The 144,179-nt window shown below is 41.9% G+C and overlaps 3 protein-coding genes and 1 pseudogene across 5 annotated transcripts; 2 read left to right on the top strand and 2 right to left on the bottom strand.

The window, feature by feature from the left end:
- Positions 1-10,748: 10,748 nt before the first annotated feature.
- Positions 10,749-19,459, bottom strand: SELENBP1 (selenium binding protein 1). Its single transcript, XM_066262139.1, has 12 exons — positions 19,287-19,459; positions 16,856-16,912; positions 16,553-16,665; positions 16,120-16,305; positions 14,789-14,909; positions 13,403-13,585; positions 12,972-13,150; positions 12,442-12,520; positions 12,228-12,349; positions 11,922-12,014; positions 11,344-11,462; positions 10,749-11,142 (listed from the first exon to the last, which is right to left on the bottom strand). The coding sequence occupies exons 1-12, from the start codon at positions 19,288-19,290 to the stop codon at positions 10,980-10,982; spliced, it is 1,419 nt and encodes a 472-aa protein (XP_066118236.1). The 5' UTR covers positions 19,291-19,459; the 3' UTR covers positions 10,749-10,979.
- A 32,433-nt stretch (positions 19,460-51,892) lies between these two features.
- PSMB4 (proteasome 20S subunit beta 4) lies at positions 51,893-54,192 on the top strand. Its single transcript, XM_066262138.1, has 7 exons — positions 51,893-52,068; positions 52,279-52,485; positions 52,673-52,819; positions 52,988-53,069; positions 53,460-53,576; positions 53,791-53,879; positions 54,076-54,192. Exons 1-7 carry the CDS (start codon positions 51,929-51,931, stop codon positions 54,086-54,088), a joined length of 795 nt encoding a protein of 264 aa, XP_066118235.1. The 5' UTR covers positions 51,893-51,928; the 3' UTR covers positions 54,089-54,192.
- Positions 54,193-54,974: 782 nt separating this feature from the next.
- POGZ (pogo transposable element derived with ZNF domain) lies at positions 54,975-125,550 on the bottom strand. Of its 3 annotated transcripts, none has more exons than XM_066262136.1 (19): positions 125,347-125,550; positions 98,357-98,481; positions 97,261-97,419; positions 85,524-85,699; positions 84,525-84,633; positions 82,609-82,899; positions 82,309-82,527; positions 80,113-80,219; positions 79,094-79,431; positions 78,577-78,731; positions 72,162-72,262; positions 70,920-71,066; positions 60,473-60,607; positions 60,206-60,378; positions 59,921-60,061; positions 59,384-59,440; positions 59,078-59,190; positions 58,783-58,807; positions 54,975-58,656 (listed from the first exon to the last, which is right to left on the bottom strand). In XM_066262136.1, exons 2-19 carry the CDS (start codon positions 98,478-98,480, stop codon positions 56,985-56,987), a joined length of 4,242 nt encoding a protein of 1,413 aa, XP_066118233.1. In that variant the 5' UTR covers position 98,481; positions 125,347-125,550; the 3' UTR covers positions 54,975-56,984. The 3 variants fall into 3 exon arrangements, with proteins under 3 accessions (XP_066118233.1, XP_066118231.1, XP_066118232.1); XM_066262134.1 differs by lacking the exon at positions 125,347-125,550 and adding an exon at positions 107,504-107,806; XM_066262135.1 differs by lacking the exon at positions 125,347-125,550 and adding an exon at positions 107,504-107,806 and having other exon boundaries at positions 82,309-82,500.
- Positions 125,551-136,851: 11,301 nt separating this feature from the next.
- LOC136323398 (transcription factor BTF3 pseudogene) lies at positions 136,852-137,490 on the top strand (annotated as a pseudogene).
- Positions 137,491-144,179: the final 6,689 nt, after the last annotated feature.

The following is a 144,179-nucleotide window of genomic DNA, read 5'->3' as shown; positions in this document are numbered from 1 at the left end:
TTTATTATTTTTTTTACAGAGACAGAGAGAGGGATAGACAGGGACAGAGAGACATGAACAGAGAGAGATGAGAAGCATCAATTATTAGTTTTTCATTGCGACACCTTAGTTGTTCATTGATTGCTTTCTCATATGTGCCTTGACCGCGGGCCTTCAGCAGACCGAGTAACCCCTTGCTCGAGCCAGTGACCTTGGGTCCAAGCTGGTGAGCTTTGATCAAACCATATGAGCCCGTGCTCAAACTGGCAACCTCGGGGTCTCGAACCTGGGTCCTCTGCATCCCAGTCCGATGCTCTATCCACTGCGCCACCGCCTGGTCAGGCTTCAGTTTCCATCTTGGCTCCGGCACGACTGGCCACCTCGGTGGCCGCCAGGGCAGCTGGGCAGAACTGAAGGGAACAGAGGCTGGCAGCGGGGCCTGGTCCAGGGTTTGGGCTCAGGGGCACCTCGGGGGTGCAGGTGAACAAGACTCACCAACCTGTCAGCATAGACCACCTGAGGGTCCAGGGAGCCTGGGGCCAGGTGTGGCCGGGAGGTGCCTGAGCTGCCCTAGTCCTCTGGTCTTTGAACATTCAAAACAATGTGACCTTGTTGTACTTCTGTCTGGTAAAGTGTAAAAGGCAGTTAATTTCTCATTTAGGTCTGATTATAACCTTATTTAGTAGACTAGCCCAACAATTAGACAGGAATTACAAATTTTGTACAGTGCTGGCATTTACTATTTTCTCAAATGCTTCATTCTGTAACAACCTGGTAAGAGAGGAATTCTTCCAGAAACTCCACTTATAAATGGGGAAACTGAGGCACATAGTGATAACCTTAGGGTGAGGCAGAAAGCAGAAATGAAGTCTAAGTCAGCAGACTCTAAGCCTACTGCCCTTCGCACGACTCACAGCACCAGTTACTCTCCAGGCCAGCCAGATGGGGTCTGTGGTCCTGTGACTGGGGTCCCAGGGATCCAGCCACAAGCTGGGACTCCTCCATCATTGCTGCTTCCAAAAGCCTCAGTAAGCCCCAGAGGGGTAGAATGGTTCTAGTTGGGGAGGTGTGTGTATAGAAGCCATCAGCTTCACAGATGACAAAGTCCTTCCTGGGTCATCCTCTTAAGTGCCTCAGGAAGGACTGTCAGAGGTAGCCATTTGCAGGAGGGAGGCAGGCCCTCAGAGAAGCTGGAAGTGTGGACCTGCATCCACACTGCAGGCTGGGCAGGGGAGGGCGACCTCGTCTGGGACATGGGTTCCATTCAGGAACAGTACGCCTCATGCCAGCTGTGGGTATCCAGACATGACTCGGACATGGCTGCTTCCCTCAGGGGGTGCACAGGGCAATGTTGGCAGCGCACACACAAGCAAATGCCCCTAGCGGAGTGCTTAAGAGACAGCACCGACTCTGGAGCAAGGCTGCCTGGCATCCACTTATCAGCCATGTTAATTCAGCTGCCCCAGTGTTCCTGTCTGTACAATGTGGTGATACACAGTACCTACTTCATCGGATAGCTATAAGAATGAAATCAGTTAAAATTTGCTGAAGACTTCATCCACTGCCCAATTCACTGTAAGTGCCATGAAAGTGTCCAATAAAATAAGATGAGCAGAGCATCAGCCCCAGATGGGGATTGCCAGGTGGATCCTGGTCAGGGTGCATTCAAGATTCTATCTCTCTATCTCCCCTCTTCTCACTTGGAAAAAGAAGAGGGAAAAAATAAAATAAATTGTACGAGACCAATCTAAATATACTCTTGGGGTGTCACAAGTAAGGGCTATGAGCATAAACGGGAGGCACTGACTTCTCACTGGGTGCAACCTGGGAGGGCTTCACAGAGTAGGTGACCTAGCCGGTTTGAAGGACAAAGGTGGAAGATGTGAGAGGACACTGTGAGAGGCAGGAACTGCACTACCAAAGGTTGGGAGGTAGGACTTTGAGGAGATAATGTGGAGCCATTCAGATGTGGCTGACACATAGGTGACCAATTTCAAAAGACATTGCGGAGACTGAGCTAAAAGATCTAGAAAAACATCTTTGAGCCTGCAGGGTCTGAAAGCATACTTTTTAAGTCCTCCAGTGCTCACTGAGGGCCTCCTGCAAGGTCCTGGCTTCTAGGACTTGCTATTGGCAAAGAGGCTTCCTGTTGGCTGAAGCTGGAGGACACCCCAATTCCCTTGGGAGCTGGACAAGGTCATCTCCAGGGACATCACAAAGACTAAGGCACAGGGAATACAGGGGATGAGGCAGATTTGGAGTTAACTCTTGGCATTGTCACTTCCTGGGGTGTGGCTTTGGACAAGCCCCTAACCCACAGGCCATTTCTCTATCTGCACAGTTGGGATGTGGGCATCTGCCTGTCAGCGTGGCCAGCAGGCAAGGGTGAGAGGACTTATCCCAAAAAGCCCAGCAGGAGCTGTGCGCACCACGGGTGCCCAAGAGCATTTACAAGAGTAAGGCCTAGCCTTGAGTGACACCGCTTAGATCCGGGACTGAGTCTGCCTCGAGACCGTTCCAATTTTAACAATCAAAAAATAACTCATGGTCGGCCTGACCTGTGGTGGCACAGTGGATAAAGCGTCGACCTGGAAATGCTGAGGTTGCCGGTTCGAAACCCTGGGCTTGCCTGGTCAAGGCACATATGGGAGTTGATGCTTCCAGCTCCTCCCCCCTTCTCTCTCTCTGTCTCTCTCTGTCTCTCTCTCCTCTCTCTCCCTCTCTGTCTCTCTCCTCTCTAAAAATGAATAAATAAATTTAAAAAAATAATAATAATAAAAAAATAATAAATCTTTAAAAAAAAAAATAACTCATGGTCTGAAGAGGGCTCCACAGTGGTTTCAAAGCTCATTCTACATTGTTGGATGTGATTGATGCAGTCAGCTTCACGTTTCCCTAATGGCATTCTTTTTCTTTTCTTTTTTTTTTTTTTTGTATTTTTTTTTCCTGAAGTTGGATACGGGGAGGCAGTCAGACAGACTCCCGCATGTGCCCGACCGGAATCGACCCGGCACGCTCACCAGGGGGTGATGCTCTGCCCATCTGGGGTGTCACTCTGTCGCAACCAGAGCCATTCTAGCACCTGAGGCAGAGGCCATGGAGCCATCCTCAGTGCCCGGGCCAACTTTGCTCCAATGGAGCCTTGGCTGTGGGAGGGGAAGAGAGAGACAGAGAGGAAGGAGAGGGGGAGGGGTGGAGAAGCAAATGGACGCTTCTCCTGTGTGCCCTGGCCGGGAATCAAACCTGGGACTCCTGCACGCCAGGCTGATGCTCTACCACTGAGCCAACTGGCCAGGGCTCCTACTGGCATTCTTTCAAGAGTGGGATTGTTAGGAAATAGGGTGAAACAAGCTAGCATGCACTAAGGGTTTGCAGACTGCGTTCTAGAATGACTGCACCAAGCTGACTTACCATTAGCAGAGCATGGATGTCCCATTTCTCACATCCTGGCCAGTGCCTGATAGTAAATCTTGGCTCTGTCACTTTTTTTGCTATGTAACCTTTGGTTAAGATACTTAGCATCTCTTTTCCACATTTTCCTCAACTGTAAACTGAAGAGATACGAGTAACTTCTCCATAGGGTATTGTAAGGATTAAATGAGTTTTGCTCAAAACAGGACCTGGAATTTAGCAGTTGCTATCAGTATTATTTTTCTGTTTTTTATTTTCAAAAAGTTTATTAAACACATAATACCATTTTTTGGTTTGATTTGTGTTTTTTTTATTATTAAGGAGGTAGGAACCATTAATGCTTCCCAGATAGAAAAAAAGCCCAAATACCGCAGCAAGCCATCTAGAAAGCACATCAGGAGTCCCCAGCATTTCTGGGAAGAGGATACACTAAAGGTTTGCACAGACTCAGGACATAGGCTATTTTGAGGATGGCTTTTCTTATCAGGGAGATTTTTCCAGTGACTCAGGAAAGCAAACCCATGACTTCTTATGAAGCCCCACCTAAGGCCTTCGAGAATATTTCTCTCAATAATCTGTTATAACAACACATATATTTATGTCCCTGTGCTAGGATTGGACAGAGAATTGGGCATTTGCGAAGAGGGATCTGTGTAATGTAGCTGTGCTTTTATTATTTTATTTGAAGAAAACAAAACTAATCACGGGGTGACAGAAGAGTCAGTTAGTTGCCCCAGGTAATTCTGAGTAATTATTAATTCAATAGTGGCATCTGCCGACCTCAGATCCAGTCAAAAGTAGAGAGCGTGAAGGTAACTATAGCATCATTTTGACAGCCATGAATTATCCTTTTTCGTAGTGTTTTCTGATTTTCCTGTGATATTTCTATTGTTCCGTTCCTCATTAGCTTCACAAGAACAGCAACCCACAGTCGGTGGCTACGCCATTGAGTCACGGGGACTTTTGCACTCACTCGTTCTCGCCTGTGTGGTTCCCACAGTGAGATGCATATCTGCTTTTCCCTGTTTGCCATTAGTATGTGGGCATGTATTTCATAGCTGAAAGTATAAGCAGACAAAACTATTTTAGATCATGCCACAATATTGGCAGAAATAAACCTTGATGGCATGATTTCAGAGACACTGGAGTGCCCCAAAAGCTCTACGCACTTGGCCTCTCCAAGTAAAAGTCAATGCAGTTTAAATGAGAGGTTGAAAGCCAGTGTTACGTGACTCTGTGTGTTGTGAGTGATGGCTGCACTGTGCAGAGATAATTTAGTCTCTTTCCTCATCTGCTTACTTCTTGGTCAGTGCACTGAGCACCTACTGTCCTTCTTTGTCCTTCCCCAGTGCCAAACACGTCCTGTCTCCCACTCACAACTGGAATGAGGGTTTCTCCATCTCTCGTGGGTCAGGCTCTTTGCTGTTTTGACTACTGCTTTATGCCTTCCATTGGAATCACATTGGACATTATGGGTTCTGATCTTTCTTCAGTTAATCTTCAGTTCTTCCTACCCTGCCAGACTCAGCCGGAAGCTGGCACAGATGGCAGCAAATGACCTACTCTGGGACTCACTGGATAAAAACTATCTGACTTCTCCAGTTCTTCCAAACATGGAGGATTCCTACAGGCGTTATAGGAGCCCTGCCATCTTCTCATTTGAGGAACTAGAAGTCTGTAGTTCTGTGGAGGCAGCCAGTGAGTACTGTATGGTCAGTGTGACCCAACTCCAGCTGTACTCCCACAAAGACCCCACATTCTTTGCTTGCCATACCTCTGTCTGTGCCGAGAAATGTCACTCCTGTATGCAGGCCCCGCAGAGACGTTGATTTGAATCAGGCTCGAGACATGTGGTGTTTGACACAGATATGCTCCCTTCTTACTATCAGGACATGTCCCAGTCGATAGTCCTGAGTTTCAGGTTACTGACCCCAGGGAGCCATGACAGCTCAGCTTGCCTGTGCAGCAGGAGCTTAGAGGTCACTTGTCAAAATCCCTGATGTAGATGATACATCACACCTCACTTTCAGTGCTCTAAGTTTTATGCCTGAATATAACCTAGATTATGCCTGCTAAAGGCAATTGACATCCTTCTCTACATACATACATCTCCACTGAAATTTTAACCCAGTTTACACTATTCTTAGCCCATTCTCTTGTGTCCTTTAGTTTGGCTTGTCTTCCTAAGCAGTCTTCTGAAAGCTGACCATAAACACCTTCACCATGTCCTTGCTTGTATGTTTCCATGAAGCAGAGCTATGCCTTGTCATTCCCACACCCGGGAAGTGGCCAATGGTAGATATAGTACCAAGATTTATTTTCACTTGAGAATTTTTAATCTGCATTCCATTCTTCCAGTCTCAGTGTATAACTTCTCCTAGATTATCATAAACCAGGGCACCTGGATAACTGAAGTGTGAGCATTACAATGAGTTTTCAGAGTGCAAGTAGACTGTTTCCCCAGAACCTGTAACAAAGTACATGTCAGAAGATTTTCAGAGTCTAAAGACAGAGGATAATATGATGATGGTGTCCTAGATAAGGTATTTTTACCAAATGGCTGAGAAAAGGACACTGAGCAACTTATCACAGTCCAATACCTGAGGCTTCTTGAAATATTCCTCTCACTAAACTTTTTCTCATGTGGATGATATCTGTGTCCCTGTGCTACACGTGGAGACGGGATTGTTAATGTATGAAGGGGGGTGTGCTTAATATAATTGGTCCCGTCTGAATTTATTTGCATAAATTCAAACTAGAAAGCCCGGCGGTCATACGAAATGACCGCTGTTCTAGATATTATAAATTGTAATTAAAATGATTTGTGCAAAGGATATATTTGAATGTAATATCAAAAGTGTTGAACTCACTTTTTGAATTCTTCAAGTGTGGGTCATGACTTCCATCCACTACAATGCGAATGATCTAGTTCTGTGGCCAAGGGGACAGTGAACTGTACACACCTTTGTTCTCTGTGTGTGTGTGTGTGTGTGTGTGTGTGTGTATCTCAGCAAGTCTTTTGCTCTATAGAATTTCCACATCCTGGTTTTTTATGATTACATCTTTATAGTGTTTTCAAACTTTGAAGACTTGTTCTCCTGTGTTTCCTCTGATTGTGTGATCTAGAGGTTTGATGGAGTTCATTTTGATTTTCCGGCAGGAATACTTGGCATGTGGATTTCCTATTGCATCACATTATTGCGCCTGATGATATAAAGACTGATGTGTATGTTCAGGTTTTGTCAGTTTAATCTATTCTTTATAAAGTTCCATTCCAATCTTCTATTTAATGCTTTAACAACCACTGAAGGTGATCGTTGCTTAGATCCACTTGTCATTAGACGTTACAAAGTAGCGCTATTCCAGTTCTGTCATTCCTGCTGAATTTACTAGCTGAAATTCTAAAAAAAAAAAATTTTCTTTATTAACTATTTGCTTATTTAGAGGTAAGTTCCTGAGGAAAAGAAAGATAAATACTTGATTTTTTCCATTTATTTTCAAGTTTTCAGAATTACGAGATGATTTCCTAGAATCTTTCAAACATGACCAGTTAGGGTTCTATATGTGTGTTTTCCTGAACTTTTGGATTTTAACATATTTGGTGTATTTTAATCCATTTCAATTATTATTCTTTTTGATACTCAAATTATTCCATTTTGGGTCAGTGGGAGCTCCTTTGAGTTTCGTATTACTTTTTATTTTGAGACCATTGTTTGTAGGGTTACATATAGTTGCAAGAAATATACAGAGAGATCTCATGACTACTCCACTTGTTTTTCCCAGTGGTACATCATACATAACCAAACCACAGTGTCACAGCCAGGAGACTGACATTGGCACAATCCACCAAAGTTATTGAGATTTCATTCATTTTATGTACATTCATTTACATGTGTATGTGTATGCGTATTTAGTGCAGAGCACTTTTATCACATTGTTGATCTGGGTGACCATCATCACAATGAAGATACTGAAGTGTCATCACCATGGGATCCCTAATGCTAACCTTTTATAGCCACACCCACTTCCCCCACTCCCATGCTTAACCTTTGACAACCACTAGTCTGTTCTTCATTTCTACAATTGTGTCATTTCAAGAATGTTATAGAAATGAAATTATATGATATGCAACCTTCAAGAAATTGGCTTTTTTTCACTCAGCTTAAATCCCTTGCAATCCATCCAAGTTGTTGCATGTATCAGTAATCCTTTCCTTTTCATTGCAAGTAGTGGTCCATGGTAGGAATATAGCACAGTTGTTGAACCATTAACCTACTGAAAGGCATTTAGGCTGTGTCCAGTTTTTGGCTATTAAAAGTCAAGCTGCTATAAACGATTGTGTAGATTTTTATGTGACCATACATTGTCAGTTCTCTGGGATAAATGCCCAGGAGTTCAGTGATTGGGTCACATGATAAATGCATGTTTACTTTTTGTAAGAACCTGCCAAACATTTTCCAGCATGTCTAAACCATGTCACATTTCCACCAGTAATGTATGAATGATCTGTTCTTTTTCTCATCTTTGCCAACACGTTGTGTTATCATTATTTTTTATTTTGGTCATTCTGATAGGTATTTAGTGATGACACATGATCTTAATTTGCATAGTTAATGATGTGCGCTATCTTTTCATGAGCTACTTGCCATCTGTATATCCTCGTTGGTGAATTGTCAGTTCATGCCTTTGGCCCATCTCCTAATTGGAATGCTTGAGTTTTTTACTGTTGAGGTTTGAGAGGTTGCTGTTCATTGTAGATATAGCTATTATTCCTTTGTCATATATGTCATGTGTCCTTCAGATATAACCCCTGTAATCTTCAGTAGTTTCCTTTCATTCTGGTATGAGAAGTACTCAAGGTTCATCTTGCTGAATATAATTTTAAGCTTCTAGAAATAAATAGAATAATGAACAACTACATGATTCTTTCTTTTTCCAAAGTTTGGTTATTGAAAAGAATGAGGCAGAAACCTAGGAGAGAAACTCTGGATAAGACCCAGTCAGCCCTGGCCGGTTGGCTCAGCGGTAGAGCGTCGGCCTAGCGTGCGGAGGACCCGGGTTCGATTCCCGGCCAGGGCACATAGGAGAAGCGCCCATTTGCTTCTCCACCCCTCCGCCGCGCCTTCCTCTCTGTCTCTCTCTTCCCCTCCCGCAGCCAAGGCTCCATTGGAGCAAAGATGGCCCGGGCGCTGGGGATGGCTCTGTGGCCTCTGCCCCAGGCGCTAGAGTGGCTCTGGTCGCAACATGGCGACGCCCAGGAGGGTCGCAACATGGCGACGCCCAGGATGCGCAGAGCATCGCCCCCTGGTGGGCAGAGCGTCGCCCCCTGGTGGGCGTGCCGGGTGGATCCCGGTCGGGCGCATGCGGGAGTCTGTCTGACTGTCTCTCCCTGTTTCCAGCTTCAGAAAAATGCAAAAAAGAAAAAAAAAAAAAAAAAAAAAAAAAAGACCCAGTGAACCCCAAGGCTCCCTGTAACTCCTTAATCATCCCATGCACCTCCTTTGTATTCCTTTATTTATTAAAGTGTACTGTGTGCTGATATCCCTGCTCGGTGCTAAGAATAAGTGGGGAGTTTTGATTCAATGTGGCATATGTTCATGCTGAGGTTAAGGGCAAGAGGCCCTTAACCTGGAGGGGTCAAGGAAGGTTTTCTGAAAGGTGTGTTTACTTGACTCAAAAGGTAAGGCAGGAGGAAGGAATCAGGTCTCAAGTTGAGGTAGATGTTCGGAAACATGATTAAAGGACCTCAAAGGGAAAGAAAGCATGGGGTAGCCTGGCCATCTTGGGGTGGGGCGTTCTAGATGGCTCCATGTTTAAAACAAAGACACCTTTGTGGAAGACACTTAAGGAAAGAATGTAGATTAATCCCTGTATGTTGCTGGTCTTGCCTTGGGAAGAGAATAAAGAGGTCAACAGAATTAACCCTTGGTTGCTGTCCCTTAGCTTCCTGAAGTTTCCATCTCATACTTTTTATAAACAATTGAAAACATAGCACAGTGAAAGGAGATACCTCTGATTTGGGCAAGGTTTTAAAACACTGTCTAGGTGAGTAGACAAGAGTGCCAGGACCTGTCTCTACGGAAGGTCACGCTGATATTTCCAGCCCTCCTGCATGGGGATGTTCCCGTCGCCCAGGTTGGCAGTGACACACTGTGTTCACCAGGTAGTCTCAGCAGCAGTGGAAATAGATTGCACTACCTTCATCGGGGGCTCGGTTGTCTCCTGTGTGTGAGGACACATTACATTCTCTTGGGGATGGTAGGTGAAATTTTAGCTTCTTTAAAAGAAAGCACAGAATTTTTTAAAGTTTAGAAACACTGATTAACTTTCTCTTCCCCCAGGTGTCCTTGTTACAATCCAAAATCCTCAGGTTCTAGCTGGCTCTAAAAGTGAGACTTCTGAGCATCGGACTGGGACACAGAGGACCCAAGTTCAAAACCCTGAGGTCACCGGCTTGAGCGCGGGCTCACCAGCTTGACTTCAGGGTCACTGGCTTGAGCATAGGATCATAGACCTGACCCCATAGCTACTGGCTTGAGCCCAAAGGTCACACTGACTTGAAGCCCATGGTCGCTGGCTTGAGCCTAAGGTTACTGGCTGGATCAAGGGGTCACTTGCTCTGCTGTAGCCCCCACCCCACCCCTTGGTCAAGGCACATATGAGAAAGCAATCAATGAACAACTAAGGAGCCACAAAGAAAAAATGATGCTTCTCATCTCTCCCTTCCTGTCTGTTCCTATCTGTCCTTCTCTCTGTCTCTGTCACACACACACACACACACACACACACACACAAAGAGAGAGACTTCTTCACTTGACTAGTGGTGGCACAGTGGATAGAGCGTTGAGCTGGCATGCTGAGATCATAGGTTCGAAATCCCAAGGTTGCCAGCTTGAGTGTGGGTTCATTCGGCTTCAGTGCAGGTTCTCCAGCTTGAGCATGGGTTCATAGACATGATCACATGGTTGCTGGCTTGAAGCTCATGGTTGCTGACTTCAGCCCAAGGTTGCTGGCTTGAGCAAGGGGTCACTGTCTTGGCTGGAGACCCCCCCCCCTCCAGTCAAGGCACATATGAGAAGCAATAAATGAACAACTAAAGTGCAGCATCTAAAAGTAGACGTTTCTCATCTCTCTCCTCCCTCTCTCTGTCTCCCTCTCTCTCTCTCTCTCTCCCCGTCTCTCTCACTAAAATTATAATAATAATAACACTTCAGCACTGTTAGCTTCATGTTAGAACCACTGGTATGAACTGGTAGGGACTGTAATTCCCAAGTAACCTTCAGGACTTTCCCATGTAAGGTACAAAAAAGGGTCAACAGAAGAGAAATACAGGACCTAAGAAAGAAGTTCACCAGTTTGTTTATTTATTTATTTGTTTGTTTATTTCTTTATTTCTGTGAAATAATTTCCAAGAGCTCACATAAAGACGGAGCAACACAACAAGACAACACTTGTCAATACATTTCAACAGCCCCATTGTGGCTTTAGTAGGGCCAACTGCAAGGACGGTGGCCCAGAGAGAGCGGAGGGCAGCCAGACCCGGGGAAGTGGGGGCTCAGAATGTGGTGTGGGACACTGCAGGGGGAACTTCAGAGCCAGATGTCAGAGCTGCAGTCGCCCCCTGGGTAGCGGATCTCATGGGCCAGGGCTGGGCCTAGGGGCTCCTTCCCAAAGTCCACCAGGAAGTTGGGGTTCAACGTCAGCCCTCCCTTTACTGTGTCTACATCAATCTGCAGCATCACAGAGCCTTCCCTGGTGGCAATGGGGAGGCAGAGAGGTCAGAGGGAGCCGTGCCCATCCCCCCAGACTTTTGTGAGTACACAAGTGGGTTCCCCCCCGAGGAGGGAGCAGGGTCCATATGGTGGGGGCAGATGGGGTGCCTGAGGAGCCCTCAGCCAAACAACCCCTCTGGGAGTGGACTGGGGAAGAAAGCCCAAGCTGTCTGCTCCTCACCTGATGAGGTCAGGGTAAAATTGCTTGTCCCAGGCACTGTACAGCGATGTGCTGACGTAGAGACGCTTCCCATCTAGGCTAAGCTGTATCATCTGAGGGCCTCCAGCCACCTGCTTCCCCTTGGGAAAACCAGGGGTCAGTCCCCAGGACCCTGGAGGGGATCACAGGCACCACCCAGACCCCAAGAGCATGCTCAGATGCTGCCCTCCTCCCGTCCCCTAGACCAGTGGTCCCCAACCTTTTTTGGGCCACAGACCGGTTTAATGTCAGAAAATATTTTCATGGACTGGCCTTTAGGGGGGGACAGATAAATGTATCACATGACCGAGACAAGCGTCAAGAGTGAGTCTTACATGGATGTAACAGAGGGAATCTGGTCATTTTTTAAAAATAAAACATCGTTCAGACTTAAATATAAATAAAACAGAAATAATGTAAGTTATTTATTCTTTCTCTGCAGACCGGTACCAAATGGCCCATGGACCGGTACCGGTCCGCAGCCCGGGGGGTTGGGGACCACTGCCCTAGACCTCTCCAGCACAGATCTGAGTGTGCCCCGATCCAGGAGAGATCCTCACCTTGACCACCAGGGGCTCGGGCTGGAATTTTAGCTCCTGATCCTCCAGCACTTGCACAGGTCCTCCCTTCACTATGCTGCCCCCCAGGAAGAGCTGAGTGGGAAGGGGCAAGAAGAGCTGTTCGCCCCAGTCAGTACCCCTCCAGCCCACCCCTTCCTGGGCACCCTGGCCTGCACCACCCTCAGCCTCAGTGATTGCCTTTCCTGCACCTCCCTTGTCACACCCCAAGCCCTTCATACCCTCTTCCTCACGTAGCCTCCCTTCTTCCTCCTCCCTTCCTTCTCCCCACCCTGACAGGGCCCCAACCTGTCCTGTGAGTTGCGGCCTCTGTGGGTCAGAGACGTCATACTGCCGCAGGTCCCCGTGCAGCCAGTTGCTGAAGTAGAGGAAGCGGTCATCCAGGGACAGCAGGATGTCCGTGATCAGGGCTGAGGCGGGAGTGCGGTTCAGAGGCTGTCGGGACTCCTGATCCCCAGACTAATGTCAATCTCCCGACTCCCATCCTGCCCTGGGCACCCACCTGGCATTTCAGGCAGCAGCCAGCCCTTCACTTTCTTGGGGGGCACCTGGATGACCTTCTCCGCCGACCAAGTGCCTCCCTGCATTGGGGTCAGGAGCCAGAGAGGTAAGCCTGTGAGAGCTGGAGTTGGGGGCAGATCTGGGTCTCCCTGGGGCCTGTCCACAGGGAGACAGTGGATTCAGGGCCTCCTGCCATGACAGTCTAGCTCTGCTGCAAGCTCCTTAGGACAGGAGTCACGTCTGCTTCAGCACAGCACGCCCAGCGCTGGCACGGGGCCTGCCGCAGCGGCTCACGTGACATTTTGTTGAATAAATGAATGAATAGGTAAGGTTGGTTAGGGTTAAGGTGGAAATAGCCTAGGACAGAGTAGAGAGGCAGGCAAGTGCTTCTGTTTTTGGTTCTGGAGAAGTCTGGGCTAGAGCAGGCAGACAGGCCTGGTCACTCCTAGGGAGAGGGGAGTGTCATGGCTGCAGAAGCCTGGGCAGAAGTGACAACGGGACTGTTGGGCCGAGCCAGGGGGCACATGTCACCTCATTCTTGAAGAAGCGCTGGATGGTGGAGCTGAGGGCGCAGCCCACAAAGCCCTGGGAAGCAGCTGGGTTGTGTAAGAAGCGGATCTCCAGAGGGATAAGCCCGTCCTGTAGCGGCAGAGTCTGCACGATCTCACGGCGCTGCCAGTCCCACACGTATAAGTGGCTTCCATACAGTCCTGGGTGGGAACAGAGTGGGAGGATGGTCTCAGGTGTGGGGCAGGAGGGCGTGGGCAACAGCTGGGGCCCGGCCCTGGGCAGAAAGCTGACTATGGATTGGTAAGACCAGAAGGACACTGGAGCACTCAGCACCTTCTGTACTGCCACTCCCGAGTCTGGGGTCCCCACGAGGGAAGTGCGAAGCAGAGAGTGGGGTTTGGGAGCAGAAATGGTGCGTGCCCATGCTCCTCTGACCCATGGGGAATTCTTACCAGCCTCTACGTCAGCGGGGTTGAAGCCTTCTACTAGAACTTTGGGAGCCGCCCATTCAGTGCTGATCATGACATTGTGTTGAGGCTGATACCAGAAGTCGTAGCCCAAAGGTGCAGCACACCCAGGTCGTTCCCAAGTCCCCTTCACCTCAAAGGTCTCTCCATCCAGCAGCATGAAACTCCCTGGACGAGGAAGCAAGTAGAGTGGCAGTAGGAGCGATCAAGAGACTATGGCCACCCAGCCCTCACCCCAGGCATGCCCAACAGGCACCAAGTCCATTACCTGGTACTCTCTCCTCCCACTGGGTTTGCCAGCTCTTTAAATTCAGGTGTCCAAGGGGTCTCAAACAGGGGGTCTCACACAGAGGGTCAGATGGGACTGGGGACTTACTCTGTGCCCTTACTTCAATCATCTTCATCCCTCTCCCAGACCACAGGGGAAAGTTCTCTCTACTGACCCAGGACACCTCTGAGACTCTGGAGCCTGCGCCTCTACCTAGCCTCCCACTCTGTGTGGGACTTCCGCCAGAGGCTGAGTTTCACTGTATTCACTTCATTGTTTTTGATGGAGCAGACAGATTGTATTGATTTGTAATTTCACATGAATGCCCAATATGTTTTCCTTTGCTGTGTATGTTATGACACGTTAACACTTTCTTGCAAATACAACTTGATGTCTATTCCTAAGTGTCACTAAATCTAGGAATGTTGTGGTCCCCCCATTTCCTGAAAAAAGCAGGTAAGTAGGATCTGGTGCAGTGACATTAACTGGATGCCCGTAATGGATGACTCATTCCAAGCCCCTGGATGGCGGTTCCGATGAAGTGGGTAAGACTTGGAGAGAAGCAGCACAGCATGGTGGTAGGACGTGGGTTCTGGGGCCTGATTGTTGGGTATAAACTCGAGCTCAGTGACTCACTAGCTGTATGACTTTAGGTAAATTACTTAACCAATCTGGCCCCGCTTTCTAATCTGTACAACAAAGATCCTAGTAGTACTCATCACCTAGGTTGTGTCTGTCACATAAGACAATTTATAAGTCTCAGCTCCGATCACCAAAAAAAAAAGATAGCAAATGTGGACATTTAGGATGCCAAGAACTATGAGATTTGTTCATAAATTCACAAAGGCTGATGAATGTATGTATTTTCCATATCTGTGCTCACATTCTCCAAGGCAGACTGTTCTAACTATAGCTTTTAAGTGAAATTCATCATGAGTCAAGGCTCATTTTCATAGAAATAATAGAAACAACTGAAGTTACTTGACTGTAATTTAAATGTTTGATGAGACCAAACCTCCTGGCTCTCTCTGGAAGGTCATTTCATCCTTTCCCAACTTGGGACCTGCTGCTCCCACAGATGTGCCTACAGTGCCACCAGATACCTTTGCCGTTGCCCTTGGGGTCTCCCAGGGTACTGATCATCACCTCCCCACTGGCCAGGCAGTGGCTGGTGTGGAAGTAGCCCAGGCTACACTTGGCCTGGATCTCCTCGGGCTCAATGACCTGGAGAGGAGTAAGGAGTGGCATTAGAATCTCACAGGGCTGGGAGTCCCCACTTCCTACTTCTTCACTCCGCTGCATCTATCCGCTGACTCAGTCCTCTTTTCCCTCAAAACATGATGCAGTTTCTCTGTGGGATTATGATAGAGATTAAGTCTGGTAACTTCTGCAGAGCAAGAGAAAAACCACTAACTCCTGAAGTGGAAAGCACTGACTACTCACTCTCCCTAGAGGAGGATTAAGGTCAGTTGAGGCCCCAGGCACAGAAAAAAACATTGGGCCCCTTAAAAAAGAGAGAGACAAGGAAAATAAAAACACATGTTAACCATATTTTTACTTTTTTTTTTTACACAGAAAGAGAGAGAGTCAGAGAGAGGGATAGATAGGAATAGACAGACAGGAACAGAGAGAGATGAGAAGCATCAATCATTACTTTTTCGTTGCGACACCTTAGTTGTTCACTGATTGCTTTCTCATATGTGCCTTGACTGTGGGGCTACAGCAGACCGAGTAACCCCTTGCTTGAGCCAGAGACCTTAGGTCCAAGCTGGTGAGCTTTGCTCAAGCCAGATAAGCCCGTGCTCAAGCTGGCGACCTTGGGGTCTCGAACCTGGGTCCTCCGCATCCCAGACCGACTGCCTAGTCAAGCAACTATATTTTAAAATAAAAAATATCATGTATTATTACTGTTAAAATTGCACATATGAAACCAAACTTGGAGTCATTAAAAGTGTAAAGTAGGGGTTTTGTGAGGCCCTTCAGAATTCGGGGCCCAGGGCGTGTGTCTGGTGCGCCTGTCATTAAATCCACCTCTGGCTCTCCCCTGTCTATCTGGAAGCACTCACAGCCTAGAGAACTGGAGATCATCCTGGCTGGGCTGATGCCAGCATCAGCTTTGTATGGGCAGCAGCCAGCAGTGAGTACCGCTGAGGAGGAGACTCAACAAAGTGTTGAAAGAAATGATCAGAGGCTCCTGCCTAGGGGAAGCCCTGGGCTATGTATGGCTCTTCCCCACTGCCCTCCAGTATCCTGCCCCATGGTACTTGATGGTGACCACTTACAACTCTCCTCTGACTCTAATCCCCTTTCTGCTGCTGAGCCCAGACCTGCCCAAGAGCTGGAAGGGGCTGGTTTAGGCATGGTTTCTTGCCCATAGACTGCTCAGGGTGGTGGGTACATTAGGAGCCCCAAGCAACAAGGGCAGAGAACATGCCTTGTGCAGCTTCGGTGCACGGGGCTCGGTGCTCACATCCACCACGTAGATGCGAGAAGAGATGAGACAGGGCAGCACCAGCTTGGTGCGGGACTTGGTGCCGTCCCCATAGCAGCTGCTGCATGTGTTCCATCCTGAGTGATGCAGTTCGTCCTTCAGGTTGGGCATGGGCAGCCTGTGGATGACCTAGGGAAAGGGGCAAGGGGTGCCACTCAGCCAGACACACCTCTGATTAGGGAACCGGCGGCTACCAGCCTTGCTTTGGCCTGCAGCGTGGTGCTGGCTGGATTTCAGCACTCCCCTCGCACCTCTGGGGTTCCCCTGTGCAGTGAACAGCCTGCACCACCATATCCAAGGAGGGTGAAGAAGCATGGAGAAGGGGAAGGGCATCCCTGGGGTCGCAGGGTACTTTGCTGCCCAAACCCTACCTCACCTGGCAATACTGGGGAGACTTGGGGTCAACATCCACTGTGGCTAAATAATCCGGGGCCTCAATGCCGGTGTTTCGGTAAATGCAGGGCAGGTAGACAATCTCCTCCCGGGGCCCTGAGGGTAGAAAGCAGGCAGTGGGGGTAGGGGATGGAGAGGAATGACAGGGGCAGTGCCGTGGGGTGTGCCTGAAAGTGGAGGCCATGGTTCGAGGTGCCCCACCCCAGCAGCTGTGGCATTGCATCTTGTGGAGGGCACTGGCCAGCTGAGTCTCTCCCAAGGTGCTGAGTCTCCACCACCCACTTACCTTTCATAGCTTCTAGAGGGGTAGAGTACCCAGGGCCACACTTTCCACATTTGGCAGCTGCGGAAACAATGGGGCACGTTGGCGGGACCATACTCTGGAGGGTGAAGGTTCTTTCCCTGCTACAGCCAAGGCAGGTGCGCTGTCCCGGGCACCCCTCACTCCAATCATCCCCCCGCACCCTGAAGCCCTGATGGTGCTGGCTGTGACCAGAAGTGCTATAGCCATGTGACCTGAAGGTGGACAGTCAACAGGACCCAGGGGAGAGCAGGAGAAGGACCAGTGCCGTGGAGGCTGGATGGTGTAGTGGTTATGACATTGACTTGGATCCCATTTTTAGTTGTTCACTCAGTAACCGTGGGAGTTTAGCCACATGACTTAACCTCTCCAGTGTCTGTTTCCACATTTTCTGTAAGACAGGATAATAAGGATGTCGCCTTGGGCTTTTACATGAAGTAACCAAGAAGTCCAGGTCAGTGTGCAGCTCTGTGCTTGCTGGAAGGGCCACAGGAACAACTAGCTGTTGCTCAGTGTCAAGGTGTTACCAGTTCACTTCCTTCACCAAAAGGTGTGTACTCCAGGGACTGGGATGCTTCGTGCTTTTCCCTGCTCTGGGTCCTGACCCCAGGCTGCTGGCCAGAGCCTGGATTATACAACTAAGGGGCTGCTAAAGCTGATAAGGCTAAAGTTCAAGGCTACAGAGCTAGTAGGACCTGGAAGTCCTTAGACAATTTTCCACTTCTAGGTGGGCCTTAATTCCTTGCAAAATAGGGTATTTTGCCCGCTCTGGAGAGCTCAGACGCACATCCACAAGAGCTGTAGGGAGTGGCTCTCCTGTCCCCTAAAGTCTGGCAAGAGAAGCCACGCTGATGAATGGGAAGAAAGTCAGCTGCTGAGAAGGAGGGCTGCCAGGACTGGGTATCGGGGCATCAGGGTTGGAGGCCTGACCCGGAGCAAGGGCTGAGGAATAACTTGGAGCTGCAGGTTGAAGGAAATCCCGGAGTGGAGCTCTCAGGACTGAGCACTCCTCCCTGCCCTGTTCCAGGGCCAGTCTGGCCAGTGTCCTGACAGCTGGGGGCCACATGTGGGGAGCCTGCACCGGTGCCGTGCCGGGACCCAGGCTTTCAGCCAGGGAGCAGGTCTCACTACTTGCAACAGCCAAGGACTTAGGCTGCAAAGCAGCAGCAGAGTTTTAGAGCCTGAAAACCTGGTGTCAAGCTCCAGGTGTGATATCTACTCACTCCATTTTCTCCGCTTTATTTCCTAAAAGTGGGTAATAATATCCAACCTTCTTAAGTAGCTGTGAAGGTCAAATAAGACAGTGTGTGCAGGAGTATTTTTGTAAGGGAGAAGAACTGTATAAATATGAGTAGAGCTGTACCAGGAAGGGGGGGAGATAGTCCCAGGTAGTACTTGGTGTCCTTTTGGGGGAGTGGGGAAGGGGGAACAAGGGGAGAGAGAGGACCAGTCCAAAGGAATTAGGCATCTTGTTCTGCTACATACCAAGCTGTGTCAGGGCTTGGCAGGGGAGATGAGGGGGAGGGGAAGGAGGGCCTGGACACAGAGAAGAAAGGAGTCAGTACTCCAGACAAACAGACAGAGAGACAAACACTGCCAAGCCAAACAGAGACTGAGAGAGGGGAAGGGGCACCGTCTCATCTCCCCGAACTCCCCCACAGTGAGCATCCCCCTTTTTTCTGGGGAACACCCCCTCTCATAGGCATCTCAAACCAGATCTTTGAATATTTGGGGTTTGAGATTAACCCAGGGAAGCTCATTAAGTTTTCCCAATGCCGGGCTTCCTTGTGGGCATTCTGCCAGCCCAGGAAAGAGCCAGATAGATTTAAGGGTACAGGACCTTAACACTTCCAATCAGACAGGAACTTCCCTTCAGCCTGACATCCACTCCTACTAATGGGAGAATAGAAAGACTGTGGGGATTGGGAGGGTGGAGGGACAGCAACAGGTCCCAGAGAGAGAATGTGGGCTTCCCCTTCCCTCAAGAGGAAATGGCCTCAGGGTAGCTATAGTGCAGCCTTGTGTATTGGAAGGTTCCTGACTCTTCTGCAGAAAGAAGTTGGCCCAGGGCTGAAGTCAGGATTGTGTCACCTGCAGTGAATGCCAGGGACATAGAGATTCCACTCCTACATGCCCAGCGCCTGATTTTCTCAGCTGCAGAAAGGCACCCTGACGCCAGGCCACAGCTGGGGAGCTGCCAGTGGAGCCCAGGGCCACACTTCCCAGCAGTCCCTCTACCTTCCTTCCCAGCTACTCCAGAACTTTGGCTGAGCCGGTAAATGCAGGGGTGGGTGGGGGTGGGGACCGAAGAGCAGAATCCAGCCCTCTAGTCTGTAACCAGCTATCCCTCACCCAGGTTTCCTGCCACCCCTGTAGGTGGGCATGCTGGTTGTGGTGGTCAGAGGCCCCTCCTTACCCATGTTGCTGGTTGGTATGCTTTGGTCCTGCTGGGTCTGCCCGGAGAGGGCAGAGAAGGGAAGCTGTGCTGCAGTCAGAGGCCGGAAGTGCCTGGGACGCTGTCCCACAGCAGGGGCAAAGGAATTTATGTGGCCACTGGGTTTGGGCGGAGCAGGGGGAGGGCCAGGGCTTCAGCCCAGAGTGAATGGCTAAAGGCAGCTGGCCAAGAAACTCTCACTTGGCCTGGGTGCCTGGTGTTTGAGTTATGTGAAGTGTGTGTGTGTGTGTGTGTGTGTGTGTGCATGCGCACGCGCGCTCGAGCGCTCGCACATGAGCCTGTGCATATGCAGCTCTGTGCTGTGCTGGTGGACATATCTCTTTCATAGGTGCCTGAGCACATGTGAATTTGTGTCTGTGCACATGCACGCTCCTGCACACCTCTGTGCTGCCTGTGTGGGTGCTTCTATGCATGTGGCTGCATGAGTATCTGTGTCTATGTGTGACTGTGTGCTTGTGTGTGAAAATCTGTGCTTCTGTATGGATGTGTGTATTTATCTTTGGGAAGGAGTCTGGACTTGTGTGTGTTCTGTGTGCCTGCCAGAATATTTAGCCTGTGTGGGCATATGCGTATGTGCCCATGTGGGCAGCGTGTGTGAGTGTGAGCATGTCCTGCACTTGTTCCTGGGCCTCCAAACACTCATGTCTGTCCTTGGACCTGTCTCCTGGCCCTTAGGGACACACAGGGCTGTGGGTCTGTTTACTCGTCCTTGCACAGCCGTGTCAGCTCTGCCTTGAGGTCATCCTGTTACTCCCGGCACAGCCCTACCCTGCCAAGGCCTGCAAACCTTATGTCTTCCCATCTCACTGCCCAACAAGCATCAGGACCAGGTAGAGTGTCCGGGTTCTGCTTTCCCCTACCCATTCATTCCTCTTGAGCTCTGAAATGAGGGAAGCTCCTCAGTGCCCATTCTCATCCTCATAAAGCTCTGGAGGTGGAAGTGGAGTGTCTCCCCATCATGTCCCAGCCTGGTTCCTCAACAGCTCCCCAGGGTCCAGGAACAGGGCCCAAGGGCAGCCCACCATAATGCCTCTGTCTCTAACTGACCTATGACAAGTCACAAAACTCAGGGTCTTCCTCTGTCCGGGAGGGAGCTCTGCAGCTGGAGGGTCAATGAAAGCCAGGGTGCTGAACCTGCAGTTGTAGTGTCCCAGGGACATGCCATGGTCTCCAGGCAAACTGCTTGCTGACCGACTGAGGGAAGACTGGGGCCTAGTCTGTTAGCTCTCTCGGGCTGCCTTCTTCCGGAGTTGCCAGGGTTTCTGTGTCTGGACAAGTGAACTCCCCCCAAATCGGGCTCCATCCTGGAGCCAAGGCTCCCTCTTCCTCCAGGTTGGCTGCCTGACAGCGTAACCCCATGCCCCACTCTTCTAGGAGCCTGGTGACACTGTGTCTACAGAGCCATTTTCTTCTCCTTGGAAGAAAGCTCTGGGGTGATGTTTTTATGGGATAGAGAAAGGGACAATTGGGCTTGAGATAGCCCATAGAAAGAGCCATGGGGTTTCCAAACCAGAGTGGAGGGAAAGAGAGCAAAACTGGTCCTTGCTGTGAAGGGTATCTGTCCCAGTTCCCATGGTGAGGAGGGGTCATGAGTCCAGGGCAGAAGCCCCTCTCATCACCATCCTCACTCACACCGCTTGGGTCCTTCTTATGCCTGCATCCCCACCATTGCACCGGTCAGCCAGGCTCTGTCAGAGTCAGCCTAGGTGCAGCCGCCCTACAGAGGGTGGGCCCAGAGGGATGCTGCTTCTCCTTTGCGAGCTTCCTGTCCCCTGGCTGCCCCCGTTCACCTGCCTCCATCCTGCCCCTCCAGTTCTCTTTTCCTGAGAGTCCCAGCTCCTATTGCCTCTCTACTCTACTGCTTTTTGACTTGAGGTAGCCCAACATCCAAGATCTGAAAGAGAAAGAAACCTGTTTACCATGCTCTTATCAAAAGCTCTGGAATGTTTAACTCCTTAAAAGCAGTTCTTTTGCTTATTCTAAAGTCTGTCATTGACTGCAAGTGCCTCCATGCACCATGCTCTGACCTGGCTGACCTCATGGCTGCTCCCAGACACCCTACTCGGGACTCCTACCTTGATTCACCTGACTCCAGAGCTCAGTTTCCAGGCCCTCTGTGCTCTTTCTTGTTCGTTTTGTTTTGGGGGGTTTTTTGGAGCTGGGGAGGCCCCAAACCAGAAGGAAGGTAGAAGGTTTGCTGTTTTGTTTCTGAAAGTCTCAGGACAGAGAAGTTCTTTCTCTGAAAGGGGAGAGGAGCGAAGAACAGGCGTCTTCTGACTGAGCGGAGAAGTCTGTATGGAGTATGGGGGAGGAGTGGAGACGCCCTATGAGGTAGAAAAGACTGAAGGACATACATGCACTTGCTAACGTGGTTATTTGGAGCGGCACTGGAGAAAGGGATTAAAAATCCATTTTACTTGATATATTTCTGTATTTTTTTAACCCCAAATAAAGGTTTAAATAAATAAAAGAAGACTGGCCCTGGCTGGATAGCTCCTTTGGTTAGAGCATTGTCCTGAAGCCCAGAGGTTGCTGGTTCGATCCCCAGTCAGGGCATATACAGGAACGGATTGATGTTCCTCTCTCTCTTCCCCTCTCCCTCTTCCTCTCTGGCTAAAATCAGTAAATAAAAAATTTTCAAAAGTATATTTTAAAGAAAGAAAAGAAGACTGAAAGTTCTTTTGTGACACAGTGGGAAGCCTTGGGGAGGACTGGCCCTGTCCTTTGGAAGACACACATGTGCATGGTCATTCATTCATTCAGTCTTGCATTCTACAAACATTTCTTGAGCACCTGTTTTGGTAGAGAAAATGGTGAACAAGGTAAAAGTTTCTGTCTTTATAGAGATGACATTCTAAGGGAGATGTCCAATAATTAAGTAAACACATAAACATCATTTCGGATAAGTGCTATGAAGGAAGGAAATGTAGGGGTGACTGGGAGTGCAGCATTGCATGGGGTTCTCCAGTACACACAGGTACAGATCTGTATGCAAGGAATGTGTGGTGCGTCAGGTAGCAGCCTGTGGAGGCCTGAAGCAGGACTGCCTGGACACGTTGAAGTTTTTGCCAGCTAAGCAGAGTTTCTGAGGCCTCACCTGCTCATTTTAACATTTGTCCTTTAACATTTAATAGACCAACTATACAACCTCAAAGGAAGGGAGTAGCGTTTACTAACCTGTTACCAGGTGTGACTGGGGCAGGGCTGAGCTCTACACCCAGCAGTTAGCCCAGGTACTGCCCGCAGCTAACCTGGAGAAGTCAATAGCTTTTTCATCTCCCATCAAGTTAACAAGAGTTTTACTAATTCATCCAGCTGTTCACACTTGTATCATAGCTCCTCTCTGTCTCTGGCCAATGCTGAATCCAAGCTGCCGCTTAGGGCAAAAACAAAGCTCAGAGAAGATAAATAAAATAGAAAACAATATCCTCTGCCAGGCACAAAGGGCATGATGTGAGAGGCATTTGGAGAACTGCCTCCCCACCTTCACTTCACTGGGAAATATCCTCCCTTTGAATCATACTACCTGGTGTCAAACTATACTACACAGCCATAGTAATCAAAAACAGCATAGCACTGGCAGAAAAACAGACATACAGATTAGTGGAACAGAATAGAGAGCCCAGAAACCCATGCCTTTACGGTCAGTTAATATTTGACAAAGGAGGCAAAAACATACAATGGGATAAAGATAATCTACTCAATAAATGGTTTTAGGAATACTGGACAGATATATGCAAAAAAAAAAAAAAAAAAAAAAAAAACCCACACCAAAAATGAAAGTAGACCGCCATACACAAGAATAAACTCAAAATAGATTAAAGACTTAAATGTAAGAGTTAAAACCACAAAAATCCTAGGAAAAAAACATAAGCAGTAAATCCTGGACATTTCTCATAGCAATATTTTTTCTGATGTACAGTGTATTGCCTTGGGCAAGGAAACAAAAGAAAAAATAAACAAACTAAAAAGCTTTGGCGCAGCAAGGGAAACATCAACAACAACAAAAAAAACCCACTCAGTGGAAGAACATACTTTCCAATGATACATCTGATTAGAGGTTATTATCCAAAATGTATAAAGAACTTATAAAACTGAACACCAAAAAACAAACAATCCAATTAAAAAATGGGCAAAGGACCTGAATAAACATTTCCCTAAAGAGGACATACAGATGGCCAATAGACATATGAAAAGATTCTCAATGTCATTATTCATCAGAGAAATGCAAATTGAAACCACAATGAGATATTACTTCACACCTATCAGCTATCATCAATAAATCAACAAGCAACAAGAGTTGGTGAGGATTATGGAGAAAAGGGAATCCTAGTGCACTGTTGGTGGGGATGCAGACTGGTGCAGCCACTGTGGAAAGCAGGATGGAGATTCCTCAGAAAATTAAAAATGGAACTGCCTTGTGGACTGGCGATTTCACTTCTGGGAATATATCTGAAGAAACCTAAAAAACTCATTTGAAAGAATATATGCACCCCTATATCCATTGCAGCATTATTTACAATAATAGCCCAAATGTCCAACAGTATATGAGTGGGTAAAAAAGCTGTGGTGTGTTTATACAATGAAATACTACTCGGCAGAAAAAAAAAAAGAAGCCTGACCAGGCGGTGGCGCAGTGGATAGAGCATTGGACTGGGATGCAGAGGACCCAGATTCGAACCCCAAGGTCGCCAGCTTGAGCATGGGCTCATTTGGTTTGAGCAAGGCTCACCAGCTTGGACCCAAGGTCGCTGGCTAGAGCAAGGGGTTACTCAGTTTGCTGTAGTCCCCTGGTCAAGGCACATATGAGAAAGCAATCACTGAACAACTAAAGTTCTGCAATGAAAAATTGATGCTTCTCATCTCTCTCCCTTCCTGTCTACCTGTTCCTATCTGTCTCTCTCTGTCTCTGTCACCAAAAAAAGAAGAAGAAGAAAATCTTACCCTTCGCAACAGCATTGATGGACCCGGAGAGAAATATGCTACATGAAATAAGCCAGTCAGAGAAAGACAACTCCCTTGTGATTTCACTCATATGTGGAATCTTATGAGCAAAATAAACTAACGAACAAAATAGAAACTCATAGATTGAGAACAGACTGACAGCTGTCAGAGGGGAGGGGGATTGTGGGGCTGGGTGAAAAAGGTAATGGGATTAGGCAGAAAAAAGTACTCGTAGACACAGACAACAGTCTGATGATTACCTGATGGAAAGGAGAATGGGGGTGGAAGAGGGTAAAGGAGGGATAAGTGGTGATGGAAGGAGACTCGACTTGGGGCAGTGAAGATACAATACAATATATAAGTAAAGTATTATAAAATTGTACATCTAAACCAATAAAAAAAGTAACTGTAAATAAATAAAAAGTAAAAATAAAAAAAATATTTAGAAAAGGAATTTCCTCCCTTTGGCCTGCCACTGATGCTTTAATCTTCAGTACTGGCTGAAAAACCCCTCATCTCCAGGCTGCTCGGTCCCCTGGTCAAGGCACATATGAGAAAGCAATCACTGAACAACTAAAGTTCGGCAACGAAGAATTGATGCTTCTCATCTCTCTCCCTTCCTGTCTACCTGTTCCTATATGTCTCTCTGTCTCTGTCACCAAAAAAAAAAAAAAAAGAAGAAGAAGAAGAAGAAAATCTTACCCTTTGCAACAGCATTGATGGACCCGGAGAGAAATATGCTACATGAAATAAGCCATTAGTCCCCTCAACTATTAAGCTATTAGTCCCCTCGAAGGACCAGTTTCAACAGAGGCATGCCTCCCAGTGGGCAGCTCTGAGTGGCCAGTGGCCTAAGGACCAGAGCAAGGGAGACACTAAGGCAAGGGTCCCCAAACTTTTACACAGGGGCCAGTTCACTGTCCCTCAGACCGTTGGAGGGCCGCCATATACAGTGCTCCTCTCACTGACCACCCTTCCAGAAGTGCGGCGGGGGCTGGATAAATGTCCTCAGGGGGCCATAGTTTGGGGATGCCTGCACTAAGGAGGGGACTTAAAGTATTTAAAAGCAACTGTTACCTTAACTCTTTTATCCCCATCCCTTGAAAGATCTCTCTCTTGCTCTCAGTGAAAATTTCAATATATATAAAAATAGACAGAAGAGCGTAATGAACCTACAATATACTTCCCACCTTCAATAAAAAACAGCCTATAACCCATATTGTTAAAATTATACCTCCCAGGCCCAGCATGTGGACATCCCGAGTTAATTTCCCGGTCAGGGCACACGTGAGAAACAAACATCTGCTTCTCTTCCCTTCCCTCTCCTCCTTTACTCTCTCTTCCCCTCTCACAGGCAGTGACTTGATTGGCTTGTACATTGGCCCAGGCACTGAGGATAGCTCGGTAGGGTCAAGTCTCAGCCTCAAGTGCTAAAGATAACTTGGTTGATTCGAGCATCGGCCCCAGATGGGGGTTGCAAGGTAGATTCAAGTTGGGGTGCATGTGGGCATGTAGAAGTGTGTCTATCTGCCCTCCTTTCACTTAAATTATATATATAAAGTATATATATACACATCCTAGCCTCCTTTTACCCTGTATTTTTAAAGCAAACCCTTGATATTACAGGTATATTATTTTTGCATTACTACTTTAGTATGCATTTCTTTAAGATAAAAATTGTTTTGTTTTTTTTTTAATTTTTATTTATTTATTCATTTTAGAGAGGAGGGGGGAGATAGATAGAGAGAGAGAGAGATTGAGAGAGAGAGAGAGAGAGAGAGAGAGAGAGAAGGGGGAGGAGCAGGAAGCATCAACTCCCATATGTGCCTTGACCAGGCAAGCCCAGGGTTTTGAACCGGCAACCTCAGTGTTTCTAGGTTGACGCTTTATCCACTGCGTCACCACAGGTCAGGCGAAAAATTGTTTTTTTAAAAATGACAATACCATAATCACACCTATACAAATTAATGTCTTTATAATTATCCAATTCAAATTTCCCCTACTGTCCTATAAATTTTGTATTGCAGTTTGTTTATTTGAATCAAGATCTAAAGAGGGTCCATACCTTTCTGTCATCTCTTCTAATAAATCTCTTAAATCTACAGGTGAGAAAGGGAGATACCCTAAAGACCAATTTCTTTTTAAGGAAAGAAGGGTCTGACCGGAACAGAAATTACGTTATCTTGTTGCACATCTAATCTACGGCACAAAAAGGTGAAGTGGGTTTGAAAACGATCATGTGGCCTCAAAGAGATACCAGCAACATAGGTTTCAGGGGCACAGGTGAAAACTTGCCATCACCTCCCACCCACCTTCCTCCTGTACCAGACCTGGCTCCAGAAGAGCTGAGAAAAAAACCATAAAATGGCATTTATGCGTTCATCTCCACCTTCTTAGAGGCCACTGGAATCGTGCACTGTCAGTTAAGAGCCCTGGAAAAACAGAATTGCATCAGTCTTGGATAATGGCCCTAATTAACCCATCAAAAGCTTTAGTAAAGCCTCAATTTTGGACATGTTAAAATACTGTAAATAAAATATCCAAAGGAAGATAAAAGCCATTCTATTTGAGGCTGGAATGACCTTTGGTCCCTGAGTCAGCTTCTCTACCAAGGCTCAGGACAGGCAGGAACAAATCCTCCACTCCCTGGTGAGCCCAGGGCCTTGGTTTTGTCAACTCAGCACAAAGATGCTGCCTAGGAAAAAGGTAGTGGATATATTTCCCAGCTTTCCAGAAAAAGCATCCCCAAGGCTTTGACAGACTTGTCCCCGGTTCCACGTGGAATCAGGGAGGCCTGGGAAAGCCTCGTTGCCTGTGCTGGATTCTGTCTTCTACACCCCATATCTAACCTGCTGTTTCCATAGGCTGTCCTCAGAGTCACGGCCATGTGGAGAAATGTGGAAAGTGCTCTCTGGGGAAGGAATACTGTGGGGTTTGATCTTTCAGCTTATCAAAAGTCTGCTCTGAAATCAATTTAAAAACAGGCATCAACTGAAAAATGATTGTTCTTAATACACAAAGAGCTCTAACCAATCAACTGGAAAAAGACAACACAATAGAAAAACATTCCAAGGATATGAAAATGAAAGATTAATGGCCAATATAAATGTAAGAAAAGGTACCCAATCTTATTTGTAATGAGAGAAATGCTTGTGAAATATATGATTTTCAAAAATAAAGAAGATTGGTTGGAGAGAATATAAGGAAAGGGCATTCTTGTACTATAATGGCAAGAGTATTAAATGGTGGCCCATCTTGGCCAGATAGCTCAGTTGGTTGGGTATCATCCCAAAGCACAGAGGTTGCCGGTTCGACCCCTGGTCAGGGAACACACAGGAATAGATTGATGTTTCTGCCTCTTTCTCTCCCTTCCTGTCTCTTTCAAATCAATAAAATAAACATTAAAAAAAAGTGGCAGCCCTGGCTGGGTTGTTAAGTGGATAGCGCATTGTCCAATGGCACTGTGGTCGCAGGTTCAATCCCCGATCAGAGCACCTATGAGAAGCAACCAATGAGTGCACAACAAAATGGAGCAACTTAGTAGAACATGATGTTGATGCTTCTCTTTCTCTCTTCCTCCTCTCCTATTTCTCTTTCAAATCAATGGAAAAAGTATTAAATGGTGGGACATTTTAAGAAAACAATTTTGCAACACTAAGCATTATTTAAATGGAAATCCACCTTAGGTGACCTACTCTGTGGAATAGACAAGTATTCATATATATGAATAGGATGTTCATTGCAACTTGTTTACAATAGTGAAAAGTCAAAACCAACCAATAGGGAAATAGCTAAATATGTCATGAAACATCCATAATGTAAGGCTTTATATATACTGACATGGAAAGAAATCCAAGAAATTTGCTAAGGGGAGAAAAGCAGAAAAACATTATGACCCTATTTAATTAAAGCTATATATATATATTTATTTATTTAACTAATTAATTAATTAATTCAACCATGTAGTCTTAATTTATTTAATTATTTTCTATTTAATATGTAATATATTATTGGTATATACATTAATTAATTTGACTAAATTATATATGGGAGATGATTTGTGGAGATAAAGCCTTTATTATATCAAATGGAACTTTAGTGCTTACTTTTGAGGAGTTATATTATAGAGATCACTTTTTATTTTTTATAATATGTATCAATTGTATATTTTTCAAAGTTATTTTTTTATTTTATTTATTAATTTTAGAGAGAGAAACTTCAATTTGTTGTTCTACTTATTTATACATTCATTGGTTGATTCTTATATGTGCCCTGACCAGAGATCGAACCCACAACCTTGGTGTATTGGAGTGACTCTTTTACAAACTGAGCTACTCAGCCAGGGTCAATTGAATATTTTTAAAACTTTATAGAAAACTTGAAATACATACACAGTTTTAAAATGGAAATAACCAATAAGTACAATAATACTCTTGCCTTTTAGATGAGTAAATATTTAACAGTCTAAAATACAGTATTGATGAGAATATGAGGAAAAGGGCACACTCATTTGGGATTAGTGTCAATTGGTGTTGTATTAACCGATGTAATTTGTAAGTACTCATCCAAAGTTAAACTGTGCCTACCATTTTACCTAGGAATTCCACTTCTAGGATGCAGTCCATAGAAATACCTGGACAAGTGGGCAAGAAACAAGTAATAATGATAATTACAATAGCAGCTGTCACCTGAGAAATGCTTCATATGCCCTTGGTGTTGTCTAAGCACTTGGACACAGAAACATGAGCCACACACTCTCACATAAAAGCTTACTCCATGCTAGGTACTTCTCTAAGCTCTTTACATGTTTTGCCTTATTTAATCCTTACAACAACCCTTTGAAGTGGCACTCTTGTATGCCCATTTTACAGATAAGGACATCATAGCATACAAGCAGGATATAACTCACTCAAAGCCAGGCAGCTAGTGAGTAGCAGAGCCCAGGATTTGAATCCAGGCAGTTAGCTTCAGACTCTGTGCCTTGACCACTACTCTGGAATGTAATAAATCACACAAACTTCACAACAGCTCCTTGAGATAGGCTTTTGTGTTTTATTCTTTGGGGCTAGTTAGCACATACAGCCCTTTTTATTGGGAGACAGAACCCACCCACTACTATAGAAACCAAAGAGGCCAGATACTCCTTTTCCCAGGTCCCTTTGCATCTAGGAGAAAGCATGTGACTTGCTTGGACAGCCAGGTGTGCCCAAGGAGGACTCTGACACAAAGAACTAGGGACAGTGGGGAGTGGGCTTTGCTGGATGGGGGGGGGGAACTGTGGGGTTGGCAGCAAGCTGCAGAAGCGCACGGCTCCAGCACCACCTGGGAATCTGAGGGGAAGAGGCAGTGTTCTGAGAGCAGGTCTCAGATAAGGACAGCTATCTGGCTGCGTCCAGCACAGTTCAAGCACACTCGCCACTGAGCCCTTATGACTCAGGGGATCCAATGGTGCTTGACAAATTGGGGGGATTCAAGTGTCTGTGGCAAGCAAACCCAGAAGGAGAGTCCCATGGTGACCTGAAAAGGATGTTGAGGCCCAGACCACGTGGGCAAGTAAAGATCTTCTCTTGCTAGTCTTTTTTAAAAAATATTTTTTAATTTATTCATTTTAGAGAGAAGAGAGAGAGGGAGGGAGAAAGAAAGAGAGAGAGAGAAGGGGGGAGGAGCAGGAAGCATCAACTCCCATATGTGCCTTGACCAGGCAAACCCAGGGTTTCTAACCAGCAACCTCAGCGTTTCCAGGTGGAAGCTTTATCCACTGCACCATCACAGGTCAGGTGTCTTTTTTTTTAAAGATTTTATTCACTGATTTTATTGGGGTGGGCAACGCGTAGTTGCTTCACTCTAACTGTTCATTGGTTGTTTGCTGTATGTGCTTGACCAGGCAAGCCTTGGGTTTTGAACAGGCGAACTCACCATTCCAGGCCAGCACTCTATCCACTGTGCCACCACAGCTCAGGTGGTAAATAGTCTTTTGAAAACTTCTAGTACCAACAGAAGCCAAACATGGAATATGGGATACCAAGTGACTTTGTGACCCAAGACCACCTTGCTGGCTCAGGGTCTCACAAGGCCTGGGGCTCCTCATCCTCAAGTAAAGCAGTATGGAACCAGAGACTATCCTGGAGAAAGAAGCCACAAGATGCCTGGCGTGCCCTCTAGCTTGCCTTGTCTTGCTAAATATTGTCTCCTTTCTCAGTCTACTCCAGCGGTTTCACAGAAGTTATACAGCAAAAATATTAAGAAGAAAAAAATATGCTTGCTTATGTTACAGGAAGGCAGCTATGGCAAAACCTCCCCACTCTAGAGCATTGACCACAGGGTGCAGTTTATACTCTGAACCAGCAGCCATTCTGTGGCACCATTTTTTTCTCAGCCAGTAATCATGATGTACCCAGGAACAGAGAGAGGTGGGGGTGGGGCCTCTCACTATTTCCCCTAATGACCCATTCACAACACTTTTGCTTGCAGTCCCTGATTCTGGGCTTGCTGGTTTCAAGGTCTGGTATCCTGCACAAAGAGGAGACATCAAGAGTTCCACTGAACTGCAACCTGAAACAACAACCTGGCTCTTTTGGACTTTGTATGTTGTCTAATGAACAGGCAGAGAAGGGGGACAAGATGGTAGTTGGGATGATTGATCCTGAAGATTTAGAGATAATGTATTTGTTACATAACAGGATCAGGGTGGAGGGTACCCCAGGGATACCTGTACCTCCATGTCCAGTGGTTAAACTGATGAAAGGCTAAAGTAGCAGAAACAAGACAACCAAGAGTTCAGATCCTCCACGAGTGAAGGTTGGGGTTGCTCCATAAGATCTATCTTAAGTCCTGGCTAGATAACTGATTTAGAGGCTGAGTTCTGGTACCAGACTGCCTGGGTTCAAATCTGGGTACTGTGTATGTCCACTCTCTCCACTTTAGTTTCCATACAGATAAAATGTGGATAATAATAGTTCATACCTTAAGTGGCTATTTGAGAATTGAGTGAGTAATACTTGTAAAGCACTTAGGACAGGGTCTGGCATGTAGCAAACACACTACAAATGTTAGCTATTATTAAGCAAAGTAATGAAGGAAAGTCATAAATACCAGCCACAGTCTCAGGACCAGTTGCCAAAATGAGAACAGTATAGACAAAAACCTATATAGGAATATTTAAGCAGTTTTATTCACAATAGCCCTAAACTAGAAACTATCGAGTTACTTCTGAACATGTGGATGATTAAACAAACTGTGTACACCCCACACCATGATGATTACCCAGAAGTAAAAAGAAATGAACAACTGCACAGCAAAGGAAACCATCAACAAAATGAAAAGGCAACCTACTGAATGGGAGAACATATTTGCACATCATATATCTGTTAAGAGGTTAATATGGACACTAAAAGACCCATGTTAGGGAAGACAAGATGGCGATAGAGTAGGCAGACGTACCAACTCCCACCTCCCAGAACCAAAGTGGATTACAAACTAATTTTAAGAACCATTATCTGGAAAAACCAGCTTTGGACTAAACTAAGAGGACTCTTCAACCAAGGAACACTAAAGAAGCCATACCGAGACTGGTAGGAAAAGCGGAAACGCGGAGAGGGTTGCCCAGCTCCCCGGAGCCAACAGCAGCCGGGAGAGGCTCGTGTGGCGGGAAGTGAGTTTAGCAGAGAGGGGAGGGTCCTTAGCCCCAGGAACAAAGCCCCAACCGGCAGCCCCAGAGCCTATAAGAGGCATAAGGACAGTATTTAGCTGAAAACAAGTCAGGATACTGTTTGTGAGAAAGAGACTGATTTCTCAGACCCAGGATTATTCTTAAAGGGACCGCACAAAAAACCTCTCTCACAACCACTCACCTGGGGCTCCCGGGGACAAAGAGAGAGGAGAGGACCGGAGTAGCAGGAAGACAGTAGTGAGTCTTAGGGTCTGAGCTGCAACGCCCTCACCCACACGGCTGAGGGCTCGCCGGAGGGTGGGTGGCGGCGGGACGCGGGACGCAAAAGCGTGGTTCTGTCGGCAAGGGGGGAAGCCGGGTGGCCACCACTGGGCCCAGGTGTGAGCTCAGTCTTGCTGGGCTGGGGAGGAGGGGGCATATAAAAGTGGCCAAGCCCAGCTGCGGGCAGCCTGTAATCCAGCCTGCGGGAGAAGGGCGGGAAACCTGGAAGGGGTGGAAACGGGCCCTTGAGCAATGGCGCAGGAGCACTGCCTTGCCCGCCCGCGGAACCAAGGCTTGTGGCCTGACTTAGGAGCCTGCTCCTCCCACGGGGGTGGAGCCAAAAGCCCAGAACAGGCGGAGTCCTGCTACTGAGCCTGGGCATGCAGTCCCACCTGGCCTGTGAAGCCAAGGCTTGCAGCTGTCCCACGAGCGGGCTCCTCCTGCAAGGGCGAGACAGAAGCCCAGAAACAGGCGGAGACCCACAACTGAGCAAAGGTGATGCCACTGACTTCAGGGCCAAGCATAACGCCACCCACAGGGGCAGGGCGAAGGCCAAGGCCACCAAGGCTTGTACACCCAAGCACGTGATCACAGCCACCCCTTGAAGGAAAGTCCCACCCCCTGAGCACATGAGCACAGCAACAGCCCCAGTGGGAAGGCATCAGCAACGCCCATACCCAAACGCCCTAGGCAGCAACAGAAGAGGGGGCGGCAGGCCTACAGACAGACCATACCTAGGGAACAGAGGCCACATCCAGTGGAATCCAGTGTCCAAGAACTTCTTTTACACAGAGAAGATGAGAAGGCAGAGAAATGCAACACAAATGAGTCAAGAGAAATCCCCAGAAAAGGACCTGAATGAATCAGATATAACCAAATTACCAGATGCAGAGTTTAAAATAACGATTATTAGGATGCTCAAAGATATTAGAACAACAATAGATGGTCATTATGAACACCTAAATAAAGAGATAGCAGATATAAAAACGGACATTGAAATAATAAAAAAGAATCAGTCAGAAATGAAAAATATAATATCAGAAATGAAGAACACAATGGAAGGAATTAAAAGCAGGATGGATGAAGCTGAGAATCGAATCAGCAAGTTAGAGGACATGAAAAATAAAGGCACAGAAGCAGAGCAGAAAAAAGAAAAGAGACTCAAAAAGTCTGAGGAAACTCTAGAGAGCTCTGTGACAACATGAAGAGAAATAACATCCACATCATAGGGGTTCCTGAGGAAGAAGAGAAAGAACAAGGGATAGAGACTTTGTTCAAGCATATCATAGCAGAAAACTTCCTCAATTAAGGCAGGAAAACATCTCACGTGTTCAGGAAGCACAGAGAACTCCATTAAAGAGAAACCCAAAGAAATCAACACCAAGACACATCATAATTGAAATACCAAAGCTAAGTGATAAAGAGAAGATATTAAAAGCTGCTAGACAAAAAAAGACTATCACCTACAAAGGAGCCCCCATAAGGATGACTTCCAACTTCTCAACAGAAACACTTGAGGCCAGAATGGAATGGCAAGAAATATTCAAAGTAATGCAGAACAAGAGCCTACAACCAAGACTACTTTATCCAGCAAGGCTATCTTTTAAAATTGAAGGAGAAATAAAAAGTTTTCCAGACAAAAAAAACCTCAAGGAATTCACTACAACCAAACCAAGGCTGCAAGAAATGCTAAAGGGCCTGTTGTAAAGAGCTCAAAGGAGAAAAAGAATACAGCAAAAGAGGAATACAGTTTTAAAGAATAAAATGGCAATAAACAATTACATATCAATAATAACCTTAAATGTAAATGGATTAAATGATCCAATCAAAAGACATAAGGTAGCTGCGTGGATAAGAAAACAGGACCCATACATATACTGTCTACAAGAGACACACCTTAAAAAAAAAAGATGCACATAGACTGAAGATAAATGGATGGAAAAAAATATTTCATGCAAATAGAAATGAAAAAAAGCTGGGGTAGTAATACTTATATCAGACAAAATGGACTTTAAAACAAAGACTATAGTTAGAGATAAAGAAGGTCGCTACATAATGATAAAGGGAGCAATCCAACAGGAAGATATAACCGTTATAAATATCTATGCACCTAATATAGGAGCACCTAAATATATAAAGCAGACTTTGATGGATTTAAAGGGCGAGATCAACAGCAATACTATAATAGTAGGGGATTTCAATACCCCACTAACATCACTAGATAGATCCTCAAGAAAGAAAATTAACAAAGATACAGCAGACTGAAAGGACATACTATATCAACTCGATTTAATAGATATCTTGAGAACCTTTCACCCTAAAGCAGCAGAATATACATTCTTTTCAAGCGCTCATGGTACATTCTTTAGAATAGACCACATTTTAGGGCACAAAAGTGGTCTCAACAAATTTAAGAAGATTGGAATCATATCAAGCACTTTCTCTGATCACAATGGCATAAAACTAGAAATCAACCACAACAGAAAAACTAAAAAATACTTAAACACTTGGAAACTAAATAGCACATTTTAAATAACAAATGGGTAAACAATGAGATCAAAGAAGAAATTTAAAAATTCCTAGAAACGAAAGATAATGAGCATACATCAACTCAAAATTTATGGGACACAGAAAAAGCAGTCTTGAGAGGGAAATTCATAGCATTACAGGCATACCTCAAGAAGCTAGAAAAAGCTCAAATAAACAACTTGACCCTACATCTAAAAGAACTAGAAAAAAAAACAGCAAATAAAGCCCAGAGCTAGTAGAAGGAAGGAAATAATAAAGATCAGAGGAGAAATAAATGACATAGATGCTAAAGAAACAATACAGAGGATCAATGAAACCAGGAGCTGGTTCTTTGAAAAGGTAAACAAGATCGATGAACCTTTAACCAGACTCACCAAGAAAAAAAGAGAGAGGATGCAAATAAATAAAATTAGAAACAAGAGTGGCGAAACAACAACTGACACAACAAAAATACAAAATATTCTAAGAAAATACTATGAAGAACTGTATGCCAAAAAACTAGACAACCTAGGTGAAATGGAAAAATTCCTTGAAACATATAATCTTCCAAAAAATAATCTGGAAGAATCGGAAAACCTAAACAGACCAATTACAACAAATGAGATTGAAACAGTTATCAAAAAGCTCCCAAAAAAGAAAAGTCCTGGGCCTGATGGCTTCACAAGTGAATTCTACCAAATATTTTAAAAAGAACTAACTCCTATCCTTCTCAAGCTATTTCAAAACATTCAAGAGGAAGGAAGACTTCCAAGCTCCTTTTATGAGGCGAGCATAATTCTGATTCCAAAACCAGGCAAAGACAACACAAAGAAAGAAAATTATAGGCCAATATCCCTGATGAATTTAGATGCTAAAATCCTCAACAAAATATTAGCAAACCGGATCCAGCAATATATGAAAAAAATCATACACCATGATCAAGTGGGATTTATTCTTGGGAGGCAAAGCTGGTACAATATTTGCAAATCAATCAATGTGATTCATCACATAAACAAAAGGAAGGAGAAAAACCACATGATAATTTCAATAGATGCAGAAAAAGCATTTGATAAAATCTAGCACCCATTCATAATCAAAACTCTCAGCAAAGTGGGAATACAGGGAACATACCTCAACATGATAAAGGCCATCTATGATAAACCCACAGCCAACATCATAGTCAATGGGCAAAATTTAAAAGCAATCCCCTTAAGATCAGGAACAAGGCAGGGGTGCCCCCTTTCACCACTTTTATTCAACATAGTTCTGGAAGTCCTAGCCACAGCAATCAGACAATAAAAAGAAATAAAAGGCATCCAAATTGGAAAAGAAGAAGTAAAACTATCATTATTTGCAGATGATATGATATTGTATATAGAAAACCCTAAAGTCTCAGTCAAAAAACTACTAGACCTGATAAATGAATTCAGCAAGATGGCAGGATATAAAATTAATACTCAGAAATCAGAGACATTTTAATACACTAACAATGAACTGTCAGAAAGAGAAATTAAGGAATCAATCCCCTTTACCATTGCAACCAAAAAAATAAAGTACCTAGGAATAAATTTAACCAGCGAGATTAAAGACTTGTACTCGGAAAATTATAAAACATTGATAAAAGAAATCAGGGAAGATACAAACAAGTGGTAGCATATACCGTGCTCATGGTTAGGAAGAATAAACATCATTAAAATGTCTATATTACCCAAAGCAATTTATAAATTCAATGCAATACCGATTAAAATACCAATGACTTACTTCAAAGATATAGAACACATATTCCAAAAATTTATATGGAACCAAAAGAGAACATGAATAGCCTCAGCAATCTTGAAAAGGAAGAATAGAGTGGGAGGTATCACACTTCTGGATATCAAGTTATACTATAAGGCCATTGTACTCAAAACAGCCTGGTACTAGCATAAGAACAGGCATATAGATCAATGGAATAGAACTGAGAACCCAGAAATAAACTCACACCTTTATGGACAACTGATATTTGACAAAGGAGGTAAGAGCATACATTGGAGTAAAGATAGCCTCCTCAACAAATGGTGTTGGGAAAATTGGACAGCAACCTGCAAAAAAATGAAACTAGACCACCAACTTACACCATTCACAAAAATAAACTCAAAATGGATAAAAGACTTAAATGTAAGCCGTGATACCATAAGCATCTTAGGAGAAAACATAGGCAGTAAGCTCTCTGACATTTCTCGCATCAATATATTTGCCGATTTTTTTCCACAGGCAAGTGAAATAAAAAACAGGATAAACAAATGGGACAATATCAAACTAAAAAGCTTCTGCACAGCTAAAGACAATAAGAACAGAATAAAAAGACAAACTACACAATGGGAGAATATATTTGACAATGCATCTGATAAGGGGTTAATAACCAAAATTTATAAAGAACTTGTAAAACTTAATACCAGGAAGACAATCCAATCCAAAAATGGGCAAAAGAAATGAATAGACACTTCTCCAAAGAGGACATACAGATGGCCAATAGGCAGATGAAAAAATGCTCAACATCACTAATCATTAGAGAAATACGAATTAAAACCACAATGAGATATCACCTCACACCAGTCAAAATGGCACTCATCAACAAAACAACACAATAAATGCTGGCGAGGATGTGGAGAAAAGGGAACCCTCCTGCACTGCTGGTGGGAATGCAGACTGGTGCAGCCACTGTGGAAAACAGTATGGAGAGTCCTCAAAAAATTAAAAATCGAACTGCCTTTTGACCCAGCTATCCCACTGTTAGGAATATACCCCAAGAACACCATAGCACTGTTTGAAAAGAAGAAATGTACCCCCATGTTTATGGCAGCATTGTTCACAATAGCGAAGATCTGGAAACAGCTCAGGTGTCCATCAGAGGACGAGTGGATTAAAAAGCTTTGGTACATATATACTATGGAATACTACTCAGCCATAAGAAATGATGACATCGGATCATTTACAACAACATGGATGAAACTTGATAACATTATACTGAGTGAAATAAGTAAATCAGGAAAAACTAAGAAGTATATGATTCCATACATAGGTGGGACATAAAAATGAGACTCACAGACATGGACAAGAGTGTGGGGGTTACGGGGTGGAGGGGAAGAGAGGGAGGGGAATAGGGGAGGGGAGGGGCACAAAGAAAACCAGTTAGAAGTTAGAAGGTGATGAAAGACAATTGGACTTTGGGTGATGGGAATGCAGCATAAGCAAATGGCAAAATAACCTAGAGCTGTTTTCTCTGAACATATGTACTCTGATTTATCAATGTCACCCCATTAAAATTAATTTTAAAAAGAGGTTAATATGAAACGTAGGAACACCATATCCCTGACCATAGAACGAGTTTTGCAAGATTTGCAGGTGAATAAAGGAAAAGAGTTCTGTAAAGACCATTCACTAATGTCTAGATTCCGGAAAGCCTTCAGGATGCTGCCAAAACAACCTCTGTAAAAGGCCAAGATAACAAAGCACATTCTTTTGCTTTTTGTAAAATGCTTCACTGAGCACTCTCTCTCTAGATTGTTCCAACAATAACCGAAAGCCTGTTTCTCTCTGTAAAATTGCTTTGACTAGGTCCATGATGGCGAACCTATAACACGCATGTCAGCACTGACACGCGTAGCCATTTTCGATTACACGCGCCCACATGCGGCTGCATGTCGAGAAGGACGTTTAATCCTCAGCTCCTGCACGGCCAGGTGCAGTAGCCGAGGATAAAACATTTGCTGTAGTGTAGACACTCTGTGCTGGAGGTCTGTAGGCCAAAACAACAGAACTCTGGCACAGAGTGTTTAGTTCTGGGATTTCCGGTTAGGCCGTTAGGGGATATTTGACCTCACTTCCGGCTGGCGGAGCAGGGAGCAGCAGAATGCCATGGGGGACGCATCTCTGGGGGGCCCTGTGATCGCCATTACCAGCAACCACATAACCACAGCAACCATCATCCAATCTACTCTTCTGGGGTGTCGTGGATTTCTAATTGACCATCATTACTGAGATAAGTGAGGGGGAGGCTGGGAAAGGTGAGGGCCTGTGCTATGGGTGCTGTTTCTCACCATTAGAAATAGTAGCAGCCATCTTAATTTACATAAGATGCAACTTGCAGAATTTCAAGACAGCATCTAGGCTCAGGTGTTTGTCGACTTGAGGACAAAGCTTGAGAATCTGGAAAGGTGCCGCTTGGAGAATCAAGAGGAGTGCCACTACGAACAGGAAATTTGGAGTGCCTGGAACCGATTACCAGCCACTTTTAGCACCCTGAAAAATATAGCAATGGCTTTACTCATAATTTTTCCCTCTATGTACTTTTGTGAGACCTTATTCTCAGCATTAAAAAATATCAAAACCAACAAAAGAAATAGATGGACAGATGAAGTTAGTAGCGCTTGCTTGGGCTCGAAGTGTACAAAATACCAACCTTCAATTAGCCAATGAAATTCAGCAACAAAAAAGTCACTAATAGGCAGGTTAGTTAAGGAATTCCCCCTACCTCTCACTTATCTTAGTTCATGGCACCCCACACAAGTTAAAAAATATCAAGACCAACAAAGGAAACTGACTGACAGACGAACAAAGAAGTCACTAAGCAGGTAAGTTAAATAATTAGTTTTTGGTTTATTAAATACAGTTATCTATTACAATTATACATTTTTGTTATTTAAACTATAAATATCGTGAAATTATGGATTTTTTCTCGAAGTGACACATCACCCAAGTTATGCTCGGTTTTTTGGCGAATTTTGACACACCAAGCTCAAAAGATTGCCCATCACTGGACTAGGTGCTCACCCCCTCCCCTCGCTTCTTTTTGCCTTTGAAAGCAAAGCCCTGAGTTCTTCAGGGCCGCGAGTTCTTTAGGAGGTGAATTCACTCGTGGTCGCTGGTATTAAATTAAAGACTCCTTAATTTGGCTATTTAATTGTGTGGCAAAATGTTTGTTTCCTCGCTGTCCAGATATAACAAATATCCAAAGTATATAAGGAAATTATAAAACTCAATAGAAAAAACAAAGAACCCAATTTAAAAATGGACAAAGGATCTGAATAGATATTTTCCCAAAGAAGACATACAGATGGCCAACAAGTCCATGAAAATCTGCTCAACATTGCTAATCATCAGGGAAATGCATATGAAAACTACAATGAGATACAGTCTCACACCTGTGAGAACAGCTATTATCAAAAAGAAGGAAGGGTGGAGGTAGAAGGCAGGGGCAAAGGCAGGAAATGAGGATGGAAAGAGACTGCATAGGGCATGGAGGGCACAATGCAGGGCGTATAGGGTGTTATATTGAGTGGGACACTTGAAACTATGTCAACACAATAAATTAAAAATTAAAAATTAAATATATATATATATATATTTTGTATTTTTCTGAAGCTGGAAACGGGGAGAGACAGTCAGACAGACTCCCGCATGCGCCCGACCGGGATCCACCCGGCACGCCCCCCAGGGGGCGATGCTCTGCCCACCAGGGGGCGATGCTCTGCCCCTCTGGGGCATCGCTCTGTTGCAACCAGAGCCACTCTAGCGCCTGGGGCAGAGGCCATGGAGCCATCCCCAGTGCCTGGGCCATCTTTGCTCCAATGGAGCCTCACTGCAGGAGGGGAAGAGAGAGACAGAGAGGAAGGAGAGGGGGAGGGGTGGAGAAGCAGATGGGCGCTTCTCCTGTGTGCCCTGGCCGGGAATCGAACCCAGGACTACTACACGCCAGGCTGACGCTCTACCACTGAGCCAACTGGCCAGGGCAATAAAAATATTTTAAAAAGATGAAATAAATAAGTGTTGGTGAGAATGTGGAGAAACAGGTACCCTTGTAATAGTGACTTCCTTGTCCAGTTTCTGATTGAATACATCAGCATTTAATATACATATTACTGGTTTTTGGCAAATAGGTATTATTGCCTATGTCTTCTATTTATATTTCTATTCTGTAGTTTTATTTGGAATAGCTGCTGATTTTCATGAAGTGCTTTTGGGGGGTATCTATTGATATCATTTTATGGGCTTTCTCCCTTTATTGATGTAGTGAATTGTGTTCACAAAATTATTTTTAAAATAATAAATTTAATATTCATAAACTACAAGGGAAAAGATGAACTTTTAAAGATAAAAAAATGACTCTATGGAAAGATGAACAATATTTCAAGCTGGGACAATTTAATATAAAAATATCAATTCTTCCTAAATTTTTAGTAATTATTTTCCATTAGAAATTACCATGGACAATATACAAAGAACTCATAAAACTCAACAACAAACAAACTAACAATCCAATAAAAAAATGGGAAGAGGACATGAACAGACACTTCTCCCAGGAAGAAATACAAATGGCCAACAGATATATGAAAAGATGCTCATCTTCTTTAGTTATTAGAGAAATGCAAATCAAAACTGCAATGAGATACCACCTCACACCTGTTCGATTAGCTATTATGAACAAGACAGGTAATAGCAAATGTTGGAGAGGCTGTGGAAAAAAAGGAACCCTCATACACTGTTGGTGGGAATGTAAAGTAGTACAACCATTATGGAAGAAAGTATGGTGGTTCCTCAAAAAACTGAAAATAGAACTACCTTATGACCCAGCAATCCCTCTACTGGGTATATACCCCAAAAACTCAGAAACATTGATACGTAAAGACACATGCAGCCCCATGTTCACTGCAGCATTGTTCACAGTGTCCAGGACATGGAAACAACCAAAAAGTCCATCAATAGATGACTGGATAAAGAAGATGTGGCACATATACACTATGGAATACTATTCAGCCATAAGAAATGATGACATTGGATCATTTACAGCAAAATGGTGGGATCTTGATAACATTATATGAAGTGAAATAAGTAAATCAGAAAAAAACCAGGAACTGCATTATTCCATACATAGGTGGGACATAAAAGTGAGACTAAGAGACATTGATAAGAATGTGGTGGTTACGGGGGAGAGGGGGGAGAGGGAGAGGGAAAGGGGGAGGGGGAGGGTCACAAAGAAAACTATAGATAGAAGGTGACAGAGGACAGTCTGACTTTGGGTGATGGGTATGCAACATAATTGAACGACAAGATAACCTGGACATGTTATCTTTGAATATATATATCCTGATTTATTGATGTCGCCCCATTAAAAAAAATAAAATTATAAAAAAAATAACCTAGAGAGCCCTGGCCGGTTGGCTCAGCGGTAGAGCGTCGGCCTAGCGTGTGGAGGACCTGGGTTCGATTCCCGGCCAGGGCACACAGGAGAAGCGCCCATTTGCTTCTCCACCCCTCCGCCGCGCTTTCCTCTCTGTCTCTCTCTTCCCCTCCTGCAGCCAAGGCTCCATTGGAACAAAGATGGCCCGGGCGCTGGGGATGGCTCTGTGGCCTCTGCCTTAGGCGCTAGAGTGGCTCTGGTCGCAACATGGCGACGCCCAGGATGGGCAGAGCATCGCCCCCTGGTGGACAGAGCGTCGCCCCTGGTGGGCGTGCCGGGTGGATCCCGGTCGGGCGCATGCGGGAGTCTGTCTGACTGTCTCTCCCTGTTTCCAGCTTCAGAAAAATGAAAAAAAAATATATATATATATATCACCTAGAGATGTTTTCTCTGAACATATGTACCCGAATTATCAATGTCACCCCATTAAAATTAATTTTAAAAAAAAGAAAAAAATCTTTTTGATTGATATGGACTGATTTCTAGGAGATAATTATTAAGGAGGAAAAAACTGCAAAGAGTACATAATATGCTATCTTTGTGTAAGAAAGAAGAAAAAATAAGAAACAAAGCCATATATATATATGCCTTTATTTATATAAGGAAATGCAGGAAAGATAAACCAAGGAACAGTAGAGTTGCTGGTCTACCAGGAATTGGGACTGAAATAACTGAAATAACCAGAGGGATACGGGAGGCAGTAACAATTCTCTGAGTATGTTTTTCTGTATAATTTTGACTGATGAGAGTATGTTAATGTTCTACATATTTTAAAAAATTAATTAAATAAAAACAGAAAGGGAAAATCCTAAAACGGAAAGCAAACGGAAGTGGATGAACACGGTTGTATTTCAAATAAATAGCATAATCACATTGAAAGAGAAAAAAGAAGAAAGAAAATATTAATCTAAGTAGTAATGAACAGTGTTTGACCATATATCTTAAGTCTTAGGTAGGAAGGAGTGGGGGAGGGGGAGAAAATTGCAAACAAATCTGGAGGACTTTGTATTCAGTTTTTTTTTTTAATTGTAATGATACTAATAAAGCAATTTGGAACCTGAGAAGAAAAAAAAAAGAAAAGAAATTACCACTGACTTGACCTGTGGTGGCACAGTGAATAAAGTGTCAGCCTGGAATGTTGAGGTAGGTCATCAGTTCAAAATCCTGGGCTTGCCTGGTCAAGCACATATGGGAATGAAGCTTTCTGTTCCTCCCCTCTCTGTCTCTCCCCTCCCCCTAAAATAAATAAAGTTTTTTTAAAAATTGAGGACAAAACAAAGAGTTTTTAAAAAAAAAAAAAAAAAAGAATTTCCATAGATTTGAAGAAATTAAAGTTCATGTGGAAGAGTAAATGTGTGGAAAATGCCTAGAAAGTTCTGAAAACTTTATTGGGGGTTATTGCCTTACTGTTAAAAGTTATTACAAAGTACCATGTATAATACATCCCTGGAACAGAGCCTACACAGACGTAGGTACATGTAAGGATTTATTTGACCTGACTTCAGAGAAAAAGCTTTCAACTTCCACCACTGAGTATTATATTAGCTGAGGGTTTGTCAGGTTGAGATATTTTCCTTCTACAGGCAGTTTCCGGGTTACAAACAAGATAGGCTCTGTAGGTTTGTTTCTAAGTTGGATTTGTAAGTAGGTTGGAACAGGTACATTTACTTATTAAATGCAACTTAGACAGACGTTTGTTTTAACATAGTATTTATTTTTTCCTTTCTGTACATATAAATACTTAAACATTTTCACATACAATCTTAAACAATTGACCAGTCAGTGGCGCAGTGCATAGAGCGTCTGACTGGAATGCGGAAGACCCAGGTTCGAGACCCCGAGGTTGCCAGCTTAAGCGCGGGCTCATCTGGTTTGAGCAAAAGCTCACCAGTTTGGACCCAAGGTCGCTGGCTCAAGCAAGGGGTTCCTTGGTCTGCTGAAGGCCCGTGGTCAGACGGCACATATGAGAAAGCAATCAATGAACAATCTTAAACAATCTTGGATGATGAAGATGATGGACTTGTTGGAGAAGATGGACTGGTGTTAGAGAGTCAGGGCTTGATTCTGTTGCCCAAGTCAGTTTCTTAAAGTAAGCAACAAGGGTGGTTTGTACAGAGTGTTTCTTTTTCTCATGGTAAATGACTCTGTAGCATCTCAGACCTTTGGTGCCTGCACAGTAAACTTTGGTGAAACTGTCTGCATCAGGATCTTGCTCCTCTAACTTTGCCATTCCTGCTTCAATAAGATGAAAAGCATCAGCTAATTCTTTTGTAGAAAACTTTTTTGGTTCTGGAGTTTCTAGGTCCCTTTTTTCTTCCCTAAATGTTATCATCTGCTGCTCCAGTTTCATAAGGTCTTCATTGTTTAGTTCTTTGCCATAGGAGTCGGGTTACTCTGATATAATTTTCACTGATGTTCAACTGCATTTGATTATCAATAGCCCTTATGGCACTCTGTTCATAAGTACAAGTTGTATCTATGTCAGATGTTTGTAACTTTGGGACTAACTAATACATGTTTTATTGAGAGTTTTAATCATAAATTGCTGTATCTTATTGAATATTTTTTCTGCATCTATTGATAACATATGATTTTTATACTTTGTTTTATTAATGTGATATTACATTTATCGATTTGTGTATGTTGAACCATCCTTATGCCCCTGGAATGAACCCCATTTGATCATAATGTATTATTTTTTAATGTATTGTTGTATTTGATTTGTTACTATTTTGTTTAGCATTTTTGCATCTGTATTCATCGGCAATATTGGTCTATAGTTTTCTTTTCTGTGTTATTCTTGCCAGGTTATTTTTTTTAAGTTGTGTTTCTTTTTTATTTATTTTTATTTAAAATAACTTTATTTTTATTTCTTTAAAGATTTTATTTATTGACTTTACAGAGAGTGAACAGAGGGGGATAGCAAGAAGTATCAACTCATAGTTGCTTCACTTTAGTTGTTCTTTGCTTGCTTGTTGGCTTGTTGTATGTGCCTTGATTGGGCAAGCCCAGGGTTTTGAATTGGAGACCTCAGCGTTCAAAGTTGATGCCCTGTTCACTGAGCCACCAAAGGCCAGGTGCCAGGTTTTAATATCAGGGTCATGTTGGCATCATAAAATGAGTTAGAAAATATTGCCTATACCTTAATTTTTAGAGGAGTTTGAGAAGGATAGGTATCCAATCTTCTTGAATGCTTGGAAATACATATATATATTTTTTTAAGGCACCAAAAGGTATGAAAAGAACAAGGGCTAGATGAACTAAAATTTCAGAGACAGGAAAACCTTTCTGAGGTGAGCTGAGCACAGGCTTAACATGGGCAGAGTGCCTCTGCTGAGGGAAGAGAAGTCACCCAAGTTGTTGGTGGTCATGCAAAGCTAGAGTGACAAGTTAAAAACTTAAGGGGTTTCAAACAATGTCCAGTTCTCTCTACAGAACATTTGCAGAACTCTTGGATGTTCAGAAGGCTGGAGACTTGTGATAGTTGCTCCTAAAAGGTATTTTGAATCCCCAAGTCTGGCACTATTGATTAGGAAATGATGACCTACTAAGCAGGGAAAGGAGAAGCACCTCAACTACCCAATCGATCTGTTCCTCAAGTATTTGCCATATTTCGAGGCTATTTGGAGCAGTAGCTTGAAATGCTAGCTTGATCTTCAGTATTTCTGGACTAAGAAGATAAATACCTGCCTAGTTGTCAATCAGAAGATTGTGAGGAACATGCCTGAAGAATATGGGTGAACCAGCCTGAAATAGTAAAACAGTAACCCAACCCTGACACAGCCTAAAACTTGATTAGACTGAGGTGATCAACCATTTACCATATATGACTAATTAGGAAAAATGGAGAACCCTCTCTGGTGGAAAAGAATATGAGGTGGAACCTATAGAGTTATTCATAATTGCTAGCAAACAATAAAAAAATTATTACATTTGCAAACAATGAAATATGGCCAAAACTAAAAGAAAAAGAGATAATAGAAGATGATCCACAGACAATATAGATCTCAGAGCTATCATACAAGATGTAAAAAGAACTGATTAACATGTTAAGAAAAATGATGAAAATTATGGACATATAGATGAAAATTTGGAGACTGTAAATAGAATTAGAATTTATAGCAAAGTCAAATAGACATTTAGAATTGAAAAAAATATGAAATAAAGAACCCAATGTAAGAGTTTAACAGAGTTTGGGCATGGCAAAACATAGGATTAGTGAATTGGAAGACAGGTCAATGGAAAACACCCAACCTGAAGCATAAAAATAAAAAAGAATGGTAAACAAAGAGAAAGTAAGACTTGTGGGAAACATGCACAAACACCTACCACACATATAATTGGAGTCTTAGAAGGAGAAAAGAAAGACTACTGGGCAAAAACATTACCTGAAGAGATAATAGCTGAGTATTCCCTTAAATTGATGAGAGATATACACTCATAGATTAAAAAAACTCAGAGCCCTGGCCGGTTGGCTCAGTGGTAGAGCATCGGCCTGGCGTGCAGGAGTCCTGGGTTCGATTCCCGGTCAGGGCACACAGGAGAGGTGCCCATCTGCTTCTCCACCCCTCCCCCTCTCCCTCCTCTCTGTCTCTCTCTTCCCCTCTCGCAGCCAAGGCTCCACTGGAGCAAAGTTGGCCCTGGGTGCTGAGGATGGCTCCATGGCCTCTGCCTCAGGTGCTAGAATGGCTCTGGTTGCAACAGAGCAACGCCCCAGATGGGCAGAGCATCACCCCCTGGTGGGCGTGCTGGGTGGATCCCGGTCAGGCGCATGCGGGACTGCCTCCCCATTTCCAACTTCAGAAAAAAAAAAAGAAAAATACAAAAAACAACAACAACAACAAAAACTCAGCAAACCCAAGCAGGATGGATACAAATAAAATCATACCCAGACACATTGTAGTAATACTGCTGAACATCTTAAAAGAAGTCAGAGGAAAATAAAAAGCCACATTATTTTCAAAGACAGTATGACAAACAGGTGACTTCCTAACAAAACAATGGAAGATAAAAGACAATCAAATAATATCTTTAAAGTTCCAAAAGAAAATAACTGTTAACCTAGATTTACATAACAAAGGAAAAATGTCACAAAAATAAAAATTTTTTTAAAGTCACTTTCACCAAAACAATCTTGAAAAACAATGAAGTTGGAGGTCTTTTGCTTCCTGATTTAAAAACCTACTATGACTATACAGTAATCAAAACAATGTGGTACTGTCATAAAGACAGACATATAGACTAATTGAATAAAAGAAAATCTAGAAATAAATGCTCACACATATGATCAATGATTTTGACAAGGGTGTCAAGACCATTCAATAAGGAATAGATAGTCATTTCAACAAATGGTGTTGGAAAAACTAAATATTCCCTTTGCAAAAGAAGTTGGATTCTTTTTTATACCATATATAAAAGTTAACTCAAAATGGATGAGATAAACATAAGAGCTAAAACTGTAAATAATACTTTTGAAAAAAAAGTGGAAATCTTCATGACATTGCATTTGGCACTAATTTCTTAAATATGACATCAAAAATATGAGAACAAAAGAAAAAATAGATATAAAGAGGGCTATATTAAAATTCAAATCTTCACCTGACTTGTGGTGGGGCAGTGGATAAAGCGTCAATCTGGAACACTGACCTCCTTGGTTCAAAACCCTGGGCTTGCCTGGTCAGGGCACAAATAGGAGTTAATGCTTTCTGCTCCTCCCTCCTCTCTCTCTCTCTCTCTCCAAAACTGAATAAAAACAAAACAAAGTCTCTTTGTAAAAAAGAAAAAAAAATAAAATCTTCTGCATTTCAAAGGACACTGTTGAAAGTTCCTGACTTAGTGGGACTTTTAGTATATAGCAAGGCAGACAGTCTTTAGACAAATGTGATGCATGCTCGCACAGGGATATTGTAGAACTGAATTACACAGGATATAAAATAGCAAAAATCTTCAGGGGAGACCCTCAAAGTAGTGCAACAATAGACAGCTGGACATGATTTCTCTCTCTCTCTCTTTTTAAAATATGTGGTTTTTTAATTTTTTATGTATTGATTTTTAGAGAAGAAAGGTAGAAAGAAGCATTAAGTCATAGTTGCTTCACTTTAGTTTTTAATTGATTGCTTCTTGTACATGCCCCGACCAGGCAAGCCCAGGGTTTTGAACCAGAGAGCTCAGGATTTCAGGTCAACACTCTATCCACTGTCCACTGTGCCACCACAGGCCTGGCTCTCTCATCTTTTTGTTACATTCTCTGGGACCAGGCTTGAGCAGTTTGGGAAATGATCCTTATGTAACTCTTTTGTAGTTGAAGTCTCAAATTCCATTCCTCCTTTAAAAAAATGGAGCCATGAAAATGTTTGTGCGCCTGACCAAGCGATGGCACAGTGGATAGAGCATTGGATTGGGACATAGAGGACTCAGTTTCAAAACCCCAAGGTCACCAGCTTGAGCACAGGCTCATCTGGCTTGAGCACAGACTCAACAGCTTGAGTGCGGTGTTGCTGGCTTAAGCGTGGAATCATAAACATAACCCCACAGTCGCTGGATTGAGCCCAAAGGTCACTGGCTTGAAGCCCAAGGTCGCCGGCTTGAGCCCAAGGTCACTGACTTGAGCAAGGGGTCACTCACTCTGCTGTAGCCCTTGGTCAAGGTACATATGAGAAAGCAATCAGTGAACATCTAAGGTGTCGCAACGAAGAATTGATGCTTCTCATCTCTCTCCCTTCCTGTCTGTATGTCCCTATCTGTCCCTCTCTCTGACTCTCTCTCTGTTTCTGTCAAAAAATAAAAATAAAATAAAATGTTTGTAGTTATAAAAATTTAAAAAGAAAACATAAAAATAAAATGTTTGTGGGTTGGTAGTAATAATGGTTTAGTCTAAGTTTATTTCTTTTCTGAGAATTTCAGGACATCCTTTTTTAACTAAAGATTGCGCATTATAAAACCAGTCCAGGAATTACTGATTTAAAAGCTTGAACTTTGGCCCTGACCAGATAGCTCAGTTGGTTAGACATCCCAATATGCAAGGTTGCAGGTTCAATCCCTGGTCAGGGCACATACAGGAACAGATCAATGTTTCTGTCTCTCTCCCTTCTCTCTCTAAAATCAATAAATAAATTTTAAAAAAAATTTAAAGCCTGAACTTTGGTGGGAACTAAATGCTAATTAAAATTAAAGTAACAGACAACCAGAGAAAACTGGATGCACTTAAAAAAGATTTCTAGTATGCCCTGGCCGGTTGGCTCAGTGGTAGAGCGTCAGCCTGGCGTGCAGAAGTCCTGGGTTCGATTCCCGGCCAGGGCACACAGGAGAAGCGCCCATTTGCTTCTCCACCCCTCCCCCTCTCCTTCCTCTCTGTCTCTCTCTTCCCCTCCTGCAGCCGAGGCTCCATTGGAGCAAAGATGGCCCGGGCGCTGGGGATGGCTCCTTGGCCTCTGCCCCAGGCGCTAGAGGGGCTCTGGTCGCAGAGCATCTGGATAGAGATGTGGTACATATATACTATGTGTTACATATATACTGTGGTACATATATACTGTGGCACATATGTACTGTGGTACATATATACTCAGCCATAAGAAATGATGACATAGTATCATTTATGGCAACATGGATAGACCTTGATAACAGTATACTGAGTGAAATAAGTAAATCAGAAAAAACTAAGAACTGTATGATTCCATATATAGGTGGAACACAAAATCGAGATTCATGGACATATATAAGAGTGTAGTGGTTACCAGGGGGAGGGAAAGGGAGGAGCGGGAGGTGGGTAGGGGAAGGGCATAAAGAGAATCAAATATAAGGTGTTGGAGGATAATTTAACTTTGGGTGATGGGTATACAACATAATCAAATGTCTTAATGATCTGGAGATGTTTTCTCTAAATCTATGTACTCTAGTTGACCAGTGTTACCCTGTAAAAATTAATTGTTTAAATAAATATATATATATATTATTAAAAAAAAGATTTTCTAGATAATAGCAGATCTGTTTTAAAAAAGAAAATTCCTAAGTTTCCCTGTTTCAGTTAACTTACGTCTTTTTGTGTTCACCTTAGAACAGAACACATGCTGGTCACCTTTTGAGTATTACATTGTCAAATGTTAGTGGCTTACTTTCTGTATCATCTTCTCATTCCAGATCCTTTCACTTTTCTGCTTTCAGACCCTATGGAATCCGACTACCTGCCAGATCTCTGGAACCAAAACTGGCGATAGCAGAGCCTTCTTAAAATGGAGTGAGACCAGAAACCAGCAAGCTACCTCAGGCCACTTCTAAACAAGAACAGAGCCAGTTTGTTGCCAGCTGATATATTTAAGTTTATATGTTGAGGGCTCTTGTGGCGACAAGCAAGGTATTTTATGGGTTCTGGAGGAATTCCAGTAAGCCAATTGTCATCACATCTGAGTACATGTTTTTTGTCCAAGTAAACCACTGAATGACCCAAAAGTCACTTGGATTATAGGTCTTGGGGTGTGGGCAGCTATTAATTAGAGGGGGAAAAAAGAAATGAATAACCGCTTTTCAAGACTAAAAGTTGATATGAAAAGCTGGCTGCCTCTAATACGTATACCAAAATCTTGACCCTTCCCTTTCCAGGGTTTCATAATATAATAAAATAGTTTGTTTTTTCAATAAGGTTAAAATTTCATACTTTGCTTTGGTTCAAATCAACTTTGGAAATCTAAGAAACAAAATCGGCTTAGTTTCATGCTGAGTAAAAAATTGAAATTCAAGCTGTGTAGGGAGTACTGCCAAGTAGTGGTTTTCGGTTCATCAGTTTGATTCTAGACACTGCTTCCAGCCCCTATCACAGAATCCTGCTGAAAAGCAAACCCCTGTAATTTAGTTTTATTCTCAGTCAATGGAGTTTTTCTGCTTAAGCGGTGGGCAAGAGTTTTGTGGGGTTTTTTTTTTAAGACTTTATTTGTTCATTTTAGGGGGGGGGGGGAAGGGAGGAGCAGGAAACATCAACTCCCAGATGTACCTTGACAAGCAAGCCCAGGATTTCAAATCCAGGACCTCAGCGTTCCAGGCTGAACTTTATCCACGGTGACACCACAGGTCAGGCTGCAAGAAGACTTTCTAATAAGAAAACTTTAAGAGATTTGGCCAACATCCTACTGAGTGAGCAATTCACTGGTATCACACACCCCAGGGTATACACAACTGTATGATCCTTTTTTAAATTCTAGGTTTGAAGATTCAGATCTACTATTACCAGCTGTGTGATCGGGTAAATCACAACTCAAGCCTCGGTTTCTTATCTATAATACAGGTCGACAATGCTTGCCTGTCAGGCTGCTTTGAGAAACGGTGTAAGAAAGAGATCCTGATTTCACTGTTAGTTTCATGTGGGGCTTTTGATAAGGACCCAAGATGGGCAGGAGAAATTCTGCATCTTCGCTCAGCGCCCCCCACCTACCTCTCACCAGTCCCTTCCTTCTGTTGGCGTCACAACACTTGGAAGACCATATTTCCCCATGTATAAGACGCTCCCATATATGACGCACCTTAATTTTGGGGGCCCCAAATTTGAAAATATTGTATTACATGAAGTTATTGAACTCAAGTTTTATTCATCATAAAATTCATACAACTCATCACTGTCAAAACTCTCATCCATTAATTTGTCCTCATCTGTGTCTGATGATGAATCATTGTCTTCACATATTGCCTCCTCCTCAGTTCCATCTACGGCATTTGAAATGCACACTTCTACAACCACTGTATGAGACACACCCAGTTTTAGACCCCAAATTTTTTGGGGGGTGCATCTGATACATAGGGATATACGGCAGTTCCCATTCTACTGCGACGCAAGGCGGTGCTGCGCAACTCCAACTGTCAGGGGGTTCTCTAGCAAGAACGATCTTAGCGTTGGTAATGACCTCATCAACATGGCTGCTGGAAAGGACCGGCAGGAAGAGGTAAGGCCCCCGCCGAAGGATCACTTCCGCTTCCGTTGGCGCAAGCGCTTGCATTTCTTCTGCTACCGTGACTAAGATGGAAGCGATTTGGGAGTCGCGGTCTGCGCTCTGGGCTGGGGGTCCGGCACCAGGGCAATTTTATCGCATTCCGCCCACTCCTGGTTCCCTTGTGGACCCGGCATCCGCGCTCTACGGGGGTCCGATTACGCGCACCCAGTAAGCTGTGGGCGCCTCAGCCTGCGCAGGGGGTGGGCCTGTGGGGCCTGGCGCGGCCCACTGTTCTGAGAGAGCTGGAGAAGGCGAGCGGCAGCTCGGGACAAGAGTCTGGGGGAATGAAAGAAAGGAACCATGGAAAACCCGAGGCGGGCTCACCGCTGGAAGAGGACTCGGACTCCTCCAAAGCTCCTTCTCTCTCTCTCTCTCCAGGAACCCCATGGTGACCGGGACCTCGGTCCTGGGCGTGAAGTTTGACGGCGGAGTGGTGATTGCAGCAGACATGCTGGGTTCCTACGGTTCTTTGGCCCGTTTCCGCAACATCTCTCGCATTATGAGAGTCAACGACAGCACCATGCTGGGTGCTTCCGGAGACTACGCTGATTTCCAGTACTTGAAGCAAGTGCTTGGCCAGATGGTGTAAGTCATCTAGAATAGGGCGTTGTTCCCAAGTGGGGAGGAAAGGGGCATCTGCTGTTTTTTATCCCCTAAAGTTATAAGGTGGAGGCACTTGTGGCTGCAGCAGGGGACAGGGAGAATTGTTGGGGGTGGAAGATGTGGGATAGAGATCCCGACATTCATATTCTTACAATCATTTCTTTTTAAGGATTGATGAGGAGTTATTGGGAGATGGGCACAACTACAGTCCTAGAGCTATTCATTCATGGCTGACCAGGGCCATGTACAGCCGCCGCTCCAAGATGAACCCCCTGTGGAACACCATGGTCATCGGAGGCTATTCTAATGGAGAGAGGTTGATTTGAATACAAGTAACATTTTCTTGACAGCCTAATCTGTAGTGACTGTATAGTGTGTTTATCTTTCCTCCCGGAATAAATCCCTGTTCTTAGATCCCATTGCCCCATCCTTCAGCTAAGATACAGAAACCTAAGATGAAATGAATTCTTTCATCTATTGTTAGCTTCCTCGGTTATGTGGACATGCTCGGTGTAGCTTATGAAGCCCCTTCGCTGGCCACTGGTTATGGTGCATACTTAGCTCAGGTAAGTAGGTAATTGAGAGGTGGGAGCGAGGGCAAGACAGAAGGCAATGGGGGTTACTGGTTGTGTGCTTGTTTTTCCTTTATAATTCTGACATGAATAGGTTAGGATCCCTATTGCTGGGCAAATGGTTGGCTGTGTAGTCCAGAGGCTCTGACTGTGGCACTTATATTCCAATGACAAGGCATGTCCAGAAGTCAGTAGTCATGTGCGGAGAAAAGACATTCTAGACTTATCTGGGTCTTAGCACAAATATGCAGAACTTATTCTGGTGAGATGGTAGGTGAAATGTTACTTTTTCACTCATTTGTGCATATTACGCCATGGATTTCAGACAAATAGCCTGGTATTCAGCCTTTGATATCTCCCCCGTTTTTTCTCTGATGTCCCTAGCCTCTGCTTCGAGAAGTTCTGGAGAAGCAGCCAGTGCTAAGCCAGACTGAGGCCCGAGAACTAGTGGAACGCTGCATGCGAGTGCTGTACTACCGAGATGCCCGTTCTTATAACCGAGTGAGGAGGGGAGTGACTAATAAAGGTGGTGAAGGGATCTAATTGGCAGGTTCTGGATATTTGCAAATGCTTGGGGTCTGCTTTGAAGAACAGTTTACCCCATTTCTGACTACTATTCATATTAGAGGAAGACCCTCTACTTGACCTCTGACCAGACCCCCAGAGACTTTTTCCATGTGGGGGTGAGGATTTTCATTGAGAACTTTCTTTTCAGTTTCAAGTCGCCACTGTAACTGAAAAAGGTGTTGAAATAGAGGGACCCTTGTCTGCAGAAACCAACTGGGAGATTGCCCATATGATCAGGTGATTGAAATTAAAATTACAGTAGAAAAAATAGGTAGAATTGGAGGCCCCTTGGTTTGCCCTAAGTTGGGTGTTTTTTTTAAATCTCAACCCAAAAAATCTCTGGGTGGAATGTTTTGGTTGGATAGCACTGCTTTTAGGATTTGATTCCTCTCCCTATGGCTTTACAATTTTTTTCTGCTCTCTTCATTTTTAGTGGCTTTGAATGAAATACACATTATCCAGAACTGAAGTTGTGCCCTTCTTCCAACTTTGAACTTGGCTGGTTCAAAGGTAGACTTTTTTTTTGTAAAATAAATCTTTTGAAATACTTGCTGAGTAGTTGTGTTCTTTCTGACCAGATCACACCAAGAGCAAAATCACCAAGTACTGCTATGTGCCATCTCGCTCCCTGATGAGACCGACCGTTTGGCTCTTGGTTCTCAGAGTTCTCTGCATGACAATACAGAAGATCCACTATTCTCTTCATTTGTTAAGGCAGCTTTATGTAGAAACCAGGCTTTATTAAATTTGTGGGATAACCTAAGTGGCTTTTGTGTTTAGTATTTTTCTTCCACATTTCCACCCGTATACTATTCTAAAATATAGTTTCTGGTTAGTGCTGCCTGCAAATGTAGTTTTAATTAAAACCCCATTCCAAAATAAAATGGAGCATCTAATAGAGCAGCCTCTCAATCCTTCCATTCAACCTCCATATGGGAAATACTGTCAACATTTAACCTAAAAGTTGTTATTCAAACCTGCTAATTTCTAGCGCTTAGCAGAAAACCTCTTGCAAGTTTTGTGTCTTTAATAAAGTGTCCCAAGTTTAGCTAGCTGTGAGTCAAATGAGGTAGAGTATTAGCCAAGTTCCATCCCTGGGATGGTGTAATTGTAATGCCTATCTTCTCTAGACCTCTGAGAAAGTAGTATAGAAGCAAACTCAAAAACAAATTCAGTGACGTCAGGAAAAATCAAAACATTCCTCTGTACCACTCACGATGAAAACAAACTGGTACATTAAAGAAAACCATGAGCTTTCTATTTGAATATTCTACACATTCAGTCTCAACACAGAAAGTAGTCAATAAATACTTGTTTATTGATTAAACTGATTAAAAAAAAAAACAAAACAAAAACCCTTCTACTACTAAGCCATGCAGGCAGAATCCAACAAAGATAATTTCCTGGCCAAAACCCAGCTGACCCACTGTTGGTAGTACGGTCTTAAAAAATTACCCATCAAGAAAGTCATTTCAATGTGCACAGGCCAGGAACCCAACCCTGTTAAGGCTGGGCTATAGCAGAGACTACCAAAGAAAAGGATTAGGTCACTGTAGATAAGAAAAGACCATATAGTTCTTGATCTTTTTGAAAAGCAAAGAGTTAATTTGAAAGTCTATGTTGTGAAAATGGCATCAGGCAAAAAGCTGGGGAAGAGAAGCCCAGATGGATGCTCAGTTCAGTTTTCAGATGCCACAGGTTCACAAAGCTGGCCACGCTGTTTATGGGAGGATCCCTCCAGTTCACTATATTATAGTGTCCTGGGGGTTAAAACAACAAAAACGGAAGTGAGGAGAAAGGTGGTAACAAACGTTACACTTGAACCACCAGGCCCATCACATCTTGAGCATCTGCCAGTCTGTGAAAGCCTATTAAAACAGGGTCACCTAGAAAAAAAAGTTTATAAACCCATTTCCCCTCATTTTATTAAATGTTCCATTATGTACATTTTAAAGATGAACCATTTATAAGCCTTTGCAGGTTGCCTCCTTGGCTCATAGGAAGGAAACGTTGCTGCAAGACTCAGGATGGACAGAAGGATGTAGCTGTGGGAAAGGTGGACCTGTATTTTTGCTCCTTTTCTGTTACAGTACATTTCCATTTATAACCATGAGTACATACAATTTTTAAAAAATCCCTCATGCAAATTGTAGAGAAATGTTTTCTTTCCTTGATGCTGGCAGTGAAAAATAAAGATTCATGTCTTTTTCTTTGTGCACACCCCCATGTATTTCTTCTTCAAGTCAGATTCTTTCAGCATTAAGAGCAAAAGGAGAAAGCCACAAGGTAAGCAGGATTTCAACAAGTGGTCTTTTCTTTTTTAAAGTTCAACACTTCTTGCACAATTAGCTCCTGGCTGTAGGACATGTGGTCTCTTGAACAGGCATGCTGTCCACTTAGCAAGATGACGTTCAACAAAGCCAGGACTGCCCATGGGGGTCTGTAGGATGAAGACCCCCCACACTGGGAGTGGCTTCCACCCTAACACTCTGGGATCACCTCAGTACCTCTTGCTTGCTAATGACATGTATGATCCTTCGTCCAGAGTGATGGTGTGAGAATGGGGAAAGGGGCCAAGGATCGCAAATGCAAAGAATATTGGTTTTGTCATGTTTTTGTTGGAGGGAGGGTGGTGAGGAAAAATCTATTCATCTTTCTGGTTGACTGAAGGTGGTTTCATGCATTTTTAAAGCCATATTTTATATATTGAGTTGCTGTAGAAACCAACTTCTCTGGAGAGGGAAGGTAAGAAAGGAGAAGAGAGTTCAGGGGGATTTTTTTTTCCATTTTCATTTTTATATAAAAGTGTTAAGACCATAATGAAAAAAGTTTTTTATCCATATATATAATAAACCAGTTTGTGAGCTACATATTTTTCTTTCCCATCTTCAGAAATGTTCTCACATTGACAACAGATGGATAGCATCATGCCCAAAGACATTGGCCACACAGTAAAACAAACCCAGATGTACTATGATACAATTGAGGTAAAAGGGAAAACAAAAAAACTTAATATTTGTCCACGAAGGGGTTTTTTTTCTTGATTTTTGTCAGAAAAATACCAAACAGTGATTTAAATTTTCTTAGAAAGTCACAAAAAGCTGTTTTTAGCATAAGTGAATGACCAATGGGCCGGCTCCTCGGCTCAGACATGATCACTATTGGTTCTCCTAATAATCCACAAATCCACAGGGAAATATAAATCAATATCGGGGACAGTGGTGGCATAAAATTAAAAATATAAACCAAATACCCCACCTGGTATGCACCCTTTTCCCTAAACCCCTTTACCCTCCCTCACACTTTCCCACCCAACTCCACACCCCCTCATGACCCCAACACTCAAATCTCCATCAGATCTAGGTCAGCTTCTTCAAAGCCATAGAAGGACTCGGTCTCGCTTTCACCCTCAAAGAGCTGGTGAAGGCTTTCAGGCTCAGTTGTCTCTTCGGCAGATGACCTGGGTCGGGGAGTGGAAGCTGAGTGCTCCTCAGACTGTTCCCCACTCAGCTTCAGCTGCTCCTCTAGAGAGGCAATTAGCTCCTCCTGCATGTCAGCATTTCTTGTAGGTGAGTTAATGTTGCCATCAGGGCCAGGCAGAACACTAGCCACAAGGAAAGACCGCTGAACCAGCTCTGGACAGTCCCCAATGACAGCCAACACCTCAGCCAGCCAGACTACCACCAGTTGCAGCAAGACATCAGAATCACATGCAGTATCTGCCATTGCCCGAGCTTGCTCCTTCCACTTTTTGTGCAGGAAGTTCTTGACCGTTCGTTTGATGCACACATCTAATGGCTGGATTTTGGAGCTACAGCCTGCTGGAACCACTGCAGGCAAAGTGCTAGAGGCACTAAGCATAGCCAGCACCTCTTCTGACAAGTGAGTGCGATGACAGTCCATCACAAGCATGCCTTTGCTGCGCTGGCAAGCGGTGTGCTTCTGCCACACTCGGGTTGACCACAGCTCCATGATCTCATCATCACTGTAGCCACTTTCCTTTGCCTCTAGCAATATAGAGTCTGGCACATTAGCAGGCTGATCCATTTGTCCTCGGTAGAAAACCAGAGTGGGCAGCACAGTGCCATCTGCCAGAATGGCCAACACCACATCACACCAAGGTTCCCCTGTGCCCACTGTCTGCAGGGCATTCTCCTTTCGGTCATCACTGCTCAACACCTCTGTATCCAGAAACAAGGACATCTCATCAATGGCCACAATCATAGACAAAGGTAAGTCCTGGTTGTGAATCTGCCGTTGCACAAACTCAATGAAGAGTCCTGCATTCTCTGCCACATCCTTGGGTAGGGTGTGGGCCACTGCGCGCCGGGCGTGGGGAGTCAGGTGGTGCCGCAGCATGAAACGCACAGCCCACTCATAAGAGATCTTAAAACCCCCCTCCAAAGACCGTCCTATTTTTGTGGCTTTCTGGAACAAGGTCTCCTCATTTACAGGTAGCTGTTGCTCTCGCTGGGTCAGCACCCACTCAGCCAGTTTCTCTTCTGCCTCGAAGCTCAGATACTTGCCCTCCAGATTCTCTCCCTGGGAGGCCTGGAAGCGCCGAAGCCAACGGCGGATGCGCCGCTGGGGGTTTCGGAAGTGTTCAGCTGCCTGTTCTGTGTTACAGCACAGGGCAAACAGTACCACTCGAAGCTTCTTCACAGACAGCTGTTCCTTCTTGCCAATCCCACTGCTACTCCCACCCCCTGAGGCTGGCTCAGGTTCCTGTGTGGCCGGGCTCCCTTCATCCTGGTCATCAACATTCAGACATTCAGCCCCCTCTGTAGCCAAGGGTGGTAGAGCTAATGGCTGGGGTAGGGTAGGGGTTGGTGGTGGGGTTGCAGTGGAAGCCAGTGACGGGAGTGCCTGGGCCATGGGCACTGGTAGCTCCTCAGGCTCAGCTGGGGTGGGCCCTGTAGATTTCACAGTGGCAACTTTATTAGAGGGGAAAGAAGGAGGTGGGTACATATTCTTCAAGTTTCGGTCAAGCATTCGGTCACGAGTCTGGCCATGCCTAAAGGGTTAACAAAGACAGGAAGAAAAACCTCAGTTTAACCAGAAAAACAAAATAACAGCAGTAACAATAAAGAACAAACACACTGCAAAATAGAAATTGAACCATGAACTGAGTTTCTGTTACCTTGAGTGAGATATCCATGTGAGTGCTACAGAAAATGAGACAATAAAAAGAAAGTTAGCTCACTGAAGAAACAAGCCTTCTAAAGACGAGATTTCAATCAAAAACACAAACCTCCTACCTACTCAAGTCTTTTATGATATAAACTTCAGGTTTAGAACGCTTCCACTTTTGTGGAGTATGTCAAAACAGTGAATGGGTTAGGCCTGATAGGGATGCTTCTGACTCATGTAACAGTACCTGTTATCCTTATTATTATTGTTTTCTTGGCCTGCTAACCCCAATCTCTCCTACTTACCTCGGGGCAGAATGCTGCTGGATCTGTGAGAAGGGTTGAATACTAAATGTTTGGCCATGGCATCTCCCACAGAGGTAACAAAGGTACAAGAAGTGCAGGCCAGCTTGATCCCACTAAGAAAGAGAGCCGAGAGTACAGGAGTCAAATATGGCAATGACCTAAACAGAGTTTGGTTCTGAGGCTTAATAAAGGAGTGTCCTTTCTTATCTCTCAAATTAATTCCCATACTCACGTCTACCCTAAACAGTTAAAAGGATCTAATGTAAAAACATAAAAAATTCAGAGACTTAATACATTTTTCCTTACCTCACAGAATTTTTAAACAAAGCCAAATACTTGGGGCTCTTCCGTGGAACATGATTGCTGAGAAAGAAAAAGTGGTGTGAGTTACAGGGTTCTGCTGGCTAAACTTAGTATCACAAGCCAATGACACTAACCCAATAAAAGAGTTGTCTTTCCAACCATATTAACCTCAACACAACCCAGGACAGTCTTCCTGTACCTTTGTTAACATGCATATGAATCCCCACGGGGGAAGGGGACCTAGGAAAATGCACATTGTGACTGAGAAGGCCTGGGACAGGGCCCAGAGGCTGCGTTTCTAACAAGCTTCCATGTATGGTGTTGGTCCTTGAACCGCACTTTAAGGAGAAGTTTCCATAAAATCAGAGCACAGCCCATCAAAGCCAAATGAACACGGGCTGGACTCTTACTCTGTTCAGAGAGCTGGACGAACAGCTGTAAGAGTTGAAGGAGAAACACACTATAAACAGGGGAGGGGTTAAAAAGAGTTCTGGAGAATCTGAACTCCCAGAGAGAAACTCGGGTTTAAATGGGACTTACTTGATCATGTGGTTGGCATAAGCTCGAGAACAGCAGGTGCTATAGCGACACAGAGAGCAGTGAACGTAAGTAGGAAAATGATTAGGGAAATCTGGGATCTCAAAGCTGCACTCCAGACAGGTCTGCCGGCCCATGACACTCCTGTCAGGGAACAAGGAAGATTTTCATTACTGTCTCTGGGCTCCCAAATTGTAGGAAAGCAGATACTGCTAAAAGGCTACCAGATTACACTGGTATGAGGAATAGTTATGCCCACCCAGCCCCCAGCTTCTAGAAGCCACTGACATTTTCCTAACAGCTCTCTTCTGGATGTTGCGCTGAACAGGAGGATAAAGGAAGACTGGCAGAGGGTCTGCTGATGAGGTCAGTGGCCCTGCCTCCTGCAAGGTGCTGGGAGGTGCTTCACTGGAGGAGATAGGAACAGTTCGTGGCTGCCCTCGGGAAGCCCGGATTGTCACCTGTGTGTCAAGGAAAGGAATGATTATACATCAGGTACTAAAAATCTCTATTCCTCTTCCGGACCTGTAAAGGAAATGTTGACAAACCCTTTACCTTGGTGCCTGGTTTCAAACCTTCCAGCTGCTTAGGTTTACGGAAGGTTTTATGGTGCTGAAGCTTGTGTTCAATTTTGTCCTTGGCAAAGAGAAACTGTAGCCGGCATTTGTTGCAGTGATAAACATTCCTCTTCTAAAGGGAAGGAAGAAAAAAGAGAATCTTTTAAAAGTTCCCACTGAATTTTCTTCCCTGAGGAGAAGGTATATCAATGCCAACCATCCTCGTCTTAACATTTTTTTTGCTGGTAATTTCAGAGTGAGAAAGCACACAACAGCAAAACTTACAGTGAGAATCATCACTTCCCATTCTTCCAAAGAAAGGTAGACTCAAAGCCAGATGACTAGGCCCTCGCACATCGCTCTCAACCTGCTTTAACAATTTGGATGAGTGGCTCAGGCTTTACCTGTCTGTACTTTGTCTTTACAATGCAGACAGCACTCCTAATTCTGGACATTGTTCTTTCTTACTTTAAAAAAAAAACGCAATAAAACATACACTGTAAATAAAAATCATAATTTTCATTCTGTGCACCTTCACACTGTAAGTTTGTCTTCAACTCTGATCCTCAGTCCCTTTCCACAAAAACAACTGACCAGCTTCCTGGGTTTCCTTCATGGACAGTCTATGCATATAACCATGTTATAAACACATGCCTCTCCAATACCACCTCCCTTTTCTTCCTTTCTTCGACAACAGAAATGATAGTACTTTTCTACACCTTTGCTCTTTCTCCTGTTAACACATTAATCTATACAGAAATGCCTCCCTGTGAGACAGTCCATTTTGAGGATTCTGACTACTGTGCATTGAAGTCCTTCAACAACAGAATCCATATCTATGATTTTCTTTTCTAGGACAGGAGGCTGTATTCCCTCAGCTGAGTTACAAGTGACAATCTCCATGCTACTGTTTAGAAATACAATTGTGGTAGATTGTCACAGTCACCACTGTGCAAATGGTGTGAGTCTGAGAGGGTGGGTGCTTACAAGTGACAGCATGAGCATGTTTGTACCCATGTATGAACATTAAGCACACACTTACCTGTCTATTCTCCACTCTGCTTCCTCTATGTACATTCAATCTCCCCTAGTGCCTCCTTTCTTTTTTTTTTTTTTTTTTTTTTTGTGGTTCTAAGACAGAGGTCCCCAAACTTTTTTCTTTTTTTTTAAATAAATTTTTATTAATGGTAATGGGATGACATTAATAAATCAGGGTACATATATTCAAAGAAAACATGTCTAGGTTATTTTGTCATCAAATTATGTTGCAAACCCCTCGCCCAAAGTCAGATTGTCCTCCGTCACCCTCTATCTAGCTCTGTGCCCCTCCCCCTCCCCCTAACTCTCTCCCTCCCTCTCTCCCATGTCCTCCCTCCCCCCCCACCCTTGGTAACCACCACACTCTTGTCCATGTCTCTTAGTCTCATTTTTATGTTCCACCAATGTATGGAATCATGTAGTTCTTGTTTTTTTCTGATTTACTTATTTCACTCCTTATAATGTTATCAAGATCCCACCATTTTGCTGTAAATGATCTGATGTCATCATTTCTTATGGCTGAGTAGTATTCCATAGTGTATATGTGCCACATCTTCTTTATCCAGTCTTCTATTGAAGGGCTTTTTGGTTGTTTCCATGTCTTGGCCACTGTGAACAGTGCTGCAATGAACATGGGGCTACATGTGTCTTCACGTATCAATGTTTCTGAGGTTTTGGGGTATATACCCAGTAGAGGGATTGCTGGGTCATAAGGTAGTTCTATTTGCAGTTTTTTGAGGAACCACCATACTTTCCTCCATAATGGTTGTACTACTTTACAGTCCCACCAACAGTGAATGAGGGTTCCTTTTTCTCCACAGCCTCTCCAACATTTGCTATTACCCGTCTTGTTGATAATAGCTAATCTAACAGGAGTGAAGTGGTATCTCATTGTAGTTTTGATTTGCATTTCTCTAATAACTAATGAAGCTGAGCATCTTTTCATATATCTGTTGGCCATTTGTATCTCTTCCTGGGAGAAGTGTCTGTTCATGTCCTCTTCCCATTTTTTTATTGGATTGTTTGTTTGTTTGTTGTTGAGTTTTATGAGTTCTTTGTAAATTTTGGATATTAGGCCCTTATCTGAGCTGTCGTTTGAAAATATCAGTTCCCATATAGTTGGCTGTCTGTTTATTTTGATATCAGTTTCTCTTGCTGAGCAAAAACTTTTAATTCTGATGTAGTCCCATTCATTTATCTTTGCCTTCACTTCTCTTGCCATTGGAGTCAAGTTCATAAAATGTTCTTTAAATCCCAGGTCCATGATTTTAGTACCTATGTCTTCTTCTATGTACTTTATTGTTTCAGGTCTTATATTTAGGTCTTTGATCCATTTTGAATTAATTTTAGTACACGGGGACAGGCTGTAGTCGAGTTTCATTCTTTTGCATGTGGCTTTCCAGTTTTCCCAACACCATTTGTTGAAGAGGCTTTCTTTTCTCCATTGTGTGCTGTTGGCCCCTTTATCAAAGATTATTTGACCATATATATGTGGTTTTATTTCTGGGCTTTCTATTCTGTTCCATTGGTCTGAGTGTCTATTTTTCTGCCAATACCATGCTGTTTTGATTATCGTGGCCCTATAATATAGTTTAAAGTCAGGTATTGTAATGCCCCCAGCTTCATTCTTTTTCCTTAGGATTGTTTTGGCTATTCGGGGTTTTTTATAGTTCCATATAAATCTGATGATTTTTTGTTCCATTTCTTTAAAAAATCTCATAGGGATTTTGATGGGAATTGCATTAAATTTGTATATTGCTTTGGGTAATATGGCCATTTTGATTATATTTATTCTTCCTATCCAAGAACAAGGAATATTTTTCCATCTCATTGTATCTTTTTCGATTTCCCTTAACAATGCTTTGTAATTTTCATTATATAGGTCCTTTACGTTCTTTGTTATGTTTATTCCTAGGTATTTTATTTTTTTTGTTGCAATCGTGAAGGGGATTATTTTTTTGAGTTCGTTTTCTAATATTTCATTGTTGGCATATAGAAAGGCTATGGACTTTTGTATGTTAATTTTGTATCCTGCGACCTTACTGTATTGGTTTATTGTTTCTAATAATCTTTTTGTGGAGTCCTTCGGGTTTTCGATGTATAGGATCATATCATCAGCAAAAAGTGATAGCTTTACTTCTTCTTTTCCGATATGGATGCCTTTTATTTCTTTGTCTTGTCTGATTGCTCTGGCCAGAACTTCTAGCACCACGTTGAATAAGAGTGGAGAGAGTGGACAACCCTGTCTTGTTCCTGATTTAAGGTAGAAAGTCCTCAGTTTTATGCCGTTTAATAGGATGTTGGTTGATGGTTTATCATATATGGCCTTTATCATGTTGAGATATTTTCCTTCTATACCCATTTTGTTGAGAGTCTTAAACATAAAATTGTGTTGTATTTTATCAAAAGCCTTTTCTGCATCTATTGATAAGATCATGTGGTTTTTGTTCTTTGTTTTGTTGATATGGTGTATTACGTTAACCGTTTTGCGTATGTTGAACCATCCTTGAGATTCTGGGATGAATCCCACTTGATCATGATGTATTATTTTTTTAATATGTTGTTGTACTCGGTTTGCCAGTATTTTGTTTAGTATTTTAGCATCTGTATTCATTAGAGATATTGGTCTGTAGTTTTCTTTCTTTGTGCCATCCTTGCCAGGTTTTGGTATGAGGGTTATGTTGGCCTCATAAAATATGTTTGGAAGTATTGCTTCTTCTTCAATTTTTTGGAAGACTTTGAGTAGAATAGGAACCAAGTCTTCTTTGAATGTTTGATAGAATTCACTAGTATAACCGTCTGGGCCTGGACTTTTATTTTTGGGGAGATTTTTAATAGTTTTTTCTATTTCCTCCCTGCTGATTGGTCTGTTTAGGCTTTCTGCTTCTTCATGACTCAGTCTAGGAAGGTTGTATTGTTCTAGGAATTTATCCATTTCTTCTAGATTGTTGTATTTGGTGGCATATAATTTTTCATAGTATTCTACAATAATTCTTTGTATATCTATGGTGTCTGTGGTGATCTCTCCTCTTTCATTTTGGATTTTATTTATTTGAGTCCTGTGTCTTTTTTCCTTGGTGAGTCTTGCCAAGGGTTTGTCAATTTTGTTGATCTTTTCAAAGAACCAGCTCCTTGTTTTATTGATTTTTTCTATAGTTTTTCTGTTCTCTATTTCATTTATTTCTGCTCTAATTTTTATTATCTCCTTTCTTCGGCTGGTTTTGGGTTGTCTTTGTTCTTCTTTTTCTAGTTCCTTAAGGTGTGAAGTTAAGTGGTTTACTTCGGCTCTCTCTTGTTTGTTCATATAGGCCTGAAGTGATATGAACTTTCCTCTTATTACTGCTTTTGCTGCATCCCAGAGATTCTGATATGTCGTATTTTCATTTTCATTTGTCTGTATATATCTTTTGATTTCTGCGCTTATTTCTTCTTTGACCCATTCATTTTTTAGAAGTATGTTGTTTAGTTTCCACATTTTTGTGGGTTTTCCCCCCTTTTTTGCAGTTGAATTCTAGTTTCAAGGCTTTATGATCGGAAAATATGCTTGGTACAATTTCAATTTTTCTAAATTTGCTGATATTGTCTTTGTGGCCCAACATATGGTCAATTCTTGAGAATGTTCCATGTACACTAGAGAAAAATGTATACTCTGTCACTTTGGGATGAAGTGTCCTGTAGATGTCTATCATATCCAGGTGTTCTAGTATTTCGTTTAAGGCCACTATATCTTTATTGATTCTCTGTTTGGATGACCGATCTAGAGCCGTCAGCGGTGTATTGAAGTCTCCAAGTATGATTGTATTTTTGTTAGTTTTTGTTTTAAGGTCAATAAGTAGCTGTCTTATATATTTTGGTGCTCCTTGGTTTGGTGCATATATATTAAGGATTGTTATGTCTTCTTCATTCAACTTCCCCTTAATCATTATGAAATGACCATTTTTGTCTCTGAGTACTTTTTCTGTCTTGTAGTCAGCATTATTAGATATGAGTATTGCTACGCCTGCTTTTTTTTGGGTGTTGTTTGCTTGGAGTATTGTTTTCCAGCCTTTCACTTTGAATTTGTTTTTATCCTTGTTGCTTAGATGTGTTTCTTGTAGGCAGCATATAGTTGGATTTTCTTTTTTAATCCATTCTGCTACTCTGTGTCTTTTTATTGGTAAGTTTAATCCATTTACATTTAGTGTAATTATTGACACTTGTGGGTTCCCTACTGCCATTTTATAAATTGCTTTCTGTTAGTTTTGTATCTAGTTTGATTCTTCTCTTTTGTTTTTCTATCATTTGTTTTTGTTTGTTTGTGTTCCATACTTCTTTCCTCTGTTGCTACCTTTTTTAAGTCCAGTGTTTTTGTGGTGGTTTTTTTAAGGGTGGTTACCATTAAGTAATGAAAAGGGTACCTACCATATTCATTGTAGTACCCTATCTTATAAGTATTTCTGCACTTCATCATCCTTTGCTACTGTTAATCTCCATCCTCTCCCCCCTTTTTTTTCCTTTGTTGTCACAGTTTAAGTTTGGTTTTATTGTGTTCTTGGTGGAGCTGTTACTTGTGGTGTTGTTTTCTTTTGTTCTTTGAATCTGGTTGGAAAACCTCCTTTAGTATTTCCTGGAGTGGGGGCTTTCTGTTGATAAATTCTCTCATCTTTTCTGTATTTGTGAATGTTTTTATATCTCCTTCATACTTGAAGGATAACTTTGATGGGTATAGTATTCTTGGCTGAAAGTTCCTCTCTTTCAGGGCTTTAAATATTGGGGTCCACTCTCTTCTAGTTTGTAGAGTTTCTGCTGAGAAATCTGATGATAATCTAATAGGCCTTCCTTTATATGTTGTACTCTTCTTTTCCCTGGCTGCCTTGAGAATTTTTTCTTTGTCATTGGTTTGTGTCATCTTTATTATGATGTGCCTTGGAGTGGGTTTGTTGGGGTTAAGAAAACTCGGTGTTCTGTTTGTTTCTTGAATTTGAGGCTTTAGTTCCTTCCACAGGCTTGGGAAGTTCTCGTCTATTATTTGTTTGATTATATTCTCCATTCCATTTTCTTTCTCTTCTCCCTCTGATATACCTATTATTCTTATGTTATTCTTTCTGATGGAGTCAGACAATTCCTGTAGGGCTTTCTCGTTTTTTATTATTTTTGAGTCTCTTTCTTCTTCTCTCTGTTGTGCCTCAAGTTGTTTGTCTTCTATTTCACTAATCCTATCTTCAATCTGGGCTGTTCTGTTAGCTAAGCTTGTTACCTCGTTTTTCAGCTCGTGAACTGAGTTCTTCATTTCTGTTTGATTTGTTTTTATAGTTTCAATTTCCTTGGTAATATATTCTTTGTGTTCATTGAGTTGTTTTCTGATCTCCCTATATTGCCTTTCTGTGTTTTCTTGTATATCTCTGAGTATTTTTAAGATTTCTATTTTAAATTCTCTGTCATTTAGCTCCAAGGCTTCCAATATGTTAAGTCTTTTCTCCATAGATTTTTCCACATCTATTTGTGTTACCTCTCTTTCTTTTGTATCCATAATATTCGATTTCCTCTTTCTTATCGGCATCTGAGGGTGGCCTTATTGATAGCACTAATTAGAATTAATAAAGAGTAAAAAGTATAAAAAAAAAAAAAAAAAAGGTAAAACACCTCACAAAAAAAAAACAGTAATAATTTATTATTTCCCCCTTTTTTTTCTCTCTTCTCTTTCCCTCCTCTCCCCTCCTCAGGGAAATATCGTGCCTATAATGGAGGGCCTGATTTGGGGTGAAGAGTTCAAGGGGCAAAAAAAAAAGGGAGTAGGGACCTACTAAATGCAAAAAAAAAAAAAAAAAAAGGAAGAAAATCTTAGACAAGCATAAGATGATTTGCTTGTAAGTGATGGTCAACTAAGAGATATAATGAGAGGGATAAGAGGGAACCAGAAAAAAGGACCAAAAAAGAATAATAAAGAAGAAAAAATAAAAATAATAAGTAAAAATCTGTTGTATTAAGTGGAGCGAAGACTAAATACAATGGAGACCTTGGGTTGGGAGGACCCAAAATGCCACAAAAATAAACAAACAAGAAAAAAAATAAAAACAAAAGCAAAAAAGAGAAATAAAGCCAAAAAAAAGCCTTGAGTCCCAAATTAACTAATTTGTTCGTGATTGAGGATTATATGGGAGGAAAGTAAAATGAGAAAAGAAAAAACGAATAGAAAGGAAAAAATAAGAAAAAGAGAAAAATGAAGGAAAAAATAAAATAGGAAGAGAAAAAAACAAAATAAAGCAAGACAAAAAAAAAACAAAAAAAACAAAAGAGGAGAGAGTGAGAGTTAAGTGTTTTGGAGTATAACCTTAAAGGAGGGTGAGGATGAAGAAGAAAAATAAAATGCAACATTCATGGGTAGTGTAGTTCAAGAAAGGGGAAGCATAAGATGGGCAGAGAATAGAAGGACCGAGGTGGAGGAAATAAAGGCAAAAAGATAGAAGAAACAAACAACAACAAAAAAATTAGTGGATCAAGTTGTAAAGTCTGTGGGTTTTTCTTGATTTTGAGAGGTTAACTTCTTCCTTTTTCTTTTCTCTCCCTCTTCCTGGTCGGTGACTCTGTACCCCAGGCTCTGCCCCTGTGTCACTCTTAGGTAGGGATTTGCAGTTGATGGGATTCTATGGCAATGTCATATAATTGGCTTTAGTCTTGCTGGAAGTAAAGGCTTGTTGGCATTTGCAGGGTCCAACGATGAGAGAGTTTGCTTTCCTGGATTCTCTCTCCTAGTCCCCCCTTTCTGAATTAGCAGCCTGGTGATCCAGCTATAAGGCTGCAACTGCTTCTGCCTGGGGAGTAAGAGGCTCAAAGAGCTGGGAAATCCCCACTCTATCCCCACTCAGTGCAAGGCTTTGGGAAAGGCTCTGACAGTCAGGGCCTCCAGTGTAATCAGGCGGGGGTGGGAGTCAACTGTTGTCAAGGTGACTGTTCAGCGCCTATCATTTAGTTGGACCTCTCAACCCAGGCTTTCCACACTTTGTAGCCTGTTTTTGCAGGGAAGAAGAGGCACTAGTCTCTGCTTACAACTAGTGTAGTATAGACCTTATTATCTGCCAAGTCCTTCTTGTTAGCGTTTATCCCTGAATATGGAGGCTCTATCAATCAGAAGTTGCCCCCGCCCCTTTAGCGAGAGGCACTAAAAAATATCACGTCTCTTGTCTTGGATCGCTGAACTGAGAGAGATCTTATCAATTAGAACCGAGGGTGCGCAGATTTCATGGGTTAAGCTAATTTCAGTGATTGGGTCGCAGCTGTGCTTCCGAAGGTTTTTTAGGCTGCCTGCGCGCGCCCCTCCCCCATCGCTTGATTGTTAGCTTGAATGGCTGGGTGAGGTGCCCCGCCCACGGAGAGAATCTCCCAAGCCTCTCCCGCTTGCCCCGCCGCTGGCGGCTGGACCGCACCAGGCGCAGGATAATGGAGCCCCCTGGGTGTGCGGGCCAGCAGGGCGCCCTGGGCGCGTGGAATGCCCAAGGTAGTGCCTCCTTTCTTATAGCATTTTACAACTAAAGCTACAGCAAATTCTCCCTTGCTAACCCTTGCCCTGGATCTACCACTCTCAGTCCTTGCCTTCCAAAACAACCTCTTTAAAGAAGCTGTCTCCATTTCCTTAACTCTCATTCATTTGTCCAGCTGAAATTTGATTTTTTTAAAAAATTCATTTTAGAGAGAAGACAGAGAGAGAGAAGGGGAGGAGCAGAAAGCATCAACTCCTATATGTGCCTTGACCAGGCAAGCCCAAGGGTTTGAACTGGCGACCTGTGTTCCAGAGCAATGCTTTATCCACTGCGCCACCATAGGTCAGGCTGTCCTGCTGAAATTTGACTTCCAGCCTACTAACCAACAAAACAGCTTCAGTTAAAGGTCAGCCTCTAAGTTTGTATCTTGCTTGATACTTTCCTGCAACATTTGATTACACCCTTTTCTTAAAAATACTTTCTTCTTCTCCCAGGTTCCTTGACACCAAGAGTCTTCTCTGGTTTTCCTACTAGGACTATGTAGTCCTGGCATGGGAAATCAAGACTTCGAGAGCCCTAAGCCATCACCTTATTCTCAGTGGCAGGAGTGGTGCTTGGGATGGCTTTAAAAGTTTAAAATCATTGGATTTATATAATGATAATTCCCAGGCACCTTTTGCACAACCCAGGCTTTTCTCCCAGGTCTTCATATCCAACTACCAGTTAAACAGACAACTACACAATGTCATAGATACTCAACTCAGAATACTCAAATTTATATCCTCCCCCCAATGTCACTTTCTCCAGTGTTTCTCTCCGTGAATAGTCCCACCATTCACCCAATGGCCCAAAACCAATTCCTAGGCACTAGTTTCACCCTGCTATTCCCTTGCTACCACTCCTAAATCATAAGTATCACTTATCTTGTCAATACTTTTCAACTCTGTCCTCTTTTTGCTCATTTCAAAAGCCAAAAGCCACTATAATCTTTCATCTAAACTGTAAAAGTTTTTGGCTATTCTCCCTACATCTAGTCTTAATCTCCTCTAATCCACTATCCTTAGAGCAGCCAGTATAATCATAACTAAAACAAACTTGAATACATCAACTCTAGGATTTAAAAACTCCTTTAATGGCGTCCCAATGACTTATTTATATGTTGAAACTCCTTTTCATGGCTTACAAGATTCTCCATGATCTGTTCCCTACCTGCCAACTTCCCCCTGTACCCTACACTTCACACTAAACTTCTTTCAATTCCCTGAGCCATTATACTCTTGCTCTGTGCCTTTGAGTACACTGCTTTATTCCACTTTACTTGGCTCATCCTTATTTATCCTTAGGGTCTTCAACATCCTTCTTCCTGGAAGCCTTACTAGGCTCCCAGAATAATTATATGCTTTTCTATGTTCTGTATTTCCCCTAACACAGTATTCTTCATTGACCTTTTTTTTTTTTTTTTTGGAGAGACAGAGACAGACAGGGACAGACAGGAAGGAAGAGAGATGAGAAGCACCAACCCGTAGTTGCGGCACCTTAGTTCTTCATTGGTTGCTTCTCATACATGCCTTGACCAGGGGGCTCCAGCTCGGCCAGTGACTCCTTGCTCAAGCCAGAGACCATAGGGCTTGATCCCATGCTCCAGCTGGTGACCCTGCACTCAAGCCAGTGACCTCAGGGCTTCAAACCTGGGTCCTCAGCATCCCAGGCAGACGCTCTGCCCACTGTACCACCACCTCATCAGGCTCTTCATGCTTTATTATTCTATTTAATTGTCTTATTTGCCAGTAATTCTCTTAGCCGAGTGCAATGTATATAACTGAAATTCAATAAACCTTTGCAAACACATGTATGTTCTTCTCTATCAAAATTATTTTTCTAGCTCAGTCCTAGTCTCAGCTTCTATAAGTTTTAAAAATAAGAATATGGGAATTGTTTGGTGACTGGTACCTGGTGCCTCATGTAATGCTGCTGGAATGCGTTGCCATTTTTGAAGACCTTCAGGCAGTACGGGCACAGCAGATGCCGAGTATCCTCATGGATCATCCGAAAATGGACATCTACCTCAGAGTAGAGTGAGGAGCGATATTGACACACCTGAGTCACATAAAAGGAAAGTAAGCTAAGAGTGAAGCAAATAAAATGTTAAAATGTGAGAACAACCTCAAAAAACTGAAAATAGAACTACTTTATGACCCAGCAATCCCTCTACTGGGTATATACCCCAAAACCTCAGAAACATTGATACGTGAAGACACATGTAGCCCCATGTTCATTGCAGCACTGTTCACAGTGGCCAGGACATGGAAACAACCAAAAAGCCCTTCAATAGAAGACGGGATAAAGAAGATGTGGCACATATACACTATGGAATACTACTCAGCCATAAGAAATGATGACATCAGATCATTTACAGCAAAATGGTGGGATCTTGATAACATTATACGGAGCGAAATAAATAAATCAGAGAAAAACAAGAACTACATGATTCCATACATTGGTGGAACATAAAAACGAGACTAAGACACATGGACAAAAGCGTGGTGGTTACCAGGGGTGGGGGGAGGGAGGATGCAGGAGGGAAGGAGGGAGAGAGTTAGGGGGAGGGGGAGGGGCACAGAGAAAACTAGATAGAGGGTGACGGAGAACAATCTGACTCTGGGCGAGGGGTATGCAACATAATTTAATGACAAGATAACCTAGACATGTTTTCTTTGAATATATGTACCCTGATTTATTAATGTCATCCCATTAACATTAATAAAAATTTATTTAAAAAAAAATGTGAGAACAAAATGTCTTAAATGCATAGATAAAATCATTTTTCTGACTTTGTAATACAGGGCTACGCTTTGATAAATTCAGCCATGAATTAAGAAATAAATGGGGAAGAACAGAGAAGTCTGAGAGGAATTCATGTTCTTTCGACTAAGAGGAGTCAAGTTTTCTTTGTCCATCCCCAAAGGGCCAGTTCAGGATGCAGACACTCATAGTAAATGCATGTGTTCTTTTGTTTTTCTCCTGCACGGATATTCCTGAAAACAGAACCTGTGTTTACTATCTCTTCTGTATCCCCTCAGTGTTCCTAAAATTGAGTGAATATGGTAGTTACTCAGCGATAGTCATGACTGAATTTTTTGTATTCAGCCTGAGAGTGAAATGGCTACAGCTCCCTAAGGACCAAGGCAATACCTGGCAAACATAAGGCATCTCTCCAGGCTTATGAGTATCCTTCATGTGCTGGAGAAACAGTGGCTCACTCTCAAACGCCCACTCACAGATCTTGCACTTGGCTGTAAGAAGAAAAATAATCAGTAAGTCCCCCTGAAAATAAGACCAACATCCTACTGACTCATTAAATTTTCTCAATTCTTTATCTTCATTTTCCACAGTTAGGAAATCATTGTCTCATTCTTTAAAATGGTTCCATCGTGATGTCTGTGTTACTGATAACAAGTAACCTTGTCTCTAGCTCAGGCTTCTTATCCTCCTGCTTCCCACTCTTTCCCTTGTCACTACCCTGCCTTTCCCTGAGCTCAAAACTTAGGTACTATCTCTAACTCCATAGCCATGTTGTCATCATTATTTCAAAATGCATCTGGGAATTGTCACTTCTCCAATCTCACAGGTAAAAACTTGGTAGAAGCCCAAATGATTTCCTACTGCTAATGGGCTGAATTCCAATTCCTTCTATTTCACCAATTAATACCATTTCTATTTTCCATATTATTATCAAATCAATTTTTTCAAAATGCTATACTATGTCATTCTTTTGCTCAAGAATTTATCCTAAAAAAGCTGAGAATCATGAACAGAAGGTATTGCCTTGTTATGAGTTACTGTGTTATTATACTATTAACAAATATGAGATTAACTTTGAAACTGCCAATTTTGTCAACTTATAAGGCTGCAATACTGAATTTCTGGAAAAAATTTTAATTGCTACATATTTTGAATTATATAAGCAAAATAAAGGGGGTTTATTTACATTTTTCTTACTGTCACTGAAATTATTTTCAAGTTTTTGCAAGCATTTACTGGATAATGTCTAACCCCTGCCCCTCCCCCCCCAAAGATAAATGAGGTCAAGATAAATCTTTAAAGTAAAACAAACATACAAAAAAACCCAGGGAAAAGTTTTTCATCACGGGTCCAGGAAAGAGGTCTCAGGAAATCCAGGTATCCTCTGAAATTATTTGCAAAAGAGGAAAATGTCTATTATTCCAGGAAGCAGACTCACAAGTTTTGTGTTTAATCTCAAAAGGGTCTTGTAACCCATTTGGAACCACTACCTAAAGATACATTAGGTGCTACAAGGACACATATGGAAATAAAAAACTCTGCCTAGAGGAATGAGGAAAAGTGGGAAGCTACACAAGCTGAACCTTAAAAGAAGAATAGGAGTCTGCAGTCAGAGAAGCCAAAGGAATAGGAGCAAAGGCATAGAGGTATGGAAGTGCATGACATGTTTGAGAAACAGTAACTAGTGGCACGACAATCTTTTCTCCTGTTTTGTCCCCTTACCTCTTAATTCAATTGGCTCAACTTTAATTAGTTTTTGTCTTTTCTAGAATACCTTGAAGCACTGGTGTTTTCCAACCTTCTGTCCAACCCTTTCTTACTCTTCATGCTTTCCTTGGGTAATCAAACTCGAAGGCTTTTCCTACAACCTACATATCAGCTCTATTGTTAACAGCTGTCACACAACATCAATAGTATAAAGCAATTTCTAATGCATAAATACCATGTTAAGATTTATACGTGTTATACCAAGAAAATCAGTGTACCAGTGGATTTAAGAGATCTCTCTAGTGACCTGTCACATCTGTTCAACAGGGGAAGAAGCTTGTGTGGAAACATTCAAGAGGGAGAATTAACTGATTTTCCAAAGTGACTATCCTACACTGTCCCTCCCAGCACCATTAGCCTCACCACCTTGACATCTAATCAGTCTTTTTTTTTTTTTTTTTGTATTTTTCTGAAGTTGGAAATGGGGAGGCAGTCAGACAGACTCCCGCATGCGCCTGACAGGGATCCACCGGCATGCCCACCAGGGGGTTGTGCTCTGCCCATCTGGGGCGTTGCTCCATTGCAACCAGATACATTCTAGCACCTGAGGCAGAGGCCATGGAGCCATCCCCAGCGCCCGGGCCAACTTTGCTCCAATGGAGCCCTGGCTGCGGGAGGGGAAGAAAGAAACAGAGAGGAAGGAGAGGGGGAGGGGTGGAGAAGCAGATGGCACTCCTCCTGTGTGCCCTGGCTGGGAATCGAACCCGGGACTCCTGCACGCCAGGCTGACGCTCTACCACTGAGCCAACCGACCAGGGCCCTAATCAGTCTCTTACTTTGAGAAAATAGGTGTAAATTACAGATTCTGCTTCCTGTTCTCCAAGTTATGGAAGAATAGAGTCCTTATGCCTTTCTTTCTAAGGCTCATCCAATCTCATCACTCCATGCATTCCAAGATTCTTTTTTAAAGATTTATTGATTTTAGAGAGAGAAGAGGGAGAGAGAAAGGGAGAGGGAGAGAGAAACGCACAGAGGAGCAGGAAGCATCAACTCACAGTAGTTGCTTCTCAAATGCGCCTTGACCAGGCCAGCCTGGGGTTTCGAACCAGCAACCTCAGCATTCCAAGTCAATTCTTTAGCCACTGAGCCACCACAGGTGAGGCTATTCCAAGAATTTATCAATCAATTACTGTATTTCCCCATGTATAAGACACACTGTAATTTTGGGGCCCGAAATTTGGGGGAAAAAATTTATTACATAAAGTTATTGAACTCAAGTTTTATTCATCATAAAACTCACACAACTTCTCATCACTGTCAAAACTCCCATCCATTAGCTTGTCCTCATTTTTGTCTGATGACAAATCACTGTCTTCAATGAGTGCAAAATCAAGCACAAAAAAAGTGGGAAATATAAGCTAAAAATATCTACAACCACTGTATGAGACACACCCAGTTTTTAACTCCAGATTTTTGGGAAAAAAGTGCATCTTATACATGGGGAAATGGTAGTCTTCCCTCTCTGGAGTCTTCATCCATACAGTATTCTCCCAACACCTTTCCTTGGTTAAGCCTACTAAAGCATTCTCTCCTCGATCCTATCTCTTCCTCAGTTTACGGCTCTTAAACAAGTATGAAGAAAAGCACCGTGCTACTAAGATGACACTGTCACCATAATTAAGTATACAGATCCACTGATGTTTTGGGAACAATTAAGAAAATTTGAAAAGGGCCTAGGTATTAGATAATATTAAGGTTTTAAGATTAAAACTGTTAGGTCTAGAGACAGAAGTGCTATGGCTAAAGAAAAATATCCTTATTTCTTTAAGTATTTAGGAACAAAATGTCATTATATATATAACTTAATTTAAAAAACACCAGAAAGTAAAAGCAAAAATTTCCTTTTTCTTCAAAATTAAAAAGAAAGCAATGGGTCCCAAAATATTAACATTAAAAAATAAGCTACTTTCATTCAGGATCTGCCTTGGGTGAAGAAAATTGAAGTTAAAAAAGAATCTAAGAATAAAATTGATATACATTAAAGCAGTGGTCCCCAACCTTTTTTGGGCCACAGACCGGTTTAATGTCAGAAAGTATTTTCATGGACCAGCCTTTAGGGTGGGATGGATAAATGCACAAAATAAAATTATGCGACCAGCGTAAAAACTGTGATATTTTTAAATATAATTGTCGAACTTACGATATTTATTGGGCTAAGTTAAAGGAGGAATGAGCATGTCCTTATTATTCAGGCTGTATTTAAATTTGTTATTCTGACATTTCATGTCATTTATTCTTTCTCTGCGGACCAGTACCAAATGGCCCATGGACTGGTACCAGTCTGCGGCCCGGGGGTTGGGAACTACTACATTAAAGTATATAAAAGGTTATTTACCTCTTTGGGTCAATAATTTCTAGATTTTAATTTGTGTAAGTTTTTAGTCATAAGATACTTAAAAACTAAAAGTCAGGGAGGACACAATGGTAAGCCAAGAGAAAAACATCACTGAGGTCCTGCAATGTTTCCTCTTTCCATCAAGGAAAAACTTATCTTTCCTGTGTACAGTCCGTGCATAAATGAACTAACAAAGACCCAGTGACCTGATACTATAAAAAAATGAGTTAGGTATTTTTATGGGGAGGTACAGGTAAGTTATTTGGGCTTCTTATCACTGATAGTGAAGAATTTGGGGCTCTATCCTAGACCAACCTGGCTACTCTGCCACTATACTATAGTGAGATAATGGTTGATTTCAATATCCACTCTAGTTCCAAATGATTAGTCCAAAGTTTCATAGTCCAATATGGTAATACCAGTGACATGTGGCTCATGGACACCTCCAATGTGTTAAATCCAAATTGAGATTTGCTGCGAGTGTAATATAGACACATTTTTTTTAAATCTATTTTTCACTTTTTTAAATTTAAGTATACTTGGTATGTAACATTAGTTTCAGGCATACAATACAGTGATTCAACACTTACGTGCCTTACAATATGATCACTACACCAAGTCTAGCAATCAGCTGTCACCATGCAAACTTATCACAATATTAAAAATCTGTTTTTAATGAGAAAAAGTTAAATATCTCATTAATTTTAAAACTGTGTTTACATGCTAAAATAACTTTTAGATACAAGTTAAATAAAATATACTACAGTATTAAAATTAATTTCAGCTTTTAATACTTTATTTTAAATGGCTACTAAAAATTTTTAAATTACATGTGTAGTTCACATTCTATTTCTTTGACTAGTACTAGTCTAAACCACTCACGGCAATCCCATTCCCCCTGCAAATATGACTAGGGCCATGAAGTTATTAAAGGGAAGCAATTCTACCTGGTAAGAAACAGATTCAGGAAAAGACACACAGGAAGATATGGTCTCCTCTTCACTTGCAAAATGTTGGGTCTGAACATAATCTCTGAGACTAAGACAGCCAGAGACAAGGGAAATGTTGAGGAACAGGACACTCAGGTTATAGGCTTGAAGCCCTCTCAGTTAAATGATAAAATATATGTCCTTACTTTAATTATTTCAGTCAAGGTTTTTAATTTGCAGCAAAAGCATCCAAATCATATGTATATTTCTGGACTTTATGCCTTTCTTTGTTCATGCTTTTTTCAATCACCTAAAAGCTTTTCTTACTGCTTACCATCAATCTAAATCCTTGTATTTAAAGACTCTAAAACCACAGGCGTGACTTTCTGTGAAATCTAGCCACAGATCTCCCTCCTCTGAACTATTTTACCTACTCTTGGGGAAACATACAATGCTTATATTTAAAGTAAATATACTGTGTTGTTCTCACATTTTCCTATACTTACATAATTTTTGTGTCTTCAACAAAACTATAAATCCCTTAAAAGACACAAGAAACACTCTAGAAGACTGAGCTTAATCTCTCACAATATCACCTGACATATATGGTCTCAAGGAAATGACAATTTTTTTAAAAGTTTGAACTGTCAAGTACTTTATAATAAATATTATCTTTTATACTACACAAAACCTATCAGGAGACTAAAATAAAGGTCCAAATATAAACACTCCTTCTATAAATGGATCTAGGAAATAAATCCACTACAAGTATCTTTCTCCAGTGGTCCTGACCTAAAGCCCCTATTAATTCAGGATCTAACATTAAACTCAATTTATGCTGAACATAACATAAGTCAGGCATGAAAGAAAACAGGGCAAGTGAAATAAAGAATTAACTAATGCCTGACCAGGCAGTGGCACAATGGACAGAGTATCAGACTGGGATGCAGAGTACCCAGGTTTGAAACCCCGAAGTTGCCAGCTTGAGCATGGGTTCATCCGGCTTGAGTACGGGCTCACCAGCTTAAGCGCGGGGTCATTGGCTTGAGTGTGGAATCATAGACATGATCCCGTGGTCGCTGGCTTGAGCCCAAGGTCATTGGCTTGAGCAAGGGGTCACTTGCTCTGCTATAGCCCTCCTGGGTCAAGGCACATATGAGAAAGCAATCAATGAACAACTAAGAAGCCATAACAAAGAATTGATGCTTCTCATCTCTCTCCCTTTATGTCTGTCCCTGTCTGTCCCTCTCTCTGTCTCTGTCACAAAAAAATGTAAGAATGAACCACTAATACAGAAAGAACTCTACAGTTACCCGCATATAAATAGATATAACTGGCTCCCTCTAGTGCCATTCAATAATAAAGAGCTATATATGGCCTGACCAGTGGTGGCACAATGGGTAGAGCACAGCATCAACCTGGGACACTGAGGACCCAGGTTCAAAACATAGCTTGAGCACAGGCGCATCAGCTTGAGCATGGGTTCACTGGCTTGAGTGGGGAATCATTGACATGATTCCATGGTCATTGGCTTGAGCCCAAAGGTCACTAGTTTGAAGCCCAAGGTCACTGGCTTGAGTAAAGGGTCACTGGTTCAGCTGGTTCAGCACCGGTTAAGACACATATGAGAAGCAATCAATGAACTAAAGTGCCACAGCTACAAGTTGATGCTTCTCGTCTTTCTCTCTTCCTGTCTCTTTCTCTCTTGTGTGCACACTAACAAAAAAAAAAGGAGTTAAGTATATCTTTAGAATTTAAGAATTTCCAAACTTACTAGTTGATTCATAGGGACTATGAACATTTTCCAAGTGGCACTGGAGCTGGAAGGGAGTGGAAAACTGACGATAACAGTGTTGGCAGATAGTATGACCATCTACTTCACCATTCTGCTGATCAAGTTCTACGTGATGTTTCATATGGTTCATGAATCTGTAGTATAGCACAAAGGAAAAGTACAGAAAAAGATATATAAAAATCAGTAGCCTTAAAGACATGTGGGAGCAGAAAGAACTCTGCTTCCCCTCCCTTCACTTCCTCTGTTAAGGAACTCAGAAAAGGATTCTTGAAATTATGACTTCTGTAGAAATAGATCCACTGGTCTCCCTTACTCTACCCAAAGTTACCTTTTATTTATTACAACAGCATCTCCTTCTATAGTATTGCTATTGATTTAATAATACTCCTTAGCAAGAATGGATAATAGGACCATTCTCCAAACAGAAAGATTTAAACATATAAGAAAATTTCAGTCTTACTTTATTAAAGTAACCTCTAGGCTCTTTAACACTTACCGAATGTTGTTTTTTAGCCTTTTGGTACAATGAGGACATCGGAAAGATGTGGCAACCTTAGGGAAGTTTGTGAGCTGGGCTACTTTGCCACCATCCCGTCCATAGTAGAAGTCATCTACTAACATAATGAGCTTGGTCTGGACAGCATCACCCACATTCTCATTTGTCTCTGGTACTTTGGTAGGTGGTGACAGAGCAGGAATCGGTGTTGAAGAGGGTGTGGAAGCAACAGGAACTGTTTTCTCAGGAGATGAGGGCTTTGCTGCTGATGGGACACTGGGTTCTGAATCCAGAGACTTTCCTTTCTTCTGGTATTCAACCATTTCTGGGCAACAGTACTACAAAGAAAAAAAGACAGCTAATCATTCTGGTTGTCCTGGGGGCTAGGTATGCTAACTCCCTAACTTCATTACCATTCATTGGTAAGTTTGGTTTTAGGTGGTTTCACCAAGCTTTCACCCTCCAGTTTTCTACAGCATTTCTAAGTGTTACTCTTTCTAGTATAATGTATTTATTATAGCCACTTTCCACTCCAAAGATCCTATCTTGTACCTTTTCTTCCTGCTTCAGCTCCTTTAACCACTCACTAGCATAACCTGGTTCTGAGGGCCCTGTCAGGAAGAACTTCCAACCTCTACATAGGAATACCAAAAAGCAAAAAAGTTAGAAATTGGAACTGGTTAACAGCTCCCGAATCATCAATGACACATAAGCAGAAAATGAACTGAGGCCAACTTGGTTTAAGTTCTAGTACCTAACAAACCTGTCATGTGCAGTTTCAAAATCTACCACAACCATGGAATTAAGGTTGCAAGTTATGACCTATTTGAGGGTCTTTAAATGTATTATATGACAATACATAGTTTATAACTCTTCTAAAACAGTCCAAAAATTAAAGCAACCCTTTAAAAAGCTTCCAAGTCATTTTATAGTCTCTGTTTCACAAGCTTTCAATGCAATAGGAGGTATACAGTAGTAGCTATTTGAACTGGATTTCCATCACAGGTGCTATCACTTACACACATGTGACCTCTCAAAGCTTCAGTTACACGGAATTGAGCATTACACCGTGGACATATTTTCCGGCCACCATCTTGGAGATCAAACGCAGGGATGGAAGAAGTCACTGGAAGAAGTGAAATACATTTACAAGATTAATAAGATGATACTGGATAATATTACTGGCCTTTTGGGAAAAGGTTACACTCCTGAGAAGCATATCAAGCATGCTTGGTAGGCAAGCATGAGAGATCACTATAAAGGACATTCCTTTTACCATTCTTCTAACTCTATGCCAAGAGTCAGAAAATTACAGCTTGCAAACCAAATCCAATCAGTTGCCAGTTTCTGTTTGGCCCATGAGCTAAGAACGGCTTTTACTTTTTGGGGGATTTTTCTTTGATTATGGCAAAATATCCATAACATACAATTCACTTCTTAACCAATTTTAAATGTACATTTAAGTACATTCACAATGCTGTGCAAGCAATCTCCTGAAGTCTTTTTATCTTGCAATAATGAAACTCTACACCCATTAAACAACTCCCCATTCCCCATTCTTCTTTGTCCCTGGCCACCACCGTCCTCTACGTTGAGTCTCTGTGAGTCTGACTACTCTAGGTACCTCACATAAATGGAATCATACAGTACTTGTCCTTTTGTGACTGGCTCACTTTACATCATGTCCTCAAGGTTCATGAATGTTGTAGCAAGTGTCAGAACGTCCTTCATTTTTAAGGCTGAAAAATACACCATTATATGTATATACCACATTCTGTTTATTCACTTATAAGTTGATGGAAATTTGAGATGCTTCCACTTCTTGGCTATTATGAATAATGCTGCTATAAAGATGGGTGTAAAAATGTCAGTTTGGGTCTATGCTTTCAATTCTTTCAGGTGTATACCCAGAAGTGGAACTACTAGAACACACACAGTAATTTTATGTTTCATTGTTTTTGTGGTAAATATCAACATCAATAGTAAAAATCATGCTATTTTCTATTTCCATCAACACTGCACAATGGTTCCAATTTTCCCATATTCACCACTATTTGTTATTTTGCTTTTTGGATAACAGTCATCCTAATGGCTATGAATTAGTATTTCATTGTAATTTTGATTTCTATTTCCCTATTAGTGATATTTAGTATCGTTGCATGGGCTCAATGGCCATTTGTATAGTATATTTCTTTAGAGAAAGGTCTATTCAACATCTTTGCCCATTTTTCAATTGAGTTGGTTTTTCTTTTGTTGCTGAGTTGTAGAAGTTCTTTATATATTCTGGATATTAACCCCTTATCAGATATTTGATTTGCAAATATTTTCTCCTATTCAGTGGCCTTTTTGGTGTTGATAAGAGTCCTTGCTGCCCTAAGGACTTATCTATTTTTTTCTTTTGTTGCTTGTGTTTTTGGTATCATATGCAAGATATCATTGCCATATTCAATATGATGAAGTTTTCTTCTAAAAGTTTTATAGTTTTAGTTCTATGTTTTGGTCTTCCATTCATTTAATTAACTTTGTTTAATGGTAAGGGCCCAGCTTCATTTTTTTGTATGTGGATATTCATTTTCCCAACACCATTTATTGCAGGTTTTTACATTTTTAATGGCTGAAATGAAAGCAAAAGAAGAATAAGATCTTTAAACACATGAAAATTATATGAAATTCAAAATTCAGAGCCCATAAATAGTTTTGATGGAGCAGAGTCACACTCATTTACACACTGTCTGTGGCTGCTTTTGCACAATGGTAGAGTTGAGTAGCTGTGACATAGGCCACGTTGTGCATAAGGCCTAACATATTTATTATTTGGACACTTACAGAAAAACTTTGCCAACCCCTTATCTAGACCATTGAAAACCATCATGCTCATATCCTTCTACACCTGAAAATCTCCCTACCAAATCCTGAAACACATGTTCAGACATGCATCTCCTCCATGAAGCCATCTTTTTGACTGTACCACCTGTATCTGATCAATCAATCTCGTTCACTAACCTGGAAAGTACACTTAGATTCTTTGTAGCTGATTCAGTTATACTTTTCACAAGTAGCTATTCCCTTTACCACACTAAAGCTTCAGTGAGAACAGATCGTAATAACTGTATTCTATTTTATTTCTCTATTTCATGGTATAGAGTTTTTATGCAACATATATTTATTAATGTTTTTGAATGACTGGCTGCTCAGAGTCTTTCAGGTTATTGTACCTTTCATTGAAGACTCAGGTCCGCTGGTTCTCTGAGAGCCATGGGAAGAGCTGTTGTTGGATACCACCACTGGCCCGGGACTCTGGCCCAGGGAAGGGATGGTGTTAAGGGTATTCACCAGTTTGGCCACTTCATTGCTATTTTCACCTGTAACCCCAGGTCGCTTCACAGTGACAAAGCTGGTAATGCTCACTGCAGGTGGAGAGGGGAAGGAGGGAGCTATGTTGGCCAAGTGATAATCATCTGTTCTCCACCCACCACCCCATCCCAGCTCTGCCATCTCCTCTTCCCACGCCTCACCTAGCTTAGGATTCGGGGTCTGGTTGGCTTGGCCTGGAGGCTGAACAGCTAGCTGCCCCAATGAGGTCGGCTGTGTAGCAGTGGGAGTGGTAGAAGTGCTGGGAGTGGACTTGGTCTGCTGGGACTGGGACTGTGGGACAGTGCTTCGAATGGTGAGAGTGGCTGGGATGACGGTGGTGAAGGTGTTGGTGGTGGGCCGCACAGGCATTGTGGAGCCAGGCCTGACTGGGGTCATCTGAGAGAACACTTGTGGAACTCCAACTGTCGGCTTAACAAACTGGGTTCCTGGGGCTTAAAAAGAGAGACAAAGAAAAGTACCAAATCTTGGTCAATAAGCTCACCTATAATACTGTGCCCCTGTCTTTCCTGAAAATACTGGAGTAGGAAAAGATTATTTCCCCAAACTGACTGGTAACCATCAGAGGTTACCAAGAATAAGATAGATTCTAATGTTTAAGAAAGCAATAGGCATGCAAGCCAATAATGTAAATTAGTCTAAAAACCAGGCCTAAAAACATTAAACTGAAGGTGTTCCTCCCAAAACACCTTACCATACTGCCTTTTCTATTCTAAGAATATAATCACAAGGAGCTTGACCTTGGTATTGGAAGAGAAAGAATGGGTATAGAGTAGGAGGCAGTATGGGTATAATAGGCCCAAAGGGTAGACTTGGTCCTGAAAAAGGCAATCCTGCTTTCTCAGAATACTAAAGGAATCTTCCACTCTCTTATATAACCTCAAACAAAGACTGATTATGCCACTCTAACTAGGATGTCCCATACATGAGTCTCCTGGCTTAGCTACAGACAATCCCACTGGCATATATTTAAGAAATATCAGAACCAGATAGGATAAACTCAACAGACTGAAGGCCAAAAATACTCTGTGGGCTCAGAGACCAAGGACAAAAACATAAGCTACAGAGATACTCTTACAACAACTCGAGTGAGATATTCTTTTTTGGCCTGAATTATAGTAAAGTTAGATACTAAATAAGGAACTGGGAGAAAATTATAAGATTTTTAAAAATTATCTTTCACTTGTTTCTTACAATAAATACTGACTAGTCATTGGCAATATTTATTCTCAAAGGGTATGTCATTTGTTTAATTTCTACCCAAAAATCTATACTATAAAATTAAAGCAAATTAAAGTTTACAATCCCACCATGTATGTGACTGGAATTATAAGGAATACAGAATTTGGGAGTTTGTGTTAATGATAATCCATCAGGAAAACAAACTTCATAGCTCACTAAAACATGAGAAACATGAAAATAACTACATAAATCCTATTTTACTACTTCATGAAGGGTGGTAAAAGTTAAAAAGAAAAATAAATAAAACCACCACCCTGGCCAAAGGTTAGAAACAGTTTTCAAAAAAACCAGACTTAAGCCTGACCAGGCGGTGGCGCAGTGGATAGAGCGTCAGACTGGGATGCGGAAGGACCCAGTTTCGAGACCCCGAGGTCGCCAGCTTGAGCGCAGGCTCATCTGGTTTGAGCAAAAATTCACCAGCTTGGACCCAAGGTCGCTGGCTCAAGCAGGGGGTTACTCAGTCTGCTGAAGGCCCACGGTCAAGGTACATATGAGAGAGCAATCAACGAACAACTAAGGTGTCGGGTGCGCAACGAAAAACTAATGATTGATGCTTCTCATCTCTCCGTTCCTGTCTGTCTGTCCGTCCCTGTCTATCCCTCACTCTGACTCTCTCTCTGTCTCTGTAAAAATAAATAAATAAATAAATAAATAAATAAATAAATAAATTGGGGGAAAAAAGACTTAAATCAATATGATTTTTGTATTTTTTGATTTTCCTTAAATATATTTTTTAAATGACCTAGAGTATTTTGAGACAATAAAAATTAATCTTCAGGATCTGAGTTTATTCCACGTGGGCAGACATTTTCCTTACCTGGAACTAGTGTAATTGGTCTAACCGTTTGGCCTTGCTGTACGTTCAACACAATCCCAACCTGATTCATTGCATTTTGTACAGGCCGGACATTTCTTACAGGAAAGCCCTGCATCAAAAAGCAAAGTGATCTTTAACATGGAGACCAGCTGACACTAGCAGAGACTGCAGTAAGGCCTACATCCCCAAAATTCCCATAATCTTACCTAATGGTCTCTATCTCTAGAGCTTTTAAATGAGATGGAAATTTTAGGAACTTTGGCAAACTTTTGAGTGGCATAATATCAAAACTGAAGAATAAATTTTGGTACATGAGCAAAAACGAAAACCTACTGCTTAAGATAATCTCAGCTTAAACCAAAGGCTGGCCCCCAAACTGTTAAAGACATAGAAGAGAAAAATAAATAAATAACCCCAACTATTCTCTACAGTGATTCAACATACAATTTTTAAAAATTGTTCCTAAAGTTCACCTAAAAAGCCATAAATTCTTGGCAAATTTCTAAAGAAGAGTCTGCAACTCAAGAAGCCACAGGCAAAGAAAGCCTTTGCTTTTACACCCCATGTTCAGCATTAGGCTTTCCATTTCAATTCACATCATATATTAAGTCATCGTTCTTCCCTTCTAACAGGTTTCCAGCACTTCACCAATTTCATATGTTCCAAAAGTCAACTTACCCCATTTTAAGAAAAACAGCCCAAAGGGCAAGAAGCCTTGAGGGCCAAGGCCTAAGGTTTCTGAATCCAGTTTTTCCACTAATTATTGCCCAGACTTCAAATCACTTACTTAATAGCCCTTTAAGGGGTATGAAGAGGAAATTACCCAGCTGTAAGCTATGTTAGACTTTCTACAAAGGTCAGCATCAAATCACAAAACAGCAAAAGAGAAATCCAGGACAAAAGACAGGACTCAGAAACATTTCTTATGATGCTCAAGACTCTAAGGCAGAGTCTCCAAAGGTTCATAGTCCCAGTCCCAGAATTCTGAGTCCTACTCACCTGTGTAGTGATGAATATTGGTTGGGAGGCCACAGGGGAGCTGGTCACATGATTGGCATTCTGCATGACCTGGACAGGCCTCAGTACTGGTTGACTAACCATTGTGCCCAGACCTGGAGCTGGATTCTGGGTTAGGATGAGCGGCTGTCCACCTTGCTGGACCAAAGAATTGCCAGCTAAAGAGTAAAAGGGAGGGAAAAAAATGAATGTAACAGAAAGCAAACCCACATTTTATAAGAAACATTACAATCTTAGGTAAAAAAAAAAAAGGTGTGCTGAATATCGAAATACCCAAGACTGTCACTCACCTCAGGTTTAATGTCACCAAACTCACCAAAAATTTAAGCTTCACCCCAATCTACAACTAACAGAAAAACAGATAGGTAGGAGAGGTACAGTAACATCTCCCCTATATATCTTAACTAGGGACATCTTAATTAACTTTCTACTTACCCATCACTCAGAGTCACTATTTAAATGACCACACATAGTCTCCCCATAACAAATCAGCAAACAAAATAACATGTTTTTCTTAAAAAAAAAACAAGAACACCATATATTAACTATGTAAAACCTATTTTTTGTCAGAATGTAATTTGCTGTTAACCCATCTAATTTTTTTTACAAAAGGAATAGTCATCAACAAACATTAATTCATGCCTGACCAGGTGGTGGCACAGTGGATAGAGCATCAACCTGGGATTCTGAGTACCCAAGTTTGAAACCCCGAGGTCGCCAGCTTGAGTGCAGGCTCATCCGCTTGAGCACAGAGTAGCCAACTTAAAGGTGGGATTATAGACATGACCCCATTGTTGCTGGCTTGAGCAAGGGGTCACTGGCTCAGCTAGAGCACCCAGGTCAAGACACGTATGAGAAAGCAATCAATGAACAACTCAAGTGACACAACTATAAATTAATGCTCCCTTCCTGTCTCTAAAAAAAAAAAGAAAAGAAACGAAAAAGAAATGAACATTAATTCAGCCAAGTATAGAGAATTTAAAGAATGGCATTTCTTCCTAGTGAGTCAAATCTCAGAAATGCAAAGACTAAGTAACCATGGTCTTTTATAGATATGGGAACACAGATTGATAGGATACCATTTTTCTCTTTATGTCACCAAGACTGATAAAGAAAAGACCTGGTCAAAAACTAAACATCAAATAAAAATGATATGACTTAAGAAGATAATGATTCATTCATGAATAAATAATAAGTAAACATTAATAAAATGGACTAATTATTATTGAAATATTTAAATTCTTTTTCATTTGTAAGAAAAGCGATTTTGTAAATGTTTTCAAGTCTTCTATGTATTACATTTGGCTATAAAATCCTCAATACTACATTTCCTAATTTACAAATATTCTAACACCAGATAGAAAATTTGGGAGAGCCAATATACTTTAATCAAAGATTAAAGCAAAATAAATGCTTCAATTTTTTACCTCAAATCACCAGAATGAAATGGCTCTTCTGAACTTTATGTTCTACTTGACAAATAGTCACTGCAGTTAGCTACAAAGCAAGACCAGCAGAGTGGGTATATAGGTGGCTGTTAATGGCCAAGAGTGGCTTGTCCTACATAATCCCAGAAATTGAGAGCCCATCAGTGGACTAGACCCTGACAGTTACTAGGCCAGTGGACTAGTGATCATCGAACTTCACAGATAAAAAAAATTCCAACAAGTTATTTCTATGCTAATTATACTGGTAATTTATTGACTATATATATTTTAAATTTTAATGTTTGATTATGGAAAAGTTAAAAAATACATAAAAATAGAACACTATAATGAATCCCATGTCCCACCACCAAGTTTCAACAATTAGCCAATCTTATTTCATCTGTACCTTCCACTAACTTACCAGTGCCCAAATTATTTTGAACAAGTTATAGATCGTATCATTTCACCTATAAATATTTCAATATATCTCAAGATAAATGTACAAAAGAGCAAATATCAACACCATTATCACTCCAAAAAACATAATAATTCCTGTGACTATAGTTAATAACATTATCTTATATAATTGAAATTTGCTGAGAATAGAACTTGAAATGTTCTCACTCTTCCCTTTCCAAAATATAATGAGCTGATGACTGTGTTAATTAACTAGATAAAATCCTTTCACAATGTATATCAAATCACCATGAGTACATTTTAAATGTGTTGCAATTATATTGGTCAATTATACTCAATAAACTTAAATACATAATAATTCTTTAGTATCAAATACCAAGTCAGAATTCAAACTGACAATTGCAGTATTTTATTTTAAAGAGTTTGTTTGAATCAGGTTACAAAAGAGTTCACATAAAAGTGTAACTGATGTACACCTCTTAACTTTCTTAATCTATAGGATCTCCATCTAGCTTTTACCCCTTTACAACCTATGATTAAAAATACTGACAAAATAAAAACATGTATTTTCTGCCTGACCAGGCGGTGGCACAGTGGATGGAGCGTCGGACTGGGATGTGGAGAACCCAGGTTCGAGACCCCGAGGTTGCCAGCACGGGCTCATCTGGCTTGAGCAAAGCTCACCAGCTTGGATCCAAGGTCACTGGCGCAAGCACGGGGTTACTCGGTCTGCTGAAGGCCCATGGTCAATGCACATATGAGAAAGCAATCAATGAACAACTAAGGTGTCGCAATGAAAAACTGATGCTTGATGCTTCTCATCTCTCTCTTTTCCTGTCTATCCCTCTCTCTAACTCTCTGTCTCTATAAAAAAATTTTATGCGCCCTGGCCGGTTGACTCAGTGGTAGAGCGTCGGCCTGGCGTGCAGAGGTCCCGGGTTCGATTCCCGGCCAGGGCACACAGGAGAAGCACCCATCTGCTTCTCCACCCCCCCCCTCTCCTTCCTCTCTGTCTCTCTCTCTTCCCCTCCCGCAGCCGAGGCTCCATTGGAGCAAAGATGGCCCGGGCGCTGGGGATGGCTCCTTGGCCTCTGCCCCAGGCGCTGGAGTGGCTCTGGTCGCAACAGAGCAACGCCCCGGAGGGGCAGAGCATCGCCCCCTGGTGGGCAGAGCGTTGCCCCTGGTGGGCGTGCCGGGTGGATCCCGGTCGGGCACATGCGGGAGTCTGTCTGACTGTCTCTCCCCATTTCCAGCTTCAGGAAAAAAAAAAAATTTTTTTTAAAAACCCCAAAAAACATGTATTTTTTATTCATTATTTTCACTGCTAGGATGAAAAAAATTACTATTTATCTAAGCCTAAAAATTATTAAGATAATCACTGACCTCAACATTCCAACTAAATACAGGAAGAAATGATGGAAATGTTCTGCATCTATGTGAAATCAACTAGTATTTGCAAGTCTCAAAAGACAGGCAAAGTTTCCATAAAATCTGCACAAACTCTACTGTTATAAAGAATGTCAACCCCAGCATTTTAAGGTCATGTTTGAATTTTGGTATATTGCTAGGACTTTTCCAAAAATATAGTGCAAACAAAAAAGTGGACTTCTGCCCTAGCCCGGTGGCTTAATACATAAAGCATTGTCCTGGTACACAGAGGTTACAAGTTTTATCCCTGGTGAGGACATGTACGAGGCAATCAATGAGTGCACAACTAAATGGAACATCTAAGGGGAGCAACGAGTTGATGCTGCTTCTCTCCCTCTCTCTTTCCCCCGCCCCTTTGTGCCATCTCCTCTCCTCTTTCTCTCTCTGTCTTTCTCTCTCTCTCCCTCTCTCTCTCTCAATGCAATGAAAACTTTAAAAAAAAGATTTTTAAAGTGGACTTCTAAACCCAGATGAGATTCATAATTCAACTGAAAGCAAAAGCCAGCTTACGACAAATCACATTAGGTAAACTAAAGTATACATATTATTTTTAATAATTTCTCATAAATTATTTGAATGAATTCTAATAATTCTAACTCTGCCTGACCAGACAGTGGCGCAGTATATAGAGCGTCAGCCTGGGACACTGAGGACCCAGGTTCAAAACCCCAAGGTCACTGGCTTGAGCGCAGGCTCATCTGGCTTAAGTACAGGCTCATTAGCTTGAGCATGGGATCATAGACATGACCCCATGGTCACTGGCTTAAGCCCAAAGGTCACTGGCATAGCTGGAGCCCCCCAAGTCAAGGCATATATGAAAAAGCAATCAGTGAGCAACTAAGATACCACAACTATGAGTTGATGCTTCTGATCTCTCTCCTTGCCTATCTCTTTCTTGTGCTTAAAAAAAAAAAAAAAACTTTAAAAAAATTCTAATTCTAATGAATTTTTAAATGATTTGTGCATTTATATTAATTATTTTTTCAAAGAAATCCTGACAATTCAAAGGTTATATGAAGTTTAATTTCTAGAGGAAATTGCCTCTTTCATAGAGGCAATCAGAATTCAAGGCTTTAAAAAAAAAGCCTTTAAAAAAATTACTGCCTGACCGGGCAGTGGCGCAGTGGATAGAGCGTCGAATCAGGATGCGGAGGACCCAAGTTTGAGACCGCGAGGTCACCAGCTTGAGTGCAGGTTCATCTGGTTTGAGCAAGGCTCACCACCAGCTTGAGCCAAAAGTCACTGGCTCGAGCAACGGGTCACCCAGTCTGCTGTAACCCCCCTGGCCAAAGCACATATGAGAAAGCAATCAAAAACAACTAAGGTGCCGCAACGTAGAACTGATGCTTCTCATCTCTCTCCCTTCCTGTCTGTCCCTCTCTCTCTCTGACTCTCTCTGTCTCTGTCACTGAATGAATAGAATAGAATAGAATGGAATGGAATAGAATAGAATAGAATAGAATAGAATAGAATAGAATAGAATAGAATAGAATAGAATAGAATAGAATAGAATAGAATAGCCCAACCAACCGCCTGACTCTAAGTTAGCTCTCAATACATAAACTAGGTACTACAGCCATCAACTGGTTAATAAGTGAAGGAGATTCACAGCAGCTTCTCTTATATTTTGTTTCTTTCCCAAATCTGAAGGTCTTGATTTTTTCCTTCATTCTTGTAATTTTATTTACACAACCTTAAAACCCAGAGATAAGAGAGCTAAAATGGAGTTGAAAATCATAATCAGTTATGCAGAAAGAAGTCTGTAACATTAAATTCACATCTTTTACAGCTCAAAAGCAAGCAGTGGTTTATTTCATTTTATGTTTCTTTCCAATGCAAACATATAATCAAAGCTATAGGAATAATTTACAAATGCTGAAGAGTAAAAAGAATAGTAAAATGTTCCAATATTTTATTCTTAACACTTTTCTTTTATAAAAAAAAGAAAAAAAGCTTTACTGAAAATAATCTGCTTGACCGGTGGTGGCGCAGTGCATGGAGTGTAGACCTAGGACATTGAGGACCCAGGTTCAAAACCCCAAGGTCGCCAGATTGAATGCGGGCTCATCTGGCTTGAGTGTGGGCTATTGGCTTGAGCATGGGATCATAGATATGATTCCATGGTTGCTGGCTTGAGCCCAAAGGTCACTGGCTTGAAGCCCAAAGGTCTCTGGATGAAGATCAAAGGTCACTGGCTTGAAGACCAAAGTCGCTGGCTTGAAGACCAAGGTCGCTGGCTTGAGAAAGGACTCACTGGCTCAGCTTGAGCCCCTCAGTCAAGGCACATGTGAGAAGCAATCAATGAATAACTAAAATAAGACTACTATGAGTAATGCTTGTCATCTCTCTCCCTTCCTGTCTGTCTCTCTCATGAAAAATTTCTTTTAAAAATACAATCCACATACTATCCATATATATCACTCATTTAAGTGTGCAATTCAAAGGTATAGTCACAAGGTTTGTGCAAACATCACCTCAGAAAGAAACTTCCACCCATTAGTAGTTATTACTCATTCTCCTCTCCTCCAGCCCTGGCAACCACTAGTCTATTTTTAGTCTCCATGGATTTGCCTATTATGGATTCTTTATATAAATAAAAGTCATACAATATGGGGCCTTAGTGTCTGATTTCACTTGGTGTCGTGTTTTCATGTTTCATTCAAGTTGTAGCATATATCAGTACAGTATATCAAAGTTCCAATGTTCCCACACTTGTCACTGTCCATCTTTTTTACTATAGTGGGTGTAAAGTGGTGTATCTCACTGTAGTTTTGCTGTGCATTTCCCCTAATCACTAATGATGTTGAATATCTTTTCATGTGTTTATCTTCCATTTACATATCTTCTTTGGAGAAATGTCTATTCAGATCCTTTGCCCATTTACTTTTTTTTTTAGATTTTATTTACTATTTTAGAGAGAGGAGGAAGAGAGAGAAAAGGTTGAAGGAGAGGAGTGGGAAGCATTAACTCACAATTGCTTCTTGTATGTGTCTTGACTGGGCAAGACTGAGAATTTGAACCAGCGACCTCAGCTTTCCAGGTTGATGCTCTATCCACTGCGCCACCACAGCTCAGACCAGATCCTTTGCCCATTTAAAAAATTGGATTATTTGTCTTTATTACTGGGTTATACTAGTTTCTTAAATAGTCTAGATCAGGGATAGTCAACCTTTTTAAATCTACAGCCCATTTTTGTATCTCTGTTAGTAGTAAAATTTTCTAACTGCCCACCGGTTCCACAGTAATGGTGATTTATAAAATAGGGAAGTAACTTTACTTTATAAAATTAATAAAGCAGAGTTACAGCAAGTTAAAGCATATAATAATAATTACTTAACAAGTACTTTATGTCGGATTTTCGCTAAGTTTGGCAGAATAAATCTTTATAAAACAACTTACTATAGTTAAATCTATCTTTTTGGTTGCTCTGCTACCACCCACCATAAAAGCTGGAACGCCCACTAGTGGGCGGTAGGGACCAGGGTGACTACCACTGGTCTAAATACAAATCACTTATCAGATATACTATTTGCAAAATTTTTCTCCCATTCTGTGGGTTGCATGTTTTCTTGATTGTGCCCTTGGAGCATAAAAGGTTTTAATTTTTATCAAGTCCAATGAATCTAATTTTTCTGTATTTTTATATTTCCGGTGCACCATCTAAGAACCAATGCCTAAATCAAGGTCATAAAGATTTACACCTATGTTTGCTTCTAAGAGTTTTATAGTTTTAGCTCTTACATTTAGGTCTTTTATCATTTGCAGTTAGTATTTGTTAATGGTATGAGATAGAGGTGGCAGAACATTTTTTTCAACGTGGAAAACTATCCAGCTAGTTGTCCTAGTTAGTATCATTTGTTTAAAAAAACAACAAGTCTTCTTTCCCATATGACCAGGCAGTGGCACAGTAGATAGAGCATTGGCCTGGGATGCTGAGGACCCAGATTCGAAACCCTGAGGTTGCCAGTTGAGCACAGGGTTGCTGGCTTGAGCGTGGGATCACAGATATGACCCCACGGTCACTGACTTGAGCCCAAAAGTTGCTGGTTTGAGCAAGGAGTCACTGGCTCAGCTGGTGCCCCTCAGTCAAAGCACACAAGAAAGCAATCTTTGAACAACTAAGGTAGTACAACTATGAGTTAATGTATCTCATCTCTCCCTCCTTGTCTCTCTCTCACAAAAAAAAAAAAAACCACACACACACAAAAAAAAGAGAAAAATAACTATTCTCCCCCTATTGTCTATGAAAGAATTTCATTTTTTTAAAAAAACCAATTTCACACTCCGTGGAACACTAGGTATTCTGGAGTACAGAACAAAATTGTGTCCATTTCCCTTCCATTCTTTTTTTTTTAATTGATTTTAGCAAGAAAGAAATAAAGGGGTGGAGAGAGGCAGGAACATAGATTAGGTTCCTGTATGTGCTCTGACCAGAATCAAACTGGCAACCTCTGCACTTTGGAATGATGCTCTAACCAACTGAGTGAGTTATCAGCCAGGGCTCATTAGTTCTTTTAAAATAATCTTTACCTTGCCTGACCAGGTGATGGCGCAGTGGAAACAGCATCAACCTGGGTCCCTGAGGACCCAGGTTCGAAATCCAGAGGTCACCAGCTTAAGTGCAAGCTCATCAGCTTGAGCACAAGGTCCTCAGCTTCAGCACAAGGTTGCCAGCTTGAGCATGGGATCACACACACAATCCCATGGTCGCTGGCTTGAGCAAGGCAACACTGTCTCAGCTGGAATCCCCAGGTTAAGGCACACATGAGAAAACAATCAATGAATAACTAAAGTGACACAACTACGAGTTGATGCTTCTCATCTCTCCCCCTTCCTGTCCCTGTCTCTCTCTCCCTCTCTCTCTAAAATAAATAAAATAATCTTTATCTTAATTATAACATTTGATTCATATAAAATATTACATAAATTTAAGGCACTGGCCAGGTGACTCAATGGATAGAGCATCATCCCAGCACACCCAGGTTGCGCACTCCATCCCTGGTCAGGGTACATATGAGATACAACCAATAAGTACATAACTAAATGGAACTAAGTGGAACAATGAGTAGATGCTTCTCTTACTCTCTCTGTCTCTCTCTTCCTCTATCCCCCCTACTTCCCCTTTCCCCATCTCATCTTTCTCTCTCTCTCAAATCAACAGAAAACTTAAAAAATTAAAAATGTTACATAAATTTAAGTTATAAACATATAATGATAAAACAAACACCACCCAGTTTCGATCTAGGCCATTATAAATATTATCAATGCGCTCCTACTGTTTCCCAACCCCTGGCTTCCCTCCCACATATATATAAATGTTCCTTAAAATGAAGAGTCAAAACAAAAAACACGCTTTTTGTGAAGAGAGGGCAAAGAAACTAAGAGAAACGGGTAAATTATAAAAGCCAATCAATGTCTAAAAAGGACAGTCTTTTAAAATATAATTACTGGAGAAGGTAACTGTTGGTAACCAGGAGCCAGAATGGTTTTCACAACTACTGTATTTTAAAAGGGAAGTGGGGAGCAGGAAAACAAACAACTTTTCCAGCTTTCTAAAGAACCTGGTACTCCACACTTACACTAGTATTCCAAGAATTATGTGATAAAAAAAGTTACAGAATTTTATGTACACACAAAAAAATAAAAAGGCTACACAAATTGGACCTATTAATGTGTGCTTATCTATGCACAGTTTTTAGAAGAATACACAGACATATATAACTGTGGTTACCAGTATATACCCATTTTTTTAACCATGAACTTGGATTAACATATTTTAAATACTAGCCTGACCTGTGGTGGCGCAGTGGATAAAGCATCAACCTGGAAATGCTGAGGTCGCCGGTTCGAAACCCTGGGCTTGCCTGGTCAAGGCACATATGGGAGTTGATGCTTCCAGCTCCTCCCCCCCTTCTCTCTCTCTGTCTCTTCTCTCTCTCTCTCTCTCTCCCCCTCTCCTCTCTAAAATGAATAAATAAAAATAAATAAATACTAGAAGTTTCTGAAATAAATAAAATCCACTTACATACACTGTACACTTAAAATTTTGCACACAGGTCCTTAGGTGGGCTCAGGAATTGAGTCTATTCAAGAAGTTAAGGAGACTAGGTTATGAGATGTTTATCAAAGGCCTTAGAAGTCTCAGATGAAAGAAAAGTTTAGCTAAACTGATTACTAACAGAACTTGATAGATTATTTTAAGAGAAACCAAAGAAAGCAATAAAATACAATGCAAAGGCCACAACCTTTAAAGTCTAGATAATTCAACTCCAGGTTAGTCACTTACCAAATATTTAACTTAAGCAAATTATTTACTCTCTCTAGGCCTGTTTCCACATCTGTAAGAATAAAAAAATTCTCTAGGTAGTGGTACCTTATCTTTATATATGTGAGTCCCTATATGTAAATTGAAAAAAATCTAAGGATTTTCTACGATAAAAAAAAAATGAGTATTTTTAGTACCCAAAGATTGAAAAAAATACCTATGGAAATTATAAAGATTTCAGTTTGATAATATGTACTTAAAGTTGGCAGCAATATAGAGAAAGAACTACAGGTGGGCACTTATTTAGAGCAACCACTAGGGTTATTTGATAGTATCAATCAAATTTGAAATGCCTGCCCAACAATCTCACTTTATACCACAGATATGCTTATACAGTGAGTGAGAAAAATGCCTGAAAATGGTCACCACAGTGATTAGTAATCACAAAAAACTGGGACTATAATAAATGTTTAACAATAGGGAAATAAGTGGTTATAGCCAAAAGTAAAAACACCATATGTACTTCTAATGGAAATATAAACTGACCCAACATTTCCAGATATCCAATCCAAGAAAAAATATTCACCAAAATTCTTAAAGTTTTAACCTTTTATCCAACATTTTGACATTTAGTTCTGTATTCTTGGAACAAATGAAGTAAAGATAATAGAAACATTAACAGCAACCTATTGTTATACCAGCCAACCAAGTAAAGTAGTATTCAAAAATGCTAAATATTTAGTAATTGAGAAGATATTCACTATATATTGGACAAAAAGTATGATCCATTTTTGTAGAGGTATAGAAAAGTATATATGTACTGAATAAGTTACAAATTATTATATCCAGAAAGTGAGGTAATAGTTTAAAATTTTTTTCCTTTTATTTCTTTCTGCTTACTTTTTCTACAATGCACATATTATTCTTGTATTAATAAAGCTATTTTAATTTTTAAAAGGAAATAAAAAATGACTGTTAACAAGTTATAGCCTGACCAGGCGGTGGCACAGTGGATAGAGCATCGGACTGGGATGTGGAGGACACAGGTTCGAGAGCCCGAGGTCGCCAGTTTGAGCGCGGGCTCATTGGGTTGGAGCAAAGCTCACCAGCTTGGACCAAGGTCACTGGCTCGAGCAAGGGGTTACTCAGTCTGCTGAAGACCCATGGTCAAGGCACATATGAGAAAGCAATCAATGAACAACTAAGGTGTCGCAACGAAAAACTGATGATTGATGCTTCTCAACTCTGTTTCTGTCTGTCCCTATCTATCCCTCTCTCTGACTCTCTCTCTCTAAAAAAAAACAACCAAGGTCTATATGTATAGAATTCTCTCATTCTCAACTTCCCGTTTTATTTATTATTATTATTATTATTTTAGAGAGGGGGGAGAGAGAAAGTGAGACAGAAACATTAATCTGTTCCTGTATGTGCCCTTACCAGGGCTCGAACCAGTAACCTCCGCACTTTGGAATAATGCTCTAACCAACTAAGCCATTAGGCCAGGGCTATTTTATTTTTAAGGAAAGTAAAACAATTTTAAAAACAGTCCTTTGCAGCAATGCAATGATTCTATGAAGAAGCTTATTTCTAGTTTTGAGTCCTAACCCATAATTTCCCACTGACTCATCTTCAGAGTGTAGAAACAGTCATCAGAAATTAAATAAAATCCAATACTATATAATTTCTCTAGTCAATAAATACACTAAAAACACTACCTTTCACCATTTCCTTCAGGCGGACAACAACTCTATCCTATCTTCCATACCCAGGAGCCAATAACCAAATGAATCTTTCAGAAAAAAAAATACAAAATAAATCTGCCCTGGGAAGATTCTTAGCAAATTAGTGAGGCTCTTCTAATTAAAAAAAAAAAAAATTTAAGCCTCAACCCAGATCTCTTTGTTACAAATTTGGGGTTTACATTTTCTCTCCTAGAAATTATCAGCAGCAAGAAATCAGCTGCACTCCAACTTGAAACACCATCATCAATTCAGCACTGCCTCGAAGGAACAGCACCACCTACTGACTCACTTGCCTATCAGAAAATCATTACTAAATTCATTCTCCAACTAATGGAACAATATCAGTACCTAAAGCTAAACAGGTATAGCTTGTTCCTAAGACCTTTTTTATTCTCTCACCCCTCTAGCTCAATTAAGAATTTCCCAGTAATCTCACTTACCATTGTTGTTGGCAATTAATGTGACAAGTGTCTTCTTTGCACTGTCGCTGTTCTGTGCCCCGCTGCTACTAACAGTGGTGGATGTAGAGAGGTGCCCAGCAACAGAAGCATGCGCGGCGATGGGCACTGGAACCGAGACTGGCTGCTGGCTCACAGAAACTGTGGGGAAGGGGAGGCATAATCACTGGAAGCAGGGTCAGATAACACTGAAGGGTCTTATTCTAATCTTCGCTTTACATCTTATTGCTAGCCTCTACATCCAAAAAGTTCCTGCTTTATTTGTAAATCCAGCTGTTGTTCTATTTCTCCTCCTACCTGTCCCTCACTCCACCAATGAGAGGCAATACCGCCTTCTGTTCACACTTCGTAACTCATGAATATATTGCTTATACAGCTCAAGCAAACCTCTAGGAATCAAAGGTTTATTTTCACCACAACTGGTATTCATAACCATGTATAATAAGCCGTCCATAAGACCCTAAACTGTGTCGTTTCAGCCCAAATCAACACTATCTTCAGGTCCCCAAAGCAAGGAAGATAAAAATAAAGAGAGCAACGGGTACAATTGGGGCAGGGTGGATTATCACCTATTTTTTAAATTCAGGGCTAAAACTTGAACCTACAACACCTTTTTGAAAGAGGAGCTAACATGTGAACTGTCCTTGAAGGCATACATAAAGCAAATTCTATTCAGCTTACAAATGAAACCAAGCTAAAGTAAAATAAACAAAAAAGGGAAAAATACAAAACTCCAAGACTATGGAAACCTGTGCTTTGACAAGGTACATTAACGGGCACTGCCACACACTGCCCCTGTGCAGTCTTCTTCATCACGGCATTTGGTAAGGGAACTGCTAGATGTTTGGTAAATAGTGGTAAATAACAACTCTCAGTGTTTTTAATGAATTAAATAGTGTGTCTAGCTTTCTGTAGGAGGAAACTGAGGCACTTACAAAGTAGACACTGGAAAATAAAGGTAGCACCAGCGCCGCAATGAGGCGTCCCTGAATTCTTAAAGTCCTTTTCTACCTCACACTTTCTTAACAAAAAATGCCCTTCAATTGAGTAACTAATGTAGATCAAAAGTTTTTGTTACCTGTAGTAGTTTTATCCACTGAATTATAATCTTCAACTACAGAATCCTCAATGACATCACTGATTTTCTGCCATGGCTCCAGCTCCTCCTCCTCACATTCCATAAACAGGTCGGTGTCCGCCATGCTACCGAAAAATATATACATTAAATAAGATACTGACCTCAAAATGGAAAATAATGTTTAATACAAAATACAGAATCTGATTCTTGAATCTATTGGTAACCCATCCCCCTTATGCTACCCTCTACCATTTCCCCTAACCTCCCCCTATTTCCAAGGGTCCAAAATTATGGTACATAAAAGTACTATTTTATTACCGAGCCTTTTTGCAGCCTCTTACATTTTACGTTCAGGATGAGAAGCTCACTTGTCAACTCTAGTCCCAGTCCTACTGTTGTCTTGTACTCCACCATGGTTTTGGAGTCAGCTACACTGCCTCTCTTAAAAACAAAGCCTACAGGCCCTGGCCGGCTGGCTCAGTGGTAGAGCGTCAGCCTGGCGTGCGGAAATCCTGGGTTCGATTCCCGGCCAGGGCACACAGAAGAAGTGCCCATCTGCTTCTCCACCCCTCCCCCTTTCCTTCCTCTCTGTCTCTCTCTTCCCCTCCCGCAGCCAAGGCTCCATTGGAGCAAAAGATGGCCCGGGCACTGGGGATGGCTCCTTGGCCTCTGCCCCAGGCGCTAGAGTGACTCTGGTCGTGACAGAGCCACGCCCTAGATGGGCAGAGCATGGCCCCCTGGTGGGCGTGCAGGGTGGATCCCGGTCGGGCGCATGCGGGAGTCTGACTGCCTTCCCGTTTCCAGCTTCAGAAAAATACAAAACAAAACAAAACAAAAACAAAGCCTACATCTTTGCAATGTAAACAAAGAGCTTCCCTCTTCTGCCCTTTAAGTATCAGTTGACTAAAGGTCAATTTTTTTGGCTTGGAATGAGACTAGCATTACTGCTCAAAGTTCAACACAAACATAGCCTTTAATGCTAAGGTTCTCAGTGCCCTTCATATCTCAGTAAAACTTTTACCACATCCCGAGGCCAAAAACAAAACAAAACAACCAACCTAAGAGTTATGTATTAATTAGGTCTACACAATTTGATAGCGTTCGTTTGTGAGATGCCCAACAGATGGCGATGCTTCACTGAAAATTTAAAATTCCAGGCGATGCCGCAGGAATTAACTAGCTACAGCCAAGTGCCAGTTTTAATTGGTCAAGTGCTTGACCTGCTCCTAAAGTGTTCTCTAATATTCTTTTTAATTATTTCTGTCCTCTCAAAGCCATAGGAGGAAAAAGATATGAGCAAGGCAAGAGAAAGACCTAAGGGGGACCAGAAGATGACGATGGAGTAGGCAGACGTTACAACTCCCACCTCCCAGAACCAAAGTGGATTACAACTTAACTTGGGAACAATCACCTTGAAAAACCAACTTTGGACTAAACTAAGAGGAATCTATAACTAAGCATCACCGAAGGAACCACACTGAGCTGGTAGGAAAGGTGGAGACATGGAAAGAGCTGCCCCACTCCCAGGAGCGAGAGGCAGCCTAGAGGGTCTCTCATGGTGGGGTGGGTTGCCCAGAGAGTTGTGGGTCCTCAGCCACAGGACCAGAACCCCAACATGGAGCCCCAGAGACTAGAGGAGGTGTACAGACAGTATATAGATGAAAGAAGAGCCGGGTTACTGTCTGTGAGAGGGAGACAGAACTCTCAGACCCAGGCTCTGTCTTAAAGGGACCACGCAGAAAACCTCCTTCACAGCCACTTACCCAGGGCTCTGGGAGCAGAAAGCACTAAGAGGACTGGAGTTGCAAGAGAGTGTAATCTCAGAGACACAGAGAGAGACTGTGGGAGACAGTCAACCTAACCCCTGTGCTAAGTCACTCCCCAAATCTAAAGTGACCATTTTTCCTGGTAGAAGCAGTACCAGCAAAGGGAAGCAATTACCCCACCCACCAAAGGCTCTCCTAATCCAGTGAGAGCAAAGAGTCACTTAGAAGCAGGGGGCGCACAGGGACACAGGCTTTGAGTACTGAGGTCAGGGCTACCCCACCCCTCCACATTGCTGAGTACCCTCAAAAGGGCGGGTGGCCAGGCTGTGGCAGGTGGCGGCAATGAACCTGGGGCAGTGGGAGCAGTGCACAGCAAGGCAGCCTGCAGGGCAGCTAGTGCAGAGGCCCGCAAGCCCGCGCACTGGGTGGTGCCAGTGCCCAAACACCCGAGGAGGCGGCAGCAGCAGCAGGCCTCAGACAGACCACACCTCGGGAATACAGAGGCCATACACACAGGCCAAGAGTAGATAAAAGCCAGCCTAGGAGTGCAGCTGATATTTAAAACGACACCTGGGCCCAGCAGAGGCAGCCACAAATTCTGGATTGCCTATAGCTCCAAGAAGGCTGCTAAGAGCCAGTCATAAACAATGACCCCCACTGGTCTGCACCAGGTTCCGGCCAGGAGGTCCAGGGCTGGCACATCCAGTGGCCAGATACGGAAAACATCAGCTCAGGACCTAACAACCCTAGTTAGAGTGGTATCTTAAGAAAGGGCTCCTTACACCTGACCCAGCTAAGGCATAGAAAACACCGACATGAATAGCAAAAAGAACAGTAGCAGCAGACAAGTACCCACAGCGGATTACAAACAGCTGAGGCCAACCCAAGAAGATCTAGAAACAATACAACTGTACAACTGGAAGCTGGAGGCAGACAACACCAAACCTATACTGAGCTAAGTACACAAACAGCACACCCGAGGGAGCAGTCTATACACAGACAAAATGGGAAGACAAGAAAAATGTAATCCAAATGAATCAACAAGAGAAATCTCCAGAAAAAGAACTGAATGAGATGGAAATAACCAAGATACCAGATGCAGAGTTTAAAATAATGATCGTTAGGATGATTGTTAGGACACTCTGGATCTTAGAACAACAATTGACGGACACAATGAGCACCTAAATAAAGAGATAGCAAGCATCAAAAATGTCACTGAAATCATAAAAAAAAAATCAGACAGAAATCACAAATACAATATCAGAAATGAAGACTACACTAGAAAGACTACACTCGGGAACTACAGGCTGGATGAAGCAAAGGATCAAATCAGCGATTTACAGGACAAGATAAACGAAAGCACGGAAGCAGAACAGCGAAAAGAAAAGAGGATCAAAAAGTCTGAGGAAACTATAAGAGAGCTCTGTGACAAATGAAGAGAAACAACATCCACATCATAGGGGTTCCTGAAGGAGAAGAGAAAGAACAAGGATAGAGAACTTGATTGAAGAAATCATAGCTGAAAACTTCCCTAAACTGATGCAAGAAAAAGTCACACAAGTTCTAGAAGTACAGAGTCCCATTAAAGAGGAACCCAAAGAGACCTACACCAAGAAACATCATAATTAAAATACCAAAGTTAAGAGAGAAATAATACCAAAAGTTGCAAGAAAAAAAGCAGTCAATCACCTACAAAGGAGCCCCCATAAGGATGACATCAACTTTTCAACAGAACATGTGAGGCCAGAAGGGAATGGCAAGAAATATTCAAAGTAATGCAGAACAAGAACCTACAACCAAGACTTCTTTATCCAGCAAGGCTATTGTTTAAAATTGAAGGAGAAATAAAAAGCTTCCCTGACAAAAAAAACACCCTCAAGAAATTCATTACAACCAAACCAGTGCTGCAAGAAATGTTAAGGGACCTGTTGTAAACAGAAAAGGGGGGAAACATCTAGAAAAAGAGAAATGTAGATTTAAAGAATAAAATGGCAACAAACAACTACATATCAATAATAACCTTAAATGTAAATGGATTAAATGCTCCAATCAAAAGACATAGGGTAGCTGCGTGGAAAAGAAAACAGGACCTGTACATATGCTGTCTACAGAGACACACTTCAAAACAAGAGATACAGATAGACTGAAAGTGAAGACATGGAAAAAAATATTTCATGCAAATTGAAAAGAACCAGTGGTAGCAATACAAAATAGACTTTAAAACAAAGGCTATAGTAAAGGACAAAGAAGGTCACTACATAATGATAAAGGGAATAATCCAACAGGAAGAGATAACCATTATAAATATCTATGCGTCTAATATAGGAGCACCTAAATATAAGGTCTACCGAAAGTTCTGTCCATTTTTGAAATAAAACAAAATACAAATTTTTCTTACCGTCAATAAACTTTATTAAATAATATAATTGCCATTATTATTAATGATTTCTTGCCAGCATGAGGGCAATTTGTATATCCCATTTTTGGAAAATGTTTTCTCTTTTGATGTAAAAAATTGAACCAGTGCTTGTTTGATATCTTCTTCATTTTTGAATTTTTGCCCTAAAAAAAATTTTGTAAGGACAAAAACAAGTGATAGTCAGAGGGTGCTAAGTCTGGGGAACATGGTGGAAGCAACAGATATGCTTTTGTAGCATTTCTTCCTTGTTGAAATTTGTAAAAATTACAGTGGCGTAAGTGAACTTTATCGGTAGCCATGGGTACACTATCGCTTCACACATAAGACTAACGTAAATCAATTTTGCTTGAGTTAATTTGCTAATCAGTATGTATACATTAAGTGATAAAAATAGAGAGGCACATATGGGCCAAATAAACGTGTTTACATGTCGAAACTTGTGGTGATAAAAACGGGCAGAACTTTCTGGTAGACCTCATATATAAAGCAGACTTTGATGGACATTAAGGGCAAGGTCAACAGCAATATTATAATAGTAGGGGATTTTCTTTTTTTTTTCTTTTTTTCTGCATTTTTCCGAAGCAGGAAACGGAGAGAGACAGTCAGACAGACTCCTGCATGCGCTCAACCGGGATCCACCCGGCACATCCACCAGGGGGCGACGCTCTGCCCACCAGGGGGCAATACTCTGCCCACCAGGGGGCAATACTCTGCCCCTCTGGGGCGTCGCTCTGTTGCGACCAGAGCCACTCTAGCACCTGGGGCAGAGGCCAAGGAGCCATCCCCAGCGCTCGGGCCATCTTTGCTCCAATGGAGCCTCGCTGCGGGAGGGGAAAGAGAGAGACAGAGAGGAAAGAGAGGGGGAGGGATGGAGAAGCAGATGGGCGCTTCTCCTGTGTGCCCTGGCCGGTAATCGAACCCAGGACTTCTGCACGCCAGGCCGATGCTCTACCACTGAGCCAACCGGCCAGGGCCAATAGTAGGGGATTTTAATACATCACTAACATCAATGATCCTCAAGAAAGAAAATTAACAAAGACACAACAGCTTATTAAAGGACACCGTAGGTCAACTGGATTTAATAGATATCTTCAGAACCTTTCACCCTAAAGCAGCAGAATATATATTCTTTTCAAGTGTTCATGGTACATTCTCTAGGATAAACCAATGTCAGGACACAAAATGAGTCTCAATAAATTTAAGAAGATTGAAATCATTATCAAGCATCTTCTCTGATCACAACATGAAACTAGAAATCAACTATAATAGAAAAACTGAAAAACACTCAAACTCTTGGAGACTAAATGCATGGTATTAAACAATGAATGGGTTAACAATGAGATCAAGGAAGAAATCAAAATTTCCTTGAAACAAATAAAAATGAACACACATCAACTCAAAATTTATGGGACTCAGCAAAAGAAGTCCTGAGAGGGAAGTTCATAGCATTACAGGCAAACCTTAGGAAGCTAGATAAAGCTCAAATAAACAACTTAACCTTGCATCTAAAAGAAATAGAAAAAGAACAGCAATTACAGCCCAGAGGAAGTAGAAGAAAGGAAATAATAAAGATCAGAGCGGAAATAAATGACATAGAGGCTGAAAAAACAATACCGAAGATCAATGAAACCAAGAGCTGGTTCTTTGAAAAGGTAAACAAGATTGATGAACCTTTAACCAGATTTACCAAGAAAAAAAAGAGAGGACTCAAATAAATAAAATTAGAAATTAGAGAGGAGAAGTAACAACTGACACAGCAAAAATACAAAGGATTGTAAGAAAATACTATGAAGAACTGTATGCCAAAAAACTAGACAACCTAGGTGAAATGGACAAATTCCTTGAAACATATAATCTTTCAAAAATCAATCTGGAAGAATCAGAAAACCTAAAGAGACCGATTACAACAAATGAGATTGAAACAGTTATCAAAAAACTCCCACCCTGGCCGGTTGACTCAGCGGTAGAGCGTCGGCCTGGCGAGCGGGAGACCCGGGTTCGATTCCCAGCCAGGGCACATAGGAGAAGCACCCATTTGCTTCTCCACCCCTGCCTCCTTCCTCTCTGTCTCTCTCTTCCCCTCCCGCAGCCAAGGCTCCATTGGAGCAAAGATGGCCCGGGCGCTGGGGATGGCTCCTTGGCCTCTGCCCCAGGCGCTAGAGTGGCTCTGGTCGCGGCAGAGTGACGCCCCTGAGGGGCAGAGCATCGCCCCCTGGTGGGCAGAGCATCGCCCCTGGTGGGTGTGCCGGGTGGATCCCGGTCGGGCGCATGTGGGAGTCTGTCTGACTGTCTCTCCCCGTTTCCAGCTTCAGAAAAATACAAAAAAAAAACAAAAAAAAAAACAAAAAACCTCCCAATAAACTAAAGTCCTGGGCCAGATGGCTTCACAGGCAAATTCTACCAAATACTCAAATAAGAACTAACTCCCATCCTTCTCAAGCTATTTCAAAAAATTCAAAAGGAGGGAAGACTTCCAAGCTCCTTTTATGAGGCAAGCATAATCTTCATTCCAAACCCAACCAAAGACACTACAAAGAAAGAAAACTATAGGCCAATATCCCTGATGAATTTAGAGCTAAAATTCTCAACAAAATATTAGCAAACCGGATCCAGCAATATATGAAAAAAATGATACATCATGATCAAGTGGGATTTATTCTGGGGAGGCAAAGCTGGTACAATATTCGCAAATCAATCGACATGATTCATCAAAGAAACAAAAGGAAGGAGAAAAATCACATGACAATATCAATAGATGCAGAAAAAGCATTTGATAAAATCCAGCACCCATTTATGATCAAAACTCTCAGCAAAATGGGAATACAGGGAACATACCTCAACATGATAAATGCCATCTATGACAAACCCACAGCCAACATCATAATCAATGGGCAAAAATTAAAAGCAATCCCCTTAAGATAGGAACAAGGCAGGGGTGCCCCCTTTCACCACTCTTACTCAACATAGTTCTAAAAGTCCTAACAACAGCAATCAGACAAAAAGAAGAAATAAAAGACATCCAAATTGGAAAAGAAGAAGTAAAACGATCATTATCTGCTAATGATATGATACTGTACAAAGAAAACCCTAAGTCTCAGTGAAAAAACAATGAACCTGATAAATGAATTCGGCAAGGTGGCAGAATATAAAATTAATATTCAGAAATCAGAGCCATTTTTATACACCAACAATGAACTGTCTGAAAGAGAAATTAAGAAAATAATCCCCTTCACTACTGCAACAACAACAAAAAATAAAGTACCTAGGAGTAAATTTAACGAAGGAGGTTAAAGACTTGTACTCGGAAAATTATAAAACATTGATAAAAGAAATCAAGGAAGATACAAACAAGTGAAAGCATATACCGTGTTCATGGATAGGAAGAATAAACATCATTAAAAAGTCTATTATTACCCAAAGCAATTTATAAATTCACTGCAATTCCTATTAAAATACCAATGGTATATATAGTTCAAAGACATAGAACAAATACTCCAAAAATTTATATGGAACCAAAAAAGAGATTGCCTCAGTAATCTTGAAAAAGAATAAAGTGGGTGGAATTACACTTCCTGATATCATTATACTACAAGTCCACTGTACTCAAAACAGCTTGGTACTGGCATAAGAACAGGCATACAGATCAACGGAACAGAACAGAGAACCCAGAAATAAACCCACATCTTTATGGACAATTGATATTTGACAAAAGAGGTAAGAGAATACAATGGAGTAAAGACCGTCTCTTTAACAAATGGTGTTGGGAAAATTGGACATCTACCTGCAAAAAAATGAAACTAGAACACCAACTTTTTCACAAAAATAAACTCAAAATGGATAAAAGACTTAAATGTAAGTCATGAAACCATAAGCATCTTAGAAGAAAACATAGGCAGTAAGCTCTCCAACATCTCTTGCAGCAATACATTTGCTGATTTATCTTTACGGGCAAGTGAAATAAAGGACAGGATGAACAAATGGGACTGTATCAACCTAAAAAGCTTTTGCACAGCTAAAGACGATATGAACAAAATAAAAAGACAAACCACACAATGGGAGAACATATTCAACAATACATCTGATAAGGAGTTAATAACCAAAAATTTATAAAGAACTTCTAAAACTCAACACCAGAAAGGTAAACAATCCAATTAAGAAATGGGCTAAAGAACTGAATAGACACTTCTCCAAAGAGGACATACAAATAGCCAATAAGCATATGAAAAAATGTTCAACGTCACTAATCATTAGAGAAATACAAATTAAAACCACAATGAGATACTACCTCGCACCTGTTAGAATGGTGCTCGTTAACAAAACACCACACAGTAAGTGCTGACGAGGGTGTGGAGAAAAGGGAACCCTCCTGCACTGCTGGTGGGAACGCAGACTGGTGCAGCCACTGTGGAAAACAGTATGGAGATTCCTCAAAAAATTAAAAATCGAACTGCCTTTTGACCCAGCGAAAACATGGATGGATCTGGAGATTATTATGCTAAGTGAAATAAGCCAGGCAGAGAAAGAAAAATATCATATGACCTCACTCATTTGAGGAATCTAATGAACAATGTGAACTGAGGAAGGGAACAGAGGCAGAGGTAGGATCAAAGGGACCAGAGAGAAAGCGGGCAGAGGGAAAGGGGATGAGATCAGAGAAGAGAAAAGAGATTAGTGAAATTATATATACACAAGAAAGCCCGGCGGTCATACGAAATGACCGCTGTTCTAGATATTATAAATTGTAATTAAAATGATTTGTGCAAAGGTATCTCCTAATTCAAACTGAATTACCCAGGGCAGGCGGCGAGGACACTCCTTTGCTTACTGCCCCACGGGGTTTCCCCCTTCTACTTGCTTAATTGCTTAAAGTAGAGTGCAATGAAGGAAACCACTGGCGGTACATTTCTTAAGAGCCACCGCTAGCTCAATAAATAAAGGTGATTTAAATAATAAAATGTTAACCTTTTTGCGTTTCGGTCAGCATTACTCTGTCGTTTTTTTGCATTTCTCTCCTGCCTTTGTTCAAGGGACTCATTTTGTCGAGACAGGCTTTTTCGTCTTGCATCTGAGGCAAGCCTTGTTTTTCTATGCTCATCAGTCTCATTTTGCCGAGAAAGACGCATTTGCTCTGCGACTGAAGCAAGCCTTGTCTTTCTCTGCTCAGTGGTTTCTTTTTGTCGAGAAAGCCGTTTTTGTGCAGCTTTAGCTCTTTTTCTCTCCTCTTCAGTGCTGTATTTTCTAGGAGGCATTCTTAAAAGAAATTACGTTAAGACGTAGTTTTTATGTAAAACAGATGATTGCCAATGCAAACAAATGTTCACCTTCCCCCTGACACGCTCATTTTGCGTTCAGCCTTAAATTGTTTCAAAAGCAGATGATTGCCAATGCAAACAAATGTTCACCTTCCCCCTGACCCGCTCAATTTGCGTTCAGCCGGGGCAACTTCACCCCATTGGCTAGTACAGTTACACAAGCAACCAATAAGCTGTCGGCGACAAACAGACACTTAAGCCGCATATAATAAAGATAACACAGCATTATAGAGAGGACAGCAAATCTTGGAGGGAAGGGGGGAGGCGTTAGGGAGAGGAGGCAAGGGGGGGATGTCAAAGGGAACACAGGGGTTGGGGGGTAGATATATTCAGTGGGACACTTGAATCTATGTAAACACAAATTAAAATCAATAAAAAATTTTTAAAAAGTCCTAAGGTATCAACCTAGATTTTCTTAGTTTCATATTCAATTTACATGTATTAAAAGAGAATATTAGCCATAAATTGAATTAAAATTAAATCCGTATCACAGCCATCCTTTGAGCTAAGACCACACAACACACATCTCTGTATTTTCCAAACTAATTCCACTGAAAAAAGTAACACACTAAACTTTTTCCCCTAACTACTTAATTTTTATACATTGTTCTTTGCTGTACAGTATAACTTTCTGAGAGCCCACAGCCAAGAGATGATTAACACATAAATATCAAACACCCAGTAGAATAAATATAAACTGTGGGTAACCTCTACAGATGGATCTCAAGGATCTTCTTTTAGCTCTGACCAGCTGCAAGCAAACACCCCATACATACACTGAGCATCTGTAGAAAACTTTCCTTCAAAATAGTTATCTGAATGCAAACTGTGGTTTTCAATGTCATGCCTGTGGACATTAAAATATTAGCATATCCAAAGGATGGTCTTTATATCTCACATATTTATAATATCTTAAGAGACTGACTTCATGTTTGATTTCATGAAACAATGACTTTTAATAAGAAAGTTGAGCCTGACCAGGCGGTTTCGCAGTGGAATTGCAGTGGATAGCAGTGGATAGAGTATCGGACTGGGATGCAGAGGACCCAGGTTCAAAAACCCCAAAGTTGCCAGCTTGAGCACGGGCTCATCTAGTTTGAGCAAGGGGTTACTCAGTCTGCTGTAGCCTTCAGGTCAGGGCACATATGGGAGAGCAATCAATGAATAACTAAGGTGCTGCAATGAAGAGCTGATGCTTCTCATCTCATTCCTTTCCTGTCTGTCTGTCCCTATCTGTCCCTCTCTCTGTCTCTGTCACACAACAAAAAAGAAAAAAGAAAGCTGAAATCCTGGCCAGTTGGCTCAGCAGTAGTGTCGGCCTGGTGTGTGGATGTTCTGGATTCGATTCCTAGTCAGGACACAAAGGAAAATTGCCCACCTCCTTCTCCCCCACTCCCCATCTTGCTTCTCTCTCTCTCTTCCCCTCTTGCAGCCATGGCTCAATTGGAGTGAGTTGGCTCCAGAGCTGAGGATGGCTCCCTGGGCTCAGCCCCGGGGCACTAAGAAGAGCTCGGTTGCTGAGTAATGGAGCAATGCCCTAGATGGGCAGAGCATTGCCCCCTACTGGGCTTGCTTGATGAATCCCAGTAGGGGCACATGCAGAGGGCCTGTCTCTGCCTCCCCTCCTCCCACTGAAAAAAAAAAAAAAGTTGAAAGTTTCTTCCAACTAACCAATGTCAAATTACATTATTCCTCCCATGAAAAAGGTACTCTAAGAAACAGCAGGAAGGCAGAAAATATTTTTCGCCTGACCTGTGGTGGCACAGTGGATAAAGCATCAACCTGGTATGCTAAGATCACCAGTTCGAAACCCTGGGCTTGCCTGGTCAAGGCACATATGGGAGGAGTTAATGCTTCTGCTCTTCTCCCCCCCCACCACCACCACCTCTTTATCTTTCTCTCTCTCTCCTCTCTAAAATGAATAAACTCTTACAAAATATTTTTTCAAGTTTTCTACAGCAAACAAGAGAGAATTAACCAATAATGCTAAAAAATCTGCTGAGAATATTTTATAGACTTATACCCAAAACATCTCTGAAAGTCATAGAAAACAAGTTTCTCAGTTAAGTCCTCAATTCTGACCTAGACTCTTATTTCAGAATGTACCTTTCATTTCAGCATCTCTAGTTCACAGTCCAAAAGTTTAACTCTGTTGAAAACATGGGGTATGCCACAATGGATATCAACCTAAATACTTCACAGACTTTAAAAATGATGGGTCCGGCCAGTGGCTCAGTGGATAGAGCCTCAGCCCAGTATATGGATGCCTCAGGTTCAATTCTTGGTCAGGGCACACGGAAGTAACCATCTGCTTCTCCCCCCCCCCCCTTGCTTCTCCTTTCTCTCTCTTCCTCTCTCACAGCCAGTGGCTTGATTGGTTCGAGCATGGGCCCCACCCTGGGTGCTGAGGTTAGCTTGGCTGGTCCCAGCATCAGCCTTAGGCGCTAAAAATAGCTCAGTACTGATGCCTGGTTGCCGGGTGGATCCCGGTCAGGGCACATGAGGAAGTCTTGACTCACTATCTCCCCACCTTTCACCTAAAAAAATTAAATAAATTTAAAAAAATAAAAAATGCAAATTTAGCTTCTTATAGTTTTCATTATTAAAAATCCTCATCAATATGATGAAATGCTGTTTTAATATCTTTACCAAGATGCTTAAGAAATAAACACCATCATTCTCTGTAGTCTTTTAAGTGATACATAGGATATAATCACCTTTCAACTATTTTCACCAGACAGGAATTACTATATATGCAGTACTAAAATGTACAGATCTTACTGAGCCATCATCCTACCCATGTTGAACCTCCTTCCACACCAAACCTTTAACTTAATTTCACACACACACACACCTGGAAATGTTTTATTATTTTGCTATAAAGGATAAATGTACTTAGTAAACTTGAATACTTCTCACACTAAAAAATAAACAAAATTATGTTGACATTCAATCCTTACTCAATTTAGGGATATTTTCATTTCTTCCGAGAAGTTGCTAGGTAAAAATGTGAACTTCAGAAATCGAAAGCAGTAAATTTAAGATTCATAATTTAACCAAGGGGAAAACTCTCATCATATTATAACTATAAATCTCTAAATCAAGACTGTAGTGATTCTATTTTTAAAATTAAATATAAATTTTAATATAAAAATAGACATGAATCCATCATCCAGCTTCAAAAATTATCAACACTGATCTTGTTATCTACGCCTTCTCTTTCACATTACTTTGAAGTTAGTCCCTAATATCATATTCATAAGTATACTGCTCACAAAAATTAGGGAATATTTCAAAATGAATATGAAGCTATAAAATATCCCTTAATTTTTGTGAGCAGTATTTTGGTATATAACTCTAAAATGGGCTTAAAAAGATCACATATGCTCCCAAAAAAGTCATAGTACTATTATATGCCTAAAAAACTGACAGTCCCTTAATATCAAATATAAAGTCAGCATTCAAATTCTTTCCAATACCAACTTTTTTGAATTAGAACCCAAATAAAATCCACATATTATGATTATCTGATAAGTTTCTTCCTTCATCCTTTTTCCCCCTTACAATGTTTTTGTTGAAGAGCCAGGTCACCTCCTATAGTTTCTAGTCTGAATATTGTTGATCCTATATACTCAAGACATTTAACATAATCCCGTCTGCTGCAAATCCTGAACCTGACAGTTGAATCTAGAGGCATAATGAGATACAGGGTGAACCACCCATCCATCTCCCACCTCCTTCAACACCTCCCTCTATTCTTAAGGGAGGTGTTTCCTTACATCAGGAGGCATGTTCAACACCTGGATCCAGTCATTCTGAATCTATCATTCATTCTTCATTTCTTAATGAAATGCTTCTATTAAAAATATACGTATATCCGCCTGACCTGTGGTGGCGCAGTGGATAATGCGTCGACCTGGAAATGCTGAGGTTGCCGGTTCGAAACCCTGGGCTTGCCTGGTCAAGGCACATATGGGAGTTGATGCTTCCAGCTCCTCCCCCCCTTCTCTCTCTCTGTCTCTCCTCTCTCCCTCTCCTCTCTAAAAAATGAATAAATATATGTATATCAAAAATATATATATGTATATCTACCTACTATTTCATCACTCAGTGATAACAGTTCATATAGTAAAAGTCTCAATTCTTCTGCCTTAATTCTTTCCATTTACCAGTTTTCAAAATAATGAGTCACTGCACTAGAATTTCCCAAAAGTGAATGATAAGCATGTTCTTAAACTACTGTTATATTACAAATTTAAACGTTTTTTATGTATTTTGATCCATTACAGTTATCTTTATTGATAATTTGAAGCCAATGAAAACTTCTTCAGTCTGCTCCTGAGTCCTGACAAAACGCTTTGTGGTGTTCAATAAAATCCTTGCTATCTGATAGACAAAAAATTCCTGGGTCATCTCATACATTTCCTGTCCCAAATCTAGAATCAGCCACTTTTCCAAGGAGCCCTGATTCCTTCTGTTGCGGAATGATACTCCAAGGCCACAGTCTAGATCAGTGGTAGTCAACCTGGTCCCTACATCCCACTAGTGGGCGTTCCAGCTTTCATGGTGGGCGGAAGCGGAGCAACCAAAGTATAAATAAAAAGACTTAACTATAGTAAGTTGTTTTATAAAGATTTATTCTGCCAAACTTAGAGAAAATCGACATAAAGTACTTGGCAAGTAATTATTATTATATGCTTTAACTTGCTTTATACATTTTATAAAGTAGCCTGGCCTATGGTGGCGCAGTGGATCAAGCGTTCACCTGGAACGCTGAGGTCGCCGGTGCAAAACCCTGGGCTGGCCCAGTCAAGGCACATATGGGAGTTGATGCTTACTCTGCTCTTCCCCCCCCAAAAAAAAAATTTTTTTTTTTGTATTTTTCTGAAGCTGGAAACGGGGAGAGACAGTCAGACAGACTCCCGCATGCGCCCGACCTGGATCCACCCAGCACGCCCACCAGGGGCGACGCTCTGCCCACCAGAGGGCGATGCTCTGCCCCTCCGGGGCGTCGCTCTGCCTCGACCAGAGCCACTCTAGCGCCTAGGGCAGAGGCCAAGGAGCCATCCCCAGCACCCAGGCCATCTTTGCTCCAATGGAGCCTTGGCTGCGGGAGGGGAAGAGAGAGACAGAGAGGAAGAAGGGGGGGTGGAGAAGCAAATGGGTGCTTCTCCTATGTGCCCTGGCCGGGAATCAAACCCGGGTCCCTGCACGCCAGGCCGACACTCTACCGCTGAGCCAACCGGCCAGGGCCAGAAAAAAATTTTTTAAGTAAAGTTACTTCCCTACTTTATAAATCACCATTACTGTAGAACCGGTGGGCAGTTAGAAAATTTTACTACTAACAGAGATACAAAAGTGGGTGGTAGGTATAAAAAGGTTGACTACCCCTGGTCTAGATAATAGGGGCCTTTCTGCTCATTTTAAATATAAAATTATCTCTGTCCTGACCAGCTGGCTCAAGGGTAGAGCATCAGCTGGTGAGTGGAAGTCCCGGGTTTGATTCCCAATCAGGGCACACAGGAGAGGCAACCATCTGCTTCTCCACCCCTCTCTCTTCTCTCTCTCTCTCTCTTCTCCTACCATAGCCATGGCTGAAACTATTTGAAAAAGTTGGCCCCAGGTGCTAAGGATGGCTCACTGGTCTCTCCTCAGGTACTAAAATGGCTTGGTTGCTGAGCAGTGGAGCAGCAGCCCCAGATGAGCAGAGCACTGCAGGGTACATACGGGGTTTGCCAGGTGGATCCCGGTCGGGACACATGCTGGAGTCTGACTCTGCCTCTCCACCTCTGACTTAATAATAATAAAAGATAAGTTAAAAAGATAAAAATATATATACTACATATATAAAATTATTTCTGTATCAAGCCCCAACTATTAGTCGGCTATCTTCAATTTCATTTCTATGTCATTTGGCAGGAAAAAAATCCACCTCCACAAATAATATTTGCTTTAGAAACTTAAAATTATACGTTCTCTTGAAATTCTTGAGATGTTTCAGTCTCCTAACTTAGATTTTAAAATTCTCATTACTTCTGCTTTTACTCTTCCCAACTGTATGTATTCCCTTTCACTCCCATAACAAGATGCTTTGATCATTTTCATGATTGGCAGAAGTCATATATAGTTTAGAAACACTCAAAGGTTAACAAAGAGGACAATGATTATAATCAAGTCCTTTAGCAAGTATGTAACTCTTTTTCTGAAAGCCAAAATATAGACAGATCACCTCAAAGACACCAAATTTCTCAACTACTTATAACAAAAACTTTATACACAGCACATAACTATTATAATAAAGTTTTTTTCCAAGCCAACTGGGGGATGGGGAAAGGAAATAAAGCAAATATGTTAGACCTTGACTTACAAATGAAGAGCTTAGTTCTACACTCAATAAAATTTCAGAGCCAAAATCTTTCATCATACTGTGTTCTCCAACAGATACCAGGCACAGTCCAAGCTGTGTGGGCGATTTTACATCTGCTCAAGCACCTTGGCTTCAACAGCTGTACACAGGCTATATAACAGGAAACCTAGTGCAGAAAGGAGCCTTCATGCAAGCCAGTGGATTTTATCTAACTCAGTGATACTGCACAGGGATAAGACATCTGGCAATGTCTGGAGACATTTTTAGTAATCATAACTAGGGGTGGAGGTGGGGAGGGATGCTACTAGCATCTATCTATTAGGTAGTGGCCAGGGGTACTATCCAACATTCTACAATGCACAGGCCAGCCGGGGATTTAAGTGGCCCAAAATGTCAATAGTGCCACGACTAAGAAACCCTAATCCAGGGGTCGGGAACCTATGGTTCGCGAGCCAGATGTGGCTCTTTTGATGGCTGCATCTGGCTCGCAGACAAATCTTTAATAAAAAATAATGTTAAAAATATAAAACATTCTCATGTATTACAATCCATTCATTTCCTACCACTCATGTTCATGGTTGCGGGTGGCTGGAGCCAATCACAGCTGTCCTCCAGACAACAACAAATTTTTACTGGATAATGCGTAATGTACATGGGTCGTTGTATGGCTCTCGTGAAATTACATTTTAAAATATATGGCGTTTATGGTTCTCTCAGCCAAAAAGGTTCCCAACCCCTGCCCTAATCAAACTGAAAATGTTCTGAAGGGGAAATCTTTTTGTAAAAAAGCTATCCCACATTCTATGCATAAAGATCACTTCTTTTTAAAACACTTATCTTCTCTGCACAGGAAAGATGATCAGAATAGGCTCCTACAAATTGTGCAAATGGTTACACCTTATATAATAAAAAACCACTTTTCTAAAACTCATATACACCTAGCTTGTTTTACCCTATAATCATCTACCTTAATTTTTATCAAAAACCAAATAACTTGATTTTATCTTCACATTCATGACAACTTTTATGACATTTTTACGTATTTATCACCAAAGTATATACTTTCTCTTATTTATTTATTTATTTACCTACTTATTTACTTATTCATTCATTCTTTTATTTTAGTGAGAGGAGGGGAGGCAGAGACAGACTCCCACATGCACCCCAATCAAGATCCACCCAGCAAGCCCACTAGGGGTCAATGTTCCACCCATTTGGGCCCTTGCTCCATTGTAACCAGAGCCATTTTTTAGCACCTGAGGTAGAGGTCATGGAGCCACCCTTAGTGCCCGCGGCCATTGCTGCAGAAGTGTAGGAGAAAAGAGAGACAGAGAGTGAGAGAAGCAAGAGGGGAGGGGTGGAGAAGCAGATGGTCGCTTTCTCCTGTGTGCCCTGACAGGGAATTGAACCCGGGACTTCCACACACTGGACTGATGCTCTACCACTGAGCCAACCAGCCAGGCCATACTTTCACATAAAACTGAAACATCATAATGTTAACCCTCCAAAATTATGGTTACTATCAGTATTTGTTATCAGTTTGTTTTTGTTTTTGTTTTCCCAGGGACAGAGAGAGAGTCAGAGAGAGGGATAGATAGGGACAGACAGACAGGAATGGAGAGAGATGAGAAGCATCAATTATCAGTTTTTCGTTGCAACACCTTAGTTGTTCATTGATTCCTTTCTCATATGTGCCTTGACCGGGGGCCTTCAGCAGACCGAGTAACTCCTTGCTCGAGCCAGTGACCTTGGGTCCAAGCTGGTGAGCTTTTTGCTCAAGCCAGATGAGCCCATGCTCAAGCTGGCAACCTCGGGGTCTCAAACCTGGGTCCTCTGCATCCCAGTCTGAGGCTCTTTCCACTGCGCCACCGCCTGATCAGGCTGTTATTCAGTATTGACTGATAAATAATTTCTGTGAAAATAATTTCCCAAAGACCTCTAATCACTATTTCCAAAATTTCTGGTTATAACCTCTTTGCAATTCCTCTATGGGATGCATTTGTTAAATATACTGCTCACAAAAATTAGAGGATATTTTATCGCTTCATATTCATTTTAAAATATCCCCTAATTTTTGTGAGTAGTATATATCAACTTTTCCTGCCTCTTAAACTTTTTATTCATTTTCTCAAATGGCAGTGAACCAAAATCATAATGCAATCTTATTTGTGTTCTTTCTCAAGCTTTTATTGCTATGCTTGAACTTAGTTACAGAAAGAGCTCTATAGCTCAAAAACCAAGGCTGGGCCTGGCCGGTGGCTCCGCGGATAGTCAGCCAAACATATGGATGTCCCAAGTTTGATTCGCAATCAGAGCACAGAGGAGAAAAAAGCATCTGCTTCTTTCCCCCTTCTTTCCCTCTTCCTATCCAGAGCCAGTGGCTCAATTGGTTTGAGCATGGCCCAGGCACTGAGGATGGCTCGGTTGGTCCAAGCCACCCAGCCTCAGGCACTAAAAATAGCTCAGCTGATTCAAGCATCAGCCCCAGAACGGGTTGCCAGGGGTCAGGGCACATGTGGGAGTCTGTCTCACTACTCCCCCCCCTTCTCTCACTTAAAAAAAAAATCAAACACCCCACGGTTATATCAGTAATAAGTTTAAACAGAAAATGTTAGCCAACAATCCAAACTCGTACCCATCATCAGCTGTTTGGTCTGTGACTTGGTCTTTTGTTAAAAAAAAGAGAGAGAAAGAAAAGCCACTGACAATGTTTACCTAAATCAAAGCAAGCATTTAAATTTAACCTTTAACCTCTAGTTTATAAAATACAGCAATAGAGGAGTAAGTAGCACCACAAAGAAAAAAAGAAATCCAGGAGGTGAAATTTCTGTAAGAAAATAATTAGACAAATGCAGAATATGAAATATTACATATAAAACATGGTCTCCTTAAAAATGCACAAAGTAAAAAGACTAAACTAGATTAAAAGATACTAGAGACAAAAAAATGCAACATGTGACCCTTTACTGGATTCTGCTTCATAAAAAAGCTATAAATGACATTTTGGGACAACTGGAACATTTGAATATGAACTACAGGCATACCTCGTTTTATTGTGTTTCACAGATTGCATTTTTTTTACAAAGAGAAGGTTTATGGCAACCCTGTGTTGAGCAAGTCTACTGGCACCATTTTTCCAACAGTCTCAAATGATGGTTAGCATTTTCCAGCAATAAAGTATTTTTCACTAAAGTGCCCACACTGTTTTTTTAGACATAGTACTACTGTACACTTTATAATAGACTACAGTATGGTGTAACCCCAATTTTTATATGCACTGAAAAACCAAAAAATTCATGTGACTTGCTTTATTGCAATAGCCTAGAACCAAACCCACAACATTTCCAAAGTATGCCTGTAGATACTAGATGAAATTTGGAATTTATTTATTTATTTTCTTACAAAGGCTAATGGTATTAGAGTTATATAGCAGAATGTACTTAGTCTCAGCAAATGCATGAAATATTTAGTAGAAATGTTATGACTGTGACTTTCAACTGGTTAAGCAAATATACAGATATTTTGGCATTTTTTTATGGACCTCAATTAGGCCAAGATGTTAAAAAAATTGCGTCTAGGTGGTATAGGTACCCCTACACCATGTGGTGTAGCATTCTTTGGTGGTATAGCATTCTTTCACCTTTTTATTTTTTTTAATTAAAAAAAATTTTAATTTATTCATTTTAGAGAGGAGAGAGAAAGGGGGAGGAGCAGGAAGCATCAACTTCCATAAGTGCCTTGACCAGACAAGGAAGTGCAGGGTTCTGAACCGGCGACCTCAGCGTTCTAGGTCAACGCTTTATCCACTGCGCCACACAGGTCAGGCTCTTTCACCTTTTTAACAGGCATAAAATTTTATTAGTAAAAAGCTGAGGGATCAGATAAATAAATCTAATTGTTAGGTTTGGGTCCAGTATTCCCTTAAATTCAAGGTCCCTTTAAAAACTCAGATTCCCTTCACCCAACCTCCTCTTCTAATAAGAAGCAAACTAGAGCAACTTCATTAAGCATCTCCCTTGCCCAACCTTCCCCTTCCCTTAAGCAACTCCCACCACCCTGGGAAGGTTCTGGGTAATGTCCTTGGGACAAGCCCATCCAGAGGGACCTGAGGGTTAGGAAAGGAGTCTGTGATCAAGGCAACAAACCAAGATATGCTAATCTGAGCGAGTCCAGGTGCACCCAACCCCATGCCAGCAAATGCCTGCAGCAACCCCTATATCAGAGACCCCCTTCCTGCAGCTCTCTGCTGATGCCACTAGGGTCTCAGCCCGTCTGTTTTGCAGATGCATAAACTTCTTATAAAACTCACCAGGCTTTGTACATCCCTCCTTCAGTCAACCTAACACTAATCTATAATAAGGTGACTATAGATGATAACACTGTACCGTATAACTAAAACTTGCTAAGCAAGAACTTAAATGTTCTCACCAAAAAATAATAAAAATAAAAAAAAGTGAGGTGATGGACGGGTTAATTAATTAGAATGGGATTCCTTTCAATGTATACATATGTAAAGTCACCATATACAATATCTCAAATATCTTAAAATTTCTTATCTTCATATATCTTAAAATTGTTATGCCAGCTATACCTTTGAAAATAAAAAACAAAAAGTTGGGGAGAAAAACTACCTACTGATATTTTGGTTGAGTTCTTTTATACTATAATATTCTGCCTTTATCTTTTTGCCATTTATTAAATCAAACTGATAGCCTTGTGGGTTGAACTTTCTGTTAACTTCTTATTTCTAGGAGCAGGTTTCATGTAGATTGAATATACACATTTCTTAAAATGTAGCACAATAATTAAACATTAGAAAAAAATTAATCTAAGGTGGGTTAGAGGTACAAGTACTGTAAAATGAGATGAACATTGCCATCTTCCATTAACCCAATCCATTATTTGACATCTCAGTAACCTATATGATTTCTGTATTTTATACTAGTAATTATATTAGTAACATGATTTTTGTGCATTCAGTGGGCTTTACTCAACACTACAGCTCACATTAAACTATTAGCAATTCCTAGAGTCTTTTCAGGATTTAGCATTCATCTCTGCATCCATAATACGGGTGTATCAGGTACATACCTGTCTAAAGAGGAGGGGATTATATCATAAATGCTGGCAAATATGGCAGTCTATTTTATACTCAGGTCCTATATATGATCAGTAAAAGCCTATATAATTGAAAAGGCAAGATACAAACAACCTCTTTATAAAGGATCTGTTACTTAAAAGCAGCAAAAAGAATCCTGCAGCTATACCTGCCAGTCTACTTTTGAGGTATTTATTGGACAGCAAATGTTTACCTATTTTCATCTCAAATAAGATTAGGAAAACATCCGTTTTCTACCAAAGCTCCCCAAACACATTTGGCTCTTGAAGCTTTGAATTTCTTGGTTCTTTCACAGATGTAAAATCAATTCCAGGAGTGAAGAATTCAGAATCTAACATTTTCAATTCACTGCTAGTACATACCAGCTCATATAATATTAAAAAACAACAACAACAAAAACACATTTGGCCTGACCGGGCGGTGGCGCAGTGGATAGAGCATCGGACTGGGATGCGGAAGGACCCGGGTTCGAGACCCTGAGGTTGCCAGCTTGAGTGCGGGCTCATCTGGTTTGAGCAAGGCTCACCAGCTAGAACCCAAGGTCGCTGGTTCCAGCAAGGGGTTACTCGGTCTGCTGAAGGCCCGTGGTCAAGGCACATGTGAGAAAGCAATCAATGAACAACTGAGGTGTTGCAACGCGCAATGAAAAACTAATGATTGATGCTTCTAATCTCTCTGTTCCTGTCTGTCCCTGTCTATCCCTCTCTCTGACTCACTCTCTGTCTCTGTAATAAATAAATAAATAAATAAATAAAATTATTAAAAAAAAAAAAACACATTTGGAACAGGAAAAATGTTTTTAAAAACAAGAACTTTAAGAACATTACTCTCTTGCCTGACCAGGAAGGGGCGCAGTGAATAGAGCATCGGACTGGGATGCGGAGAACCCAGGTTCGAGACCCCAAGGTCGCCAGCCTGAGCGTGGGCTCATCTGGCTTGAGGAAAAAAAAAAAAAAAAAAAAAGCTCACCAGCTTGGACCCAAGGTCGCTGGCTTGAGCAAGGGGTTACTCGGTCTGCTGAAGGCCCACGGTCAAGGCACATATGAGAAAGCAATCAATGAACAACTAAGGTGTCGCAACGAAAAACTAATGATTGATGCTTCTCATCTCTCTCTGTTCCTGTCTGTCCCTATCTATCCCTCTCTCTGTCCCTGTAAAACAAACAAAGAAACAAAAAAAACTACTCTCTTGCTCTAGAATGAGAAATAATAATAATGCTCAAAGCAGTTGGCGTTTGTTTTCAAGTCACCTCAATTATTGGCTTTAAAAAGAATAAATTACAGAAAACCTATAGGGCTGAATCCTTAATATGACTATAAAATGAATTACTGTTAAACCTGTAATAAGAAACTTTCATTTATTCAATCTTTTACATAGCCTATTTTATCCTCCACAGGATCTCCTTTTAATTTTTTATTTTATTTTATTTATTCATTTTAGAGAGGATAGAGAGAGGGAGAGAGAGAGACAGAGAGAGGAGAGAGAGAGACAGAGAGGGGAGAGAGAGACAGGGGAGAGGAGCTGGAAGCATCAACTCCCATATGTGCCTTGACCAGGCAAGCCCAGGGTTTGGAACCGGCGACCTCAGCATTTCCAGGTCAACGCTTTATCCACTACGCCACCACAGGTCAGGCCCTCCACAGGATCTCTTACAATGACATTCACAATATGTTCTTAAATAGTCTCAATAAAATAATATTCCCAAACACAAAATGCTTTTGTGGCAACAAATTTCCTATCAAAAAGCACCCAAATATTAGCTATGTGCTATTTACTAAAACAACTAAAGCAGTAAGTTCCTTATTTTTAAAGGGTTTAATATTCAGGAGACCCTCTCCTGAATATAAAGAAAAGCTTTTCCGCCTGACCTGTGGTGGCGCAGTGGATAAAGCATCCACCTGGAACACTGAGATCGCTCATTTAAAACCCTAGGCTTGCTCGGTTCAAGGCACATATGGGAGTTGTTTCCTGCTTCTCCCCCCTTGTCTTTCTCCTCTCTAAAATGAAAAACTTTAAAAAAAAAAAAGAAAAAAAAAAGCTTTTCTTCATTGACAGTTTTATGTGGTCTTAATTCCATTTCTAGTCCCTCAACTATATTTAACTCTGCTAAATAATACTAGCAATACATTTGTCCATTTCCCTCCTATCCTCCCTGGAGTTAACAAAACACTGTTTTTGTAGCTATGGCTCAGTATCACAAACCAAATACCAAAGAATCTAGCAAAGTCTCATCCTATTTATATGACAAAGGCACAAACCAGCTCTAGGATTTGTAATTTGTTTTTGTTTGTTTTGTTACAGAGATAGAGACAGAGAGAGGGACGGATAGGGACAGACAGATAGGAAGGAAGAGAGAAAAGAGAGAAGCATCAATTCTTCACTGCGGCACCTTAGTTGTTCACTGATTGCTTCCTCATATGTGCCTTGACGGGGGGGGAGGGGGACGGGACACGGACACACACAACAGTAGACCAAGTGACCCCTTGCTCAAGCCAGCCACCCTGGGCTCAAGCTGGTGAGCCTTGCTCAAACCAGATGAGCCCGCGCTCAAGCTGCGGACTTCAAGGTTTCGAACCTGGGTCCTCTGCCCAATCCACTGCACCACCGCCTGGTCAGGCTAGATTTGTAATTTAAATCAACGCTATCCACCTTCAACAAAAAGACATACATGGAGAATAAAGACTCTAACATTATCTGGAAATATATTTTATTTTACTGTGATACAGCCAGACATTACTGTATTATGAACTTTACATTCATTATCTCAATGAATCTCACAATTTTTTATTCTAAGTACTGTACTACATTTTACAGATGACATCAAAACCGAGATTTAGAAAGATAAGGTAACTTGCTCAAGGTTAGTTAGTAAATATTCCATCCAAGAGTCAAACTGTTTTGCTCTAGAATTCTTCCCCAAGTCACTGCCTTTTCTATTATTAACTCCAACTAAAATTTGTAAAGTCTCCTGATGTTCCTAAATGAAGCAGATTTGGATGACCTCAAAAGCAGAAGCACTGGACAGGCATAGTGATGCTGATATCTTTATTGGTCTCAGGACCCCTTCACAGTCTGTTAATTATGGAGGACCCCAAAGAGCTTTTATTTATGTAGACTCTATCTTTTGCTATTTACCTAATTAGAAATTAAAACACACAAAAAAATTATCAATTATTTTTTTAAAAACTCTTTACGTGTTAACATAAATAACATTTTCTATTATAATTACTATTTCTCCCCAAACAAGCAAGGAGAGTAACATTATTTTACATTTTTGCAAGTGTTTTATGTCTAGCTTTTAAAAAGCAGCTGGATTCTCATAGCTGCTTCTGCACTGTCTGTAGCTGTATACTGTTTTTGGTTAACTATATAATGAAGATCTGGCCTTAGAGTAGAAAAAGAAAGAAGTATTCCAGAAACCTTTACAAATGGCTGTGTATAATGATAAAATACTAAAACTTAAAAATGGTAGTTTCTCAAAGGATAACTGCATCTTAGGATCTGAAACCCTATCAATGAACTTTTTATACTTTGCTACACTAAAACCTGTTGGTGGTATAGCTTGCATTTTGAAAGGATTTTTGCCTATGGTGATTTTGAAACATCAAGCATTGGTCTTTTGGAAACATAAGTTATGCCCATCTTCTAAATGTTGACATTTCATTATACAGTATTTTAAAACCTATAACCATTAACACTGATAAGAGAAGTCTTTTAAATACTAAGAAACTGCCAAAATTGAGACGTCAAGTTTTTAAGAATTCTAATTTCACTCTCAAATTTTTATCATTGGCAAGAAATATGTCAACTGTTTTCCTCAACAAACAAGCTCACTTTCTTCAGGAAAAACACTCAAGTGTTAAAACTGTAGTCTGACAGTTCAAGTTAAAATGCTGTTCCATGAAACAAACAATGCTGTGCCACAACTCAATCTCACAAATATTTATACTTTTCCTTATGACACTCATCATACCTTGGTAGGCAGCTTAAGTGCTTTATATCATACATACTTCCCTCTTGGTCACAGATACTTAAAAACTAAAAACGTACTTAAGGACTGAGATTGAATAAAATTAATCATTTTTACTGCTTCGTCAAGGACATTCTCAAGTAAGTAGTTATGCACAACTTCTTCGCTATGTACTAAGGCACTACCAGTAGTATTACCCATCCTTGCTTTTGGAGCATGAGTGCACATGTCAGTGATGATAAATAGCAGCTTAGTGTTATTTTCAAAATAGGTGTAACCTCCCGGTTCTTCTTAAGGGTCTAAGGAGATCTCCAGGTTTCAGTGGATTACACTTTGAGAACTACTTTCCTAGCTTATACCACTGGTTAAGGTGGCAGTGGGAACACTAACAAAACCCTGTTCACACCAAGTGGTCATTCCACTAGTTCATTTAGTGTGCGTACACCAACACAGAAAAGGAGCAGGAAACAAAGAACATAGATTGAAATTTTAATTGTTTTAAGATCCTATTTTGAGAACCTTCATCCTAGACCAGTAATTCTTAATGTGAGTTACCTTAATCACTCCCAAGTGAAAGGCAAAGGTTAAAAATGTAGAGATGACACCTCCCTCGCCATCCCACTGAAACAGATGTGGAACGAGGCCCCCCAAACTTCACTTTTAGCAATCTCCAAGGTACTTTTTATGCACCCCAAGCTAAGCAAGACTGTCCTAAGTAAATCAAATTTAGAGTCCAACCCCCAATCTCAAGAACATCGGGGGTGGGGATATCTCAGAATTCAATGTCGTTCACGAAGAAGCTGCCGTCCCTGCCCTGTCCTTTCTCATTTGGTTAGTTCCTTCAGTTTGAGATACACCCGCAACATAGCTGATATGTGAGGTTTGAGCTGCAGTGAAAGGTATCTAAACAACAACAGTGTAGAGAGCTGGACTACAGTCTGCAATAGAAGGCTGTTCAGAGATAGTACAACTGTGTCTCATTTCCCATCTCAAAATGAGATTCGGTAGATGATTTATAAGATTCTTTTCAATTCAACCTTTTTGAGCTAAAAATATCGAGAACTAGTGAGCAGAGAAACGTTCGGTGTTACTAACAGTATGAGGCAACCTCACATCTGACGTGAGAAAAATTCCGGACAACTCGCAGGAAGAGAAAAAAGGTGGACCAACAACATCACTCCTTTTCAGAGTAGGTGCTAAGAATCCAGGGAAAATAGTCCCTGGGATAAACATGGCGCCCACCGCGGCAGGATATAATCACCAGAAAATCGGTATTTCAGGCCCATCCCATTTTACAAATCACGGCACCATCCCCAAGAAAATTTAGGGCCAAGGGAGGAGACTTGATCTGCTGCAGTGCACTCAGGCTTGGGATGTACTATTGGACCAAGTGGAGATTACATAACAGAGGAAGAGCTATGCCATCACTCGTTTTCTTCCTCGCGCTCAAAAAGAGCGCCCCACGCCTTCCCCGGGGTTTGGGGAGCGGGGTAGGCCGAGCGCTCGTCCATCCCCGGGGACGTCACCCGCCGCCTCGCTAACGCAGCCTCGCCGTCTCGCCGCCAACCGGGGCCGCGCCCGCTCCCTCACCCTCGCTCCCACCCCGGCGAGCCGACACCCACGCCCGCGCCCGCCCACTCCTCCGAGACGCCTCGCACCTAGCGTGCGTGTGGACGTCGGGTGTGTGCGGAACCGTGGGGCGCGAGTGCGCGCGCGCGCGCCGCGGCGGCCGCCGGGGGGCGGGGGCGCCGGCAGGCAAGCAGGCAGGGGCCTCCCGGGCCGCCGCGCAACTCGGGCGGCTCGCACGCCCGCACACACGCGCTCGCGCGCCGCACCCCCACGCCAGCCGCCTCCACGGGCCGCGCCGCCACTCGCGAGGGGCGGGAGCGCGCGCCACCGGGCCCCCGCCCCCGCCCCTCGTGTACCCGCCCCATCCCCCTCTCATTGTTTCGCCTCCAAACGCCTCGCCGAGCGGAAAGATAACGGAACCCCCGGGAGAAGGGGGTGGGGAGAGAAAAGGCTCGCTCGCTCACTCACCTCCCGTGGTCGTCGCCGCCGGTAGTCTGACCCGAGGAAGGCGCCGTCGCCTTAAAGGGACCTGCACTCGGTGCCGGGAGAAGGGGGTGGGAGCAGGGGAGGGGACGGGGGTTTGGGGGGAGACGGAGGAGAGGGAACCGTTGAAAGCTCGTCTCCCTCAGGGTGCAACGAAACCTCCCTCGGGTTCGAGTGATTTGGGGTGGATTTTTTTTCCCGAGGGGGGCGGGGGGGCCCCGAGGGAGGGGGGTGGGAGGGCCAAGGAATGCGGCTCCGTGTGCAGGAGCTGGTGCGGGGGAGAGAGGTACCGACTCCCCCCGCCGACCCTCTCGCCCCGCGGAGGGATATGACTCGTCACTTCCGCCTCCCCATTTCGTGGCCTTTCAATTGGTTGGGGTGTGTGACACGTCATGAGCTCAGCCTAACCCCTGCCCGGGCTTCTTTTCTAGTCAAGTTTGTCTGGGCCTGCAAATAAATAAATACATACATACGTACACACACATTTTTTTTTTTAATAAAATAAAGAATAATTAGCTTCAGAAGCAATATCTAAATTTGGGTAGGTGAGAAAAATGAGATTTCCAAAGAAAATATGCCCCAGTTAACTTGTCTGGACTTCCAAGGGAAATTTTGAGGATGTCCCCACTTTCCTCTCCAGGCTTCTACTTCTTCAAGAAAGGGGGAATCCTCATGCCACAGGCCAGATAGACCCAGTGGCCCCAAACATTGGAACAAAGACAGCAAAATGACACTCTTCTTCAAGAGACATTCAGCCAAGTACTCTTATGCACGCCTTAAGTGAAGAACTTTTATAAGCTATTTTATCCTGAATCCTTCTGGATTGTGAAAATCGCACGTGATTGCTTATCAGGGTGATTCGTGTATGAAAACGGCTTTGAAATCATTGTGAATAGACTTGGCGAAGATAGTCAATTCTAAGAAACCATAGACTCCACATCTGTGCTTTTGGCTTCAATCATGGCTGAGATGAAATGGCTCAGAAAAAATGATTAAACCATTCAAGGCCATCCACCTGGTATTTTCTCCAAACAAAAACTAACTTCCAGGAAGTCAAGAAATTTTGTCCTTTATAACCTCCCAAGATGATAAAATGTTAGTATTTTCCTGAGATATTTGAGGATGTTGCTGCTCTTTAAGCAATACACAAATATTTGCTCCGGAACCATGCAAGCTTCTGATTTCCACCGCAAGGGTCACCTCGAGAGCCATTTCCAGGCTACGTGGAAGGGCAAAGGGCAGTACATGAGAAGACTGTAAAGAAGATATGTACCCTGCCCAACCCACCTTCCCCCTTGGCTTCCATGGCCCCAGATGCTGATTGCTCAACAAAGTAGACTCCCCTAGCCATGGCCTGGTGACCAGCTCACTCTGTAGCCCATCTCCAGCCCATTTGTACCTAATCTCCCATTTACAACCCTTCCAGTCTGGTACTTACAATGTAGCCACACAATGCGATCCAAAGATCATTGTGCTCTCTGACTCGGATTAGCTGCTGCCTCCCCACCACTCCCTGATTCCAAAATATTTGAGGATAGTATTTCGAGGATGATGAGAAGCAGATGACTGAGGAAGGGCTGGACTGAGCTAATTTCCTTTTGGTGGTGTTTCTTTAAAAAAAAAATTAGGCCCTGGCTGGTTGGCTCAGTGGTAGAGCGTCGGCCTGGCGTGCAGGAGTCCCAGGTTCAATTCCAGACCAGGACACACAGGAGAAGCACCCATCTGCTCCACTCCTCCCCCTCTCCTTCCTCTCTGTCTCTCTCTTCCCCTCCCGCAGCCAAGGCTCCATTGGAGCAAAGATGACCGGGCGCTGAGGATGGCTCTGTGGCCTCTGCCTCAGGCACTACAATGCCTCTGGATGCAACAGAGCGACGCCCCAGATGGGCAGAGCATCGCCCCCTGGTGGTCATGCCGGGTGGATCCCGGTCGGTTGCATGTGGGAGTCTGTCTGACTGCCTCCCCATTTCCAGCTTTGGAAAAATGCAAAAAATAAAAATAAGTTTTACAATAAACAATAAAGTTCTTTTAAAAAAATTTGCTCTATTACAAATGCTAAATCAAACAGTACTTGGAACAAGATTGTGGAGATCCAGAACCATTATTCCTTCTCATTGTATGCATACTCCATTCATACCGCCAGACTATGAAAACAGGCAGTGGAAGTGTGTATTCCAAAATGTGTACTCATATACACGGGAGCCCACACCACCACCCATTTTCATTCCACTTCATCCCATTTCATACCAAAAACGTGGGTGATTTCAAGTATTCATTCTTAGAAGAACTTCATTATCTGAATTGAGAGACTCACTAATCCTTTTGAAAATATATCTGAACTCTTTCCAGACCAGATCTGGAAAATCTTATGGTGAGATTATGGAAGCAATCAGCAAAAGACAAATTCTTCATGAAGCTCTAATCATATTTTATGCTATCCTGCAATAGTTATTGTAATTATAATGTTATTTGCCTCTGAAATATTAGTTTGAAACATATGTCATATTTTGCCATGTTGTAAGTGCCAACTTACATTCTCTGCCAATGAGGTCTAGACCAACAGACTGTACCACATACTGTTTGACCAATAACCCTTAGGATATCATACTAAAAATGCATCCTGCATCCATTCATTCAAAAAATATTTATTGAGTACTCGCTATGTGCCAAGCACTGTTCCAGATGTTGGGAATACAGAAACAAAGAAAACAAACAAAACCCCTAACTTGAGAAACACAAACTAGTAGAGAGACGCAAAAACAATATACACATAAACAAACTGTTCCAATATCTGTTGTAAGTAACAAATGGCTCCAAAACTTAATGGCTGAGAACAATTTTATTGTCTCTCATGGTTCTGGGAGGTGATTAGGCTAAGCTAAACAGTTCTTAGAGTCTCATGTGGGGTTTGGGGCTGAAATAATCTCGAAAGCTTCCTCAAAAGTCTGAAAGTTGTTGATGACTCTTGGCTTGGGCAGCAGCTGGGGTTGTTGGCCAGAATAGCCAGCTGTTGACCTCTCAATTTGGCCTGGGCTTCCTCATATCATAGTGATTGAGTACCAAGATTGCCTGCTCCAAGAGAACCAGGCAGAAGTTTTAAGGTTCTTTCTGACCTAACCTCAGAGATCACCAGCATCACTTCCTCCAAAATTACAGGCCCACCTTGACTGAGTGGGGTTGGGGAACATCTCTCAAAGAGAGTAGTGGATACATTATAAGAAAAGTATGTGGAATGGGAAATCTCATTTTGGCCATCTTGGAAAATACAACCTGCCACAACTTATATAAAGAAATATGTGTGATATGTTGTTTGGGTATAGGGATGGGGAAAAAGAGAAAGATGGGGGAATTGGAAGTGTAGTGCAGAGGTGGGGATGGGAAAGTTATTTTATGTGGAATGGTTGGAGGAGGCTCTATTATTAAGATAACAATTAAGCACAGACCTGAAGAAAGTGAAACCAAGTTCAAGTTTTACTCTTAGTGAAAATGAAGGCGTTGGAGGGTTTTGAGCAGAGGAGTGGCATGAGCTGGCTAACACTTTTAAAGGAACACTCTGGCTGCTTGTAGAGAACGGGTAGGGGGAAGGACAGATGCGGGAAGTACCAGTTAGGAGGCGAATGCAAGAATCCAGGTGAGAGATGAAGGTGGCCTGGACCAGGTGGGGAGCTGGGGAGCTGCTACTTTAGCTAGGTGAGTTCTGCAGTGTGTTGTGTACTTTTCTGTGACCTATTTTTCTATAATTTAGTTTTTTCCCTGAGACAGTTTTAACCCCTAATGGCTAGCAAAATGTGTGTAATGGTGCTATGCCTGCCCCCAAAGAAACAAATAATATCAGGCTGAATGTTAAAATAGGAGTTTTGCAGGGACTGTAGGCACCTATGAGGAAAGAGTTCAGGAAACAAGAGTAAAAATCAACAGATAATCAGGGAATGGAGTAAGTTCTTTGATATTACAAAGGGTGTCCTAACTGTGCCACAGTATGGGAGGATTGATCAACAGTTTTAATGGTTAGTAGCAGAAGAAATCAGTGGTAGAGATATTCTATAAATTCAGAGGATTTGAAGAAAAATCTACCACCTTGCAAAACTAGAGCAGCTTCACAAAAAGGACTATACAATTAAGGCTCCCATTTCCAGAAACATATTCTCCATGCTAATAAGGGAAAGCCCTTTATTATTATTATTATTTTCTATTTTTTCTTCTTTTCCAAGTGAGAAAGGGGAGATAGACTTCCACATGTGCCCTGACCAGGACCCACCTTCCAACTCCCATCAGGGGCCAATGCTCTGCCCACCTGGGGTCATGCTTACAACCGAACTATTTTTAACACCTGAGGCAGAGGCTCCATGAAGCTATTCTCAGTTCCCAGGGCCAATGAGCTCAAACCAATCAAGCCATGGCTGTGGGAGGGAGAGAGATGGAGAGAGAAAGAAAGAGAGAAAAGGGGAGGGGGAGAAATGGAGAAGCAAATGGTTGCTTCTCCTGTGTGCCCTGACCAGGAATCGAACCTGGGACATCCAACACGCCAGGCCACTGAGCAAACTGGCCAGAGCCAAGAGGGAAGAACCTTTTAATTTGGACATAATGTTGGAACACTTTGCTGTCTTGGGCTAACACAGAAGTTACTGGAGTGAAGCTGTGGTCTCTTTACTGTTTAAGCCAGTGGTAGTCAACCTGGTCCCTACCACCCACTAGTGGGCATTCCAGCTTTCATGGTGGGTGGTAGCGGAGCAACCAAAGTATAAATAAAAAGATAGATTTAGCTATAGTAAGTTGTTTTATAAAGATTTATTCTGCCAAACTTGGTGAAAATCTGACATAAAGTACTTGGTAAGTAATATTATTATATGCTTTAACTTGCTGTAACTCTGCTTTATAAATTTTATAAAATAAAGTTACTTCCCTACTTTATAAATCACCATTACTGTGGAACCGGCGGGTGGTTAGAAATTTTATTACTAACAAAGATACAAAAGTGGGCGGTAGGTATAAAAAGGTTGACTGTCCCTGATTTTTTTTTTTTTTTCATTTTTCCGAAGCTGGAAACGGGAGGCAGTCAGACAGACTCCCGCATGCGCCCGACTGGGATCCACCCGGCATGCCCACCAGGGGGTGATGCTCTGCTCATCTGGGGCGTCACTCTGTTGCATCCAGAGCCATTCTAGTGCCTGAGGCAGAGGCCACAGAGCCATCCTCAGCACCCAGGCAATCTTTGCTCCAATGGAGCCTTGGCTGTGGGAGGGGAAGAGAGAGACAGAGAGGAAGGAGAGGGGGAGGGGTGGAGAAGCAGATGGGCGGTTCTCCTGTGTGCCCTGGCCGGGAATCGAACCCGGGACTCCTGCATGCCAGGCTGACGCTCTACCGCTGAGCCAACCGGCCAGGGCCAGACTACCACTGATTTAAGCCATCCTGACAATGATGGAAAATTAAAAGGGTAAAATAAAATAACCTGGATGGAATCCTTAAAAATCAATTCACATGTGCCTCTGTAACATATTGGGGAGGGGTCTAAAAGCCAATCCAGTCTGGTATAGTAAAGAAATTAGACCCAATGCTGTTGCTAAAATATTCTACCCATCTTCAGTAACCAACTTAGAAAAATGGAATCCTCTCCTTATGGGTTCCTTAGAAAGAAGATCAAAAGTTAATGGAAGTACCAAGTTGGACATTTCACAGTTAGGTAGCAGGAGAGTGTTCCTTTTTCTACATTTTATGGAAACACTTATTTGCTTCCTTGGCTTAGGGTTTCTGCCACGAGTTGAAAATTGGAACCACCTGTAGCTTGGAGAGTGTCTAGTCAGAGAGACAAATGATTTCAACATGTCTTCAAAAGTAGTGAGCCACGGGGGCCCCTCTACTGTAATTTTGCTAATATACAGACCCCATCGATCACTGACTGCTCGGGTTCAGTGTGAAACTGACAGGTGGGTGTTGAGGTGGAGAACGGCAAGGATTGTGAGGTCAGTCCAGGCAGAAAGCAGCTTCGTGGGAGACAATGCCAGATTTCTTTAAAAATGAGCATCCTACTCCCTACAACATACCCTTGGGGTAGTCAAAACCAGGAGCTCAAAGGCAGCTACTCATTTGGGAATACCTAAGAGCTAGAAAAACAATGGAGAAATCTTCACCATCTGAGCATCTCCCAGTTCAGGATTAAAAGAAATTGCACTGAACCTGGAAGTCAAAAGAAGTCAACACGTATGAGTTGAGGACATGACCAAGGAAGACACTGAAATGCCTCACTTGGCAGAGAAATTGTCATGAAATACAAGGCAAGTGAAGCTCTTTGTTTGACCACTGTCAAAAAATGGAGAACTCGATTTAAAAGAATACATGCACCCCTATAATCATTGAAGCATTATTTACAATAGCCAAGATCTGGAGACAGCCCAAGTGTCCATCAGTGGACAAGTGTATAAAAACGCTGTAGTATATTTGCACAATGGAACACTACTTGGCCATAGAAAAGGAGGCCATTTTACCTTTGTGACAGCATGGATGAATTTGAAGATTATTACGCTAAGTGATATAAGCCAGTCAGAGAAAGACAAATACTGTATGATCTCACTTATATGTGGAATCTAATGAACAAAATAAACTGATGAACAAAATAGAAACAGAGGCATGGTTACATGGAATGGACTCAAAGCTGTCAGAGGGGAAGGGGATTTGGTGGGGGGGGCTGCACAAAAGAAGGTGAAGGGATTAAGCAAAATAAAATATATATATAGTGTATTATGTAGAGACAGAGTGGTGGTGGGGGGGGGGAGACTGAAATATTCTCCAGAATTAAGTTTAAAAGCTTTCTGTATAGGCCCTGGCTGGGTTGCTCAGTAAATAGTCATTCAGGCACGTCAAGGTCATGGGTTTGATCCCCAGTCAGGGCACATGTGAGAAGCAACCAATGAGTGCACAACAGAATGGAACAACTAAGTGGAACAACGAGTTGATGCTTCTCTCTCTCCCTTCCTCTCTTTCTCCCCCTCTTTCTCTCCGAAAATTTAAAAAAAAAAAAAGATTTCTGGTGTAGATAAGTGATAAGATCACTTAGGGTCTCTTGTTGTTGAATATGTACAGTAGGCATGAGAAGTAGCAAGGAGGCCATCTCCTGTGACGGTCAGGATTCATTTTTAATGCCTTTACTATTGCCTGAAACAGAAAGGTAATAAAATATGAAAATGTGAAAGTGCCAAGATTAACCAATTTAAAATCATTTTACAGGCAACTGATTTAACCTTCATCCATCCAGTAAATAACTCACATTTCTAGGCTTGCATGTAAAAGCATTAGTGTATAAGCACTGGGAGTCGGGTGTGATTATGAGTTTCCCTTTCCAATGGACCCGGCCTCCTGGCAGCCTCTGATCTCTGCTCCTCCTATTCACAGACCTCAGTCCTATCGTAGAAAAATGGCTCTTAAACTTTCCTGCATTGTGAACCCCTTGCATCTTTCTATGAAAGCTATGGATTTTTCTCCCCTAAAAAAATGCACATTTGTACATATATACAAAAAAAAATTTATTTTGGGGGACAGAGACAGAGAGAGGGACAGACAAGAAGGGAGAGAGATGAGACACATCAATTCTTTGTAGCGGCACCTTAGTTGTTCATTGATTACTTTCTCACATCTGCCTTGACTGGGGGTGCTACAGCAGAGTGAGTGACCCCTTGCTCAAGTCAGTGACCATGGGGTCATGTCTATGATCCCACACTCAAGCCAGTGACCCCATGCTCAAACTGGTGAGCCCATGCTCAAGCCAGCGACCTCAGGGTTTTGAACTTGGGTCCTCTGTGTCCCAGGCCGATGCTCTATCCACTGCACCACTGCCTGGTCAGGCCATATATACAAAAATTTGCCAGCACACTCAGGCTTGAAACCCATTGTGTGCCTGTGCATGAACCTGAGAGAAAGAGCCTCAGGCTCTGGGCTCATTGGGCAAGATGCTTCACTCCCTGTCTTGCCAGAGAAATGATGTATCTCACGATAATCATATGAACATATATGCCCCAAACAGTAGAGATTCCTCTCACTTTAACAACTGGCTTATTATTATTACTACTGAAGTACTAACTATTATTATTATAATTATTAATTTATGCCTTTCTTTATTTTTGCTTAAGATGTTCTTCAACATCTGGGAAAGTTCAGGAACCTCTAAGACCAGAAAGATTATCAAATGTCTAGCTATTTCGGCTAGTTGAATTGATACCATTGAAATTGAGGAGGCTAGCTTTGATTCTCCAGTCCTGAAGATATAGAGACCCTTAGGGGATGCCTGGCCCTACTTTACCTGAGCCACTGCCTATGGCTCATTGACTATTCATGGCTCTCTACCTTTCCCGGGGACCCTGCAGCTACATTACATAGGGCCTCAAGGCTGAGTCCTGGGAAATGGAAACACAAGTGATAGTGATGGGTTCCTTTCAGCTCTAGCTTCCCATTTAGGGAGATGATAGAACCACAAGATGGAAACAGCCTAGATCACCGAGTCACCCCAGGGAAGAGAACCGAACAAGTTAGTGCATTGCCCAAATACAATGGACTTTACCAGACCAACAACAACAAACCTTTGTTATGCTAAACCAATGAAAAGTTCCAGGATTAATTTGCTAATTCAGCATAGCCTAACTACGCTGACTATAATAAAGTTTGCTATAAAGATTGGATTTGAAAAAAGAAAGAAATTATTACACTTTTATGGCTAAGAATGGTTAGTAGTTAATGTAAAGTCAATGTAGTTAACCTGGATAGAGCTGGATAATAACTAACTACATTTCAGGGTTATAATACATAAAAGCCTAGGACGGTACCTGGCTTATCTTAATTATGTCATGAATGGTGGCTTTTCTTACTAATTCTTAAGATACCTTCTATGATAATGGATTTTATGAGACATAAAATTTGACTATACTCATGATGTCAGGCTCCCTATTCTGATTCTTTCCCAGATTTCTCACTTAGCATAACTCTTCTAAATAGTTTGGGTCTTGGGTTCAAGCACCTTTTAAAAAATTGCTAAAAGCAATAAATTCCAAGAAATAAGTAGTTTATTGTCTTTAGCCAGACAAATATTTAGTAAAAGCCTATTATTTTCTACATGTTAATTAACAAAATAACAGGTAATGTAATATTGCCAAGTGCTAATTTAAGTGGTCCAGACTTAAATTAAAATGACATATAAGCCTGACCTGTGGTGGCACAGTGGATGAAGTGTTGATCTGGAATACTGAGGTCACATGTTCGAAACCCTGGGCTTCCCTGGTCAAGGCACATATGGGAGTTGATGCTTCCTGCTCCTCCCCCCTCTCCCCCTTCTCCCTTCTCTCCCCCTTCTCTCTTTCTCTCCTCTCTAAAAATGAATAAATAAAATCTTTTTTTTAAAAAAGAGTTAAAAAAAAAACTAGCTTATATTTTTAAAAAACTGACATATAAAATGATAATAACAGTGAGACAGACAGTACTTTCTGGAAAGACAAAGGAAAGCTCTATGCAGGTGCAAGTCTTCAGTGAAAACTTCTTGAAAGGAGTGGGGTTCAGAGCTGGTCTTGAAGCGTGGGTAGGCTGTGGCTAAGTGCGGGCGAGGAAGGGAGGCACTCCAGAGTGGGTAGCAGCAGAGGCAGATTTAACGGCGGGCACCTGGGCACGCAACTTCTGAAGGGCCCCACAAAACCCCGACTTTATACATTTTTCTAATGACACCAAGTTTGGTTTCATATGTGCAATTTTAACATTAATAGTACATAATATTTTTTATTTATTTAAAAATATGGTTACCATGTATTTTTTCCCATCTCTCTCTTTTTTTTTTTAAGGGGCCCAATATTTTCTTCTGCGCCTGGGGCCTCAACCAACCTTAATCTGCCTCTAGGTAACAGAAAGAGCAAGGTACTGATAAAAATACTAAAATATTAGGTTCAATGATATAAAATTGCTGGGGAGGGTTAGTAGGTAAAAAAAAAATCTAATATTAGCAATTTCATAGTCAACCTAATAAAAGTGACATTTGTGGATTGATATCCTGGAAGTTGTAACTGTATTGGTAAGGTTTTATTTTTTACACTGAGTGGTAGGTACATAGTTTCCTTATATTGTTCCTTATTTCTGTGGTTCTTTTTTTTTTTTTAATAGAGACAGAGAGAGAATCAGAGAGAGGGATAGATAGGGACAGACAGACAGGAATGGAGAGAGATGAGAAGCATCAATTATTAGTTTTTCATTGCAACACCTTAGTTGTTCATTGATTGCTTTCTCATATGTGCCTTGACCGTGGGTCTGCAGCAGACCGAGTAACCCCTTGCTCAAGCCAGCGACCTTGGGCTCAAGCTGGTGAGCTTTGCTCAAACCGGATGAACCCGCCCTCAAGCTGGTGACCTCAGGGTCTCGAACCTGGGTCCTCTGCATCCCAGTCTGACGCTCTATCCACTGCGCCATCACCTGGCCAGGCATTTCTGTGGTGCTTAAATAATTCGTAATCACCTTTTTAAAGTGATTTAAAGACAAGCAAAAGAATAAAATCTCATCAAATAATTAACACTATTCTCCTTAGGAAAGTAACACTTGCTTTTCTTAGCGTGCTCAGACTTTCACCCTTTTCTCCAGCTTTTCTCCAAGTATATCAAGAGATGAGCATGGCTTATGCAACTGTATGACAAAATAGAGAGTCCAGAGCCCCTCAAGTGCAGGGTTCTCTGACTCATCTAGCTTGGGACAATGTACTTCTCCACCTGCCTGGCCACAGCTTGCCCCGCTGGTATTTGCAGTTGAAGTTTGTGATTCAGGACCGTTTGGATATAACTTGTTAGCTGGCCTCCCTTAGGTCGATCAGGCCTCATAGCTCTCCCTCAAACTCCCCTGAGCTCTCTGGCTCTACAGATCCCATTACAGGTTGTTATGAGGCCCATTTGACCTTGACCCTGGGAAGGTGGTGGGTATGGTTCACTCTACAGTCCTCACGACTGTGTCACCTTGCCCCACTAAGGTCACCCATCCAGCAAGCTCCTCATCCAGCCATCCAGCCACTCTGGTCCTCACTGACAGCACCCCAAGAAAGCCAGACCCCAGGGCCTCCGGCCTGACTACAATTTGCTTGTGCTTTTACGTGATGTGCTACATCACAGGTGGGTACAGAGTGCCCGGTGCCTCCTCAGAGGTGCCCAAACGGGAGTAGGTCCCCACTGTTCCCTTCAGTTTTCTGATGCCCTTTGTTATCTCTAAACGGAAGCCTGGAGAGTAAGTCAGGGCACACATCTGACAGTTCTCCCTTTCCTCCTTTTCTCTCTTCCCTTTCTTCTTCCCATTACCCACCAGGACCAGGAAACACAGACTTCCCAATCTTCCTGATCTCCCTGCGCTCTGTGTCCCTCTCTGCCCCACAGCAGCAGGTACTGGGGCCTGGCAGTCTCATCAAATAAGAACTCCCTGAGTTAAGTCCTCCAAGCTAGATTTTTGAAGGAGTTACAGAAAATTTTAAAAATCTGAACAGGGAGCTGCCATCTTGCGTCCCCGCGTGTGTGAGTTTATTCTCAGCTGGTCTGCCCAAGACCCCCTGAGCGTCAACCCTAGTTCCCCGCGGGGTCCCGTTTCCTCTCCAACAAGATGAAAGAAACTATCATGAACCAAGAGAAACTCGCCAAACTGCAGGCACAAGTGTGCATTGGTGGGAAAGAAACTGCTCGTAGAAAGAAGAAGGTGGTTCACAGAACAGCTACAGCAGATGATAAAAAAAAACTTCAGTTCTCCTTAAAGAACTTGAGCATGAACAAGATCCTCTGGTATTGAAGAGGTAAATATGTTCACAAACCAAGGAACAGTGATCCACTTTAACACCCTACAGTTTAGGCATCTCTGGCAGCGAACACTTTCCCCATTACAGGCCATGCTGAGACAAAGCAGCTGACAGAGATGCTACCCAGAATCTTAAACCAGCTTGGTGCAGACAGTCTGACTAGTGTAAGGAGACTGGCGGAAGCTCTGCCCAAACAATCTGTGGAGGGAAAAGCACCACTGGCTACTGGAGAGGATGATGATGATAAAGTTCCAGATCTTGTGGAGAATTTTGATGAGGCTTCCAAGAATGAAGCAAACTGAACTGAGTCAACGTCTGAAGAAGATAGACTTGAAGAAGTTACTGGGAGCTGCTATTTTATATTTATATTATGACTGCTTTTTCAAATTTTGTTTATGGATCTGATAAAATCTAGATCTCTTAATATTTTTAAACCTATGCACCTTGGACACTGCAGCTCTTTTTAGTTTTTGCTTATACTTAACTCATTCCTTGCAGCTAATTAAGCTCAAGAAGCCTGGGAATAAAGTTTGAAACACACGTTAATAAAGTTCTTTGCCTAGTATAAAAAAAAAATCTGAATAGGAATTTAGGAAATCTTTCAAGCTACTAACCTGGCTTAGAAAGTTGTTTTGCTATAAAATCCTATTTTGAATGTTAGAAGTTTATCTCCTTCAGGCAAGTGGAATCCAAGGGCCAACTAAGGATAAAGTCACTTATTCAGAAAACAAAGACGGGAAAGCATGCCATTTTCTAACACACTGCTTTTCTAATTGCACTAAAATTCTCTCCATTTCCTGTTTCTCTCCTCCATAGATCTCTAACAATTGCCCCATGACCCTCATAGGTCAAACTCCATGATTGAATGCCAGGTTGATACTAAAAATGCAAGTCAACCAGCTGAATAGCTGCCCTGACCCATCATGAACACACAGAGGAAATAAAACCAGTTCTGTAAGTTCTGTGTTTGCTTTGCTCTCTCCCAGGGCACGTGTGTGTACACTCTGCGAACGTTTTATCTTCCTTGGTCCACGTTAGCAGAGACCCCACCCCCACCCCGTGGGAAGATCTGTGGAGAGTGCCCGGTGCACCACACGTGCCAGTTAACAAGGCCTGACTTCAAGGAACATAAATCCCATTGATGTCACAACTGCCTTTTATCCAGGATGTCTTTGGCAAGGAAATGCTCAGACCCAATATTCAGGGAGTGAGTGAAAAAAGTGGAAGGGGAGCCTGGTGGCCAATGAAGAGTCCACACTCACATGATTGAACCTCATCTAATCTCAGTTTCTTCCATTATGAGACAGAATCGTTAGGAGACATCCTTGACCTAACACATGTAAGATGCCTAGCACAGAAAAGTGTTGAGTAAATGGTAGCTACCAATATAACAGTAAATAATAATAATTATATTATTGTTATTGTTGGGCCCACCACTGACATTGAGGAGTATTTCCCCCGCTATCGGTACCCTCCCCTACACATACGCTTAGGCCTTCTGATCTGGATGTTGAACTAATGAAAATCACAAAAATTAAGTGAGTGTGGGCAGTGGGGGCATGGGGAAGGGAAATAGAAAATTCAGTCCGAGACTGCAGCTCTGGTTAACATGAACGAGAGCTTCCCCAATTGAGAGAGGACGAAGTCAAAATCACGCATTTCAGCTTTTCATAGTACCTATACGGGAGGATAATTATTTTAAAATAAGCAATAGGGAAAGAGAAAAATAAATTTTACAGTTGACCCTGAACAACACAGGTTAGACCTGTGTGGGTCCACTCATAAGCAGATTTTTTTCAAGAAATGTACAGTCGGTACTCAGGTATTAAGGGTTTCTCATTCAAGGATTTAACCAACTGCAGACTTTTTATGGTTGGGAATCTGACTATATACATTCCTCTACGCCATTTTATAAAAAGGTGTTGAGCATCTGCAGATTTTGGTATTGACAGAGGTCCTGGAAGCAATCCCCCAGGATACTGAAGTACAACCAGGGAGTCAAAAGGTATGCTTGAATTTTCCACGGCACTGGGTTGGTGCTCCTAACCTTTGCATTGCTTAAGGGTCAATTAAAGTAAATATAAATAAAATAGATCCATTAGAATACTTGATTACATGGTATTTCAGCAACCCAGGCTTCCTGGGACTGCACTGGAGCTCTTTTGGACACATTTGGAATATGTTTATGGCCCCAGGGACCAGGGTAGAAGAGGAGCTATTGGAAAAAGGAGAGTTTGGCAGACTTGCCTTCATATTTTAAGTTACAGCTTTCTTTACTGAAATAATAGTATTAAAGAGATAAATTATTCACAAATCATTACTAGCAGATGTTGACATGGGAAGATGATAAGCAGGAAGGATAAAGTCTGCACTATCCTTAAGTGAAATACTGTCAAAGTATGGAGGAATAAATTAGATGACTTTTCAAACCTTTCCAATCAAGCATCCTAAAATAATTCCACTGTCTAGTGCAGTGGTTTTCAAAATTTTTTTAGAGCAACCCACAATAAGAAGTATATTCTATATCCCAACTCAGTACATGCAACCACACATAACATTCTCTCGTGATACAAGAAGAATATTCATGAAAGAATATTTCTGAAAGAATATTATGTATATGTTTTTATTATGTATTTTTTCTATCCTTTTATTTTGACTCCCTTACCTTTTTTCCTTCCTTCTTTCCCTTCTCCCTAATATTCCTTGTCAAATGATCTTGCCACTCACAATTTGAAAAATACAGGTCTAGCCTGACCAGGCAGTGGCACAGTGGATAGAGCGTCCGACTGGGATGTGGAGGACCCAGGTTCGAGACCCCACCCGAGGTCGCCAGCGTGAACCCAAGGTCGCTGGCACAAGCAAGGGGTTACTCACTCTGCTGTAGCCTCATGGTCAAGGCATATATGAGAAAGCAATCAATGAACAACTAAGGTGTCGCAAGGAAAAACTAATGATTGATGCTTCTCATCTCTCTCCATTCCTGTCTGTCCCTATCTATCCCTCTCCCTCTCTGTGTTAAAAAAAAGAAGAAAGAAAAAGAAAAATACAAGTCTAGTTGGTTTTTCTAATTATTAAGTATTTCTGCAGGCTATTTTACCTATACTGAATACGGATAGAATTCAACAAACTGCCCAAAAAGGTAGTTTCTAGGTTTGACTTTTGTCTGAGGATGTAAGAAGTCATCCCCGGGAGACCTTGTTTTCCGATCGCTGAGCACAGGATTGGGGATCTGGAGAAGGAAGGGGCAGATAACGCGAGAATCAATAGAACGAACCATTTCTAAAGACAAGAACCATTTGTCTGTGGAATCTCTTTTATATTATTTTTAATCACCATATTAAATATTTAGCATCACCGTGCACCTTCTACAATTAACGCAACCAAAAAGGTCTGGTTTGAAGGACCCAATTATTCACTTTCATGGAAAAAAGACTTCTTCTAAAACCGAGACTCCCCCGAGGTCCCCCAGCGCCCGGCCCTCCTCCGGCCTCGGGTAACTTTTCCCTCCAGTTTGGTGGAAGGTTACATTAGAAGAAAGTAGTCCCTACCATCTAGAAACTTTTCGGAGGAAAAAGAGGGCGTTTGACATAGGGGTCGGTGGGCAGCCCAGGCGAGATCGCGGTAGCCGCTGTTGCCACGGGCAGAATGGCGCGGGTGTGCAGAGGCACGGGGGCAATGGGGGCGGGACAGGGCTGGCGGGAAGGACTGGTGAAAGCCCTAAGTCCATGGAAGGGCAGTGTCGGCCTGCATTCCTCTGTTGTGCGCCCGCCGCTCGGCAGGGGGCGCTGGCGACCGGGTTGTGGAGGATGGGGAAGGATGGGACCCAGGTCTTCTGAATCCTGGAGCGGGTTTGGTGTCAAGAGCCATATTTTCTTATTGATAACTTCTTTTTGTTATCATGATTTCTTGGGCTCAGATTGCGTTAAGGAGCCATATTAAGAGTGCATTAAACTGAGGTGACCTGGAGAAAAAATTAAAATGTGATTATTTTAAAATGCAATTTTACCTACTTTTCCTCTCTGAAATTAATTTAGATGTAAATTACATTTTGAGAGGCCCAAAAATCAGGCTCCAAGACTCTGTCTTCTGCCCTCACCTGGCACTTAGAATAAGATTTTGCTGTGATGGTAATTTTGCCAAGTGGAGGTCTACTCCTCAAAACATCACCCTGGTAAGTAATGAATATTTCCATGGTGATGACTTTGAGTTTTTGTGTTACTTCATTCTAATATGTGTTTCTACTTCCAGTGGTAAGATTATACCTGGCTCAGTCCAGATTTAATTCAGTTTTTTTGTGTGTTTTGTTTTTTTATTTCAATGATCGGTAATTCATCTGGTTTCTCCCTACTCAGATTTAGGGATTTTTGCTTTATTGCTACATGCATGGTAATATCTTTTGCTGTGCTGTTCTTAGTGTAGAGAGAAAGCAGCCTATCTTTCTCCTGGTTGGGACTGTCAACAAACATTTGGGGAAGGTTTAGTTCAGGATGCTCTTGGGCCCTGCAGTTTAAACAGTCTGGCACACTTGTTAATTTCACTAGAAACAGCATTTAGTACTTCATATACATACAGTCTACCATGCTATGTATCAGGAATCTGTGAAATGTTAAGTCCTATAGGGACCTGTTTTATTCTTCAGTGAAACGGAATTAATATCCTTGCAGTGCTCTGCATTTTAAAGGCTCTGGGATATAACAGAGACTCATTAAATAATAGGTGATAGTATTCTTTTCTAAAAAATTTTATTTGTTGATTTTATTGAGAGGAATGTGCACATGAGAGAGAGACAGGAACATAGGTCTGTTTCTGTATGTGCCCTGACTGGGGATTAAACCGGCAACCTCTACACTTTGGGAGGATGCTCTACCCAACTGAGCTATCTGGTCTGGGAAGCTATTAGTATTCTTTACCTTGATATCCTTCAAAGTGCTTTTCATATGGCAAACATTCAACAATATTGGTTAAATAAATGGACACACCACATCCTATACTATATACAGGGAAAATACCAGGATGAGGGCCTTGTGTCACGATGACTTCATTTCATCAATGAAGCTTAGTGTGGAAATGTCCATTCTACAATACATCCCTTTTTACCAGAGGCAGGCTCTCTTGACCTTGGAATGTGGATGCTTAAAATTTCAGGGGAAAAAAAAGCATGCCTAATTTAACCGGTAGGGCCTAACCCAGAGGTAGGATTCAGCCAGTTTACATCAATTCAGCAGAACTGATAATTAATTTTTTGTTGAGTTTGGCAAATCCATTGTTAAAATGGCACTTATAATCGGCTCTCTCTAAGATGGGCACCTGAGCAGCCACCCAGCGTGGAAATCACAAATTTACATTCCTTACACTTTTTTAATGTTCATCTGCACATCAGCGTATTCTAAGCACCCGTGGTAATGGTCATTCGTCCATAGGTGAAAAAAATTGCAAGTGAGGATGCCAATCAAGAAGCAATATCGAAATACCTTAAATAATAATTTTATTGTTTTTTGTCAGGTATTATTTAATATTTTTTCATTAATATTGTAAAGCTCTTTCTTATAACATAATCCAGTTTTGTGTACCTCTTTTATTGTTCTTATTTAAGTTTAAATGCATGGAATAATAAACTACCTTTTGGTATATTATTTTTTTTATACTTAAAACGGTCATTAGGGCAGAGAACTTGTTAAATTATTTGAATCGCAGTACTGGTCTAACCTCTTGTTAATATGGAATTTGAGAAGTTTGTTTAAATATGGAAAAGCTAAGCTCACTTGACACTGATCAGGGGAAAAAAAGGTTTCTACACATTATTCAAGTTATTCATGTCAAAAGCGATTAGTGGGCCCCAGCTTCCATTACATCATTCATTAGGAGAGTGTGGGCTGGGAGCTAGCTCCAGGTCACATGATTTGATGGAGGAATTAAGACTGGATTTTCTTTGTGTTTCTGCCCTTAGCCATATTTGGTTTTTAGCGTGTTTGGAAAAAACGAAACATGGAGATCTAGTTTATTTTAATGCTATCAGACTGCTAAATGGTGGAAACTTGTTGAAGAGATTTACTACTGAGCTGTTTCCTTAGATTAAAGACTAGCAAATTAATTAAAAGGGTTCTGAGAGATACAACATGCCAGACCCCTACTGGCTCATGAAATTGTTCTTTCTGATTGATGTGATATGACAGCTGAGTGCGGTGCATGTAAGGCTGCAGGGGAATAAAACAAGAGCAGTGCTGATGTGTTCAAAGACATGCAAGCGTTTGCCTGTAACTGGCTGTGACAAGAGTCACATTTCCTTTTCCTCAAGCACCTGAGCTCAACAGAAGCACAGACTTTGGCAAGGTGCTGAACTATTGGAGGAAATGAAGTCACAACTTCAGAAGACCTTCACAGATTTTGATGTGTAGGTGTATTGTCTCATGTTTTAGTTGTTTTAGTTGTTGCTAGGAACCCCACCTTAAGATGATTCTCAATTATGGAACCATATCTATGCCACTGAGTTTCTGGAATGATTGACTGAGCTGAAAGTGAACTACGTCCATAACATGACACATGTTTTTTATTCCATATTCCTGGAATTTTTTTAGACAAGTAATGAATTGCAGAAATATTCTAAAATTTTTGACCAAATTCTAGATAATGTTTGGGTCTAGAAATTCATTTTCAGCCAACAATGATGTCAATAATGTCAGCCAACATTGAAGCTGTAGTTGGAAATTGAATGTGCCACCTGACCTGCGGTGGCATAGTGAATAAAGTGTCAATCTGGAATGCTGAGGTCTCTGGTTCGAGACCCTGGGCTTGCCTGGTCAAGGCACATATGGAAGTTGATGCTTCCTGCTCTTCCCTCCAACCCCTTCTATCTTCTCTAAAATGAATAAAATTTTTTTTTTGTATTTCTCTGAAGTGAGAAGCGAAGAGGCAGAGAGACAGACTCCCGCATGCGTCCAACCAGGATCCACCCGGCAAGCCCACCAGGGGGCGATGCTCCGTTGCAACTGAAGCCACCCTCAGTGCCTGGGCCAACTTTGCTCCAGTGGAGCCTTGG

This window comes from Saccopteryx bilineata, chromosome 2, assembly GCF_036850765.1.
Source record: "Saccopteryx bilineata isolate mSacBil1 chromosome 2, mSacBil1_pri_phased_curated, whole genome shotgun sequence".
Lineage (NCBI taxonomy): Eukaryota > Metazoa > Chordata > Mammalia > Chiroptera > Emballonuridae > Saccopteryx > Saccopteryx bilineata.
Note: the sequence above shows the minus strand (reverse complement) of the source record. Positions and strands in the feature narration are given on the sequence as shown.

Excerpts from the sequence above, each read along its gene's own strand:
- PSMB4 (XM_066262138.1), top strand. The coding sequence starts at position 51,929 with ATGGAAGCGATTTGGGAGTCGCGGTCTGCGCTCTGGGCTGGGGGTCCG. Across the intron at positions 52,069-52,278 it reads GGTCCGATTACGCGCACCCA|GAACCCCATGGTGACCGGGA; the intron begins GTAAGCTGTGGG and ends CTCTCTCTCCAG. Across the intron at positions 53,577-53,790 it reads ATGCCCGTTCTTATAACCGA|TTTCAAGTCGCCACTGTAAC; the intron begins GTGAGGAGGGGA and ends CTTTCTTTTCAG.
- POGZ (XM_066262134.1), bottom strand. The coding sequence starts at position 107,790 with ATGCCTCCTAGAAAATACAGCACTGAAGAGGAGAGAAAAAGAGCTAAA. Across the intron at positions 84,634-85,523 it reads CAATATTCATCACTACACAG|GGCTTTCCTGTAAGAAATGT; the intron begins GTGAGTAGGACT and ends TTTTTGATGCAG. Across the intron at positions 58,657-58,782 it reads ACATGGATATCTCACTCAAG|GCATGGCCAGACTCGTGACC; the intron begins GTAACAGAAACT and ends TTAACCCTTTAG.
- SELENBP1 (XM_066262139.1), bottom strand. Across the intron at positions 12,521-12,971 it reads AGCGCTTCTTCAAGAATGAG|GGAGGCACTTGGTCGGCGGA; the intron begins GTGACATGTGCC and ends ACCCCAATGCAG. Across the intron at positions 11,143-11,343 it reads TTTTACCCTGACCTCATCAG|GGAAGGCTCTGTGATGCTGC; the intron begins GTGAGGAGCAGA and ends CATTGCCACCAG.